Source organism: Selaginella moellendorffii, unplaced genomic scaffold, assembly GCF_000143415.4.
Source record: "Selaginella moellendorffii unplaced genomic scaffold, v1.0 SELMOscaffold_59, whole genome shotgun sequence".
Lineage (NCBI taxonomy): Eukaryota > Viridiplantae > Streptophyta > Lycopodiopsida > Selaginellales > Selaginellaceae > Selaginella > Selaginella moellendorffii.
The window spans coordinates 987,420-1,114,900 of NW_003314320.1; the positions used below are offsets into that span (position 1 = coordinate 987,420).

Sequence of the window (127,481 nt, forward strand, 5' to 3'; positions counted from 1 at the left end):
ACAGCCAAGTTCATCTACGAGAACATCATCACCCGCTTCGGAACACCACTCGAACTCGTCACCGACCGCGGCAGCCACTTCATCAATGAAACCATTGGACACCTTACCGAAGAGTTCCAGATCCGACACAAGACATCAACGCCCTACTACCCGCAAGGCAATGGCCAAGCTGAAGCCACCAACAAGACGCTCAAGACAATTCTCAAGAAAGTCATCAGCGATTCCGGCAAAGATTGGGACAAGAAACTCGGAGACGTTCTCTGGGCCTACCGGACAGCATACAAGATCACCACCGACATGACACCATTCAAGCTCGCCTTTGGAATAGAAGCCATAACACCAATCGAGTTCATCATTCCCAGCATGCGTGTCGCGGTGAAGTACGACCTGGATCCCCAGCACATCTTCCGGCAACGATTGCTTGAACTCGAGAAACTCGACGAGCTCTGACTCAATGCCTTGTGGACCCTCCACACCATCCAGAAGCAAAGAAAAGCACGGCATGACCGAAGACTCGCTCGAAACAAGACTCCGAAGTACTCTCCCGGCGATCATGTACTCTGGTATCGAGGACCAATCACTCAGCTCGGCAACAAGCTAAAAACCAAGTGGCAAGGACCTTTCATCATCACCGAACTCTACCCCAACTCAACAGCGAACATCGCCACCCTCGCTGGAGACTTTACCGAAACTGTCAACCTCAACAAGCTCCGACCATACTACGTCGACCTCTGCAACATCCAGACCACCTTTCAGCAACACTTCCAACCGCAACTCGTCACCGGAACCGAGAGATTCCCCGAACACTCTCCCAGCCACTCGAACCGAACACTCGACACCAGCCGTCCGTATCGAGAAGCAACACCAGATGATACCACAATGAGCGTCATCGACAATCAGCAAGCCTCGTGGTATCAACAATGGCCAACATGCTACTCAAAAACCATCACCGGCAATTTCTCCTGGACAACCCTCCAGTCGCCACTCAACTCGGCACAAAACGCTGAGTCCCAAGCTACCGTCCGATCAACTCCACGAGATCAGATTTGCACCATCCAACAACGCTCAATCTCAGCCGCCAGATCATCATCTCCACAACAGATCACAGCCCTCAGATCTTGCCATGCAATCGCCACCGTTCAAACTAAACCCCACCAAGTTTCACGGGACACAAACCTAAGTCACCAACAGCAGCTCGCCAGCACCCTTTCCAGCGCGCCACCAGCTCCAGCAACGATGCCCAAGCGCAAGATGAGAGCCATTCCCCCAAGATGCCTCAGGTATGTCCGCCACAGCTTGCCCAAGCTTCCGACTGAGGCAGTCACGGCATGGCTGGTCGAGCAGGGGTTCGGCCAGCTCCTCGAGATCTTCAAAACCCCATTCGATCACCACCTCGCCCGCAAGCTCGCCAAGAAGTATGACGAGAGCCGCAACACGATCTCGGATGACGTCAACACCATCGCCATCACGCCGGCCCTGCTCAGCAAAGTTTTCAAGATCCCTCGAAAAGGACTCGACAAGTTCCCCAAAGAGGTTCCCAAGGTCATCCTCAAGCCAGGCGCATCCCCAACCACAGAAGGGCCCAAGTGGGAGGATGTTCTTTCTGAACACCAGGAGAAGCTGTGTGCCCTGCTCCTCCTCTACGACCTCCGTCCCACTGACAAATCTATCAGCAAGCTTACCACCCAAGCCTATCACGCCATGGACCGAGGAGAGCGAGTCAACGTCGCCAGCCACCTGAACACTATGCTGGCGAAGCAACTGAAGAAAATCAATGAGAAACCTACGAGAGGCCAAACCATCTCCACCGTGATCTTCCCGATGCTCATCACTTTGCACGCCGCCCACCCCAACAAGCAGCCCTGGTCTACCAGCTCCTCAACTGAACACAGCCACGCTGACGACGACGACTCAGCATCGACCGAGACCCTGCCCTCACCACCGCACAAGAAGAAAGCCCAACCCTTCTCATTGAAGCATCATCCGCCACCCAGCCCCACCCCCAGCAAGACCAGCAGCGAAGACACCTCATCCGACGAAGAATCTCCACCACCTCGCCGCCACAAGCTTCATCAAACTCTTCAACGTAAGAACTGCCACCGCAGCACGGAGTACGTCGTCCTCACCAACAGGGACACCACAAACACCACACAACCCCGCCAGCACCAGCACCAATCAATTCCAAGCCGACCCTGAGCTCGTTCACCTTCTCCGACACCAATCTTCAACAACTCACAAGCTTTCACTGACAACCAGCACCACGACAACAACGATTCCCATCACCCAGACAATATCACCGCTAGCAACAGCAAGATCTCCAGCGGGCACGTCAACTCCAGCAACGTTAAACCTCTCCATCCATCAGCAGCACATCCGACTCTCAACACCACAGCAGATGCCCCGTTGTACTTCAACAAAAATCCGAGCTCTTCATCAAATATTACAGCGCCTCATCTCGACCATCCATCTTCAACGACCATAATTAAATTCGCGCCATGTCAAATCTTAACAAACTTGACAGATCAGCACAGTCCATCTGCATCTGCTCAGCTTCAGCCACCTCAGCAGCAATCAACGCCCCAAATCACGCCGGCCGACCCCATCAAGAACCCAGCTCCCGACTCAGTTTCAGCGCCCTACGGCTCGCCTTCAGCGCCTTCTCCACCAGTCCAAGCATCTCAGCCGCACCAGCAATCCACCATGCCTCCACTCCAGTCCCAGGTACGCAAAGACAGAGCCTTCTTCGACCACGAAATCCGCCAAGAACACGAAGACAAGATGCAAGATCCCGGATACCTCCATCGCAAGCTCTTCGAGGCTCTGGAGCGCCGCGCCAGTCATGACATCAGCCAGGCCATCTGAGGCCGCATTCCCCAGGCTCAGGACATCGCCCAGCACCTCTCCCGCGATGGCGCCTTCATCAACACCAGGAACGCAGTCCACGCTGAGTTCTACGAGCCGCTCGTCATGGAGATCGGCAACCTCCACAACACCATTCACCACCTCCAGGGCGACATCCAGAGCATCAAGACAACGGCTGCCAGCTCTTCTCGTGCCAACAACAACCCCACTGGCCAGCAGAACTACTGGCGAGACAAGTACCACCACGGAGTCACCGTCATCCAGGAGCACCAGCAGCGCATTGACCATCTTGAAGCGCTCCTCGCCGAGTATGAGGATGATGATGGCTCAGACTCGCCCGACAGTGAGCCCAACGATAACCTAACCCTCCCCCAGCAGCGCCGCCGACTGCGACGCCTGCAGCGAGCTCCGGAAGCGAACCAGCTCCACCACCAAGCAATGGACACTGATCATGGCCCCGAGGACGGAGCCTAGATCAAGCAGGGGGCAGTGGAAACCTCCCCTAACACATGCACGCCCAGGAGCAGCTCCACTCACGACTGAAAGCCAGGTTCAAACGACTACTAGTTTATTTCTATTCTAGGCATATGCTGGCGGTTAGAACCGCCTGGTTTTGAGAGACCCCAGCACAGCTAGGGTTCCCCATCTCCTTTCCCATTCCATTGTACTTCAAGACTCTTGAATTGCACCCCCCTATTTGCATTATCTTTGACTTGAGTCTCTCTCCCCGCCGATCCACCACTTCTTTCACCCCTCCACAGCTGGCGACCTCCGGAGATCAGGCGCCAGTTCTCAGATCGAGTTCTAGTGGTAGCAGCATTCTCATCCATCTCACATTTTCCCAGTAAACACCACCAGATTTGCCTTTCCGGAACCCCGAGGACTCATTCTTAGAGAAACTCTTCTTGAATTTCCCTCTGCTATACGTTCCCCTTGGTTTGGCCCCTCTGCTAAATGTGGATCCCGACCCCGTCGTGTTCCCCTTTCGCAAGTTATCGTTAAAATGCACCTTGATGGCCACATCCAACGCTTCCTTGTAATTGGTCGGGTTCCACCGCATCACCTCACCGCGAGCCCAGGTTTGCAAACCTGATATGAAGACATGGAACGCATCCATATCCCCCATGTCCGTGACCAGTATCCTCTTTGCCATGAACCCATTCACATATTCTTGGATGGTTCCAGTCTACTTCAGCCTACTCAGCTCATCTCTAAGATGCAGAGTGGCATTCGGAGGAACGTATGTTGCACGGATCCTTGCTTTCATCATGTCCCAAGTGGCCACCGGTCCTTCGTTGGCCTCTGTCGTTCTCCACCAACACTTGGCATTATCTGCCAAGTATGGTTTTGCACATGGGACCTTCTCCGAGCTCAGTAATCGCAACGCTCGAAAGTAGTCCTCCATATCGTAAAACCAATCCTCCACCACCTTATAGTCATTCACTCCCTTGAAGACTGGTGGGGGCTTTGGTTTGTACTTGGAAACTGCCTGAGGGACTGATTCTACTTCGGTCTGTTCGACCTTGTTTGGTTCTGCCTCAGTCCCTGCCGAAGGGTCTGCAGCTTCTGCGCTACCAGCATCCACAGTCTTTCTCTTTTTCTTCCGCTTCTCGTCACGCTTTAGCTTGTGTACGAGAGTCTCCAGTAGGGCATTGGTCTATGCCAACTGTCCTTCTAGCACGTCCAATCAAGCTTTGGACGACCGAACCTCGCCACCGGACTCCTGTTTAGAAGTTTCCTCACTAGAGTCCTCCTCATGCAAGGATTCCTCATCCATAGCCTCTCGTTCAACTGGAGGCTCCAGCTCTGGAGGAGGTTTCATCTCCGCTTTGGTTTGCTTCTGCCCTGCCTTTGCCATCTCCCAGCAATCCGCCTTTATTCTTCACTAGAACTGAGGAAAAGGCTCCGATACCAAATTGTAAGCCACAAATTTTTCCTTTCCAATTTGCCAGCTTACCTCGTCTATCCAACCAACACTGCCTTGGTTTGTGCTAAGTTCCCTTACCAAGGTTCTCGCCTATTGTACCAGCTCCTACTTGGTCCTACTTGGTTTTAGCTACTCACTACACGAGCACCGGAGTGTTAGCCATCCATCTACGGATTCCCAAATCTCTCCCAATCCCCCTCCCCGGGTTAGACTGGACTTAAGGTTTGGCTACACTCCCTGCAGGCACAAGTAGCCAAGCACACCAAGCCTCCAGGTTCCTAACACCCTTTGGTATAACAAGACTTGATTATAGGACCCTCTAAATCCCAAGCCTTGGGTGTAGCACTTGCTTCGGGACGTCAGGGCGAAACACCGTGGCCTAACGGCCCGGTATGGGTACCTCTACCCCCCCACTTCCATCCCGAAGGAAGGCCCAAGCCCCTAGGAAGGGTGAGGACAAATGAGCCACATGGTACTCAAGTGGGGCACCACTCCACATGAGCCAGGAGCACCACAATCGGTTTTTCTTTCGGGAGTGGGAGCTGCTCTTAAGCACTTCCTTGGATGGCCCCTCCGGCACCAATCAAGTCCATACTCACTCCCACCCAAGGCCCCTCGGTCCCAGTCTCAACCTCAAGTCGGTTTGGAAACCCCACTGGAGAGTCCCTTTAAAACTGGTTCCTGGACCTCACTATCCCTACTATACTTTTGGAACCCCCTGCAGCGCCCCCCCCCCCCCCCCCCCCCTGGGAGACGCACGCTTTGGGCTTTCACCCCTTGACCCGTATTAGTATTTGGACTTAGTCTCTGGCTCGATCTCGGACTCGATTTCGGATTCGACTTTGGATTCGGTCTCGGACTCGATCTCGGACTCGATCTCAGACCCGATCTCGGACCCGACCTCGGACTCGACCTCGGACTTGGTCTCGGACCCGATTTCGGATCTCAGACTCCGTCTTGAACTCAGTCTCGAACTCGGTCCCCGAGTCGGCCTCGGACTCAATTCCGGACTCTATCTCGAACTCGGTCTCCGAGTCGGTCTTGGACTCGATCTTCGACTTGGTCCCATATGATGAAATCTTTGTCATTTTGGTCATGCTTTCGGGGTTCCTTTAGCCTACGATACCTCGGCGAATTGGTTCCTTACAGCACGCAAGCGGGAGCTAGACTATGCCTCAGGTTGGTCGGCCATGCCCAACCTACCCACTATCCCTACAGCACCCCCCCCCCCCCTTGAGGAACACACGCTTTGGGCTTTCACCCCAAGCCTCCCTTAGTATTAGGAGTTAGTCTTTGGGACAAGCTTGAAACTTATTAAATATGGAATGTCCTTAGATTGTGAATTTGGACACGGGATAAATACCATCGTGTTCAAGCTGATCTCTACATTCCGTAGATATACCAAATGAGCAAATCTGGACACTTTCCATAAATAGCATTTGGGACCGAATTCAGACTAACACTAAGGGCATGATAGCAAGGGTGTTTGGCAAACACGGTAAGCTATCATCTAGCGATATTGAGGGACTAAACTCAATATTGCGGGGGTTCCCAATACTAGCAAGTGCAAGTCAACATCATGAGTTTATCATCACCGTGTCAAGTCTGCTTGACTAAATGACAACTTAGGATTTCCTTCCTTAGTGCCCTTCCGGTCTAAGTGCACATGTGATGACTAGTTTCTCAACTAGCTTAGGTAGAGACTAATAACAGGTCTAGTAATACCGACCTCCTGCCATCATGGCAGTAAGGTAAGAGTGTCCGTAAGGACTACTCAACAGGTAACTTTCGATACCCAAAGTCACATTCGCGATAATATGCTAAAAGAAAAAAAAAATTACAAATAAGGAAGAAATATTATGAATATAAAAAGGTGGTTTAAGTTGAAAAAAAAAAAAGTTGGGAAAGAGCAAAAGGTAAAGAGAAAAAATTAATTAATAGATTAAATGATTGACACTTACCATGCGAAATCTCCAATTCATCTCTAAAGTTATCTCTATAAAAATTAAACTCAGAATTTATTTGAGCTCGTAAACATTGTAAATGTTGTATGTTAATCACATAAAGTTAAGGATATAAAATAGTATAAATAGCTATTTATTACTTTTGAATGATATAGTTGCAAGGTTAATTTAATTATAAAAAAAGTTAAGTCTATAATATTGGTATTATATACAATAGCTTTTTATCCTATCATGATATAAAATAATAATCATTAGATAGTTGAATATTCTAAATATTTAAATATATTTTAAATATATTCATTACCATACTAGTCTCTTTACAGGTTTATTTAAATAAATAAAGAAAATTTAATAAGAATTTATTACTAAATAACCCAATCTAAAATCTTGATGAAAGAGTAGACTTCTACTCACCAATAACAAAATGATAAATTTGAAAACTTTAGTGATATATTTAGTATTTTAGAGTATAAATTATGGTAGTATAATTACAATATTACGTCTTATTACAAAAAAAAGTATAAAATCTACTAAGTGCTTTTGACACGCTGATGTAAATCACACACCAAAGAGTCAAGATTATTCCGTGAAGATCCTTTGTTCTTCATGGCAGCTCTTACCACTTCTTTGACGCGCCTGGCATTCTTCCAAATCTCGCTAGTTTTTGGGTCGGCTTCCATAAGAGCTTTGATCGAGTTCTTGAGATCATCCTTGCGCGCTAGCTCTAACCCAATTTCAATCCCTCGCACTCCAACTCCAATGCCCCATTCGTCGATCACAAACTTCGCCGTGAGAACTTGGTCGCCGGAAATGGGCCTAGTCACCATGGGCATTCCAAATGACATGGATTCTGTCACGGAATTCCAGCCGCAGTGGGTGAGAAATCCACCGACAGATCTGTGTCCCAGAATTTCCAGCTGGGGCGCCCAGGACACCACAAGCCCTTGATCTAGTTTGGACATTCTTTCCTGAAATCCGGGAGGAATCAACGACGAATCTCTAATCGCCCACACGAATTCCTGCCTCGATTCTTCCAGAGCCGACGCGAGCTCCTCGAATTGCCCATTGGCTACTGACATCGTTGTGCCAAATGCGATGTAGATCACACTGGAATCTGGCCTCGCGTCCAGCCACTGGATGATCTCGCTCTCCTTTTTGCATTCGGCTTCTCCTTGCGGGGCGCTGGTGCCCAATTTCTCAGAGAGGAGATGCAGTGGCCCGATGGGCTTGATGTTTACCCCGCTGCTGCGCAGAGAATCGATTGCTGACCCTTCAATCCCCTCGATCGAATTCACCAGCACTCTGTCAGCCCGGGGAATCATCTGGACCAATTCCTTGAAAGTGTGGAGAATTTTGTGGAGAGATTCGAATGGGAGGAACCCAAAAGTGGGATAATTTTCTGGCTGCAGCGATGGAAGCCCTGGAATCGAGAATTTCTCGTGGGATGGATTGCCTGGGAAATGAGGAACAGAGGTTTAGAAATTTGGCAGAGAGAATTTTGGTGCTGTTACCTGCGAATGGAAAGATGCCCTGCGCGATGAGGCGTGGCATATGGTAATACACGAGAAGCTCCGCCACAGTCGACGTCCACAGCGCAATCCACGGCACCTCCAGCTTGGTGGCGAGATCGCGAGCCCAGCCAACGTAAACATCCGAGATCACGCAAGAGATCGGGACGCCAGAGCTCTTTCCCACGTCCTCCACGATCGTCAGCACCGACCCGTCGTCATTGAGAGCCTGGAAACGATTGAAGTAGCGCAGGATCTCGTCCAATTTCGCGGCCTGATCGTCCTTGTGAACTGCCGGCAGGGCCTTGGATGGATCGAGCGGGAGGCACGACTTGATTCGCACGCCATTTTCCCACTTCTCGGCGCCAACGCTCTGTGAATTCTCGGGGGTCTTGAGGAGCGTGACGAGACACCCCGACGCTGCCAAGTGCTGGCAAAGATGGAGGAGTGGAGTGATATGCCCTGGCCATATGAATGGAATGGCAACTATATGCGGAACAATGGCAGCTCCTTGAGATCCCATTTTTTCTTCTCTCGTTTACTCTTTCTCTAAATGAAAACAATGGAGAATTCTTATAGAGCATCTAGATTTCGTGGAAGAACTCTTCAATAGTAGGCGACCAGGTGTTACTTGCTTAGATTTGAAAATTTCCAAAACTGGGAGCATTGCTATAACCATGCCACATGGCAATCCACGCGCCAACTTTTTTATAAGGTTTATACTTCTTTCATGGAAGAAGTACGATTTCTTTCGTGGAAGCTTGACAATAGAGTCGTGACTCTTGGAACTTTGCCATCTCTTTTCTGGAAGGTTGACGCTAAAATGTTGGAACTTTGCCAGCTTTGCCATCTAAGTTGACTATGTTATTTAGCCTCAGGAGTGATGTTGGTGATGTTGCTGGCCTTCCAGTGGCTCCGGGAAGATCTCGCTCGACCCAGGCCTCCGGTGGTGGTGACCATGGTCTTGGAAAGATCCCTGGGAATGGGAATGCTTCCGGATGCTCGACGCTCCTCCGTAATGATCGGGTTGCAAGCTCTCCTCCTTGAGAGTCGCCGGGATCACCGTCTCCGACGAGCTGTGCCTCCAGCTCCCAAACAGGGAGCCATTCCAGGAGCTATGCGAGGATCTCCTCAGCGAGGCTGTGAAGTTCTCCTCCCTCACCACTCGCTGTGGGTTCTCCAGAGCTTTGAGAACTTGGCGGATCGCTGGCCGCCTGGATGGCTTTGGATTGAGGCACATCTTGGCGACGATCGCCACTGCCCATACTTCCTCCAGGAGATCATCGTCGACGAGCAGCGACGAGTCCACGATCTTGCTCAAGTTCTCCTTTTCGTGCCGGTCGATGAGCGGGAGTATGGTTTCCACCCACGTATCAGCGCCGGGATCCATGGTTCCACTTATTCCGAGCTTTCCAGAGACGAGTTCGAGGAGGACTTTGCCAAAGCAGTAGACGTCGTAAGCACACGATGCCACTGGAGAATCTACACGAAAAAACAAACAAAGTTTGAGCAAGAAATTTGAGCAAGAAACTAGAACAAAGTTTGCAAAGTTTGTGTTTGTACCTGGATCTTGCTCGGAAGTCCTGGTTACAAGCGAAAAGACATCACTTTTTGTCAGCCAACTTACGAAAGAATGAAACCAAGCAAGAAGAAACTTACTGTGATCTGCTGCGAAGAAAACGCATGATAAGATTTGGATGAACTCCTCCATCTTGAATCCGAGCCTCGCTCAAGCTTCCAAGCCTCACTTCAAACTTGTCATCGAGAAGAATGCTGGTAGCCTTGATATCCCTGCGATCACCAGCAAGAACATTAGCAAGCAAAGCGAAAACTTCTCTCAAGTACCTGTGGACGAGCGCTGGCGAGCACTCGTGGTGGAGATAACTCAATCCCTCGGCAGCACCGATCGCGATCTTCAGCCGGGTGATCCAGTCGAGCGATTGCAAGATATCTTTCGGCGGACTCGGGACGATCTTCCGATGCAAAGCGCGCGCGAGATCTCCGTGTTGCATGTACTTGTACACCAAAAACTTCTCATTTTCCCGCTCCAGACAGTGGCCGAGAAGAGGCACCAGCCTCGTGTGCGATGCCTTGCTGAAAAACTCGAGCTCGGACAGCAAGAAATCCTTCTTGAGCGAAGTTACGTCCACCCTCTTGACCACGACGAGCAAGCCACCATCGAGGATACCGCGGTAGAGGTCGCCGGTGTGACCAGCCTTGATCAAGTTAACCGGGTTGAAGTCCTGGGTGGAACGCTGGAGCTGCGCGAAGCTAAACGCCTCACCGATGCATGCGAGGTTTACCGTGACGTTGGCTTGCTCTTGGTCGTGGTGGCGCATGGAGCCGCCGGTTTGCTGCGATCCCCGATCGTCTTTGGACGAGGAGCTCGATCTCCTCCGCCGCCGCCGGTCGCGGAGCTGGAACGCATGCACGATCGCCACCACCGCGATGATGAATCCAAAACTCCCGAGAATTCCACCCAGGATCGCTGCTACGTGCTGCTTCTTGCTTTTCTTGCTGCTGCCCGCAAGCCTTCCCCCCAGTGACGATCCCACGATCGGCGTGGCGGTGGGAAGCATTCCAACTTCGCCGGAGAGTTCCAACCCCCTGGACGTGTAGAAGCGCTGGCAATCTTTCTGGTAGCGCTGCCTGGCCACATTCTCGAAGCAATTCCCGGCCAGCGCGGTCGTGTACGTGATCTCGTCTGGAACAGTGCCGTTTAGATAATCGCTCGAGAGGTCCAAGAACGCCATCGACTTGAGCGCCGTCAACCCCTCCGGCAAGCTCCCATAGAACTCGTTGTGAGACAGAACCAGCGCCTCCATCCTGGCCAGAGACGAGAGCTCGCGAGGAAGGAACCCGGTCAGATTGTTGCGCGAGAGATCCATCTTCGTCAACCTCGCGAGCGATCCAATCCCGGCAGGGATCGTCCCGCCGAGAGAGTTCCGCGACAAGTCGAGAACTCGCAAGCTCGCCAGCTTTCCCAGCTCCGGCGGGAGCGAGCCATTGATCCTGTTGCTGGAGAGATCCAAAACCTCAATTCGCTCAAACCATGGCTGCGATCCATTAACGCCGCCACCATCGCCACTACCCAGCCGAGGAAGCCCGTCCAAGAGATTCCTCGATACGTCGAGAGTCACCAGCCTCCTCATCGCTTGGAACGATCCCGGGATCCCACCGCTCAGCCCGTTGGACGACAGATTGAGCGCCTCGAGAGCGACCAAGTTGCCGAGACTGTACGGAAGACCCCCGGTTAAGTTGTTCCCGGACAAGGAGAGGAACTTGAGCTGGCGGAGCTGCCCGAGAGAATCCGGAATGGAGCCCTGCAAGCCGGAGCAAGACGAGAGATCGAGCACCTGGAGCTGGGAGAGCTCGCCGATCCAGTACGGAAGTAGGCCCCGTGCATGGAAGCCCGACGCATTCAAGTAGCGGAGGAGTGGCAGGCTTCGAAGTGGATCCACCGAGAAGCTGGGCTGCGCCATGCCGGCCACTGTCCTCTTGAGCCCCGCAAGATGGATCCCCACGACCCGGCCTTGCTCATCGCATTGGATGCCACGCCACGCCGAGCATGGATCCTGTGCCGACTTTGGCCAGTAGAAGTTGCGGACCTGGAGCGAGTAGCGGAGATGGCGAAGAGCGAATGCGTCGCCCCTGGAGGAGATTTTGATATCGCCGCCGCCGCTGCTGCTCGAGTGGAGGGGCTCGATCGAAAGGAGCAGCGAGAGAGCGAGGAGGAGCTTCCCTCCTGGTGGTGCTCCCATGATCATCGGGAAGAGAGGAAGGGAGATTGGAGAGAATGGCGCTGGCTGGAATGGAAGCTTTGGTGTAGAAATCGTCTTAGAGCGCTGTGGTGGTGTTGCTTTTGTTTTTCCTGGCAGCGTTGCTTCTTCGTCTTCTCTCTTTCTCTGGAGGGAATGGAGCGACTGGGATCATCCATTGTCCGAATCAAAGTCGAGGCCTGGCGTGATCAACACCCGATTCCTGGGTGTTTTCGGTGCTGGAAAAAGAGAGAGACAAAGTTCCTGAGACCTACGGATTTGACACTCTAGAAGCTGTACGAGTAACAAAGCAAGAAACCACTTTCGCTTACCTCAAGTCGAGAGCGATTGGAGCAAGAACCCTAGGCAGCAGCGCCATCGCGAATCAGAACCAACGAGGGAGTGCTCTGATGGTACAATGACTACGCCTCAATGAATGAGGCGAGGAGCAAACAAGCCATGAAGAACAACAACAAAGAGGAAGGAGGAGAAGATCACGAAAAAGAAAAGTGTCACGAAATCAGGAAATAATATGGGATTGATTTGAACGTTTTTATACCGTTGGCACTTAAAATCTAGTGAGATGATTGCTTGGGTTGTGTGTGTGCGTGCCTTCTGGCAAAAACTGTACTCACCGCATTAAATTCCTGGAGAATTCCAGCAAGCAAACGCGCCCCAAGCCACCACCACCACCCTGGATCCAGAAAATCCCCCAAAAACAAAAGCTTTCTTTCGAGCTATGTCTTGATCCTGAACTGGACCGAAGGTGACCCAAGGGTAATTCTCTTGTTTGCTTGCTTGCTTGCGAGTTCTTTGGATTTTCAAGTTATGGATGGAGGGAAAACTCTTTGCTTGCTTGCTCGATCGATCGGTTGTCCTTGCGTGAGAATTAAATTCGTGGAGCAAGGTTGCAGCGCAGCAGGGGCAGTCCGTGAGAGGCGCGAGAGACCACGTTAAAAATCCCGTGCAACAAAGTTATAAGTTTGTAGACACTTCCTCTGGCGCACGATGGCGACTCCCATGTGAGCACCTCTTTATTACACCACCCTCCTTCTTTTAGGGTTCTTCCCAGGAGCCCTAATTTCGGCCACCCGGGATCGAACCCGGGTCGATGTCACGCAAATTTGGTTTACCACCTAACAGTGTTAAGCTCGTACGAATGTACGGAGGGCTTTTGCCCTAGCTGCCGAGCTCCAAGAGCTCGATGGAAGATCGATCTGCTGCCGACGCCGCCGTGATGGAGCGCGGCAAGAAGATCGGCAGCACTGGCGTCGGCGGCGGCGCGCTCGTCAGTGGCAGCGGCAAACGCGCATTCGGCACTGTTCTTGCGGCGCTCATCCTGTGCCTCATCGGGATCATGGCATTCTCGATCCGCCTCTTCTCGGTGAGTGGGATGGATATTTCGCGGAGAATGAGCTCGCATTGTAGGTTATCAAGTACGAGAGTGTCATCCACGAATTCGATCCGTATTTTAACTATCGGGTCACGAAGGTCTGTGATCTTAGAGTTTGAAGGCTTAAAATCTAGAACTTTTTCTTGCGTTTCTGTCTTTTAGTACCTTACAAAGGCTGGAATCTACGAGTTTTGGAACTGGTTTGACGATCGGACTTGGTAAAACTTCGTTCTTTCGTTTAAGTTGTGTGTGTGTGTGATAAATGGAAATTCATACAGGTATCCACTTGGCCGTGTCATAGGCGGCACAGTGTACCCCGGGCTCACGATAACAGCGGGAACAATGTGGTGGTATGTATTTTTGTTTTTGCGTTCCTAAACTTTGGCTTGTTTGTTTTCTCTCTGACGCTTGATGTAATTTGCAGGATCTTAAACGCATTCAACATCCCTCTGTCTGTTGAGACAGTCTGTGTGTTCACGGCTCCCATTTTCTCATCGTTTGCGGCATGGGCGACATACTTGCTAACTAGCGTACATGAAATTTATTTTGTCACTGCCTGGTCTGATATGCTCTTGAACTTGCAGGAAGTCAAAGGACGAGGTGCTGGCCTAACAGCTGCTGCACTTCTCGCAATGGTAAGGAACAGGAATTTGTCTTGTCTTGTTTTCTTATTCTATTTCACGCTGTAATTATTCCAGGTCCCGTCCTACATCTCTCGGTCTGTAGCGGGAAGTTATGACAATGAAGCGGTTGCTATCTTTGCTTTGATATTCACATTTTACCTTTACGTTAAGGTGAGCTCTCTTGCTACCGGTTTCTCGAGTGTTTCTCATTTGTACTCTGTCCAGACGCTGAATACAGGATCTCTTTTCTATGCAACGCTCAATGCCCTTGCCTATTTCTACATGGTACTCTTTTGTATGTTTATAAATCTGATTCAGCTTTGCTCTCGTTCAGGTTTGTTCCTGGGGAGGTTATACGTTTATCATCAATTTGATTCCGATGCATGTCCTCCTATGTATTGTGACTGGGAGATACTCATCACGGTTGTATATAGCATATGCACCTTTGGCAAGTATACTTTTTGAGTTTTGCTTCAGAGCATAACAGTGTAAAGCTTCTTCAGGTTATACTCGGAACACTTCTGGCCGCCTTGGTTCCTGTTGTTGGCTTCAACGCTGTTATGACGTCTGAGCATTTTGCGTCCTTCTTGGTACATACTTTTGCCGAACTTGACGCATGACATTGTCGTTACTATCAGGTTTTTGTAATTATCCACGTAGCAGCTCTTGCACACTACATTAAACGAGTACTAAGCCCCAAACAATATAGCACAGCGGTGTCATTTGTTATCACTTTTGGCATGTATGAGCGTGCCATTTGAGTTTCTACTTTTATTCAATGGTTTTGGTTTTCAGGGCGGGAGCTGCTGCTTTAATAGCAATACTGGCCGCAATGGTAGCTGCGAGTCCCACGAAAGGCTGGAGTGGGAGAAGCTTGAGTCTACTTGATCCGTAAGCTTTTACGTTGTTTCCTAAAGGTCGGTGGTAATGTTTTTTCTTTTTCTGACGCAGGACTTATGCGAGCAAGTACATTCCTATAATAGCCAGTGTCAGTGAACATCAGCCGCCGACATGGCCATCCTACTTTATGGATATCAATGTGCTCGCTTTTCTCGTTCCAGCTGGTATTATCGTAAGTTCGTTTACATGTTGTGAAAATTTGTTTTTCTGAAGTTGTGATTAATAGGCATGTTTTCTTCCTCTTTCCGACTCGAGCTCGTTCGTCGTGCTGTACCTGGTGACTTCAGTCTACTTTTCTGGTGTCATGGTTAGTAAAATATTCCAATCTTCCGGAATATCTAACGACTGTGTGTGTAAAGGTGCGGCTGATGCTTGTGCTGGCTCCAGCAGCTTGTGTTCTATCAGGAATTGCCTTGTCGGAGGCATTCGCCGTCCTCACTAGATCGATCAAATATCAAGACTTATCGGAGGCAAGTTTACTGTTTTCGTTTCCGTGTTCTAAAGTCCATCGAATTTTTATTGTAGAGCGCTGCAGTAGACAGCACTGCAACACTGAACAGCACGAATGAAAACGAAGCTAGCGTTAAGGAAGTGAAGGACAAGGCGCCGAAGAGAGGCAAAAAGAAAACTGTGGAGAAAGAAGTGGAGAAAAAGCGAAAGAGGCTTCTTGGCTTGCCCATGGAAGCATCTGCCGTGGGCATTCTTCTTCTCATTATAATGGGGAGTTTCTATGTGGTATGTCTACTTTTCTTGTTTGTCATGTATATGGTTTTAACACTGGCAAGTATAGGTGCATTGTGTTTGGGCTGCAGCAGAAGCATACTCTGCGCCGTCAATAGTTCTGACATCACAGACTCCTGACGGTGGTTTACACGTTTTTGACGACTTCCGTGAAGCATATGCCTGGCTCAACCACAATACGGGCGAGGATGACAAGGTCTGTTTGTGGCACATGTATTCCCTGCTAAAGATTCATTAAGCACTGAAGGTGGCGTCGTGGTGGGATTATGGCTATCAAACGACAGCAATGGCAAACAGGACTGTCATTGTAGACAACAACACATGGAACAATACGCACATAGCCACCGTGGGAACAGCAATGTCTTCACCGGAGCGACAAGCTTGGGAGATTTTCCAGTCACTGGATGTCAAATACGTCTTCGTGATTTTCGGAGGTGCTTGATTTTCCTGCTTGATTCATTGATAGCTGATGGTTTGAACAGGTCTGGTGGGATATCCAAGCGATGATATCAACAAGTTTTTGTGGATGGTGCGGATAGGGGGAGGGGTTTTCCCGCATATTAGGGAGCCTGACTATCTCGTAAGCATCCTCTCTCGTTGATTTTTAACTCTATCGAGTTCTCGATTTGCAGAGAGATGGTCATTACCGCATTGACTCTCAGGCAACGCCAACGATGCTAAACTGTCTCATGTATAAGCTCTCGTACTACCGGTATGGATTCCTTCAGTTTTAGATACCGTGTTTCTCTGACGGAGATGACAATACAGATTTGCGGAGGCGGATGGTAAAGGATACGATAGAGTAAGAAGAACCGAGATTGGGAAGAAGTACTTCAAGCTGAACTACTTCGAGGAGGTAGAAAACTTTCGTGAAGCTGTGATCTTCTCCCGCATTGATTTCACATGATTTCACAATCATTATTTCAGGTGTTCACGACGCAACACTGGATGGTGCGCATCTACAAGCTCAAACCTCCTCGGAACCTGGTGTCTGCTGTCAAGTCCAAGAAAAGGTTCTTATGATTTCTCTTTGCTGTTCCCATCGTGTGAATTTCTCTCTTGCAGGACGCAAAAGAAGAAGACAACACGCTGAAATAAGTAGAGGAGCGAATTTTTGCAGGCAAAGACTTTGGAAACTAAATCTAAACTTGAATCAGCTAATTTATCCATACTCCACTCTCCCATGATGGTGATTTGGAACTTCTTTGCATAATAAGCTCTGATAATCATGTCTCAAGCAATAGTGTTAGCTAATTTTCAATAGATTCTCAAACTCTCTTTCTCAATCCCCCTTTCTGGGATAGATTAGACTTAAGATTCAGTTTCTTGTTTGAAATAATGTACTTTATAATAATTAAGTTGCTCTTCATATTTGAAGGGCTTAGGTTTTTTCGATTATTCCATGCCATGGAAGACATGGAAATGGAGCTTTAGGTGATCAATGAGCACGAGTGGCACAATTTGGGCTCTGAAGAGATATTCTTTTGTGACTGCTGATGACGTAGCGGTCAGAACACCATTGGGTGATTTGATTTGATAACGAAGATAAAACGAGACAACAAAGGTGTCTTTGATGTTTATTGACTGAGGGACTCACGGTGGAAGAATGTTACTAACAGGCATTTACCTTTGAGTTTCCCGAAGGGAACAGTCATCTATCTCAAGTTTGTGAAAAGTGCTAGTTCTGACCTTCCTTGATTTGGCTGTTTCGTCTTATGACTTTCATTGTTATCAGTCATATATTATTATTGCCTTTTTTAACTCTCGATTTACTAACAATCATGTTCCTGCTGCAGTCCCCCTTGCGACATCACATAAGGTTGCAGCTTGCAGGTAAGCACTCTGCATGTCTGGTAGTGGGTGCAAAAATCTTTCGCAATGAGAAAATTTCTTGCTTACAGTCCCTTCCAACCCAACCCGCTTTTGCAGTTTGAGTCTGGTAGCCCTTGATCAAAGCTGACATCCTTCAACATTCTTTCACTGCATTCTGAGTGATTCGTTTCTGATACTGTTTCCTTTTACACACTTTAGTCAGCGCGTTTCCAAATCTGGGCTCAGTAACTGAGGGCTTAGTCGCAAGAAAGGGGCGTTACACGCTGAAGAACTCAGCAATAGAGAAGTTGTTACAACTCGTTCAGCAGAGAGGTGCCGTCCTGATACAGGCTCCGCCTCATAGCGGAAAGACGTCTTTCCTGCAGTTGGCATTGGAGAGCACAAGACTCGCCAAACTGGGAAGCTGTTTATTTTATCAATCTTGCTACCGTCAGTGACACAATAAGCTTCGGGGATATTCTCAAGACCTATGGTGAGTGTAGCGTCTGCACTTTGACTTGAACTAATTCTTAGTGCTACAGGTGTTAAGGTGATGGATCTCCTTGACCCAGGTGGTCCGAAAAGGCTTCTTATAGTTGACGAAGCCCTTGTTGTTTGAAACAAATGGCTTATTAAGGGCACTTGAACATAATTCTTTCGTCAGGATGGGGATTTAGAACACATCCGGATTCTAGTAAGCTGGGATAGTTCAAACAGTGAGGTAAACTTATCTCCTCATGAATTTTATGCTTATAAATTGTTTTTCAGGTGATCATGGTCTTTCTTTGCAATTCAGTGATGAGGAGGCAGTAGACCTATGGTTAGTATGGATGCGGTACTACAGATTCCAGACCTTGGTGATGAATTACAAGATTGGATTATCTGGTTATAAGCAGCCAGGAATAATGGCGGAAATTTTGGATTGGATTGCGGACACTATTGCGACAAAAAGGCCGAGCAAGCTAAGTGAGTACTTCATCCACAAGCCGCAGACGATCAATCTCACTATCATATTTGCCAATTGTCGGAGCATACAATCGTAAGCTGTGCCGTGTCTTGAAGTTTGCAATACTTTGACAGGTTATACAGGCTATACCACAAACTTGATAGTCCCTCTGGTGTTTACAATCATCCCTTAATAACGTATGCTTACTTGAGAATCTCCAGGTATGCATTCACTTGGTAGATCTTTATGTGTTGGACATGTCCTTGGAGTTGTAGGTGTCGCATGATTTGCTTTCACAAGAGATGAAACACGCTGTGGATGGCTGCTTCTGCATGGCCAGCTTATGAAGAATCATTGGGGAAATTGCTGGTTGCCTTCTAGAGTGCACGAACGTTTTTTCACCAGGCGCATCTTCAAGGGTATACTGCCAAGCGCTATGGGAATCAAGCTGTTCCTTGTCAAAGTTTTGGAGTGCTCCTCGTCGAAGGCGTTACGAAACAGCTTTTCACGGGGTCGAGCAGATGAGGCGTACGAGCGCCATCTGAAAAATGAGTTCTACAGGTGTGTGACTTGGATCTCTTTCTTTTGTGACAGCAACTTGTTGCAGGTCAGTATCCTTCTTGCTTGAGCCCGGCATCTGGCCATGTCCCGATGTGGGACCTTGTTCCGGTCTCAAAGGCTTCGCTGATTACTATTTGGCACAGTTTGGCTAGTACTTTGAACTGATGAGGAAGGGTACACAGATCACAAGACGTTCGCATCTTGAGAGGTAATTAGATGCATTTTCTTTTTTGTTTTACTAATACACTTTATGTTCCAGATTCAGTCAGAACGGCCAGTATTGCCCCTGTTTTCTGCTGGACCTCTCAAGGCTTATGTCGTGATTGATATTTCGAATGAGTTTGAATTTTTGGATAACAAGCCGATGATCATGAAGATGGAACCCATCTGGAAGCACTACACTTTCTCGGTGTTCTGGATCGATCGTCTTTCTTAGTCCGCTTGGTGTTCTTGGAGGTGGGGTCGACTTTTTTTTTATTTGAGAGATTGCACAATCTTTGAGGGTGGAGCTTGGTGTTCCGATCACGCATCTTGTGCCAAGCGCGCGCGAACCTCGCTCGGCTCCTCCAGTCTCATGGATAGACAGTCGCTGTTTTTCGGGATTCTCAGCAATTCGGCTCAAGAATTTCCCGCGTTGTGGATTGGACTTTTACAATTGGAACTTAGTGAAGGTCAAGTACTTAGAGAAGATATGCGGTCTCGGATCTTTTGAGCAAGGATATGATCAACGCTGAGATGGTTTGTCCGGTTTTTTCTTCGTTTTCGATTCCAATGCACGAGCTCTAAGGAGCTTATCCATCTCATTCCATCCTGCCTTCCTCCTACGAAAGTTCTAAGATTTCTCTTGCCAGATTCGCTCTCGCCTCTCGCTCAAACCCGGCGTGGAAGAAATCCGTCCAGAAGAGGCGCTCTCGCTCCAGAAATCGCTTGAGCACGCCGGCTCTCTTCTCGCGATACACGCTCTCGGGAACCCACGAGTACTCGCTCCGGATGCCCTCCTTGTACGCGTCGTATTCCTCCTTCCCGCGTCCCAGGATGGACAGATCGATGTCCACCACCAGCCTCTCCGCCTGATCGCCAGCTCCAGTGTGGTCCACCGTCGCCAGGATCATCCTCTCAATCCTCTCCCGCGCGCTCGCCTCCATCCCTCGCGACAAGTCCACGAACAGCGCCGCGCTCTCGGCCTCGTTGCTGCTCGATTTGGGGTCGTAGATCGCGTCGTGGAACCAGAGTGCCACGGCAACCTCGTCGAGCTGAGCACCCGTGAGTGCTGCTAAATCGGAGCTGCCGTCCTGGCGGAAATCGGCCAGCCGAGCCAAGCAATCGTGTATGTGATTCAAGCCGTGATACTTTCGAGCCGGATCCGAGTAGAGTTTCTCGAGAGTCCCATGCACGCTGCGAGCCTGCTGCTCATCCTGCCCGCTTACCCTCGTCCAAAGCGCACAGAAGTCCGCCATAGCCGGAGCCCTAGAACCCTTTTTGCGCCTTTATATTAACTAGCAAGGAATCCAGCTCCGCTGGAATAGATAGGACATCTAGGTGACATGAATCCTAAAGAATTAGTTGTTTGTTTTCATCATCCAGTAGTGATGATGTATATTTTTCAAATTGTTTGTCTGAAATTCATAATGTCATTTTAGTGTAGAGATTGATAATTATACCTTGGAGATCATCAATATCCACAAATACTTTTTATGACAATGGAACATTGTCTTTGTATATACCCTTTCTTTTATTGGTAACAAAAGTAATATAAGCAGATGGTTTCTCAAATCCCATATTGTTGCAATTATTATCACTATATAGGAAGTTATTACAGAAATTTAAAATTATAGAAAGGATTCTAATCAAAATCTTTTATGTATAACTTGCAAGATGGCAGGGTCAGTAAGGAATCTCTAGTATTCTTTCATGGTCTAAATGTTTCTTTCTTCAGATCCTCAAGGAACTTCAAGCGGAAGGTGTTCCGGATTATTTGACTCCTCATAAAGTAAGTTCCTGAATGTTCTTTCCTTGCTGCTCTACAGTTACCTAGCATGCTAGGTGAAAGTCTGCAAGAATTCACCAGCAACCATCCAGCCTTGAGCATGCTGCTACCAACTCTAAAGCCATATACAGCTGGCCAGCTTCTATCTTTGTATGATCACTGGGTCATGGTGCAAGGATTTATCTGGGGAATCAACTATAGATACATTTAATATATACAAATTCATACATATACTTCTTTGATCAATGAGGTGTGAACTTGGCAATGTAAACTTGGTTAAACCTTGGTTAAGGAGATTGCCATTTCCTTGGCTCACAATCCATCTTGACCATTCTTTTTCTTTTGGGTTTACTTGCATGTATGGAATTTATTAGCTCAATTTTCAACTTTTGAAGAAATTCTTCTTGATCTCGTAGGATCCCTTTATAAGGTCAACATTAGCCTCCCTAGCAATTATCCATTAAAGCCTCTCAAGATAATGTGGAAAGGAGGAAGAATTCAAAGATCTTATCTCTCATTGGAAAATGTAGGTGGTGTTTAAAACGTGAATTTATTGCTGCAACATTCATCCTAGTGGACAGATCTTCTTGAAAACTCTCAAGGAGAATTAAAGTCCAGCTCTTACCATTTCCAAACTTTTGTTTCAATTTGTGCATTGCTGGGTGAGCCAGATCCTTGTGATTTTTCTCTTTGTTTTTCTTGAACTTATTTCCTTGTAGTTGATCCTTTGGTGGGAAGTATAACCTGTGAATATTTGTCCAAAATGTTAGTAGCATCTGACCATGTTGTGATTGACCGGGGGCCAAATCTTCTTGGACATGTGAGAAACAAATCGAACTTTGTGGACAGCTCCATGGCCTTGTAGTCATGTAGCAAGCTCTTGGGCTTCTCATGCTGTATAAGCTGCAAGGCAAGGTCCATCTTTGCATTCATCACCAGCTTCTCCACTTCAGGGACTCAGTTGTAAGCAGCAATGGTGATCTTCAATTCTTCTCCAGACAGTCTTTTTGAGTAGTTGATCTGATTGTGCCACCTTCATCAAGAACATCAACTTAAACTCAAGAAAGTTCCTTAGAGAAGACAAAAAAAAAAAAAAAACCTTAGCACTCAAGCTCTAGGCAAGAGCTCTCAATGACACGTTGCAAGCTTTGCTATGGCAGTTATGACAAAAAATAGCAGCCGGGACTGGACCGGGATGGCAGAAGTTTTATGCCTGGATGTTTGTGAAGATTAGACACAACATAAACAGTGAGAAACTTCGATTACCATAAGAAGAGGTTTTTGTAGAGAACCAACTCTAGAGTTTCAAAGAGCTCTGTTACACCATCCTTGAAACAAGTACCACCACCCCCATGGTCTCCAACCACTCAGCATAGTTGCAAAGGAAGCTCAGTCTAGTAAATGTAATAGAAGTTTAACACTCAAACATTGTAAAATCCATCTTACTTTACTGTCACTTGTTTGAGGTTGACTGGTAATGGGCTTCTGCAATGTTTTTACTTCTTTTGGGATAACAACTTCAAATAGATAAGAAACGCTTACCTTCAAAAGAGCAATGAATTGAGGAGATTTCTTGAAGAAAGTGTGCACAAACTGAGAACACGTTTGTTGGACCTAATTTAAGACATGAGTCAGCTTATGAGTAAACTAATCTTGCTTACCTCGATTGAAAATGCCTTATCCGGAAACATGGCATTGATTCTGAAGAAGACCATAGGTAAAAGAGTGCAGAGTAGTGCTAAACATACAAAGAGCAGCGGATTAAATGCAAAGGTTTGGAACTTACAATCGCTCATATCTTGCAATGCAACGTCGAAATAGACTTGCAAAAGCTGCGGGATAAATTTTAGAGCATGTACCCCATTGCTACTTCCAATGTAGCCTTCATTCCAGGATACAACCAATGATGTTCCTGCAAGATGGACCTTTGTAACCTTAAAAGCGATATAGTCACTTCTTGTTAATGCTAAGCCTTCATTTTCATCTTTCAAGAGGTCTGAAAACAGATCATCTGCTTCGTAATATAAGCTTCTTCCAGAGCCTTCTTTGCTAGAATTGTTGCCCCCACCAATGAAAGTTCCCGTGTAAGTCAATGCTCGAAGTGCCTAAAAAAAGATGCCTCGAGATAAAAAAATCACAAACGTTAATGAGCATATCACCTCAAGTGCTGGGTTATTTAGAATGTTCCCCATGTTTCCGTGCAAAGATCCAGTGCATTGTTCTAGACTCTGACCAAAACTGCATAAAAGCTTCACATGCTTCAACATCAGAAATCGAGTCATAGCTCGGAAATACTCACTTGGCAGATACAGAAGAGCCAAGAACAGCTGCAAAATTGACAACTGCAAAACTCATAAACTTAGCCATCATCTTCTTGAAGCCAATTGTCATGTATGCTTGACGGTGGCAGTGCTTGGCTTTTGTTTGAATTATCAGAGAGCTTCAAGAAACTTAATCTCCAATGTGTATGACTGTAATACATTCCAAGCAAGGTTGTCAGTAATCTAGAGAAGAAGAAAAGAGAATACAGATGTTTGCCGGGGAGCTAAAAGCATCAAAAATAGAAAACTCACCTCTTCAGTCACTGCCACTTGGCTCACTATTCTCAACACTGAGAACTTGCCAGTGGATAGATGGACTCGCTGAGGTTAAGCCTATGCAAGTCAACCAACGTAGCTTGGCCAGTGACTCTAGAATGGGATCCAGCTTGTTGTCACTGAGCCATTGCACATGAAAATGCATTCAGTTTGGCTACAAACAATATGTGAAAGCTTTTTACCTCAAACTTAAGAGTGCCATACCATTGTTTGGCATGAAGAACTGGAAGAAATCAGCTTGACTGAGGAAGACAATGTTCAGTCTGCAGCAAACTTGACAAGATGGTGTAGAGTGAGCTGCTTCCGTTAGAGGTAGTGCTGAGCTTGGTCCTTGAGGACTGCATGAACTCTAACGCAGCAATCGTCCAAGGGACTATTGTCTTGCATTTGCACAAAAGGCAGGCACGGGACAAAAACATGTAATTTCCATGGCAGCTTTAGTTTTAAATATAAATTTCACTACCTTTGTTGTCAACTTCCATGTCACAAGAACCATTTCTTAGGGTCTCATTTACCATGTCTAAAAGGAAATGTTACAAGTAGGAAACTTTTTATTATTAATTTTTGTTTGGATACCTCTTACCCTTTTTGCTTTGCTCTTTTGTAATCTCTTCTAGTCCCACTTCTTCTCTGCTTTTATAATCTACAGGAATCATTTTACACACCTTTGTAAAGCATTTCAAATTTATAATAGGCATCTGGGCTGTAAATCTCACCTGAAACTTCTTTCCGAGGGATTCTCAATGATGTAAATGCAACCTGCGTGTTTCCTGGCTCTCACCATTTTCCAAAGAGGAAGTCATTTCGTTCTGAAACCATGTAACTATAAAGATAACCCTAACCAACTTTTATCTTGCAATACTTTACTTTGTCACAAATATCTTAAATCATTTTCCTTTGTTACATTGGGCAATAAGATATTATTCAGCAAGCCAGGTTGTGCTGCAGCACGGATTGCATGTGTTCTTTAGCCGTGATGTACCTGCAAAGCTCAAGAGCTCACTCATTATTAAAAAGTTATGAAGTCATGCTCTGTCCAAGTTCTCTCACCTTTAAATAACGGTTGAGCGGCATTGTGAACTATGATTAGATCATTCTATGGGCTTTTGTTTGTTTGTGAAGCATTCATCTGTATGCAAACTCGGGATGCAAGCACCTGAAAAGATTGGATTTTCAATTAGTTTCAGATGATGGAAAGCCAAGTTTACATTGCCGAGTTCACACCCCATTATTGAAGGAGTTGATTCCCCAGATAAATCCTTGCACCATGACCCAGTGCTCATACAATGCTAGAAGCTGGTCAACTGTACATGGCTTTAGAGTTGGTAGCAACATGCTCAAGACTGGACGATTGCTGGTGAATTCTTACAGACTTTCACCTAACATGCTAGATAACCGTAGAGCAGCAAGGAAAGAACATTCAAGAAGCCTTTCAAGATCCTACTCTTTATTTTGTAGGAAATTCAGCACTTGGCTCTCCGAATTTGCAGCATGCCAGGACTGCATTGCAATGTGTTGGGATTTCTCCTATCCAAGATGTGTGCAAGTATGCACAGATTTTGAGGAGATTTAGAAGGTAGTAGGTAGACAATGCTTGATTCTTATTATAATGAGGCTTATAACATTAACTTTGCTAAACAATAGACTATGGCCGGTTTAGTAAAGGGATGATAAAACGTGTATGGTTGTAAAACTCAGTTCTCATGAGATTCTTACAACTTGCTTCTGAAAGTCTTCATGTTTTGCCTTTGTGCTTCGCAAATCTTCCTCAGCTTGCTTGAGCTGTACATATATCTTCTCGACACATACCTGGTTTACTAGGGTGAGAACAACATAAGGGTCACCAATCATGAAGTCCCTCACTGTAAGGTTTATGGCTTTTATTAGACGCACTCGAATCAATCCAACAAATCCTTGCAGACCTTGCAGTTAAAATTTTTACCTCTAGAATTGAAGCATTAAACAAACCAGAGCAGAAGAATCTTCTTGCCTTGAAATAATGTCAATTCTCGACAAGAGGAAGCCAAACGCATAGATGGTTTTACGAATTCTTGTCTTTCATACTTGCTTCTGAGAAAACATTGATTGTTGAAAAATAAATATAGAAAACAGTTTCGCATCTCTTGAACCTTACAAATTCTAATTGCTCTTGATTGGATGATTCCGGCATGGGTCTTTTGCCAGGATTTCGGAACAAAGGCCTCGTATGCAGCATTTGCAGCTGCATTGCCACCAATAAACAGCATAAGCTCAACCCCTTCGTCTGTCCAGTTGTTGGAATTTATGGACATAAACTGTTGAAAAAGGACATAAAATTGGGAAGAGAGATTATTTACATTTACCTTTGATACAGAAGCTCCCATGCTTCAATGAACAGCATAGCATTTGTCACAAATTATAACTCCATGTTTTTAGAGCTGGAGAAACAACAGAAGATGCAGCAAGATGGAAATGAAAATGACTTATGCCCATTGGGGACCCTACAAGCTGCAATCCGCACAGAATTGGTTGTCTGGTTGCAAGATAAATGTCTGAAATTTAGTCGTGCTTCTCTCCATTTGCTAAGGTATCAAAGATCCACTCCTGAAAAACAAAGATCGGTGGACAGACCTTCTAGCAAAAAAAAGAAGAATAAAAGAAAAAGCATTGCATGGAAAACTTTACCTTTAACCAAAGGAAATTCCGAGTCGATGAGCTTAACCTTTACTCCAATCCTGCCAATATGCTCTGAGACACATAGATACACTGCAAAAAAAGAGCATTCTCAACTCAGAGGGAAAAGAAAGAACTAGGACCAACCTACCAAGACGTTAAACCATCACCAAAGCCTACCAATTCGAGGATAACAATCCTGGTGATAATAGAGAATGCATACTGCAACCAAAAAAAAGATGATGACGTTCCACTTGGAATTTATGGACATAAACTGTTGAAAAAGGACATAAACTTGGGAAGAGAGTTTATTTTCATTTACCTTTGATACAGAAGCTCCCAGCATTTGTCACAAATTATAACTCCATGTTTGTAGAGCTGGAGAAACAATAGAAGATGCAGCAAGATGGAAATGAAAATGACTTACGCCCATTGGGGACCCTACAAGCTGCAATCCGCACAGAACTGGTTGTCTAGTTCCAAGACAGTAAAGGAAAGATTCATGAGCACAAGGTATATAATGTAAGGACCAATGCAATCATGCAGCGAACCTCATGGTGTGCAGCCACGGTGATAAGCTCTCCTGGAAAAATGCATTGAGGTTTACCCTATAAAAAAACCCTCAACTGTTTTTTTTGCCACGTGTTTTTAATCTCCACCATTAAGCTTGAAAAGAATCTTGATTGAATATGTCACCCTTGCTCTTTTAAATATAGAAGGATGATTTTTGTATTTTCCACAAGTAACCAGAAGTCAAATTTGGAAGTGAAAAGTACACTTCCAGCTCTCCTATCTATCTATCATTAAACGAGATACGTCCTCTCCAATTCTTGAGGCGCACCACCTCCTCTCCTCTTTGGCCAGTTACGGTGACACTTGCTATGCGCTCGCTGGGACGAAAGTTGACGGACATAAAAACGACCGAGTCACTAACAGGAACCACAGTATGCTGTTGTTCATTAGGCCTGTCCATGCAGAAGTTGATGATGAAAACCTGTGCTGAATGCTGATCATGGTAAAGAAGCGCCCTCGTCACGTGCTCCGTTATCTGTCTCATGGTACCGTTCGCAACAAGCTCCACTGCAAACTTGGAGTTGGGACCGTCGCAAAATAGAGAGTCACAAGCAACTCAGACCACCTCTGATCTGGCACAATCTCCTCCTTGACTTCAGGTAGAATTGTCACTGGAATGCAAGGATAAGCACGTTTCAGGATGGCCTTCATCCTGCACAGGAAGAGGAACTGTTGCGCGTATTTGGACGGACCTGCTCCTCTAGCTCTTAAGCTCTCGGGCCTACACATAACTTCTCCGTCCAGAGTCTTGATAGCCTGAAGAAGGAGCCACACGCGGTCCAGTCGAGTAGCACAAGGAGGTGCATCCACGTCGTCGCAGAAGACGGTGCATCTACGGAGCATAGCAGTCCGAAGAAGAGGCGTTGAAATGCCTACATAATACCTTCCTGCCTCAGTTTCCTCATCATCAGCTGTAATCACAGATGCTGCGAGCACCCCGTGTGCAATAAAATCGCGTAGTTGCACCAGCGTCTCGGGTCCGCAATATAGACCAGGAGTTTCCAGGTACCGGGTCAGCAGCTTACATGCCTCGGCATCTTGCTCCTGTTTCCGAATGAAAGCAAGAATCCTGTTGTACGTAGCCTGTCCGAATATGTAAGTTCCCAAACGATACGACTCTGCTCGCCGGAGCCAGCGTCTGAACGTCCAGAGCTCCTCCTGAACAAGGTAAGCCAGGCAAGTGCCTGTAAGCCCCTTGTGACCACCAGTCCACTGTATTATCGACACTGCAATGCTCTCCACCTCGATGGCCACACTTGGACGATCCGCTGCTGCTTGGTGTAACAGTTCCCTCACATGTTCCAGAGTGAACCTTGAGGATGCCAAGACATGGTCGTGCGGAAAGGGAGTCAGCCGACTTGGAGTAGAACTTGGCATATGCGTGTCTGTCCTTACTGCATCTGGAACACGCTTGTTGTATCGTGCTTCAAGAAGATCCTTTACAGTCTCCACCCCAACAAGCAGAAAGCCATGCAAGTTGTACGCATCCTTGTCGCTCTTGATGCTTCTGATGGTGGCAAAGAACTCGTCCACGATGTCCGACGATATGTCCAGCAGAGAATCTGCCTCGTCGAGGACGACAGTCACCAGCGTCGGCAGCTTGCTCCTTGTGAAGAGCGACTTGAAGACGAGAGATGTACATGGCACCTGCTGCTTGGGGAAGAGAGCAGGACACTTCAAGGTGAGGCTGTCGCAGATATAGCCCCAAAAGTCATGGCTGCTCCAACTCATCCTCGCACCCTCCAGTCCATCTAGGTAGACCACAGTCGCTTTGGACGTTAACATGAGCTCCCTCCGAGCTGCCAGCACCATTGTCGACTTTCCACTCTGTCGAGGGCCACACAACGCGCAGTTCTTGCCCTGCGCCAGGTCGGATACCAGGTCGTCCACGTCCGGGGTGATATAGTAATGCGACTCGGGATCGACTGCATGCCCAGCTACAAACCGTCTCTTTGGAAGTGACTCGGTCCTAACCCGAACGCTGTAATCGACACCGGCAGCAAGCTTGGAGTCCGGCAGAATTGCCTCCCCTGCCTTGGATTCCAGCAACAGTAGATCAGCGCTCGTTTCTGTCTCCCTCGAGATATGACCCAGCGCCTCCTCCGCAGTCATGCCTGCTGAGAAAGCCCACCACTTTTGCGCGCCTTGCACACACGCAGCTTCCATTTCTCCTCGACCAACCCACCGCCTTTTTGATACCCTAAATTCTGTGCTCAATTGTTGCTCTCAAATCCTCGAGAATTGCCTCTAGCCTCGTTTTTCATAAGGATTTTTGACGCTGAAAGCGTGTGCCGACGACGCTTCTCTTCCCGCCCGCCTTTCTGTGCTTGGCTGCGTTGCTGTGAATGATCGAGCAGCCGGGTGGGATAGATTTGAGGTAAAACGACGCTGCAAGAGCCTCCAAGACCCAGCAGTTCATTGAACAAGAGCTCTTGGCAAATGGAAACGAGAGAGAACCTGATAATCGAGTTTGTGGACGTCGAAGACACTTTTGAGCGTATGGGCGTGGTAAGACTTGAAAGCGTCTGCAGCCAAGCGACGCATGGTTTGGACCTCGAGTAGCTGAGTTTCCTGCAAAACAGTGAGAACAAGAATGGAAAGCGGATGAAAAAGGAACAAGCAGATTGGACATGAATGTTGAGCAACTTCGAAGTTCCATGGGAACTTTAAGCAGATGGAATAGATCAAAACTGGCAAGGCAAGAAATATAGAGGAAAGAAAAGCCATACGTTAAGGTCACGAAGGAAATCAAGCTCCTGGGGCAGCAGAAACAATACAGCCTGGCAACGGGCATCCTCTCCGCGAGCGGTCCGACCAACTCGGTGAATATACCTGTGAAGAAAGAAGGCAAGCTTTCATCAGCAAAAACAAGGAAAATAGGCCAACCTTAGGATCAGAAGGCTGGTCGTACTGGATAATCCTGCCGGTGCAAGAACTCAGAAAACCATTGCCACAATCCCACTCTTCCATAACATATTGCAAAAACAATGCTGCAGGAATGTCCAGAACTCGGGCCACAACATCGGTACAGAGGAGGAGCCCAGATTCCGCTGCACAAAACTACGTAAACCTCGTCGACTGCTTCATCTTCCCGTGAATACTCAGGCACTCCAAGTTTAACAGGCGAAACAGTTCGAAGTGGAACTTGATGGACTTACAAAAAGAGAAGAAGACCATCACCTGGAACGCTTGTTCTTAAGTTCCGAGCAACTAGAGATGTCTGTTTTCTTTGCTTTTCACCTTCTTTTTCTTGTTCTTCTACAGGAATGTGATGAGAAGCAAGAGCCGCTTCTCGGTGGGCACCACACAGTAGCCTTGCTCCAGGCCTTATACAGTAGACTAAATCCACAATCAGCTCAAACCTGACAGAGTTTTGCTGGTTATGTTGCTGCATAAGGCAGATCGACAAACTGTGCTGTTTTCTGCAACTCAAACAAAGAAGGCGAGCTTAAAATTTTTTCGCTTCTCCTTATGCTGCCTCCAAGCCTGGCAATCTGTTCAGGCATGGAAAAGGATTCGCATCGCTTACAAAACATTTGCTATGCTTACCGCAGGTTTCTCCTTATACGCGTTTTCGGTGATTAATAGGTGGAAGATCGTGCAAAACTGACGCTCAAGGATCCAGTCTATATCGAGGTCGCATCCAATCAGGTAGGAGAACTAGAACTGCCTGAATTTTTTTAGACTTCACACATTGCCTCATTTCCTCCTCAAATCCGATCTCAAGCAGCCGGTCCGCTTCGTCGATCATCAAGTACTGATGAAAACACTGCGCAAAGGAATAGAAACTTCAAACCATGTATAAAAGAATCACCTTCAAGTTGTGATAGATCCATCCTCCAAGTCCACTGTCAGCAGTGCTCCTGAGATGATCCAGGAGCCTTCCAGGAGTAGCAACGAGGAGATTCACTCCTTCGGCCTCGGCTTTACGATTCGAGCTTCCGATGATCACCATATACGTTTGGGTGTGCGCTGACATAAGTTTGCTTGCAACTAGACGTATCACGAGCTCGGGATCACGCTGCCACCGGAGGTGAATCGCAAAGCGAGCAGCAGGCTGGCATCAATGCTCGAGGACGGGAAAGACATTGTCTTGGTGATCAGCTTGCAAGCGATCACGCTGGTGGAGACCCGGATCGTGGATGGGTTCGAAGGTGGCCAGAGCCAACGAGAATGGGCATCGCATGTCTACTCTGGGGATGATCTCCGCAACTTCACCCCCGCTCGCTGACACAAGACTGTAGACAGTAGACTTTACTGCCATGGGAGCACAGAACGGGGTTGGGAAAGCTGGCGCATGCGGGTAATGGAAGTCGTACCTGTCGAGACATCGTCAAGATCAGGAGATAGCAATCTTCGCGCTCTTCCCCTCCCGAATCTAGTCCTGGTTCGCTCCGTCAGGCTGAAGCACTGCAGTCTGAGCACGTCAACTTCCAAGCCTTCCAGATGAAGAGTACGAAGCAAGGGTGGAAATTGCTGGAAATTGCTAGGGGTGCTGGCTGCCACTCCAAGTTGAGGGAGGGCGGAAAGGTGGTGAACGCGCTCCAGTGGAGGCTGGTTTTTCTTCAGCCGTTGTACATTGACGCTGCTTGGGAATGTCGGGAAATCTTCCCAGAGAAAACATCACCAGTGGCCTCGATGGTCATAGAGAACATCATGTGTATTATAAGGTTAGCCTCTTTGTTTTCCTCTCTCCCTGATCTAGAGCTTATTTGCACAATCCTAGAGATTATCTCCTCGCGTCAATCTAGAAGAAAAGTGTAGTCATTCCAGACGGGTGGGTGGATTCAAGGCAGAACAAGCCATGGCGAAGCAAGCCACAAAGTACGAAGCTCTCCTCTGTATGTTCTCGAACTTCCAGGGCGTTACAGACTTGGTATTCGGTCCAGAACTTGTCTCGCTAGCTACCACTAACTCGAGCTTCAGACCTTGGAGAAACATCGCCCCTGTCTACAAATATAATCCTTCCTGTGTCCTCAGTATTGATTATATAGTTTGGGTCCATAGAATAGATCTTGTCTTGCGCCCGGGTCGAAGATATGAGTAGCTCGGAAACTTGGCGCCATTTAGAATATTCTAAAAAGTTAAACGAGCGCGAAACAGGACTAGGGTTTAGGGCTTTGTTGGCAATGGAGGAGTGGTCGTCTTCCCAGGTGAGGAGGACGTTCGTGAAGTATTTCGAGGATAGGGAGCACCAGGAGATAGCATCCAGCTCGCTCATCCCCCTGGATGACCCTACGCTCCTCTTCACAAACTCCGGTAAGTCGGGATACCTCTAGATATGGCTTGAATTTGTTCTTCCAGGTGTTGTCCAGTTCAAGCGCCTGTTGCTGGAAAACGGGAACCACAACGCAAGAAAGACGATCATGCGCGCTTGCAACAGCCAGAAGTGCATTCGCGCTGGTGGGAAGCACAACGATCTTGAGGATGTTGGCAAGGACACATACCACCACACCTTTTTCGAGATGCTGGGGAGCTGGTCCTTTGGGGACTACTTCAAGGAGGAAGCCATAGCCTGGGCATGGGAGCTTCTCACACAGGTATACACTTTCTTCCATCTTTTCTTCATGCTGATTCGTTTTCGTCTTTGGCAAGGTGTATAAGCTGTCTAAAGATCGTCTCTTCGCGACTTACTTTGGTGGGGATGATAGCCTTGGCCTTTCACCAGATACTGAAGCCAGAGATATCTGGCTCAAGTTTCTGCCACCACAACGAGTTCTTCCGTTCGGCTGCAAGGTTGGTTTTGTAGACGATTACTGTTTGTAAAAAGAAATGTGTTTGTCATCGCCTTTCGCAGGATAACTTCTGGGAGATGGGAGAGACCGGCCCCTGCGGCCCCTGCAGCGAGATCCATTACGACAGGCTTGGTGGGCGAGACGGGTCTGCGTATGTCAACATGGACGATCCAACCTGCATCGAGCTCTGGAATCTTGTGTTTATGCAGGTACTGTGATCGATTCAACTAGTGTTTTCTAAGCTTATGATTCCTGTGATTAAATGCAGTTTAACAGAGAGACAGACGGTAAGCTCACTCCTTTGTCCACCCGAAACGTTGACACCGGCATGGGCCTGGAGCGTCTCGTGTCCGTCTTGCAAAATAAGTCGAGTAACTACGACACGGATTTGTTTGCTCCGATCTTCGATGCCATTCAAAAGGTGGTGTGAAATTACAGATCTTCGGGCTTGTGTTTGTATCTTCTGACTTCCTTTGCTCCTCCAGGCTACTGGTGCTGGGCCTTATTTAGGAAGAATGGGAGATGACGACGTTGATTTAGTGGACACGGCCTACCGTGTCCTAGCGGACCATGCGCGGACGCTAACCTTCGCCATTACTGACGGCTGCCGACCAGGTAGGCAATGGTTTTTGCGCTGCTTCTTGTTTTCATTTTTCGCCAAGCAGGCAGTGAGGGAGCGGGATACGTACTCCGACGGATCCTTAGACGAGCCGTGCGATATGGTGTGGATATTATGAAGGCTAAGCATGGATTCTTCAACGGGTGGGTTTTTCTCTCTCTTAAGTTTCTCGTTTCTCACTGACATTTGTTTTCTGTTTGCTATCCAGCCTGGTGGATGTTGTTGTAACAACCATGGGTGAAGCATACCCAGCGCTGAACGGGGCAAAGGACACGGTCAAGAAAATACTTGCCGAGGAGGAAGCGAGCTTCACCAAGACTTTAACAAAGGTGATCGTATTTTTCAGGCCATAAGAAGTGACGAGATTTATGTGCTCATTTATAGGGGGTTGAGAGGTTCCACAAGGCCGCCGCTGAAGTGAAGGATTGCCTGTTAAGCGGGCAAGTTGCGTTTCTACTTTGGGATACGTATGGCTTTCCTCTCGATCTCACTCAGGTAAGTTTACAGATTGTTTTTATTAGTCTCTAGATCTCTGAACATCCATGCTCTGCAGCTAATGGCTCGGGAGCAGTATGACTTTCAAGTGGACGAGGACGGTTTTAATCGAGCACTGGAAGATGCAAAGCGCAAATCCCGTGATGCTCGTAGCAAAGTAAGTTTCATGTGTTCAAGATCCATGTACGAAAGAAATCCCTCTACAATGCAGGCGCGAGGCGTGGACATGTCTCTGGAAGCGGCTCAAATATCACAGCTTAGAACCAGCGGCGTCGCTCCAACTAGCGACAGCAACAAATACGTCTGGCACCAAGACCACGAAACTAGAGTTGCAGCAATATTCGGCTGTAACAGCTTCACAGACACTTTTAACGCCAGCGTGGATGACAACTCCATCGTGGGGCTAGTGCTTGAATCAACCAGCTTTTATTCCGAGCAAGGAGGTCAGGTACGTTGCGTGATTTCGCATTTTGTTTCCAATACAAAAACGCATTGTATTGACAGATGCACGATATAGGCACCATAGAGGCTTGCGGCTTCCTTTTACAGGTGACAGACGTCAGGTGCTTTGGAGGATACGTTCTGCATGTAGGAATTCCGAAAGGAAGTGTTTCCGTTGGAGACGTGGTCGTTGCGAAGGTACGTCGCCTACATGTAAGTTTCAAACATTTTCTCCACGAAACGGCTAATGCAGGTGGAATACGCAAATCGTTCAAAGCTCGCCGCAAACCACACTGGTACTCACTTGTTGAGCTCGGCATTGAGGGTAGGGTGAAGCCCGATCGTGTTCGTCGCGCTGCTGGTTGTGACTTCACTTTTTTCCTTTTTGCTGTTTCTGTAGAAAGTTCTCGGAAACCATGTTGAGCAGACAAGCTCTTTGGTTGCACCGGACAAGCTGAGATTTGGTTTCAGACATGGTATTTGACTAGTCCTTGCGGATCGATCTCTCATAATTTTATCCAGGTGCAAAACTGGAGCTCCGAGAGCTTGAGGAGATAGAGAGACTTGTTGTGAACCAGATTCGGAGGGAGCTTCAAATTTATACCAAAGAAGTGAGCCTTGAAGAGGCGAATCGGATTAAAGGCTTACGTACTGTGCCTGGAGAGGTATTACATTTCTTCGTCATTTCTTTTATCTGTAGGCACTCGCACTTTAGATATATCCCGACCCGGTGCGTGTGGTTTCAGTCGGGTTGGCTGTGGAAGACCAGCTCTTAGCTCCTTTTCCCGAACCATTTTCCACAGAATTGTGTGGAGGTAAGTTTCTTATAGGAAAACGTTTTGTGTTTCTTATACGAAATTTCCAGGCACACATTTAAGTAACACCAGGGAAGCTGGTGACTTCACCATTGTGACAGAGGAAAGCACTTCCAACGGGGCTAGACAGGCTGTGGCTCTCACTGGAGCACTCGCAAAACTCGCGATTGCCCGTGGAGAAGAGTTCGCTTGTCGAGTGTCTAACGCGTTGAAACTGACAAGCTCAGAACAACTGGAGAAGGTACATAGATGCTTCAATGCTTTTTCTTGCGTCTTCTTCATCTTTAATCTACTTATGCTTCAGGAAATGGTGACTTTGAAGCCGTCACTGGACGCAGCACAGATTCCACTAACCCGCAAGCTCATCCTTCGCGGAGAGCTCGACAAGCTCCAGGTACGTCGTACACCTCTATGCTCCAAACCACCTCTATGCTCCAAACCCGTGCTCATCCATACACACTCACAGGATCGCGTCAAGGAGCTTAACAAGGTGTCGTCGCTCTCCAACCAGAGTCGTGCAATGGATGATGCCTTGCGCTGTGCTGAATCGGCTCTCCAAAGCTGCTGCGTCGTGAGAAGTGACGTCGGGCTCGATGTCAAAGCCATTCGCAAGGCAGTCTCGGCGATCATGGCCAAGGTACCAGTAGCGTTTTTCCAACACTAGCTCTCGGCCAACTCGCGGTTCTTTTGCAGGATATTGCGATCATGCTGTTTAGCGTGGACGTGGCCTCGGGCAAAGCTCTGGTCTACGCGGGAGTCCCTCCAAGCAACAAAAGAATCGTTGCAGTGGAGTGGCTGAGAAAAGCTCTGGAGCCACTGGAAGGCAAAGGGGGTGGCAACAGCGAAACCGCACAAGGCCAGGTAAAACGAAACGTTAGCTTGGCCCTGACCCATCGTTTGTGTGTGCCAGGGGACCAAGCTTGAAGGAATTGGAGACGCCATCGCCATCGCTAAAGTGTATAGCATGGGCTGTTCAAATCATTGACGCGATGTTGAAAGGTTTGATCATGCTTTGGAACCGCTCGTCTTTAGGATTAGAAACACCACCACTTTAATTCAACCAATATGTATAAAAGCCCTAAACTTCGCGCGTTTTGCGGAAGAACCCTAATTCTTGTCTTCCCTCCCGCGGAGCGAGGCGCTGGAATCGGTGACGAGGCGGAGGTCGATTCCCATGCTGTTGAGCTCCTGCACCAGCAGCTTGCAGCTGTAGGGGATCTCCAGCCTCGCGAAGCCCGGGAACTTGTCCTTGCAGAAGCGGCAGCTGGGCGCCCGCGACCGCCCAATGCTGGCCATGCGGTCGCAGCGCGTGCAAACCTCCACCTGGTGGGGATCACTGAGGTGGAACATCCGCTCCTGGATCGACGCCGCCGCGCCGTGCGCCACCAGGCTGCTGCGCTCCATCTGCGAGAACTTGATCCCGCCATACTTCTGCCGGTCCTTGATGGGCTGCCGCGTGATGCTGTCATGCCGCCCGATCCTCCTCCACTTGATCTTGTCGTCCGCCATTTGCATCAGCTTTTGGTAGAAGCAAACGCCGACGAAGATCTCCGCCTTGATCATGGAGCCATAGAGGCCGCTGTAGAACCGCTCGTTCCCAGACTTTTGGAAGCCACACCTTGACAAAACCAAGAACATCGATATAGAACAAAGCCAAAGAAAAGAAGTTAGAACAACTTACCTGTGGAGAGCAGCACCAAGTTGATCCGGCGAGGCGCTGCTAAACGGAGTGGTATTCACCCTCACTCCCATCGCGGCGGCCTTCCCTGCGATGCTCTCGAGCATCTGGCCCAGAGTCTGGCGAGTCGGGAAGGCGTGGGGATTGATGATCACGTCCGGGACGATCCCCTGGCGAGTGAAGGGAAGGTCCTCCTGGCTCAAGCAGCAGCCGATCACGCCCTTCTGCCCGTGCATGCTGCTAAACTTGTCGCCAGCCTGCGGAGCTCTCGTGCTCGCGATCTTAACTTTGACGCCGCCGTGCGGAAAACTCGCGCTCGCGGTTTTAACGTTGACGTCGTGCGATCCCTGGGCGATTTTCGGGAGCCGCACCACCTCTTTCACGGACCCCTCCTCGAAGTTCTTGAGGAAGATGCTGCTGTTGCTCACTGTCCCTTCTTTCAGCTTCCGGGTCTTGCCGATCACTGCCTGCGACGACTGGAGACGCGCACCGATCTCTGGGAAGCCATCCTCGTCCAAGTGCTGATACCGCTGCTGCGGAGAACCGTCCTCCTCCACAGGCCTTCCAAAGCTCTCCTCGGAGCTCTGCAGATTGATGTTGTAGCGGTGAGTCCTCTCGTGGATGGAACGGAATAAACCACGGTCGATGGCCGCCTGGTTGAAGATAAGTGAGTCCTCCTGGTTGTAGCCGTCGTAGCACGCCACGGCGACGACGCAGCTCTGGCCGTGCATCAACTTCTCCGGCCATCCCCGCATCATCGCGGAGTCGTTTGGTGAGAGAAGCCGACACATGCTAGTCGACACCAGCTGCTTCTGCGGATAGAAAAGGCTGTCCGACGTCGTGTCGAAGCGTTTGCTCGGGTTGCACGAGTAGTATCCGATTGCATGCTTCGAGTGTTTCTGAGCTTGGTAGGTGACGCGGGTGCTGAGGTTGTGCTGAGCGAACGGAATGGTGGACGCTGTTATGGACAGCATCGCTGCCGGATGCAGCTCCATGTGTGTGTAGCGAATCCCTGATCTCAGATCGCTGTACCTTGAAGCTATCACGCATTGCTCTTCTTCCTCGGGCCCCAGCAGCTCCACCAGTCCTTCCTGGAGCAAAAAGCGGACCTTTTCCTCCCCGTTGTTCAGTCCATGGAGCTCAGACACATTGTCGTCTGTCAGTAGCCACTCGTTGTTTTCCACGATGAAGACAGGCCTCAAAACTCGCCCTCCGTCAGTAAAGATTTGCAGCTCGCCATGCTTGTTTGGTGCTATCTCCACCTGAGAAGAAAATAATCTCTTCAGCTTTACAAAAGCCGGAAACGTCAAAACTCGTACCTCCGAATGGATAGCACCTCGGCGTCGCCTGTTGCGAAGGTGCAGGACAGCAGCCTTAGCTTCATCCCGTGTTGACAGCCCGAGCAAGCGTCCATTGAGAAATACCTTGTCAAAGACATGGAGCTGCTGGAGGGGAACTTCATCGACATCTTGTAAGTAGCCGCTGAGGTTGTCGAGCACATCGGTTTCATCGCGATGAGAAGAAATCATCGCAAACAGCGCCAGTGTCTTGAGGTGGCCACAATTTTCCCCTTCAGGAGTTTCGACCGGGCAGAACCTTCCAGTGTGAGACTTGTTTCTGCAGAAAGAAAAGAGTTATAGCATGATTGACACAAAGAGTTTCACTTACGGGTATCTGCTGTCATTAACTTTGCCCGAGTACTGAGATGGAGTTCTTACGTGCCGGAGATGAGCCAGTGTACAAGTGACGTTTTGCCGTTTTAGCGCTTCCACCACCCCGCTGCCATACGTCTGTGGCTGAGCCCAAACTCCCCTCTTGAACGCGTCTCTAAAGTCACAAGTGACGATCTTATCGTTGAAGATCCCGTCGGTGACGCTCTTCATCAGCAGCATTTTCTTGCAAGTCTCCCTCATGAAACGAGTCATAGCCTTGGTCAGCAGTAGCGCCAGAAGCTCGTTCACGCCCAGGATCCTTTTGTTGACGAGGCTGTTCTTTCGAGGCTGCCGGCGACCAAGATACGATGTGCAAAGGAACTCCACCATGTAGCCGAGGTATATCACCTTGCTCTTGGGAGAATCGAGAGCGGGAAACAGAGCCTCGACAAAACTTCCTTTGAGCTTCCTGGACTTGGAAGCTAAGAACTCCTGGTTGGCGGCACAATCCCGGTGATTGACGTCTTCGTCCCCGAAGAAGTCAGAAACCTGGTCGGCGGCCTCGCGCAACGAAGGCAGAATCATGTTGGCGAGCTCGGGATCATTTGTGGCGTGCATCACGTCCAGGACACTCTTGTCCGTCGCCAATCCCAGAGCACGAAGCGCTACGACGATCGGGACTGGATCGGCTCCCGTGATAGACAACTCCAGGTTGATGATTCCTTTATCCTCCTTGAGAAGAACTCTCGTGAAAGTGTTCCGGAAAGACAAGCCTTTGTTGGGATAAACAACGTAGCTCTTCCAGCAGCCCTTCCGAGAGATGGAGCATCTCGCCCCAAAGTTCGAGTCTTGAGGCACCACAACCTGGAAAGTTGTAGAAAGTCATTCCAGCAAACCAAGAGGTGGAAAGCCCAAACCTTCTCAGCTCCCTCGACGATGAAGTAGGCTCCAGGATCAAGAGGACAATCGATTTTTCCATCGGCATGGGCGTTTGAGAGCTCGGAGCCGATCATACACGGAATCTCTCCGACAAAAACTTCGTCATTTCGGAAGGACTCGTCGATCTTCTCGTTAGAGAGCTGAGAAGAAAAGAAAGAAACCTCAGTCAAGCAAAAGAAGAATCAAACACACTCCTCTCTAGCTTCACAGGCAACGAAATGTATATCATCAAAGCCCTTCTTTCTCACCCTGACATGGATGTCCGCGAACAATCTTGCCGAATAGCTCTGATCCCCGAGGCGCGCCTCCCAGGGATATTTCACCACGGGCGGCCGGAGAGACGCATTCAGGAGCTTGATGGACGCCGTGCTGCCCTCCTTCTCCACCGAAATCTCCTCCGTCTGCTGGAAGAGCGACGGCAGCGCCTCACAGAAATCGTCGAAGGAGTCGATGAGATGCGCGACAGGACTCCTCCCTCGCAGGAACGCCGCAAGCACATCCTCTGCCATGATCGCTCGCTCGATCGTTTGATTTCTTGCTAAAACCCTAGAATGCAGGCTAGAAAGCTAGCTAGAACATAAAACCCCTCATTAGTCCCTAAAATCTAGTTTGTTTTATTGCCTGTCTTATTTTAACTTAATCTAATCCATCGTCCTGATTTGCTGACCTTCTCCACTAGTCTCGTCATCTTGGGAAAACTTGCTTGGATAATGAAAATCTTTGCTCAAAACAGCAGTTGCTACTATGTTGCCTTCTGGATCATTAGCCTGTAGAGTTTCATCATCCAGATCCTCAACATCCCCAGCATCATCTTCTGTGCCCACATCCATATCCGCATTATCTAGTGTGAGTCCACCACAACGGGCTGTTCTCCAAAGGTTCATTTGGTCTGCTTGACGATCGATGACAGAAGGCTATCCTGGCTTGAATAGTTTCTGCGCAGTTTGCAGAACCCACTTGGATGCCTTGGGGCTTGCACTTGTTGCCGACCAAAGGTGTACCAAAGATGACAAAGAAAATCTCTCTGTACCTGAAGCAACTAAGGAATCGGGCAAGGAACAAGATCAAGAAACCGAGATCAACTAAGAATCCAAGAGGGAAATCGAAAGAACACCCGCCGGGAATGGTCACCGTTAAGGCAAAAAAGGACTAAGAATGGGTTGATGGAGTATTTAGCAATGGCCTGGTCGTAAATTTTCTTTACGATTGAGACGAAGGCTAACAAGTGAGAAGCCCTGTTCCTGTGCGAAGCTCCATCATTCAGCTTCGTCGCTTCTCCTAATCGCCTAAGATCCAAAAGGCCGAAAGACGTTCAGCCATGGAGCTGCATTTGGGGTCTCCGAGTCATCAAAAATGTCTTTGTGTGACAAGTCGCACCAAGCCAGGCACAATGAACCATTGTGGAAGCAAAGCTTTGTAGCAGCACCACCTCAAATAAATCTGATCCCAGAAAATGTCAAATCTCAGCCAACTTCGGAATGAGCGACCAACTCCACCAGACCAAGACCATTCTGGAATCGATCGATGAAGAAAAGCTCTCGAGGTTGCGGGAAAATGGGGCTAGAGCAGCGAAGCACATGGAGTGGCTCTCGCCTCCACAGCCGGAGCTATGGCAGCGCCACGTCACTCGCTACGTGGATTGAATCTAGCGTTAGGAGGGCTGAGGTGGCACTTCGGCCGAAGTGGTTTGGCATGGCGGAGGCGAGGAGGGTGACGAGCCGGGATTCCTGTAGAGCGAGGTCTGTTCCAAAGTTTGGAGGATGGAAGTTGCCACAGCGCGCCATAGATCCTTGGTCCAAGCCTGGGATCGAAATGCAACTGGAGAGCGTGGATGGGATTGGATTGCTTTCTCCGCGATTTGTTCCGTATCGCCCTGTTGGTATACTTAAGCGGAGGTTGATATCGACTTCTTTCGTTTTCATCTTTGTGTTTCAGGTGTCCCGGATTTAGTACGAGATAGATCGCTGCTGCCAAAGTGTTATAGAGTCTACAAAGGAGGCTACCAGGAAACGACGAAACCGACGTTGTTTGACGTTGTTGAGGACGAAGGGAATCATGTGGTTCTCCCGCTGAGAATCAAAGGATGCCAATGGAATGGGGAACGATGGTGTGCTACCAGCTTTTCTGCTAGTGAAGCCCGCGGCTCAAATGGTTCCAACATTCTCCAGAGCGAGCTTTCCAAGTCCGAGCAGCGGCTGAAGCGAAGCAGGTGATTGTTTTCGATTTTGGTGCTGCCTTTTGAAGTGTTTTCCAACAGGAACCGCGCAGAGTGGGAGATTATTTCTTGCGTGAGACTTGGACTCCTCCCAAGCACGAGAAGACGAAAAAGAAAACGCCAGTTCCCCCTTTGGCTGTGAGTCTGATTCCAATGTTTAACGAGTCTGAAGAAGCAGCAAAGAACTCTGCCTTGATCAACGAGTACCGGATGGAAGCCAGGCGCGTGGCATATGAAAAGTACGTGTTTTCAACTTCACTGAACTTTGTGGTTGATGTTTCCCTGTTTGGAATGCATCTAGATCCAAAGGTGAAGACGCTCAACCCAAGCCAGGTGTGGAGCCGACCGTCACGGGCATGCCACCCAAAGCTCTTGAGGACTACAGCCTCCAGCAGCTGGGCTCCATACTTGGGAAAGAGATGAAGTTCTCAGCTTTGCAACACAAATTCAACAAGCAGCTGTACGAGTTTTGCGACTCGTCCGACACATTACGTCCATTTACATTCCGCCGGAAGTACGCTGCTCTCAAGGTAAAGTTTTCCTCACAGATTCTTTTCTTTCTCAGCTGGTATCTCCTTCTCCGGACAGGCTCTCCATGACAAAGAGGCTGCAAAGGATATCAATCCGGCCGCCAGCATGGACCAAGCCGAAGTGTTCCTCAAAGGAATGGATCAGCATCCGTGGTACAAGGAGCTTGCAAAGCTCATCTTTTCGGGTGATAAATGTGGCTCCAGGGGAGAGTGGCTCATCCTTAACATCCTCCGCCTGGCCGTGGAGGTACGCTTGCAAAGTTCTAGATAGATGCGCAACGCTATTCATCCGTTCTTGGTTCCAGGGAGGAGGCAGATTCTCCAGAAAGGACTTCGTTCCATTGCTCTACTTCCTGGACAACGAGGGAGTGAATCTCAGCGAGCCCGGCACAGTGAAAGCTCTCGGATTGATCAGGACGGCACTCAAAGTTCCCAACGAAGCTTTGGAAGAATTCGTGGAGTCTTGCGATGTCGTCCCGGAGTGGCTTCTCAGCCTCTATCATCCCAGGTATGGAAGGCTCATCTCGTTTCGCAGGCCTACGCCGCTCCAGCTCAAAGCCTCGCGCTACTTCAGTCGCTTTAGAAGCATGCAGTTCTCCTTCGTGTAAACCAGTTGCCGACGTGGCACATCTCATCCACCACCCGCGTCAGCAAAGCCCTAGCCACGTGGTGCCCAAATGACGTGGACAAGATGTGGCGCTATGCATGCGTTACGGACTGCCGCGTCAGCAATAGGGTTTATGCAGCTGGGAGGGGAAACATCGGTCAGATCCGGCAGCGCTAGCGTCGATCTCGTCGAATCCATGGCAAATTCTAGCGGCGGCAGCCGTGGCGCCTGCATTTCTGGAATGTAAGTGGATTTTGGGGGGATTTGTTGCTCCTTCTTTCTTTACCAGCACCATAGTCTTCTCTTAGACGAATAATCTCTGTCACACACACACGAACAGATCTGCGCAGATGATTGCGTCGCACTAGATGTTGTTGATCCCCTGATCGTCGTCGTTTCCACTCGAGTCCCATGAGATGATCCTCCTCCCTGGTGTGCCGCTGTGATAATCTCAAGAGCGAGTGCCCTCTCCTCCAAGCATCGGATGGCCCCAAACCCATCAGCATTGCTACTGGCTCCCGTCCCAAACTCCTCCTCTTCTAGGAAGCGCCACGCAGAGGACGGTGGTAGTGGAATTTCCATTGGAGCCGGCCCTGCGACCAAACGGGCTGTCAAAACGCCTGATGTTTTGTTTCGCCTCCTTGTCCCTGCAGGGAAGATCGGCAAGGTGATCGGCAAGAAAGGATCGCAGATAAAGAAGCTGAGAGACGAGACTGGCGCTCACATCAAAATCGCGGATCCCATGAACGTATGTATTCTCTTTGCAAGTTCTCTCTTTTCGTTACTTCCTTCGGCTGTTTAAGATCTGGCTAACGTGTTTGATGCATTTGATTCCAGACTACCGAGGATCGAGCGGTACTGATATCTTCCAAAAACGAGGGTGGCTCAGACAGAACTTGTGCCGAGCTTGCTCTCCTTGAAGTCGTCACGATCTTACTAAAGGTGACATTTTTTTGATCGCGAATGTCACTCGTCGCTCTGAACTTTTCTCATTTTCTAGGACGGAGATGGTGCGACGCCTTCTGCGGCAATTGGTCCTCAGCACCAAGGCTCTCCCAATTTGACCAGGCTGCTCATCGCCGGCTCCCAAGCCGGGAGCTTGATCGGCAAAGCCGGGGCCAACATAAAAAACATTCGAGGCTCATCCTCGGCCAGCGTCCGAGTTTTGCCTTCGGACCAGCTCCCGCTTTGCTCGGCAGCTTGTGAGACAGATCGACTAGTCCAGGTATCTCTTATTTCTCTTTCCTTTTTGTTCCTCGTCTCAGCTTAGAAGCGCTTCCAGATCTCGGGCGAAGTGGCCGCGGTACAAATGGCCATCGAGCTCGTAGCTGCCAACTTAAGGTAGTATTTTTTGGGGGTGGGGTGGTGTTGCTTTGCGGCAGACGATAATTTTACTGCTGCGCTCGCAGAGATAATCCACCAAAGGAAACTGTGCCTACAACTCCAGAAGCCAAGACGGCATACTTTCTAGGAATCGATGGAAAAACCGGACAGCAAGTACTACTCCCGCATTCTTCCGTGGCTGCTGTCTACGGGCATTCTCCTTCCTCCATGGCTCTCTACGGCCTCCAACCGCATCCTCTCGCAGGTCCAGCATACGCTGGCGGGGTTTTGGCCCAAGCTCCGCCGCTCTACGCAAATCCTGCCGCTCGACTACCACCGATGCTACCAAAAGTCTCGGCGGAGATGAGCGTTCCCAGCTCGGTCATGGGAGGCCTCATTGGAAAAGGCGGCTTTCATATCTCCCACATGAGGAGTGTTTCCGGTGCTACCATCAAGGTACGTTTTTTTTCGTTTTTAGCTCCGCTCGATCGATCGGGAAGATCTAAATTTTTGTTTCTCGGTTTTGTGAAGGTCAATGGAAGCAAAGAAAGCTCCGTGGAAAGAACCATATTGTTTGAAGGGACTCAAGAGCAAGTAAATGCCGCGCAAAGTTTGGTTCATGCGTTTCTTAATGGGCAATCGGCCCTTCCTTCGTCGACGTGACGATGGATTAGATTAAGGTAAAAGGCAATAAAACAAATTAGATTTAAAGGGAGGGTTTTATGTTCTAGCTCACTTTCTAGCCTGCATTCTAGTGTTTTAGGAAGAAATCAAGCGATCGAGCGAGCGATCATGGCAGAGGATGTGTTTGCGATCTCATCGGCTCCTTCGACGATTTGTGTGAGGCACTGCTGTCGTTCCTCCAGCAGACGGAGGAGATTTCGGTGGAGAAGGAGGGCAGCACGGCGTCCATCAAGCTCCTGAATGCGTCGCTCCGGCCGCTCGTGGTGAAATATCCCTGGGAGGCGCGCCTCGGGGATCAGAGCTATTCGGCAAGATTGTTCGCGGACATCCATGTCAGGGTGAGAAAGAAGGGCTTTGACGATATACATTTCGTTGCCTGTGAAGCTAGAGAGGAAAGAGGTGTGTTTCATTCTTCTGTTGCTTGACTGAGGTTTCTTTCTTTTCTTCTCAGCTCTCTAACGAGAAGGTCGACGAGTCCTTCCGAAATGACGAAGTTTTTGTCGGAGAGATTCCGTGTATGATCGGCTCCAAGCTCTCAAACCCCCATGCCGATGGAAAAATCGATTGTCCTCTTGATCCTGGAGCCTACTTCATCGTCGAGGGAGCTGAGAAGGTTTGGGCTTTCCACCTCTTGGTTTGCTGGAATGACTTTCTACAACTTTCCAGGTTGTGGTGCCTCAAGACTCGAGCTTTGGGGCGAGATGCTCCATCTCTCGGAAGGGAGCTACGTTGTTTATCCCAACAAAGGCTTGTCTTTCCGGAGCAATTTCACGAGAGTTCTTCTCAAGGAGGACAAAGGAATCATCAACCTGGAGTTGTCTATCACGGGAGCCGATCCAGTCCGGATCGTCGTAACGCTTCGTGCTCTGGGATTGGCGACGAACAAGAGTGTCCTAGACGTGCAGAGAGCAGAGAGCAGAGAGCTCATTTGGCAAATAGCTCACTGAAGCCTCAAATAAGAACATGTACCTCTTTATTGTAGTAAAGAGCATGAACTCATCAATCTTTTAAAAGGATCTTCTCAAAGGAGATTATTTGTCAAAAAATCAATATCCTTTCTGTTTCTTCCTTTTCGTTTCTTCAATTTTGGAAGAATCTGCCTTCCAATGTTTTCTTTCACTTGTTCATTCAAAGCACGTTCCCAGAATTCAACGGAAATTTCCAACAGTGAAGCTCCAGTCGACAGGTCAACCTCCCCTTCAAGATACTTCAAGTAAAATTCTTTGTTATCCCTCATATCCTCCAGAATCGTCAGACGGTCCTCCAACTTCTGTGGGTTGACTTTTGACACCTCTCCAAGGTGCAGAGGAGGTTCCACCTGAAGCACCTGTGCAGAAGGGTTGCCAGAGCTGCTTTGCCTCCTCCGTCCGTATTCATTGAACAAGTTGGTCACCTGTTCGTCCTCAATCCCATTGAGGCCTCGCTCAACTTCCCAGCCGAAGAGGCACCTATAAAACTGGGCCACCTCATTTCGTTCAGCCCGGCTGTTGCAGACGAGTGTCTGAGCTCGCATTGACTCAAAACAGCCAGGTCATTGGCTGTCTTGAGGGTGAAGATTAGAAATCCAACCTCCGCAACAGTCAATAGCGCCTCTAGCCAGTCTTCAGTGATGTCACCAGTCGTCATTGATGTCCATGCGTTGATGTATGCTTCCCGCAGGAAGAAAAATGTCCGCTCTTAATCTTCTGTAACTTCCTCGTCCCCTGCCGCCTCTGGTCCTTCCTCATGCCCTGCTTTTCCCTCGCCCACCAAAAACTCGTATGTGATGCAATCCATGCTGAACTTTGAAGCTCCGCAGGCTGTCCCGATGGCTCCCATGATGATTTTTTCCTCCTTGTGAGACTCCACAATGAATCGCTGAACAGCTACTTTCAACCTGTGAGACAGACGATCAATGCTCGTCTGTAGCAGATCAAACAACACCAACACTGGTGTTGTGTTGTCCTTTCATATTAGAGGGATGAAACAAAAGGCGACCGCCCTAATAAGAACAAATACTACACGCCAAAAGGATGATTCTCTAGCCCTCTCCTTATATACTCAAACCCCCCTTTGCATGTGGGATATAATATGGGCGGTTCTAATTGGAGGATGAAATGTGCCACGTCGGTAATTGGTTTACACGAAGGAGAACTGCATGCTTCGAAAGCGCCTGAAGTAGCGCGAGGCTTTGAGCTGGTTGGCCTGCGAAACGAGATGAACCTTCCATACCTGGGACGATAGAGGCTGAGAAGCCACTCCGGGACGATATCGCAAGACTCCAGAGCTTCGTCGGGAACTTTGAGTGCCATCCAAGAGCTTTCACTGTGCCGGGCTCGCTGAGATTCACTCCCTCGTTGTCCAGGAAGTAGAGCAATGGAACGAAGTCCTTTCTGGAGAATCTGCCTCCTCCCCGGAACCAAGAACAGATGAAAGTTATAGTGTTGCGCATCTATCTAGAAATTTGCAAGCGTACCTCCACGGCCAGACGGATGTTAGAGGATGTTAAGGATGAGCCACTCTCCCCTGGAGCCACATTTATCACCCGAAAAGATGAGCTTTGAAAGCTCCTTGTACCACGGATTCTGATCCATTCCTTTGAGGAACACTTCGGCTTGTTCCATGCTGGCGGCCGAATTGATATCCTTTGCAGCCTCTTTGTCATGGAGAGGCTGTCCAGAGAAGGAGATACCAGCTGAGAAAGAAAAGAATCTGTGAGGAAAACTTTACCTTGAGAGCAGCGTACTTCCGGCGGAATGTAAATGGACGTAATGTGTCGGACGAGTCGCAAAACTCGTACAGCTGCTTGTTAAATTTGTGTTGCAAAGCTGAGAATTTCATCTCTTTCCCAAGTATGGAGCCCAGCCGCTGGAGGCTGTAGTCCTCAAGAGCTTTGGGTGGCATGCCCATGACGGTCGGCTCCACACCTGGCCTGAATTGAGCGTCTTCACCTTTGGATCTAGATGCATTCCAAACAGGGAAACATCAACCACAAAGTTCATGAAAACACGTACTTTTCATATGCCACGCGCCTGGCTTCCATCCGGTACTCGTTGATCGAGGCAGAGTTCTTTGCTTCTTCTTCAGACTCGTTAAACATTGGAATCAGAGTCACAGCCAAAGGGGGAACTGGCGTTTTCTTTTTCGGCTTCTCGTGCTTAGGAGGAGTCAGCGGGAAAGCTGGTAGCACACCATCGTTCCCCATTCCATTGGCATCCTTTGATTCTCAGCGGGAGAACCACATGATTCCCTTCGTCCTCAACAACGTCAAACAACGTCAGTTTCTTCGTTTCCTGGTAGCCTCCTATGTAGACTCTATAACACTTTGGCAGCAGCGATCTATCTCGTACTAAATCCGGGACACCTGGAAGACAAAGACGAAAACGAAAGACGGCTTAAGTATACCAACTGGGCGATACGGAACAAATCGCGGAGAAAGCAATCCAATCCCATCCACACTCTCCAGTTGCATTTCGATCCCAGGCTTGGACCAAGGATCTATGGCGCGCTGTGGCAACTTCCATCCTCCAAACTTTGGAACAGACCTTGCTCTACAGGAATCCCGGCTCGTCACCCTCCTCGCCTCCGCCATGCCAAACCACTTCGGCCGAAGTGCCACCAGCCCTGCTGTGGAGGCGAGTGCCACTCCATATGCTTCGCTTCTCTAGCCCCATTTTCCCGCAACCTCGAGAGCTTTCTTCATCGATCGATTCTAGAATGGTCTTGGTCTGGTGGAGCTGGTCGCTCATTCCGAAGTTGGAATGAGAGGCTGAGATTTGACATTTTCTGGGATCAGATTTATTTGAGGTGGTGCTGCTGCAAAACTTTGCTTCCACAATGGTTCAAACGTCTTTCCATCTTTTTTATAACGATTGGGGAATGCAGGCACTGTGTCTGGCTTGGTGCGACTTGTCACACAAAGACATTTTCGATGACTCGGAGACCCCAAGTGCAGCTCCATGGCTGAGCGTCTTTCGGCTTTTTGGATCTTAGGCAATTAGGAGAAGCGACGAAGCTGAATGATGGAGCTTCGCACAGGAACAGGGCTTCTCACTTGTTAGCCTTCGTCTCAATCGTAAAGAAAATTTACGACCAGGCCATTGGTAAATACTCCATCAACCCATTCTTAGTACTTTTTTGCCTTAACGGTAGAAAGAGCTGGGAGATAGCAAAGGACCTTTTTCTCTTGCACAGCGTCATTCTTAATCGGCTTGACATGTGGAGATCTCCAAGAGAAGAACACGTAAAAATCTTCCCAGCTTGAAAGATTTTACTCAATGAGTCCACTACAGACACTTCATGCTCTACTAGTATGCGTTTTGCCTCAACATAGACACTTGGGAGTATAGAACTAGCCCCAGAGCCAAAGTCTTGCACGTCCAACAGGAAGCTCTGGAACATTCCAGAAATCTGGAAGTTTTCAAAGGTTGGCTCACATATGATATCTGATATCCTTAGTATTTAAATCATGAAAAAGATGTCCTCATAACAGTGTGTTTTCGTTGCTGGATCTTAGCTCCCTCTTGCGCTTATGCCTTTTGCCACGTGGATTCATTATAAGATTATTGGTAAGACAAATAATGAAACCATATGGAAAAATTGTCATTGTTTTGAAGTTGGAACAAAATGTAACAGCACCCCGTCCAAAATTTCAGACTCATTAAAAATATCTAAAGCCAATACCAACTATTCTGCCTGAATTTGATACATAAAGTAAGAGTGCAAGTAACAACATTTAACTACCTCTCCAGATGCAAGCATCTTGTGATCTCTCCTCATCAGTTCAAAAAACCACCCAAACTGTGCCAAAATGGTAATCAACGAAGTCTTTGACACCGAAACGAGGTCCCACATCGGGACATACGCAGATCTCAGGATCAAGCAAGGAGCAGACACTTCACTTCCTCGTATGTGAGCTGCTTCAACTCTCCCACATACTCGTAGCCAGAATTTGCACAGACGCATCAATCACGCCTCAATTGAAAAAATGAAGTCATATAAACGGCAAACCGTTTGCGAAACTCGGAAATAGAACACAGTCCTTTACTTGCGTTGTTTATTCTGACAGAGTTTCTAACAAGGCAAAATAGCAGTTTTGGAACAGTTTTGCAGGCTGTGCTGCTGCCCGAGTCCAGCCACCAGGACAAGAAAGCATCACCCTTGTCTTTCTCAAGCAAAGGTTCGTTCCTTGAGCGCCACCGATTCCAGTGGCTCTGACAGCTTGCGAATGGTGTCGAAAACCTGCAGCGTTCCAAAGTGCTTAGGCACGCCGTGCCTGAACAGAAACTTGCGCTTGGCCTCGGGCTCCAGCGGGAAATGCTTAGCGTACATAAAAACCGCGGTGGAGAGAGCATGCCCCCATGCATACGAGGGCGTAGCCACCACAGCATGCCTCAGCTGCTGGAGCGCCTTCCACAGCATCTCATCCTGCGCCACAGCTTCTTCCGGCAGTGGCTCGTAATCCTCGGGACGCATGTGGACTAGCTTCTCGTATGCGGTTGGGCCTTCTTTCCTGAGTAAGCAATGCAAGACATTGATGGAATTCTGTCTTCTAAGAGAAGATACGTACCACATATGGTTTAGTGTGTTGTGTCGCAACGCAGTCTCCACTAAAGACGGCCCGCGCTCCACCAGGAAACCACCGTTCAGAGCCTGAACACCACATTGCTTCTATAGCTGGAATGGAGAGAAGTATAAAAGCCTACCTCTTCTTCGGCCGATGCAGCTCCTCGGGTACACAGCTGACCGTCTAGAACGATCAGGGAGAAAGTTATAGTCAGCGAGAAGCGAACGGAATGTAACTTACACGTCAAGCTGTGATCGTAGTAGACCGGGAGGTCGTAGCGGCCAAGCCAGAGACGCGCGTGAGCGCTGGCATTGACAATCGTGTAGTAGTGTGGGAGTGTTGAGTGTGGCGGCCGGTGCAGCAGCAGCGAGCGTAGGAGCTGGTTAGACCGGATCCCGCGCAGCAGCAGCCTGGCCTCGCTCACACGTAATGGAGAAGTGGTAACTTCGTCGCATGGGTACGCTGGTGGCACTTCGGGCAAGGCGTTCCTGTCACCTTCCAGTTGTGAGTACTCCTCCTCCACTATGTCTCCTAGCCGTCTGTAAGTGGCAACAGCAGCCCGCAAGTTCCATCCCAGGTTCGTCACTGGCAAGTAGAAAAAATAGTCATTCTCCGTCAGCTTGGAGACAAGGTCCAGGATGTGGGGAACATCATCCAGTCCGACGGCTAGACTCGCTCCTGATCCCTTCCCTGTTACTAAGTAACAACAAAATGCGTTAGCACTGCACTCGGGTCAAAACTTACGTACGGCCACCATGCAGCGCGCTGCCTCCTTCCTGCCATCCTGGAATGGGTTAGCACAGCACTCGGCTCAAAACTTACGTACCGCCACCATGCCGCGCTGCACCCTCCTCCTTCCTGCCATTCTGGAATGCGTAAGCACAGGCACTCCGGGTCAAAATTTACGTACCGCCACCACGCCGCGAGCTGCATCCTTTCTGCCGCTCTGGAAAAACACGAATCATCCATAGAGGAAAGAAATCAAAGGAAGAAAAACCATGATACCAAAGTAGAGGGGCTCCAGGGAGGGCCGCACAGGCTCGAGGGGCGGTCCTCCATGACAAGTTGGCCCGGTCGATGAGGAGCAGCGGCATCCATGCGCACGCGCACGCCTTTGCTGCCACAAAAGCGCTCCCAAAACATCTGCAGCGGCTTCCCAACCTCGTCATCTCCATCGCAAGCACCAAAGTCGTGGCCCAGCAGCTCCCCAGCAAACTCCACCACAAGATCACACGCAACCTGAGAAGTCGGCGGAAGGGATTTTCGGAGCCCTTCACGCTCCTCAGGGGGCAGGTTTCCCAGGCAGAGATTGACACGAAGGAGAAGAGGGTGTGGTCGTTAGCAGGCGGATAGAAGAGGTAGCCCACCTCTGCGATGTATTCACACAGCGCTCTCGCCTCCGACACGTCGGCGTCGGTTGTCCCATTTCTCGGGCTTTTCTCCGCACAACTCGCGAGATGTGACTTCGAGAGCTTGGGTGTGTTGATCTTCCTCCTGTGCCTGTGCCCACCAGTCCTCCAGAGCTTGAAGAGAACTCCCCCTGTGCCAAAGGAATCGCTTACGAGCATTGCCTCCATACCTGAGGTAGCCGCTTTAAAGGCTCGCGATCTGTCGTCCACCACCGCTTGTCGAGGCGTAAGCTCCAAGTCTCCGTTTCCCGGCCGTGCTTTTGCCTAGCAGCGAGAGCGATAGCAACAACAATGCCTTCTCCGGTAGAAGCAGCAGCAGCTTGTCCGACTCCTCCTCTTGCTCGGACAACGAATCTCTCTGCTCCTACCGTTGCCTCAGGAGCGCCATGCATGCATTGTTAAATGGCCCTTCCTCTTCCTCCACCTACAGCTCCTGCGCGAGGGATCGCTCCAGCAGCAATCGCGAGCTCGCGGCTAGGAGCAGCGGCGTCATTTCTCTCGACCTCGTTCACCACGGCGGACTCATCTGCGGTGGCAGGGAAGTGTGGAGACAGTCGGATCCTTGTCACGTTGAGGAGCAAGCTTCGCGCCGCTGCTTGTGGCTGGCGACAAGCTCTTTGAACAGCACTCAGGACAAGAAGATCCGAGTGTGGCGGCTATCCAAATCCAACCACATGCAGCACACTCTCGTCATCGCAACGGTTCTGACTCTCAAGGACCTGGTAGCAGAATTTGACAGAATCAACGTCGTGGTCGAGGTGAGAACAAACGTAGTGAGCTGTGTTACTTCCGGCGGAATGTAAATGGACGTAATGTGTCGGACGAGTCGCAAAACTCGTACAGCTGCTTGTTGAATTTGTGTTCCAAAGCCGAGAGCTTCATCTCTTTCCCAAGTATGGAGCCCAGGCTGTAGTCCTGGCATGCCCGTGACAGTAGACTCCACACTTGGCCTGGGTTGAGCGCCTTCACCTTTGGATCTAGATACATTCCAAACAGGGTAACATCACACACAAAGTTCTGAATCAGAGAAACTGAAAACACGTACTGTTCATATGCCACGCGCCTGGCTTCCATCCGGTACTCGTTGATCACGGCAGTGTTCTTTGCTTCTTCTTCAGACTCGTTAAACTTTCGAATCAGACTCACAGGCAGAGGGGGGACTGGCGGTTTCCTTTTCGGCCAAGTCTCACGCAAGAAATAATCTCCCACTCTGCGTTGTTCCTGTTGGAAAACACTTTAAAAGGCAGCACAAAAATCGTTGGAGCCGTGACTAGCGGAGAAGCTGGTAGCACACCATCGTTCCCCATTCCATTGACATAGCGAGAGAATCACAAGGTCAACTCTATAAATCTCGTACCAAATCCGGGAAACCTGGAAACCAAAGAAGAAAAAGAAAGAAAATGATCACAACGTCGACTGAAAGAAAGTTCACGCTTACCAACAGGCAAATCGCACGCTCTCGAGTTGCATTTCGATCCCAGGCTTGGACCAAGGATCTATGGCGCACTACGGCAACTTCCATCCTCCAAACTTTGGAACAGACCTCGCTCTACAGGAATCCCGGCTCGTCACCCTCCTAGGCCGAAGTGCCACCTCAGCCCTCCTAACGCTAGATTCAATCCACATAGCGACTGACGTGGCGCCGGCGCCATAGCTGGTACAAGACCATGTAGAACGCATCCTCCGGCTGTGGCGGCGAGTGCCACTCCATATGCTTCGCTGCTCTAGCCCCATTTTCCTGCAACCTCGAGCGCTTTTCTTCATCGATCGATTCTAGAATGCCCTTGGTCTGGTGGAGCTGGTCGCGGCTGAGGACGATCGCGAAGCTATTCCAGTCCAGAATGTCCTGGAACGGAAGATCGGACAGCTTCCCCGCGGAGAAGATGACCGGAATGCATCCCGATCGGACGGCCGGGATGACGAGGTGCCGATCGCTGGAGCCAAGGCTGAGACAAAACCTTGTTGTCACTAGCAGCTGTAGATCCAATGCCACTGCGCCAGCGACGAAGCTCTCATCGGATTTCCAAGACGCTGGAACATCCCTCGCTGCGTAGCCCTGGGAGCTGGAATCGTACACCGCGAGATTCCACCGACGGCGCTGGGGAGGATCGATCGATCCTCCTGCGGGCGGCATTGTAATGTCCTTGTGCGCGAGGAATTCCTGCGCTCCATGCCTGGCCAGTGGAAAGCAGGCGATCTGGATCGCGTTCTTCTTGAGCTCAAGAACATTCCTGGACCAGTCGCTCGTAATATCGTGGCACGAGACGAAGAAGTGATCCGCCCCGAGCGATCGCTGCCAATACGGGTAGAGATCTCGCAGCTGCTGGATGTAAGACTTGAGGGAGTGAGCGATCCCTTTCGGATCGGGCCTCTTCTTCCAGATCGCCGAGATTGACGCTGGCAGGAGAAACAAGTCCGCCGCCTCCGGATCATCCGTCACAAACCCTGAGGCCAGCAGCGAATCCACAAAGACTCGATCTATCGAACCTGGCCGTGCTGCCTTCCCATCTCGCAAATCTGGAGCGCTGGCGTTCTGGATCATCGGGTAGACGTAGACCTTGAAGCGATCTAGAAACTCCTGGTAGTCCCGTGCAAGAAACGCTGGAGAATGGTAGAGACTGCGATCAAGATCGCTAGCTCCCTCGAAATCCAGCAAGAACGCGAGAGAAATCGAAGCATCGACGAGGAAAAAGAGAAAGAACAAGGATGATCCGCCATTGCCAGCCATAGCCGGAGCTCGACTTTCCTTGCTGGAAATATTCTCTTCAAACAAAGCCTGGCATTGACACGGCAGTGTACTATTTGCCTTTGATTGATCGTTGGAGTGATGGCTTAAGAGGAATCGAGCCTTGGATCATTTGTATGAGATATTTCCAGGGTATATCCACGGACGAAGATCCAGTCCCGCCTTATGGCTCGTCTATGAGCCCTAGTTTGATGCTGCGTCTTCGCGGCGATGCTTTCTAGCTTGATTTCCAGCTCCAGAGCCAGGGTTTGTCGATGCGCGCAGCGCTGCCGCGGATTACCGGGCCGGAGCTTGCTGGGTGAGGAATGCGGCGAGGTATTTGGGATCCGGCGCAGCGTTCTTGTGTCGTGCTACAGGAAGGAGGCTGATTTGCGGAAGAGCGACGGCCGTGAGGAGAATTCCAATGCCAGGCCGCCCCTGACGTACTTCATCGCGAAATATTCTCGGGGATCATTCCGATTCGAGCAGCGACGATGTAAGTTCCAGCATTGCCCGTATTTTGCCAGTATCGGCATTTTGCGCTCCTTAATATGTGCTTGTGTGTAGTTCACAGCTCCGGCACGTCTCATCGAGGAGACGAAGAAGAACAAGAGAACGATCCACAACCCGCCGTAGTTCATGGCCATAGGTGAAGTTACAAACTTTCCTTTCTCTTATAGTTCTTCACGTATATTGTTTTACGTGGCAGTGAAAGGGCTGTAGTGACTGCGCTTTGGTGCAATTTTCTAGTTCTGTCTCTAAAGTGTGGCGTCTGGTTTATGACTGGAAGCCATGTTATGCTCGCGGAAGCAGTACATTCTCTAGCGGATCTAGCGAACCAGGTCTCGTGAATTTTCTGATAGCAGCCTTTTGCTTATCCAGAATGATTTTTCTTTCCAGGGTTTGCTTGCGTATGGTCTCGTCAGCTCAAAGCGTGCTCCAGATGCTCTTCATCCGTGAGTGTTAGTTCCACTTGCCATTCCAATTTTCATTTATACTGACGGTTTGTTTGTTCGCTTTTCAGGTATGGTTACTCCAAAGAACGCTTCGTTTGGTCGCTGATATCAGCTGTCGGGATATTTTGTCTGGGCTCTGGCGCAACAATTGTCCACGGAATTTCCAACTTATGGCAAGCTGAGGTATCTTTGTTCTATTTTTCAGGCTTTGCACGTAACGTCCTTTTTTTATTGTGTGTGTAGCCTATCGACAACATCTTTTCTGCTGCCATTGTCATTGGTGGTTCAATGTTAATGGAAGGTAATGACGAAATGTATGCGCGGATTATTACGGTGCTCCTTGCAGGAGCTTCACTCTACGTGGCTGTGAACGCTGTGCGGCAAGGAGCTGCGTCGGAAGGAATGAAGTTTCAAGAGTACATTTGGCGTGGTCACGATCCAACATCCGTGGCTGTCATGATGGAGGTATTCCATAATACAATTCATTTCTAGAGTCTTACCTTCGAATCATTTTCAGGATGGTGCTGCGGTCACTGGCTTGTTTATAGCTGGTATGTCGCTGACTGCTGTGCATTTAACAGGCAATCCAATCTGGGACCCTCTTGGATCTATACTCGTGGGAAATCTTCTCGGAATGGTAAGATTGTGTTAGTCAAGACATGAACATAACCCGTGCCCACACACGAACAGGTGGCAGTTTTTCTGATTCAACGAAATCGCCATGCTCTCCTTGGTCGCTCAATGGAACCCAAGGATGTGCAACGCGTGTTGGACTTGCTTGCATCAGATCCTGTAAGCTGAGCTATCTATAGACCTTCAAGCCTCAAACTTAAGCAAAAATGCAGGTTGTTGATGCGGTCTATGACTGTAAGAGCGAGGTGATCGGGCCAGGATCGTACAGATTCAAGGCAGAAATCGGTAACGTCTGTTGATCTCGACGAACTGCGCTAAGATTGTCCATTCGCAGATTTTGACGGTGTAGTAGTTGTACATAATTACTTGCAACGGACGGGGCGAGAAGCCTGGATAAAGGAGGTCTGTTCGTGACTTGGCCCTCTTTCACTTTTTATCAATCTTCGTTCTCCTTGTTTAGTTTCAGAATGCTGCGAAAGACCCTGCTGCTTTGGAGACCGCACTTGCAAACTACGGTAATGCAAATTTTATTTTCTCCAGGCTAGATCTGTTCTTATGGTTTTCTTGCAGGAGAAGAAGTGGTGGCTGCTCTTGGCTCCGAAGTGGACAGACTAGAGAAAGACATCCAGAAGATCGTTCCTGGCGTTCGGCATGTAGATATCGAGGCTCACAATCCCAAAGGTCCACTTCCATAAAAGGGATTTTGCTAATACTTTTCTTGTGAAACTAACGACCTTTGACTGGAGTTCCCGGGGAAAAAAAATATGAAACAAAGAAGCTATGATTCGGCCGAAGATGGGATGAGCGGCTGAGATTTCTCTTCACTAACTGACATTTCTGGAATCAGATTTAGGTTTCTCCGGTTTCAGGTGGTGCAAAACTTTGCTTCCACGATGGTGAGTGTTCTTCAAATTTCTTTCATTCTTTTGTTCTAACGAGTGGATAATGCAGGCCGAGTGTCTGGCTTGGCGCGACTTGTCACACAAAGAGCTGGCTCACATTTTTGATGACTCGGAGACCCCAAGTGACGTGCGGAGGTAAGCAAACAGCTCCATGCCTGAGCTTCTTTCTCCCTTCATGGCTTTCTGGATCTTAGGCATTTAGGAGAAGCGATGAAGCTGAATGATGGAAGCATTTGTTCCGAGATACTGCTTGACTTGCACTACGGCTCCCTCTAGTAGGATTTTCTACATGTCTTTCTCACTCACTGGCTTCTCGAATCCTTGTCAAGCTTTGCACAGGAACAGGGCTTCTCCCTTGAGAAGATGTCAGCCTTCGTCTCAATCGTCAAGGCAATTCACGACCAAGCCATTGGTAAATCCTCCATCAACCATTCTTACTAATTTCTTTCACTTTTTGCCTTAAAAGGCATGCGTTTAACAGTAGAAAGAAGCTGGGAAACAGCAAAGAACCTCTTTCTCTTGCACAGCGTCCAGCGACCACCATTCTCAATCGGCTTGTTTACATTCGGAGATCTCCAAGAGATAACGAGATACGTCCTCAACACGTAAAACAATCTTCCCAGCTTCAAAAGCTTCTACTCGATGAGTCCAGCTCCTGTGCTCTTTCCTCTCACAGATACTACAGACACTTCAAGCTCTACCAATACGCGTTCTGCGCGACTTACTACCTCAACATGGACACTTGGGAGTATAATCTCGTAGAGCTAGCCCCGGAGCTAAAATCGCTAGATCTCGCAATAACACAGGAGGAATACGACGTCCAACAGGAAGCTCTCAGGAAACAGCAAGAGGTGGGCGACGAAATTTCACAAGCCTTACGAGTAAAATCTTCTCCTGCGCAGGAGGAAGAAGCAAAAAGGCTCGAAGACAAGCGGCTGGCTGAAGAAGCCGAGAGGCAAGCCAGGATCGAGGCACAGTATCGAGGTAGAGGCTACTTACTTCGGCTTGGATCTCCAATGCTAAGCTGGTTCTCGCCGCTTCCAGCGTCCATCCCGGACGAGATCACAAGAAAAGTCAACCAGGTTGTTTCGCGCTACATGGATGAGATGCGGGCCGAGTTTGACGCCAAGCTGGAAGAAAAACTCGCCGAGCTGGGGGCTGGAGCTGCAAAATAGTACTTAAAGTCGTGAAATACCATCTTCTGGCTTGTGTACCTCGTCAGCTCAGTGTCTCCAGCTAGTCCATTTTATACAGGTTGGATTGCAAGGATACGGACAGTCGATGCTTTTATACGAAGAGCCGCCTCTTGCGAAGTACCAGTCTCCGAAGGCTTCTCTTATCGTCTGCGCAAAACCAAAAGAGTGAGCATTCTACGTGAAATGAGAATATCGACAGACCTTGTTTCCTATCGTGTTTGTGTTCCAAGTTAACCCTTCAAGCTGACAGTGACTGAAGCACGAATCTATGAAGAGACCACTCTGATCCACACCTCGCACGTATTCCACGGCCTTTAGAAACTCCATCCTGAAACCTGGGAGCCCATGGATTTATGCATCGAAAAAGATACGTGATTGATTGATACCTTGCAAAACGCTGAGCTGATCCTGGGAACAGACGTACGGGTTATACTTGCAAGTAGTCCACTTCCTGTCAGGGTCGGCTGCGTCTGGAATGAAAATATTCTGGATCTGAGGATTCACACGAATTTGTCACTTCCTTGGAACAAGCCTTAGCTTTTGCGCTTACTTGCCAAACATCATACGCTGGATTGACAAAGAAAATGGGGACGTGGATGTGAGGAGCGACGTACTGAGGAAAGAAACACTGAACAAGCGACGTAAGAGCTACGTAGAAAAGGAGTTGTGAAATACCTGTGCATCGTGTTCTGCAACGCAGGCTTCTGGCAGGTTCTCTCGGGCATTCTGCGACGATGCTTGAGTGTGGAAACAAAAATGCTGAAACGAAACGCTTACATGGATATCCACCACGTCCTTGAAAAAGGAACGAAACGAGAAGTTGCCTGCTATATCTTTCCTGTCAAAGAGCTTGGAAACATCAGAAACAGCTGCTTTAAACGAAACCGAACTTCACGTACGCATCCAAGAAATATCCTCCATCGCTGACGCATTTGACGTATGTCGTCCGTGGCAAAAGCTCCTTAAAGCTCGAGCAATGAAGAGTAGCCGCTAGACCTCCAGCCGAACATCCACCTAGAAGTGCCTACATAATTGGAATCGATAAGAACTACCAAAAGTAAAGAAAAAATCCGGACTAACCATCTCAGCGTCGCTCATACCCTTGCTCAAAAGATCCGAGATAACCGCCTTCCATATCTTCTCTCCTCTATACATGAGACCCAAGGCCTGCTGGCTATCGCTGTCGAAGGCCACCGTCACCGTGGTATTCACATTTCCTGTGAAGGATGCTCCATCACAGTACTTGACTTTCACCCGGTTCCAATTGTAAAAATCTAAACCTCCAGTAGCAAAATCAATCCACATTACTGGAAAGAAAAACCACTCACCTGGATTTTCTTGAGCCGAATTGCTGAGAATCCCGAGAAACCGTGTCTGTCTATCCATGAGATCGGAGGAGCCGAAGGAGGTTCGAGCGCGCTGTGCACAAGATGCGTGATCGGAACACCATGCTCCACCCTGAAAGAATCTGTCAAATAAAATAAAATCTCTCGAGCTAAAGCTCACCTCCAAGAACACGATCCAGTTCCTGGAACCAGATCCAGTGCCTGGATGCCAGTGATACGCAGGCGGACTGCCATCCAGACACACTGCGCAAGAGAAAGACGATCAATCCAGAATGCCAAGAAAGATCGATCGGTCTTTTACCAGCGCCATCGTGAACAGCCGCCTGGAGGACCGTAATATCCACCCACAGCTCAGCGTCAGCGTACGAAGTGTAGTGCTTCCAGATGCGCATCTTCAAGATCGCGGCGAGGACGATCCCGACGGTCGCTACCGCGAATGCGGCCCTGGCGAGCTCCATCCAGCCCCATTTCTTCCCCCACACTAGCATTCTCTTCCCCATAAACCCTATTGAAATCCATTGGTCATAAGGGGCTAAAGTATGGAGACAAAATAAATCATCCGCGGGAATTTCAAAGTATCAGGGATATTCCGACAGATTTAAGGATCTGTGAGTAGCATATTCCGGCGGGGTTCTAGATCGACTTGGCATTTGTATAGAACATTTACATCATAAAGAAGATGTCCTCATATAACACTTAGCAATTTCGCCAAGTGCTTTCATCCTCTATTGCTATTGGCTCCTTTTTGTATTTGTTCCTTAGGATGAGGCACTGTAAGATGATGAACAATGCAAAAAAATCATTGTTATTTTGAAGTTAAAAGAAAATACAATAATAACCACTTTATTAATTCACCCAAAGAGCCTTAACTCTAGCATTATCAAACGAGATATAAAGTTTTTAAATGTGCAAAAAAGATTTCATCTTCAAGGTCGTAGCGAGGACAATCTTCACAAATGTTTTGCCACAGCAAGCTCAAACAAGTCCATTTCTACCCCCACACTCTTAAACTCTAAAAAACTAAGATCCGTGACAAAAGAATAACTTTAAAACATTCTTACATTTTTTATTAATATTTCATAAATCTTTTTTATAGAACATTTCATTTCATGTCTAATGAGAAAAGGTTAATACTTTTTAGTAAAATAGTAAATTATCCTTCTAGATTAATTAGATTAAATTGGTTTTTTCATTATATATAAAAAGGTAATTTAATCTTTCCATAAACTTTTGAGTTATAATATATTTTATATTAAATTCAAAAAAGGAGTTACTTCTTTTCATTTATTTTTTTCTCTTGGCACTAGAAGATCGATTCAGCACCGAACTAATCTTCCTAACATGTTCTTGCTTTGATGTCATAAGCAAATTACATTTGCCTAGTATTTAATTTTTAAGTATTTTTCTTTTCAAAAACCTCTAAAAATCACATTTTTGAGCTGGGCTCAAATTCAAAAACTAGTGTAAAGCTTTTATATTCTTTAAATAAGTTTTTATTATATATATTAATTTTTACTTTTATATTTAAAATTTATAAAAAATAAATTACTTTTTGTTTGTAAAAAAATAAAAAAAGTAAAATTATGGAAGAGACAAAAGGGAATAACCACTAATTTCAAAAGAAGTCATATAAATTTATTAATTATTAAATACTAAGATGGTATTGAAATCTAATTTTCCTAAATTAGAAAATTTAGAAATTTAAATAATTACATAACTATCTATTTTGAATTTTATACTTAATTTATTTTAAAAATATTATAATGCTCCTAATATATTACTAAAAATATACAATTTCAACTTAATTTCATAATTTTGATACATTACTATTACAGCAGGCACAATTCATCTAAAGAATTATTTTTATATATCAAAATATCATTATAGTGTAATTAAAAGAGTACATTTTTTATAATATCCTTACTTGTGTGTGGGATTTTTATTCTTTGTTCATTTCCTTAGTTCACTTGTAAATTTGAGGTATGGTAAATTATATAGTCAATTATAACATTCAAAATATAATTTCCCATGTAATTTAGAAGAATAGTCATATAATTTTTTCTTATAGTTTTACATGTATTTTGATTTGATTTAACTATTTGTCCATATATTATATTATGGTATATATATATGGTATATATATATAATGTAATAAATATATATTTACCTATATATTAGAATGTATCTCAATATATCTTATCAAATCGTTTAACCTCTTAAGTGGTCAATATACTTTTGTTTCAAATATTTATTATTAATACTTCCAAATTTATTACCAAATGTCTAATCTATTACAAATTCTTTTGTTTTGATTTTCCTTCACTATAGAACTTGTCTTTAAGTTTTCAAACCCTTTGATATTTTAAAAAGTAATTTTCTTTTTCCTAAATAACCTTATAATGCCTTTTAATATATTTATTTTTAATTTTTTAACTTTAGCCTCCCATACAAAATTCAATTAAGCATACACATAATTGTTGAAATGAAAATTTAAATAATCATTTAATCTTCTGTAAAGTATTTAGGTTTATCTAGTGATGTGGTTTTCACCCTTCACTCTATCTTAAGATAACTATGGCCAAGGGTAATTATGTAATACACCTAAATTTTGAGTTGAACTCCAAATTTATTACATTACAAAGCAAATATGCTGAAATTGTGCAAACCCCATCTAACATTATTTTATGTGTAAGAGTTGATATTTATGGAGGATTTTGAATGTATACCAAACTTCAATTGCATAATGAGAAGAGGTGAGTACTTCACTGATTAGAGCAATATGAAATTTGGATTTTAACCCAAGTTGAAAACAGAATAAAGAGCAACACAACTATGTTTTTAACCATTATAACTATTATATATTTACAATTAAACCCCTTTCCCTTACATTTTAGGCTTTTGCCCTAATCCCAAGATTTAACTTGAAATTTTATTATAGCATTAAACGTAGGTTTACCTTACTAGGAGATCTAAACATTTACCATAAATAGTATATGGAATTTAAATTGAACCAACAGATAAGGTATGATAACAAGTGATACAATAAACTATCATGTAACAATATTAAAGAACTAAAATCAATATTATAAAGTTCTTGATAGTAGCAAGTGCAAATTAATGATATGAGTTTTTTATATCAAGTTGAGTATGCTCAACAAACAATATATAGGAATTCCTACTTTATGTTTATCCAATCAAAGTGCACATCATTGATGGTTTGTTAGTTGATATTAAAAAATATTTATCAGCCAAGTTGTTTTGGACATTCTCTTATGACAGTAGGAAGTTATTACTTTTTAGGTTTCTTAATAATTTCAACTTAACTAGTTCACTTCACATAAAAGCACACTTTATAAAAAATACACCAACTTAAGGAAAATATTTTTCTTTTATGTCAAAAGACACTAACACTCATACACCCTCTGCCAATCACTGAAGCCTTTGACACTGGAACGAGCGAGATGCCAAGCTCAAGCAAGGAGAATACTGACCTGCAACACATTGCTGTCACAAGAGAAAGAGATCCAAGTCACAGACCTGTAGAACTCATTTTCCAGATGGCGCTCGTACTGGGTGGTATCTTCCCCATCTTGTCGACCCCGTGAAAAGCTGTTTCATAACGCCTTCAACGAGAAGTGCTCCAAAACTTTGACAAGGAACAGCTTGATTCCCAGTGCGCTTACTTCAGCTACTGGCAGTATACCCTTGAAGATGCGTCTGGTGAAAAAACGTTCGTGCACTCTAGAAGGCAAGCAGTAAGTTCCCCGCTGATTCCTCATAAGCTGGCCACGCAGAAGTAGCTCATGGACAGCGTCTTTCATCTCTTGAGAAAGCGAATCATGCGACACCTACAATCCAAGGGCGCGTCAAACAGATAAAGATCTACCAAGCGAATACCTTGAGATTCACAAGTAAGCACGTTGTCAAGGGACGATCAACACCAGAGGGACTATCAAATAACCTGTCAGACTATTGTAAACTTCAAGACACACAGCTTACGATTGTACAGTCCGACAATTGGCAAAAATGATAGTGAAATCGATCGTCAGCAGCCTGTGGATGAAGTACTCACTTAGCCTGCTCGGTGCGCAATCAGTGTCCGCAAGCCAATTTAAAATTTCCGCCATAAGTCCTAGCTGCTTATCGGATAAGCGGATTATCCAATCTCATAATTCATCACAAGGTCTGGGAAACTATAGCACAGTGCCCCTGGTAACACCCCTGCACTTGTTTCAAAGTTTCCATAAGAGCAAGTCACGGCCAAATGCAGCCTGGCTTCATCAACTATAAGAAGCCTAATCGGACCAGCGAGGCCAAGGAGATCCGTCACCTCACACCTGTAGCACTGGGAATTAATTCAAAGCAAAGTGCAGACGCTACACTGACCATATGTATGCTTGAGAAGCTGCTCAGAAGCAATGGTGTCACTCACAGCAGCAAGATTTATAAAATAGACAGCTTCCGAGTCTCGTGCTTGATACGAATATGCTGGCATAGCATATTCTCCAGAGCTCTCTGTGTTTTCCTTTGTAGTTTTTACAGCAGAGATTTCCAAGGTTGCAGCCGAGAAAGAGTGGAACATACAAAACACTCAATCTCCCACCAAAGTGGACGACAGTGTGTTTCTCAAGGGCATTCCAACAGCGTTTCAACTTGCTGCCGCTGGACATGTGGCCACCAAACTTTGATGAGGTCGTTAATGAGATGTTAGCACTGGAAACCTTGTTAGGAGGATCTCAGTTTCTCGAAGAAATTCCTTGCGATTTGGCTATGTTTGCTGGTTCTAAGGCCAAGGTCTCAATCTGGGACAGGCTAGGGCCGCTGTTGCCAAAGAACGCAAACAAGAAGGTCAAAACGAGCGAAAGAGAAACAAGAAGCGCAAAAATAAGTATCTGTAAAAAGCCAGGATATGACTCACCTCCAAAGCCTTTTCTCGCATTTAGAAGAAGTTCCAGACGGGAAGCGAATTTACCTCGGCGATGACTACTCACACAGCATGTGTGGAGTGGGTACGATCAAGGTTCGACTTGCCACAGGACAGGTTGTAGCAGTCAGTGGAGTCTACTACGTTCCTGGTGTCAAGAAGACACTCTTCTCCGTTGGAAAAATCACAGATCGTGATTGCGAACTTCTCTTTTCCAAGGCGCAGTGTGCTATAATGCGAGGCGAGACAGTTATAGCCAGTGGGAGGCGTTATGCTAGCCTTTACCGGCTAAACGCAGAGGTGGAGTATCCAGTCAAGCTAGCGAGCAGCTTCTTTAGCATGCGGTTGACCTCCAGACATGGCATCGCCGGCTTGGTCACACAAATTACCAGGATATTAAACAACTCGCGAGTTCAGGCATGGTTGACGCTCTTCACATCACTTCTTTGAAGCTGAGGTTTTATGAGCCGTGCATTCTCGCAAAGCAGCACAGATTTCGTTTCAAGGCTGGTGCTGCTACAAGAGCTACCGAGATTTTAGAGCTCGTCCACTCTGACGTGTACAATGCCAGTACTTTCTCGAGCGGAGAAGCTCTATTTTGTGACCTTGTAGACGATTATTCCAGGATGAGCGATGGTATGGCAGAAAACCGGATCTCAGTCATCTTCGAATTTTTGGATAAGCATCGCACTAAGCTTGAAGATTGGCTACAGTGATCACATGAAGGCCTACAAGCTCTTCAGTTTGTCCTCGTCCAAGATCTTCCACAGTCGTGATGTGATCTTCGATGAAACACGGATGTATGCAACCAGAAATCTCCCGTGCGATCTTGATCCTCCAATCAACCGTCAACGGTTTATGGTTCTAGGAAGAAGCCCCTAGCGCCCCTATAGACGCAGCGGCAAGTGATGCTGAAGCGAGTGGGAGCACTCCAGCAAGTGGCGGCAACGAGGCGGTATTTTTGGCATGGGTGGGAGCGACAGTTTAGACTGGCTGTGGTGAAGGCTGAGTACTCCCACTTAAGCCAAGCTCTCCGCTGACTGGAGGAGACGTTCCATTCTGGCAGTCGCACACTCACAGAAGCAGGGGCACAATTTCAAGAACAGCTTGACTTTCAGGCTGCCCGGCAGCAAGCTCAAGCTAGGGAGCGTGCCCAGACAGCTCCAAGTGGTTCCAACACGTTCTAGTATGCAGCAGTTCCTCCAGAAGTGCAATAGGCGCTTCTGGAATTACCTTCTCCAGTTTTCCTTCACTAAGTTACCTCGTTTGTTGGTCCATGTTCACTCTAGTCTTGGATTTCCTAGTGGGCAGCTCATCACCCCGCTCAAGACTGGAGAGTGCCTCACGCAAATTCTTGGGAACCAAGATATCTCGGCCTTGACAAAATAGCAACTGGGCAAGCAGCAGCAAATTCCGAGTATTCATCTCTCATGGAGAATGAGACATGAGACCTGGTCGATCTACCTCCTGGAAGGAAACCGATCAAGACTATGTGGCTTTTTCGAATCAAGACTGGAGCTGATAGAAACTTCTCAAGTACAAGGCAAGACTTGTAGCAAAGGGATACTCACAATGAAACGTTTTCTCCTGTCGCGAAGATGGTCTCTATCCACTTGCTACTCAATCCTGCAGCCCAGCAGAATCTAGAAGCGGAGCAGCTCGACGTAACCACAGCGTTTCTCTATGGCGATCTTGACGAGGAGGTTTATGTCCTATATGAAGGTGTGCAAGCTTAAGAAGGCTTTATATCAGTCTCCATGGCAGTGGTATGCTAAGATGAACAGCTATCTACTCTCCATCGGTTTTGTGAGTATTTCAGCAGATTCTAACGTTTATCTTCGCAAGTCAGGTATGACATATATTTATCTTGCACTCTATGTAGACGATTGTCTACTAGTCGGTTCAACTCGCATAGCTTTGCAGCAGCTCAAGCGTGAGATACAGGCACGATTTAAGATGGTGGATCTTGGATCAGTGAAATATTGTTTGGGGATCGAGATTATACGCGACAGGCAGGCAGAAGTATGTTGACGATATCTTGGAGAGGTTTCATCTTGCTGACCTGAATGAAGCGTCAACTCCTATGGAAGCCGGCCTCCATCTCAGCAAAGATCAAGTCCCACAAACAGTCAAGGAATGCGAGAAGGTGAAGCAGATACCGTACCGCAGATGGTTGGCAGCTTAGTCTACCTGATGGGCTGCACGCGGCCAGGTTTGGCTTTTTCAGCGGGAGCAGTGTGCCCAGTTTCTCGAGACTCCAGGATTTCCTCATTGGTTGGCAGTCAAACGCATCTTTCGCGACTTGAAGGGGACCAGACATTATCGCACTCACCAAGAATCTGGGTGTACCAAACATATCCAGGTGCAGTTCCATTATATTCGAGATCAAGTGAACCAGCGTGTTTTGGAGCTCATCCATTGTGGAACAACAGAACAGGTCGCAGATATTTTTACCAAGGCGTTACCTCCAGCCTTGTTCCAGCGACACGTACAAGCACTTGGCTTGAGAGAGCTCCTTGAGCGAGCACCTTAATATGCTGCCATAGCATATTCTCCAGAGCTCTCTACTCTAGAGGCGCGGTAGGCAATTAGGGGACATCAAGGGGGTGTGTTTTCCTTTGTATCCTCTTGTGATGAATGAGACCCTGTTCATCCTTATGCCCAATATGCCAACTGTGATTGATTCAGACTTGTATACAAACCATGCCAAGACTAAAATCAAGCCATATAAGCTATGAAAAACATTACCATTGTAACAACTTCTCTATTGCTGAGTTCCTCGGCGTGTTACGCTCCTCTACTAAGCCCTCTTTTAGTAAGCCCAGACTTTGAAACACGCTGGCTGAAGTGTCTAACGAAAAGATATAAAAGAATCACTCAGAATGCAGCCATACCACCCAAATCAAAATCAAGGCACTGGAAACTGAAAAACCATGCACATACCTGGCTGTTTGAGGAGCCGCTGCAGCGTCTTAGCAGCAAAGAGAGGCACTTTGACGCCAATCACTTCCTCGTATGTGAGCTGCTCCAACTCTCCCACATACTCGTAGCCCTGTGCTTCCAGAATTTGCACAGACGTATCAATCACGCCCGCTTTGCCATGGATCTGTGATTTAAGAAATACCCGCACAGCCATTTCTATTCCTAAATCCTAAAGGCCGCAAGAGTTTACAACTACGGAGTTAACTCGGCATGAGAGGAGAAAGAACTAGCACGTTATCCTCGGGGTGCTCAAGAAGCGAGCTCGAGCTTTTCATGCAAGGCATCGCACAATAGGCTGACCAGTGCCTCTACTCGGCCAGGAGCGAGAGATTGAGAAGTTTTTGGTACATGCATTACGGATACGTTTGGCTCCGCCGAATGCAATCGCTCGACTGGATCACGCTGCCGAAGGATTGAGTTATTTTCACCAGAGATGCTCGTCAGCGCTCGTGCCAGTTGAGAGAAGTTTTCGCTTTGCCTTGCTAAGGATATCAAATCTTATCACGCGTTTTCTTCGTAGCAGATCACAGTAAGTTTTCTCTTGCTTGGCTGACAAAAGAACTAATCTTTACTCGCCTACTTCCGAGCAAGATCCAGGTACAAACACAAACTTACAAACTTCGTTCTAGTTTTATCGCTCAGTCCAGTTCTCTTCCACTTTCAGCTCACTTTGCCAAAGAACGATGACACTTGAGCAAGATCGTGGACGTCCAGGATGAGCGACCGAGTAGCGGAGATGGCTACCAACGATCAATGGATGTCATCAATCGTGAGTGGAAACCAACGAACACGAAAAGATCTCACAGCCCCGGCAGCGGGAAGAACAAAAGGTGGTGAATCGAAACTCCACTGCTCGAGCTCGACGAAGCGTGTCCGCCGGCTGCTGCTCCCTCTTGCGCTTGTGCCCCTCCACCCTCCCTCAAGCGCCAGAGCTCCTTCCACGCCAGTAACAAGTCACACCCAACACGCTCCATCTGCAAGTTTTCTTCCCAAAATTTAGTTTTTACTTCCGTTGAGAGTTAGATTTGAACACACGCCGTTGCGGACTAGACATCTCAACTTAGCAGATAATTAGGAAATCCATTGGAGCACCACTGGCTCTTGGATTCTCTATCTGAATCACTGACAGTAGAGAACTACAAATCCAGGAGCATATGTTATAACTTGTACTTTATTCTCTTGGAATACGTACAAGTCAGCTGTGAATGATACTACATTAGCTAGTTACTGATATTAGGCTGTTGTAGTTCCTAAGTTTTTCATGCTTGCAAGTTTGTTCTCGTCACTTATGTGAGCTTTAACCATCTGGCAACACCCTTGAACACGTTGCAACGGATTGCATATAGTAACGTGGTCTTATAAAAATGTTCGCAAAGTTTGATTGGATCCAAGACGGTATGAAGAGCCTCGTCCTAACTTGAGCAAGACGTAGAGAAAGAAAGCGGTACAGTTTGATCGCCTGGCTTGGGCATACGCCGCAATGCGCTCGCCCTGGCACTCGAGCGCTATGGAGCCGTCAATGTAGAGACCCGTCTGGTCCAAGACACTGCTCGCAACCTCTTGGCACAGGCCAGCGCCATCCACGCTCCACACCTTGTACGTGATGCCGTTGTCGTAATTACGCACGCCATGTAGCGCTCTCCCTTCTATCTTCGTCGATAAGAGGAATGCCGAGTTCCAACACTCGGCGGATCTGATGATGGATCTCCACTCCTTTCACAGAGGAAGATGCGTACCAGAAGATCATACCCAACAATCGCTCTAGTTCATCCGCGGGAAAAGGTGAAAAACGTATTTACAAGCCTTTTTCTTGTGATCACTCTATCGTCTGCGTCGACTCGTAGATCTCGCAGCTCTGGTGCACCCATGCACTGATCACCCTGAGTCTCCCACGGTCCCAGCATCAATTCGGCAGCGCTTGATTCGGCCACCAGGTAAAAACTTGCCGTGCGTTTCCCATTGCGCGTGAGACTGCCTGTGAGAGAATTTCGCCTGGCACTTGAAAGAAAGCTGAGAGACTCGACGACTTCTTCTTCTTTTGCAGATCCAGGCAGCGCTCATTGATTTTGGAAGTATGAGTACGGCTACGACGTCAAGAGCCAACGACAGAGTTTTTCTAGTTGGTCATCAAACTGGAAGAAATTTTTTTCACTGTCATCCTCTCCATCTCCTCCTCTGCTAGATAGATTTCCCAGTCCCTGCGTTCTCTAAGCAGCGCAGTGAACTCGATTGTAGCTTTGAGCCCTCGATTTAGATGGCAGTCACAGCAGCCCGAAGGCATGAGCTCCACATCAAATGAGAATACTCTTACATCATGAAGAAGATGTCCTCAAACACTTCAGCCTCCATGCCGCCGAGTGCTTTCATCCTACATTGCCGGATCCTGCGAACCGTATCTGGCGGCTGCTGCTCCTTCTTTCGCTTGTGCCCCTTGCCACCCTCGGGATCAAGCACCATAGCTCCTTCGACGCCAGAGGGCCTCACAAGCGAGGGGCGGTAAACAACCGCCCGCCTGTACTGCACATACTCACTCTTGGCGCGGATGTACATCCACTCGCCGCAATCCAAGTCGTAGACCACGGGTGGCAAAGGCTCGGCACCTTCGTCAGCCCACTTCTCACCGTAACGATCGCGGCACTGGCCGGCCAGGCACACGAGATTGCCCTCAGCCTGGCACTCGAGCGCCATGGAGCAGTCAATGTAGAGACCCGTCTCGTCCAAATCACTGCTCCCAACCCCAAGCCACTGACCAGCGCCATCCATGGAGTCGAAGTAGAGGTCCAAGACATCGTTCGCAACCCCTCGCCACTGGCCTGTCCACACCCACACCTTGTACGTGACATAGGTATCAGCGATTGCGCACGCCCGGTAGCGCACTCCCTTGTGCTCCCACACGAAAGGGAGACACCCCAGCGTATCTGTCTTAGCGTTGAGTTCGCCTGTGTCGGCGATGTCAGGCAAGCTCAGGATCGGGCCCCAGGCCCGCGAGCTTGATTCGTAGATACGCCTGTTATGGGTGTCTAGCAGCTTGAACTCCCCAGTCGCCGGGTCGGCAGTCATGCTGTAGATTCGACCGGCTTGCTGCGGATCCAGGCGTGGGATCCTGACCCACTCGTTGGTTGCCGGATTGCCCACCGTGAACTCCACCCCGGGCGTCTCACGGTCGGCCCATGACGGCTGGCGGATGAGCACCAGGCCTGCGGAGGAGGCGACGATGTCGAAGAAGGAGCCGGGCGGGAGCGGGAGCTTCATCCACGCCGGGAGCGGAGAGACGACGCGCGACTTGGGGCTCCAGGCGCAGACGTGGAGTGGTCGAGGGTGATGCTGCCAGTGGGAGGTGTAAGCCGTGAGGAGGACACAGTTTTCGTCGCTCGAACGCGGCCGCCACAGCGCCCTAAACTCGGCGGATTTGATGATGGCTCTCCACTCCTTGCACACGCCGCTGGCTTGCAGCAGTGATTCCCAGCCGATCGAGAGAAAGATGCGTACCAGTAGATCATACCCAAGTGCCATTTGCAAAACCTAGCGCTTCCCGCGAACAAGAAATTCGAACAAAGCCGTGAAGACCTAATTTCTATCGATTGAAAATATTGAGATTAAAATCATCCGGTAACAAAAAAGTATTTACAAGGAAATTTCACCTTCGTCGTCGTCAAGGCTCGCGTTCTTCCAATGTTCCGGGAGCTTCCATTTCCTGTGCCACCGCACAGACACACGAGACCACATTGGAAACTCGAAGCTATCGTCTTCCGGGGGGCCGTCGAGACGCCCATCGATCGTGAGTGGAAGCCACACGTATCTCGAGTCGCTCAGATTCCCCGGGTTCCAGCGATCGGCGACGAACACGAATAGATCTCGCAGCCCCGGCAGCGGAAGAACAAACGCGACCTGGGAGAAGAAGGTGGTGAGCCGAAACTCGTCCGAGGCACCCACGCACGGATCGCCCAGAGTCTCCCACGGCCCCAGCATCGATTCGGCCGCGTGGAGCAGCGCTTGATTCGGCCACCACCCCGTGCACCCCGACGTGATCATGTAGAAGAAGTTGCCGTGCTTGAAGACGGCCGGAGCTTCCCTGTGCTGGTTGACGAGCGCGCGCGAGACTGCTGGAGAGAGGCCCAGGTAGTCGGGAGTGAGCTGGGAGATGTGGAGCTCGCTGTTGGATTGCGACGAGTAGACGAGGAAGGCAGAGCCATCGTCCTCGTCCTTGAAGATGGTCATGTCCCTGCTATCGAAGCCGTGTGGTTTCGTGCTGCCCAGGTACGTGAAGGGGCCGAGGGGAGACGAGCTCGTCGCGATGCCGACGCTGGCCTTGGAATAGTTTGCGTTGTCGATGTGCAAGTACATGACGAACTGCCGGGTGTGATTGTTGAAGATGACTTTGGGACGCTCGGCAACGTTGCTGGTGTGGAGATCGCTGCTGGTGTTGGTGGTGTCGGCTTTGAGAACCAGGCCCTCGTTCTTCCAGCGCCAGAGGTCTTGCGAGGAGTAGCAGCTGATGCCTATCAGATCCACCTGTGGAACAGTTTAAATTACAGTGGTGAGAGAAAGCGAAAGAAAAATACAACTACTGGAGTTCTAGACGACAAAAGCGAATAGCGAAACACTATTGATCGATCGTGAAGGATCGATTTTGTCAAGAACGACACAGTCCGCGAGAATCTTTTGTAAAGCTTGCAAGAGAACGTCACGTTGAAATGAACAATACAAAGTCATGAAAAGCACATGTCCAAGAGATCTATTTCACGGAAACTATGAAAGCAAGACGATCATAACAAGCACCAAAAAATAGAGAAAAGGACGACAAGCCCGAGAGATGCAAACAACGAAAGACGATCATGGCAGGCACCAAGGAAAAAAAAACAATAGAGAAAAGAACGAACAAACGATCAATGCCTGAGAGAAATCGTGATGCAAACAACGCGAGGGAGAAAGAAAGTGAACGCGAAGCAAAGTAAACGAAACTTACCCGAGCGCTGGATTTTTTGTGGAGGCGATAAGTCGGTCCTTGCTTGTTCTCTCCATACCAATAGAATGTCCTCGTCTCTGGAGTGTAGAGAATCCCACCCCCGTGTGCTTGTATCGGCAATCCATTCACATCCCTCCACTCTCTCCCTGGAAAGAAAAAATCCCTTTCCTCCTCGCTGCTGCTGCTGGGATCCACGGCGGCCAGATTTCGATCCGGAAAGTAGAACAGGCGCCTGTCCGGCGACAGCTCGCTCAAAGGATCGTCGGAAATGGCCGATTTGGCGGATTTGGAAGATTTCTTGTGCTTCTTGCCACTGCTGCTCCTGACCGAGAACACCGGAATTTCCTCAATCTCTTCCAGCTCCGAGTAGCGGAGGAGATCGCTGAGCCTGGCGACCGGATTATCCCTATCCTTACGGCGATTGCTTCGCGCAGTGGCGGCAGAGGGCGAGGAGATCCAACCTGTGAAGAAGTGGAGCGCGACGAGCCAGGCGACGAGGATCCAGACGAGTGTGGGCAGCGCCAGGGATGTGAATGCCATCGCGCCGCCACGAGCGCGAGCATTCATCGGCGACACATCGCAATCCAAAGTCACTGGAATGTTATTTTTAGGGCCCAATGTTTTTAACCCGAATTTCTTTGGCCAAATACGCAAGAATGTAGCTGCCCACTTGGCAGAGTGTTGTCCGTCCGATCTTTGAAACGTTTAGAGGTTTTTAGGGTTCTTTGCTGCTACCAAATGTCAGGGGAAGAGGATGATGAGGCGCTGGCAGCGAGCTCATCGGAGGAGGAGGAAGAAGACGAAGATCAAGTAGCTGGAGATCGAGGCGAAGAGGGCGATGGATCGTTATCGGGATCCGAGGGGTCGGAAGAGGTGCGGGATTCTTCTTTTTTTCCAAAATGAAGTAGGGCTCAGTGTTTGGATTCCAGGAAGAAATGTTGCGGTGTGCGGTCGCGGATGTTCCATTCGAGCTTCTCCAGAAGGCAAAAGCCGAGGGGCATTCAAAGATTGCTCGGGGCAAAACAAAGGCAGACTTGAAACGCTTGAATAAGAACAGGTATCCCGTGGTTCTGTGCTTCAATAGAAAATGATAAATTGGAGGTTTTTGCTCCAGGCCGATGGAAATCTCGAGTAAGAAGCCGGTTGGCAGATTCAGGGACGTGATGCAGACATCAAAACGAGTAAGACTTTTTTTTTTTTCTTCTGGAGACTTGATGAGTTTTTTTCTTTTCTTTTGTTCTTCTTTCTTACAGGTGATACGTGATCCTCGATTCGAATCGCTGTGCGGAGACTACGATGAATCGCGGTAGTGGTTTGCGTGCACCTGTGAAATTTTCTACTGATGAAACTTTACAGGTTTAAAAAGGCATACAATTTTATTTACGACGAACAGCTCCCAGCTGAACGACAAGTGAGTTAGTTCCTTCAAGAAAATCACAGTTACGGATATATATCGTTGTCCTTAGGAACTCTTCAAGTCATTGAAGAAAGCGAAAGATCCCGAGCTGATTTCCGAGAAGAAAAACGAAATCTCTTTGATGGTAAAGTCCTGAACTGTGTGGCGATTTCTAGTGTAGTCTTTGAATCGCAGGAAAGGCAGCTGCAATCTGAGAGGGACAGAAGAAAGCATGCCGAAAAAGCAGCCGAGCAAAAAAGGATGGAACGAGAACTAGTCAAGCAGGGAAAGAAGCCATTCTACATGAAGAAATGTAAGCTCGAAACCAATCACCCTCACACTCTTTTGTCTAAATCGTCTCCATTTTCTTCGTGCAGCTGACAAACGACGAGCTGCTCTGATCGAAAAGTACAAAGAATTAAAGGTGAGAGTAGACATTCTCCTTTCTTTCTCCCAGGTTTTTCATCTTCTCACAAAAAATTTTGGGCTCCAGACCTGCGGAAAGCTCGAAAATTTCCTCGCGAAGAGGAGGCAAAAGAACGCTGCGAAGGACCATAGATATGTGCCTTACAGGCGATAGCATCTGCTTAATAAACTCTGTTTTACTATAACTATAACCGCGTTTAAGCTAAAACAAATATATTGGTTTAGGGCTATTGTTCTAGGGTTTGGCGCCGCCGGGGATAGGGTTTAGAGGCGACGAGCGATGGCGCCTCCGACAGCCAAAGGTAATCGCCGCATTCTCTCTCGATTTCGTCCATACCGAATCGCCGCTGTGTTCTAGGCAAGGATGCCAAATCCAAGGCCGCCAAGGCAGCGAAGGCGGTGAAGAATCCGGCACCGAAGATCCGGCGGAGGAGGGTCCGGACCTCTGTGACGTTCCACAGGCCCAAGACCCTGAAGCAGGCAAGAGCTCCCAAGTATCCCCGCCTCAGCGCCCCAAATCGCGAGAAGCTGGATCACTACAAGGTGCTCAAGTACCCGCTCACCACCGAGTCGGCCATGAAGAAGATCGAGGATAACAACACCCTGGTCTTCATCGTCGACATCCGGGCCGACAAGAAGAAGATCAAGAACGCCGTGAAGATGATGTACGATATCCAGACCAAGAAGGTGAACACGCTGATCAGGTAATCTTTCTTTCTTTCTTTCCTCGGTGGTAGTCTCGTTTGTCTTTTCAATTCACTTCTTCGTGTGTGGGCTTACCGTTTCTTGGTTCTTTTGTCTGATTGATTTTGGCTTTCTAGCTTCTCATTGTTTTCATTCATGGGCTTACCACTTTCTTCTTTTTTCCAGACCTGATGGGCTGAAGAAGGCGTACGTGAGGCTTACAGCAGACATCGACGCTTTGGATGTGGCGAACAAGATTGGCATCATCTAAGCTAAGCCTTCCCGAGTCTGGTTTTTATGTACTGCTCACGCTGCTCGTTAATGCAAAGTTTTGATTTTGATCTTACATACGGCGTCTGTCGTGCCTTGAAGCAAGCCTTGTCATGTTTCTGTTTTACTTCAACACACAGTGAACGTCCGAATGTTGCCGAGGCGCACATTGAAAATCCCAATACTGTGTTGCTGGTTCTTAAAGATTCGATGCGAATTCACGAAAAGGTTCAGTTTTCTTTCTAGCCTGTAAGAGAGAAAGGCTTGCTCTAAACGCTTGCAGGATTGAAAAGTGCATGTCCCACCCTGAGCTTTTCATGAGCAGCAAATCCATGCCGGTCATTCTGATCCAGAAAAAGACTGATCACCTTTCAAACAGAAATCGAGCAACAATAGTCCAGTCGTTTGCTTGCACCGCGTTCCATGAGAGGCTATTTTTCGTTGGGATCCTTCTCATAAAATATCTTGATCCATCGGTTTTGCCACGCATTTCATATACTTCCATTATGGTATGTGGGCGGCATGGATCTCATGAAAGTAAATGTTCCCATCCAACGCTCGCCATCGCGCCACGTGGCCGGGAGGAGCTTCGCGCCAAGCGCGCTCCGAATTTTGTAGATTTTTCGATGTCATCGATCATAATATCAAGATCACCTCTGCATGCACAGGATCTTCTCTGAAGCTATACCATACTTTCCGATCAAAATCACCCTCGAGATCAAATCATCTGGTCTGACCCTGACAGCCTTGTCGTGGTATGCTTCTTTTCTTTCTATTCCTATGTTCCTGTTGTGCCTGCCTATGTCGTGGTCTAGACGCAGCTCAAAACCTCAGCAAGTAAGCAAAAGAGCTTCGCGATGAGTTTAAGTCCATGGTTTGCTTGGTTCTCTTCTTGAATAGATTTATGTACATTTTGATTTTTTATAGCTCTTATGTTCTCACCCTTCCTGGCAAGAAGTTTAAAAAGCTCGAGTCTGATTTTTGTTTTTTTTTAATTGACAATCTTGGAGCCCTCTTGGAGCGCGAGAGAGAAGCGCAGACATGCTTTGAAGTCGCAAGCCAGGACCAACGGAGAATTTCGAGAAACCTCTCGGTTTGCAGCAAGCGCACCAGCAAAAGCAGGGAGAAAGAACTTTCGAGCGGCTCCAGTTGCTGCAGTGCGAAGCAGAGCAGAGTGGATGGACCTGTTCAATCTCAGAGGTAGAAAAATGTGGAGAATTGTTATTTGATCCTCGAGCTCTGTTACAGTCCGCGTCTGGACGTGGCTGTCAAATGCATCCGATCAGTAGAAGGAAAAACAATCTTTCAAATAAAGAAGTCCACTTACGAATGCTTGTTCTGCGGCAGGAAAGAGGTTGAGCTCCTTCCCTTTCAGGTCAGGACATATATCACCTCAGCGGTATGATGGACAGATAGCTCATTCTGTGGCCTACGAAGATCCGCTAGCCGGAAGAGGCTTGCTCTCAACGCGTCTCCTACAAACACTGATCCGGAAACTGAGAGATCAAACGCTTTGTCGACGCTGGCCTCTTAAAAGTTTGTTTTTCTTCCATTTAGCAGTAAACTTTCTTCCAGCTTCTCTATGCCGGGTCTTCCAAGATGTTGCCAGTACTATTAATCCAAACAAACTCGCCAAGCTCTATCTCTTTTTCTTTTTCCAATGTGGCGGATTGGAGCGCGCCAGGTTATCTAAGGAGCGAGCTCGAACGGTGATTAAACCAACAAGATCTTTCACGCAGACTGGTCACCTTTCTTAAACTTTTGAAACACTAAAACTCCACTTTCGAGCAGGAATAGTCCGTGATGTGAATAATCACAAAAGAGGATACATGTCCGACTGAATGGTTGGGATATAGAGTAAGCTCCCATCACAAATCCGCATTGAGTTTTTTCTTCTGGATTTTTGTGTTTGCCCTGGAGTCGTTTGTCATGACATCTACCATCTCGAGCAAGATACCGGGAACGGGCATATGTAAACACCACGGCGTTCCACGAGAGGCTATCTTGCTTTGGGATCGTCCTAAAATTGATCTTGATGTATTGAGTTTTCCACGCATTTCATAGCAATGCGTGGAAAGTCTTAGGACACAATGCTGCCCCCTGCCATCTCCAGAAACAGTTGCTGCATCGGTTTAAATTCCCTCTCAGGGTATCTTGCTGATCCAGCGCTGCAGCGCATGGAGATCATCTGCCAAATCCTCTCTCATTCTCCCGAATGAGCAGCGGATTGGAATAGACGACGGGAACGGTCGCCATTCCGATGCTACTTTTGCCCACACACTCAAACATTAGTCTCGCACGAAATTCTAGAATATGTGGTCAAGTAGAGCATGCTCGCATCTCCTTTGGCATCGATGACTGAGACCGTTTGTTGGAATATTTTACAACTTGCCGCCGTTCATTAACATCTCTTCAGATCTCTTCACACAGACTGTAGAAGCTTCCTGTCTGGGCAATATAAGCTGCCCCAGCCCAATGGTTCACTTGTTTCCTTTTTCATTCTTGGTTTTGTTGCACTTCGGATGTCTGCTTACCATTTTGTTTGTGTTTTGTGGAGATGGTGCCTTTGATCAACACTACCTCTACCCGTCATTGTAATACAATGAGGTAATATTGAACAAAGTCACCATCTCTGCAGAAGACAAACAAAATAGCGGGCTCAATCCAAAAGGTTCATTCCAGTGTGATATTTCTCGCAGCACAAGATGGGCATCGCGGCCTTTGGTCTTTTTTGGTTCTTTGTTCTGTCAGAAAGAAGTTTTTTTCTTTCTCGTTTGTTTTGCTTTCCAGCTTCTCATTCCACTAGTTTTGGCTTACCATTTTCCTTGGTTGCTCTTTTGTTTTGATCTCTCTTTGCTTGGATAATGTTTTTTCTTCGTTTTCCAGACCTGATGGGCTGAAGAAGAGGCTTACGGCAGACGAACAAGTTAAGCTAAGCTAAGCTTTCCTGGTTTTATGTACTGCGCTCGCTGCTCGTTAATGCAAAGCTTTGAAAATTTTGATCTTAATATGCCGCGTCTATCGTACCTTCCAATGCCACAGCCTTGTCGTGGTATGCTCTAAATTCTTTCCTTTGTTCCTGTTGTGACCATGTCGTGGTTCAGACGCAGCAGCTCACAACCGCAGCAAGTAAGCAAAAGAGCTTCGCGATGAGTTTAATTCCATGGTTTGCTTACAGGGTGGTTCTCTGAATCTGGAGATTTTGTCAGATGAAGTTAAAAAACTTGAGAAGCAGGTTCTGAAAATTTCTTCTCCTCTGCCTAAAGAGTTCTTTTTTTTTTCCTTTGTAGGTGACGGACTTGGAGCGCGAGAGAGAAGCCCAGAGGGAGCTCAAACATGCTTTCAAGTCGCAAGCGCTGAGGCTCGGGGACGCCCTGAGGGAATGCCAGGAGCTTGTCACGCACCAGCGGAGAGCTTCGAGCTTTAAGCCTCTCGATTTGCAGCAAGAGCAGCAGCAAGAGCAGCAGCAGCCGGAGAGAGCTTTCGAGCGGCTCCAGTTGCTGCAGTGCGAAGCCGAGCAAAATGGATGGGCCTGTTCAAGCTCAGAGGTAGAAAGTCTAGAAAACGAAAATAGGGAGACTTGTTTACCAGTTGAGTTTGGTCCTCAGGTGGAGCTCAAAGGTCCGCTTGGGAAAGGGACGAGCTCCGTTACAGTCCGCGGCATCTGGCACGGTCTGGACGTGGCAGTCAAATGCATCCAGCCTCATTCTTTCCAAGATATGGTCAGCAGAAACTGTCTTTAAAATCAGGAGTCTCCTTACGAAATTCTTGTTCTGCGGCAGGAAAGCTTTAGTAGATTTTGTCAAGAAGTTGAGCTCCTCTCCAAAAATCGTCACCCGTACGTCATACGCTTGCTGGCCGCTTGCCTTCGCCCTCCCGAGCACGCGTGGATCGTCACCGAATACTTTCCACTCACTTTGACGGAATGGCTGCATGGTGATAAGAAGCGTCGCAAGCAAAGAAGCCATCCTCTTCCTCCCCTGCGTTCTCGCTTGCGTGTGGCACTGGAAGTCGCTCTTGGAATGCAGGTACGCTCTGTAAAAACAGGATTAGTTACGAGATGGTTGAATCGCTTCTCTTCTTGACAGTACCTTCACGAACTTAAACCTCGGGTTGTCCACCGCGACTTGAAGCCCAGCAACATATTTCTCGATGACGGCCTTCACGCTCGAGTTGCGGACTTTGGTTTTGGGCGTTTTCTGCAGGACGATGAGAAGTCACTCACTGGAGAGACTGGTAAAAGCTTTCCCTTTCAGGTCCCGTCGTTACCGTTTTATCCAGGAACATATATTTATATGGCACCGGAAGTCATTCGTCACGAGCCGTATGATGGAAGCTGCGATGTTTACAGGTGAGCCAAGTTTCTAGAGAATGTATTAGCTGCTTACGTTGTTTTCGTTTGTAGTTTCGGCGTGATTCTATGCGAGCTTGCGACAGGAGAACCACCTTACGTAGAATTATCCTCGGGGCCAATGCAGGTGAGATTTCTCCGGATTCAGTCTCACATTCCACTTCTTCACGCTTCCTGGACAGATAGCTCTTTCTGTGGCCTACGAAGATCTTCGGCCCGCCCTTCCAAGCAACAGTACCGAGAAATTTCTGCCGGCGCTGATCGAAGCTGCTTGGCATAAGAAAGCGGATCAACGGCCCACCTTTGCAGAGATTGTCTGGAGACTACGAAGGCTGTTGATTCCCGTCGGTAGCGGCTGTTGCCCAGGTACTTCGTCTTTAAAATAAGACGTAGAAAGTCAAGACGTGGAATCGTCTTGAAGCATATCCAAATATGCTCGATACACTCTAGAGCGATGTGCTCTAGACTATCATTTTCTCTAGAGTTCCCAATTGCCTGGGGATGCAAAGAAAAGGTTAACGAGCAGCTATGGAAATTGAGGAAATAGAAGGAATGGAAGTGGATTACGGGGTACCTTTACACAAAACGGGTGTTGCGTTGGTCCCTGATGCTCGTTCTGGGGTAGTGCTGAAGTGGACGCTAGAAAATGCAGTAGAGAGGAACGGGGAGCTTCTTCTGTTCCATGTCCGATCTGTTGTCCGAACAATTACAACTCCTGGTAAGTCACTCTTTAGAAACATCACTTGCATCTAACAAATTGTGTAAGTTGGGAGAGTACCTGTATCGCAAGTTTCGAAGGAAAAACTTGCAGCGTATATGGTAAGCAAGGAGGCCAAGACAGCGGACTTCTCTCAGGAGCTGCAAAATGTCTGCAGACGTTATGAGGTCCGATCGGCTTGCTGAAAACTCAAAGGAAACACTTGACTTACAGGTGGAAGCAGAATTCGTTCTCGTAGAGAGCGACGATGTTGGTAAGTCTTTGGTGGAGCAAATTGAGAAGTACCAAGTGACAACATTCGTTCTTGGAGAGTCCCGAACAAACCTTCTGTAAGTAAGCAAGCTTGTTTCCTGCAATGTGACACACAGTTTTAGTTCCTTTCATCAGGAGATTGAGGTCGGGAGTTTCAGACTACGTTCGGAAACATGCTCCAGATTACTGTACTGTACAGTGCATATCGAAATCCTCGAAATTGGCATCATTCAGGAATGCTTCACCACCGCACTCATTCCCTCGTACAAATTCATCTCCTGCTCGTCCGAGTGTGGCGGACAAATTCATTTTCCCCTTATCTCCGTCTCCATCCTCTAGCTGGCTGGAAGCTGACGCTTTGAATCGCGAAATTCTCATGGTATCGACCTCTCCGCTGAAAAGTCACCTATCAATGCGAGGAAGTGACAGTAAGGATGAGATTGCTGAAGGAAGCTACCAACCTCAAACGCCGGAACTAACAGTTGTGCCACCAGCCTTTCGCACTGAAGAAGAATTCGGAGAGTCTTCGCCCAGTAGTATCATCAGCGAGCCCCTGCCTGCGGATCCCAAGGTTAGATTTACAAGAACAGCATTTTGTTCTGACTCTCTCGTGCAGGCTGTAGATCTGGAGCAAATAAACATGCTCAAGCAGCAGTTACAAAATGCCATCGTGGCTGCAAACAAAGCAAAAGAATCTGCCGACGCTGAAACACTACGGAGCCAGGAAGCTCGCGAGAAGGCTGATTGGGCTTTAAAACGGGTAAACTGGAGATGCTATCGTCAAAAGTCTTACGATTTCATGGCATTCCAGGCGGAAATATTGATGCGAGCGGTCGAGGAGGACAATCAGCGAGAGTATAACACAGCAAAGAAACTGGATGAGGAATCGCAGAAACGTGCTGAAGCTCTCACGCTTGTCAACACAATGAAAAAAGCACTGGTAGACGAAATCCGAAGGAGGAAGGAAATGGAAAACAGGATAGAGCTCCAATGTAAAGCAGAAGCTGAGAGAGAGGCCAACAGGCAACAACTGCTCAAGTACACACAATTCACGTTTGAGGAACTCCGAGACATCGCAGACAACTTTTCTGAGAACAACAAAATAGGAGAGGGATCATACGGTCACGTCTACAAAGGCACTCTCCACAGGACCAACGTAGCAGTCAAGGTTCTAAGACATGATAGTTGGCAAGGACCACAAGAGTTCGAACAAGAGGTACGTAAACTCACTCGAATTTCTAAAATCTCTAACGAGCATGGGAAAATAAAGGTGGAAGTGCTGAGCCGACTACACCATCCTCACATCGTTCTACTGCTAGGCGGAAATCCGGAAAAGAAATGCCTTGTCTACGAGTACCTGGAAAATGGGAGCTTGGAAGATCGACTGTTCTGCAAGGACGACTCGCCGCCAATCTCATGCCTCACGAGGTACCAGATTGCGGTGGAAGTCGGCACAGCGCTCCTCTTCCTCCACAAGGCAAAGCCACAGCCGATCGTGCTCCGGGACCTCAAGCCTTCCAACATCCTGCTAGACAAAAACTACAACAGTAAGATCAGCGACGTTGGGTTGGCAAGATTCATGCCAGGCGACGAGACAAGCGTGAGGAGCACATCACCTGTGGGAACTTTCGCGTACATCGATCCGGAGTACCAGCGGGAAGGCAGCTTCAATGCAAAGTCCGACGTGTTTGCTTTCGGGATCATCCTGCTCCAGCTCCTCACCGCGACGAGCCCGGTTGGAATCATCCACAAAGTTTCCACTGCCGTGGATCAGGGACACCTGATGGAGATCCTCGACACTAGCGCTGGAGAGTGGCCGCTGGCAGCCGCGACGCAGCTGGCTTGCATTGGTCTAAACTGCGCCGAGGTCCAGAGGAAGAACAGGCCGGAGCTGGAAAACGTGTTGCAGATGCTCGAGACGATGAATCATCTGTTTCGCAGCGAGGAGCGACCGAAATCCGCGGCTCCAACGCTCTTCCTGTGCCCGATTCTCCAGGTAATCATCCTGGAATTCCTCCATCCTCTTGAAATATTTCTTCGTCTTCCAGGAGGTGATGGAATACCCTGTGATCGCGTCGGACGGATACACGTACGAGTATGACGCGATCATTCGCTGGCTCCAGAAGAGCGATGCGTCGCCGATGACGAATTTGCCGCTGGAGAACAAGAACTTGACACCGAATCGCGTCGTGAGGTCGGCGATCTGCGAGTGGAAAGCGCCAAAACTACCCTAGGATCATCTACCTGGATTCACGCGCATTTCTTGAATTTCTTGCATCCCTCGTGTGATCATATGTGGAAAACACTGGACCTTGTAAACATGCTGATGAACCGCCAAAAGGAGTACCATATCCCACACCCTTATCAACATTCTCAAAAAGAAAACTGCATGGATCGAGCCTAGGATGCCACAGCAAACGTGTGTGGACTATTGTCTGTCAAGACTTGTTACCCACCTCTCTAAGTCTTTTTACCTCTCTTTGATGGATGTCATTATGGCATCCTTAACTACATAATAAATAAGATTGTTTGCTCATGTGAGATGAATATCCAAAATTTGATTATGAAAGAAGATTATATTTTCGAATATCTAACATTTTTTTTCAACCAACCTATGTAAATACTTTTCCAAAAGAACTAAAAGAATGTCAACAGGCTTCTTGAAAATCCTTCCTGCACTGTATCTTCCTGGACAGATCCCCTCTCTCCTCGTTTCCCCTTTCCTTGAAGCAAGCCCTAGGCCCTAAATCCGCGTAATGACACGTGGCAAATTGACACGCGTTGACACGTGGCGACCGACTTTACTTGAATTTACGCGGCATTCCCTACCCTTTATATAGGGCGACGATCGTCCCCTCCGAATTCGATCGATTCGTTTCATTCTTTTGGGTGGTCTCTTCGATTGGAAGCTGAATTTTTCGATCTAGTTTCTGGGCTCTTGCGAATTTGGGCGATTCTTCCTTGTTCTTCAAAATGGCGAAACACCACCATGAGGAAAAGGGGCACGGACACCACCATCAGCAGCCAGTCTATGGCTATCCCCAGCAAGGTAAGCTCTCCCAAAGGATCAATCTCTCTTTGGTCCCTTCTAGTTCTTCTAGATTGAATTAAGTTCTATTCTCCACAGGTTACTATCCACCGCCACAAAACTACAAGCAAAAGAAGCGGTCAGGGGGGTTTCTCAGAGGCTGGTGAGTGCTAGTTTCTATCTTAATAGCTTGTAATTTTTGCTGAGTTTTCTCATGGTGAGTTTTTCCTTAACAGCTTGGCTGCGCTTTGTTGCTGCTGCCTGCTTGATCAATGCTGCTGCTGCTGCGATCCAACCATACTTTGTGGCTGCTAAAGAAAATTCATATTTTTATTCATCGGGGATGTAGATATTTCGTTAGTAGACAGCATGTAACTCTTATCCGAAGATTGACATCTGCTCAATTTAATTTATTTTTTTCAAGTAGAGCTACATGGTTTAGCAACTTATTCTCGCAGAGGGTGTAGAATTTAGTATACCTTGAATTGTCCATGGTAATCTTGGCACCCAGATTTTTATAGAAATCTGGGATCATTTGGATCAAGGGATGGGTGAATTTAGTCAACTGGCCTTGTATAAAACCCGAGAAAATGTCATAGATAAAAGCATCAATCCATTGATTCGTCAATTCTTCTAAGAAATGGCAGTGTTCTTGTCAGCTGTGAATTCTCCTCCTTGTGTTTGTTGTCAGCTAATGCTAATCTTCTCATAAAGTATAGTTCCACCACAGTCGAGGAGAACAGCTTCCTCCCCCTTGCACATCACTGACAGGGCTCCCACTATTAACATCCAAGGATATGGCGACCGCCGCGGCATCAACATCACACATCCTTCATACTTTTCAGTGGTGATGTTCACCTGGTTGGACATGATTGGATTCCAATTCTATGAGTCCTACATCACCTACTGGGTTGCAAGCATTCCAGCAGGCAGCTTTGGTAAGATTGACCACATTTGATTTTGTAAAGAGTTTTTGAGTGGATTGGACTCTGATTGTGATGGATTTGGCTTTGCAGGACCTGGGAAGGGTAACGTTGTCTTGCCTTACATGTCTCCTTTAGCCACCAACAAGTTTTTGCAATTCAGTGAACAGAACAACTCGTACTCTTTTGCGCTTGTTCCACAGGGAAGTAACTTGGTGGGGCAAATCGTGGACAACCGCATAAACCCCGCGCTGGCAAAGACACACTGCACTGGAGAGTTTATTGAGATCATCAACTTCACCACCTCGACACCTCAAAACTAAATTGTTGTTAATTCATTCGATTATTAATAATGTTTCAACTTCAAGAAATCACACACACTAGGGACACCAACATGTTAAGTCCATTAGATCGACAAGTTTCTTGAGAGGTCCGCCCAGTGATTCCACCTCTCCATTCAATCTAAGAGGATTTCCTCGTCGTGATTATATGAAGAAGGGCGCCTTGGTTGCCACCAGTGACAATGGTGAACTTGATTACTAGCTAGACATAACAAAAATCAGCTATCTCAACCACTTTGCATACTCCCACAACTTCGCGTAAGGAAGATACTGGTCTTCGTCTGAATCACAGTCTTTTTTGGTGTTGTAAGCTTGTCTTGATCCCATGAGAACAAAGCTGACAACCTGTGGCGCAGTACAAAGTTTAGGAAAAACCATGTAAAGGAAGACGAGGGCGGATCAAACCTGTTCTAGCAACAGTGGCCTCAGCTTGTGCTCCTGGAAGTTTTTCTTGCTGCACTGGTTGGCAAAAGTTTGCAAGCAAAGCTCCGATGACCAAAACGTTGCCTTGCAAGTCAAGCACTGGGCCCTTGTGAAGAGATACAAAAGCTTTGGCGAACCTGGGAAGCAAAAATATATAATAGTAAGACACAAGAAAAGCACTAAACGAAACAACTCACGGAGAACTGCGATCTCGAAAGCCTTCTTCCAGCAGCCTATTTTTTGGATCGAAACATCCTTGACTCTCAGAGGAGCACTGGAATCATCATCACCCAGCTCAAAACCAGCGAGCTGCAAAACTCTAGTAGGATCAAAACTCGTGTTCTCAAGAACAACCGTGAAAAGCTTCTGCCAGAGGTTTGCGTCTTTGTACTCTGAATTCCAAGACCTTCACAAAACAAGATGAAACCTGTCACATTTGTTGGAGCAGAAATCGAGATTAAAATCAAAACCTGCATACGCAGCCAGCAGTAGCCAGCGATATGGGATCCAGGAAACTGAAAACGTGAACAAGAACATCCATCGGAAGCAGGCAGGATTCTTCACGAGAAAAAAAAATTGAAAACATAGTCAGAAAGACGAAGAAGAACAGTCTTACAAAACCATACCGTCTAGCTCGCTTTGATTCTTGGAGCTCCTTTGCAAGGAAATGGCAGCCTTTCTAAACTCCCCAGCCGCCAAGCCCTTCTTGTGCTTCGGCAAGACGGAGTCAGAAGCTTGCAGCAAAGCACTGGCAGCGGAGAAATCACCAGCCGAGCACCATGGACAACTAGAGAAAAAAACACAAAGAACAAAGGAAAAAAAATGAGAGAAATCACGAAAGCTTTCAAAGAAGAGATTCTTACTCCTGGAGGATGCGAAACGCGGCGAGAAGATCCTGGAAGAGAGCCGCCTGGAGAGACTTGGGGGCAATTCCATAGGCCTGTTTGAGCAGCACGGCGAGCTCCTTGCAAGCTCGGGCATAGTCGCACCTAGACAAGCAAATCGATGGAGTAAATCGAGAATGTAAGCCAGTGCTAGTCTTAGTACCTCCTGTTGAGAGCCTCTCCCAGCCTTAGAGAAGAATATCGCGCCTCCATGGCCTGGCATGGCTTGCTAGAAATGGTCGCCCTACATCACTCTCTCGAATATGCGTTTAGGGGGTCCCGGGTTCGACATCTCTTTCACCCCGCTGGAAAGAGAGAGGCTCTTGTTTAATTCACACCGGCCAAGTCGATGAGCTTTTTCGAGTGTAAATTCGAGATGGATTCAGCGATGACACCAGCACTGCTTCTCATGTATCCTCCTGGAACAAATAAAAAAGGAAAAAGAATCACTGTTCTAGCAGCTGGAATGGAAGAAGATTAAAAAATGTTTACCAGACGTGAGCATGACAATTGGGATGTTTCTCTGGCGAGCAAAGCTGAAAACAATTTCGTCACGCTCCTTCACTCCTTCCGGTGAAACCTGCAAGGACGAGACTGAGAAAACGCTCGAGAAACTTGAAGCAAACCTCCAATCGGCCGAGAGGATCTCCTTCCAATATGTCTGTGCCGGCGTTGTAGACCAAAAGATCTGGAGCAAAGGCTTGGAACGCCCCCTGCAACTTACGAAGTTGCTACAAAGATGCTACAAAGAGAAAAACAAGTATACAAAAGAGAACCTCAAGCTCTTGCTTTAAACGCGTCAAGTAAGAGTCAGTCCGTGTTCCACTCTACGTGTAAGATAACACGCTTTGTTGAGAAACAATAAACAAATACTGCTTACGGAAATTTCAACTCGCCGATCAATCCAGCGTTTTGCTTCATAATCCTGCAAAGCAGTGTACATGAACATGACGAAGAAACTTACAAGTTCGTACCAGTGGATATATATCTCGATTATACATGTCAAAGATAAACACTCGATCTGCAAGGAGTTCGCGACGATTAAGTCAAGTGGCAAACAGGAAAAGGAGCTCTACAAGTGAAAAGTACCAGAAAGAGTTACCATCATCTGCAAAATCCCTTTCATGACCATTGCCTTGGTGAGCATCAAGATCAACAATCATCGCCCTGCAATCGTTTCATGAAAACGAAAGCTCTGGAAATATGATCTCTTAAAAGCACATACCGGCTGATATTGAGATTTGCGAAAGCGAAGTGAATGCAGAGTGTTATGTCTGCATACACACAAAAACCACCGCCTCTATAGCCACAACAATGGTGAAATCCCCCTCCAACATTTATAGCCCATCCCCGTTCATAAGCAACTTTGCCTGCTAGAACAGACCCTCCCACCTTGAAAACAACGCAAAAGAACATAAACAAGGGAAACTACCTGTTTCCAAACTACCTGTTTCCGAAATGGGACTAAAACTTTAGAACGAATGATGCAATAAGGCAGCAAAGCCACAGGGGGAACCTGTTTGATCGAGCTCAAGAAAGAGATATAAACACAAAGATTGAATATTTCTACCTCCAATATGGAGGCAGCAACATAACTCCGCTTTAAGCTCTCCAAGTATTCCGGTGTGTGTACCTAGAAATGGAAAAAAGAAGGAAACCAAGAGAATTAATCTCCGCTTGAAGTTAAATAGTCTAGAACATACCACGAGAAGATCTTCTTTTGTAGCTTCTCCAGGCTCCATAATTCTACGTGACTCCAGCTCGCCTTTCTGGATCAGCAGCTCACACACTCTTCCCCACTTGGAAGAGTCAAATGGATGGCTGGGAGTTGAGAGACGCTCTTTAGATTCAATGCGAGAGAAAGAGCCAATCTATTTACAGTTTCTCCAATCCCAGGAACGCGATATTATACACTGCGGAGTATATGACTGGAACCTAGGCCGGAAGAACAGAAAATTGGAATTGAAATTAGCAACGGCGGGCGCCTACCTTGCCAGGAGATGCATTGGAAACGTAGAGCTTGCTCGCTTTGATCCTCGCCAAGCGCTGGGCGTCGTAAAGAGCACCGCCACTGCTGCTAGCTTGCTTCGCCATGCCACAAACCCTACATTTTCAGTCAAACAAGATGACACGTGTTTATCCGATAGCCCTAATTGTTTAGGTGACACGTCAGCCCGCGCCCTATCCCACATGCCGTGGCACAGGATTGGGGCCTGCCCATAGTATATAACGAGAGGGCTGGGCCACGATAATTTCATACCTTTCTCGGCCTTTTGGCTAAGATCAAGTGTAGTATCTGTTCTTATCAGTTTAATAGCTGATATGGGGCCACGTGCCCCAACGCTATTAATCTAATTTTTTGTGGGAGGGGAGCCACCGGTAGCTTGCTGCCCGGCTCTCCACGTGTCGCTTTGGCCTTACACTACCGCCTTAGCCTGGCACAACCCAACCCCCTAAATTTTAAAACTAAGAAGTATTATAGTTATGGAAGACCAGAATAAATGATTTTAAGACGGATACTAACTAAACTCCTTTAAATGTTTGAATGGTCCTGGGTCCAAAATAAAAAACATTAAAGCCTGGGGTTTTAGGGTTTGTAGTAAGGAAAGATGGAGGAAGCGAAGATCATCCACCTGGTAAGACACGCAGAAGCCTTTCACAATGTCGATGGCGATGTGAGCCTCCATCGCCTCTTCTTCCGGGGCGAATGGCGCCATCTCTCTCCGCGCCTCCTCATTCGCGTGTTGCGGCCATTCTGGCGCCACTTCCAAGCGTGGCTGCTCTCCTTCATTGGCAAGGCCTCTCTCAAGCAAGCCCGCGCTCGCGACCAGAACTTCTTTGATCCCAAGCTCACTCCCAATGGCTGGGAACAGGTAAGAGCTCTCATTCTCTATCACTCGCGTTTTCTTCTCATATCGCAATGCTCGAATCAGATTGGAAGGCTCCGCAAGATCGTGGGAGAGAGTGGGATTGATCGTCGCGTTCAGCTGGTTGTGGTTTCTCCGTTGACTCGGTGAGAGTTTTTTTCTATTTCTTCTTCTTGTTCATCGTTCAGTTTTTGTAGAACTTTGCAAACGGCAGTCGGTGTGTTTGGAAGCGGAGAGATCGGCAGTCCGCCTTTTGTTGCACAGGAACTGTGTAGAGAACGGATGGTATGTTTTTCTTCTCGTCCTTTTTTCTTCTTGATCTCGTCTCGTTTACGTGTTCTTTTTCTTTTTTGGTGCAATCCACTTAGAGCGTTCGATCGTCTGACAAGAGACGGGCCATTAGCAACTATGCGCCAATGTTTACAACAGTCGATTTTTCGCAGGTGTGTTTGTGTTTTCATGAGATGCAAGGTGTGCAACATTCATTGTGTTTGTTCTCTTAGATCGAAGACGATGACGATAAAATGTGGAATCCAGACACTCCCGAGACAATGAAAGAGCTGCAAGAACGAATCACTCTTTTTCTGCAATGGTAAAGTAAAAAAAACAGAAGCTTTCCAGTTTTTTGTTTCCACAAGTATTGAATGGTGGCTTTCTTAACGAACCAGGCTTTGGGATCGCAAAGAGACGGAGATCGCTGTGGTTTCGCACAGCAGCTTCTTGCGCAACATGCTTAAGCGCGCAAATCTATTGTAAGCCTTACAAACTTTCCATCTTCCATCTTTTTTCTGAACTGGGAATGGATTTTTACAGGCTCCCGAACTGTCAACTCACGACAGTCCGACTGACAAGATCAGGATGCGATTTCAGATTTTCCGACGCTTGAATCTGTGTCAGCCACCGCAAACGTTTTGATACAAGGTATTTTTCAATTCCAGGAGATTACGCTTTCTTGTCAGCCTCGCCCAAGAGCGTGACAACTTGTTGAGCAACAGCGTTGAGAGGATCGAGCTCGAGGATTCTCTCAGCTGCCAGTCTCTCTCGATTCACATCACCATGCCTGCGACACCATCCCAGCAAGCTCAGCCACATCGCACCTCGAAACTCCATCGCCATCTTGGAAATGATCCTCTCCGCTTCTCCCAGCTTTCCTTGTCGTCCCAAGATCTCCACCACGCCTCGAAGGTGCTCCACGCCAGGAACCAAGCCATGATCGCATAGCATCGATTCAATCCAGCGATAAACTTCGGTCGCTTCCACGGAACAGTTTATAATGCTCGCAAAGGTGGTGGCGTTTGGCTTGCTACCATCCTGTTGCAGCTCCCACAGAAATACCACAGCCTCTTCTCCACGGCCGTGCTGAGCGAACGCCGAGACGAGAGAATTCCAAGAAACCAAGCTCTTCACTGGAACTGCACGCAGGATCTGGCGAGCGGTTGCTAAGTTTCCGAGCTTTCCGTACATGTCCCCCAGGGAGGTCTTGACGAACGCGTCCTCGAAGAGTCCACACTCTCTGCAAGCGCTGTGGACGAGATGGCCGACCCGAGAAGTGGACTCCATGCGGCAGGCCGCAAGCACGGTGATGAAGCTCACTTTGTTTGGAGTGATCCCTTCGAGCAGCATCCGGCGAAACATTGTCACCGCCGTGGCGTGCTGGCCGTGCTGGATGCAAGCTCCGATGAAGTTGTTCCACGAGACGACGAGAACTTTGCGATGATCTTCGAGCCGATGTTCTTGCTCGATGGACGTGAGCATCTTGTACGCGGTCACCAGGTTTCCACACCGTGCGTACATTGCTACCAGCGAGCTCGCCACCGCCGAGTCCGATTCCAGACCACTCTCCAGAACTTGCGAGTGGATCTTCTTGCCTTGGTCCGAGTTGAGAGCTCCGGCACAGGCACCGAGCATCGCAGCAAACGCAACTCCATCCGGCCTCACGCCCTCCACTCTCATCACCGGGAGGAACTTAAGAGCTTCTTCGTGCAAGCCTTTGTCCACCAAGCCTGTGATCATCGACGTCCATGCCACAACGTTGTTATGCTTGTGGAGGATCACTCTCTCCAAAGCTTGCTCCACGAATCCACTCCTGGCGAGCATGCTCACGAGTGCGTTTGAGACCTGAGCGTCCGATCCCCAGCCCGACTCCATAACCAAGCTTTCCACCATCGCTCTACACGGCTCGTCCTCACACGCAGCCAAGACTCTAGACAAAGTTACCGAGTTTGGCGACGCCGCGGCCTCCAGCAGCATCATCCGGAAGCTCTGCATGGCCTCGTCAAAGCAGCCATTGTCTACGTACGATCTGATCAACTCGTTCCACAGCACTACGTCGAACGAACTGTTCGTCCTGGTGATCGTGTCGTCGAAGATCTCTCGAGCTCGAGCTGGACATCCACACTTTGCGAACATATTTAGCATGGCGATGCCGAGAAGAGAGTCGTGCTGCAGCTGCAACTTCAACTCCGTGTTGGTCCACTCCAGGATTTTCGTCCCCAGTGACAAGCACCGGCAAGCGTCCAGGAGTGAGGTCAGTGTAAACTTATCCGCCGCAAATCCTTGGAGCTGCATCTTTCGGAAGAGCAGCACGGCGCTATCGGCACAGTCGTTCTGGACGCAGGCTGAGATGATAGAGTTCCACGACAGAAGGTTTGGACGATCCAGCCGCAGGAAAACCTCGCTGGCTTTCTCCACTTCCCTGCTCCTCGAGTAGAAAGTTATCAAAGCATTGGACACGGCAACATCGGCGTCGAATCCACCCTCCTCGACGCAGCCACGGACGAGACTCGAGAACTTCTCCCCGCAATCGCAGCTAAGAACACCACCCGCGAAGGAATTCCCATTGGGAGAAACTCCTTCCAGCAGCATCCGACAGAAAAACGCGATAGCTTCTTCACTGCAGCCGTTCTGAGCGTACGAAGCAACCACCGCATTCCAGGAGCTCAAGTCTCTCACCGCCATTGTTTCAAACACTTCCATCGCGCGCTCCACCTCGCCAAGCTTCCCGTAAGTTTTCACCAGCGCGTTTCCAATCGAGACATCGCTAGAAACCAGCCCGCTCTCACAAACTTGCCGATGGATCTCGTCAGCCTCTCGCAAGGAGCAGCACGCATGGAGCGCGGTGAGAAAACTGGGAATGTTGTGCCGCAAGCCATCAAGCAGCATTCCCCGGAACAAATGCAAAGCCTCGAAAAAATGCCCGTTCTCGGCATTTGCTGCAGCCATGCTAGTCCAGCTCGCAGTGCTCTTGTAGCTGATCCCAGAAAAAACCATCTTGGCCTGTGGCAAATCTCCGCACTTCCCATAGAAGTTGACAAGAACATTACCCACGACGAGATCGGTGTGGAAGCCCAGCTCGGTGGCGAGCGAGTGAACTCGGTTGCCCGAGCTCCAGTCGGCACAAGCTCCGAGCACCGAGATGAAAGTCACAACGCTGGGGACCGTCCCCTCGTGCAGCATCCGGCTGAAAGCGTGGAGCGTGGCCTGGAACTCGCCATGATCTGCCAGAGTTGCGAGCATGGCGTTCCAAGTGATGACGTTCTTGAGCTTGAGGCTCTCGAAGGCTGCGCGAGCTTCGTCCAAGCTGCCGCATTTGCGATACGCACCGACGATGAGATTGCCGATGAAGACGTTGGTTTCCAGGAGTCCTGGGCTGCCGCGGAGGATCTCCTGGTGCAAGAGCCTAGCTTGGGGGAGATCTCGGCACGACTGGAGACGGTCGCCATACTCTGCTGCTACTGCTGCTGCATCGAGCTCGTGATGATCGAGCGGAGGTCTTGCTGCAAGATCGCAGTGAAGGAAGCGCTTCCAGCAGTGGCTTCTTGTGCTGGTGATGCGAGCAGCGCGAGCAGCGAGATCAAGCATATCTTTTGAGTTCCCACATATTTGGAAGAACAGGCTTAGTCAACCTTTTGGTCAAAACAATACTCTAGTTAGATTTTTTGTAGATCTTTGCAAAGATTTGGGTGTTGTTTAATGTCGGAAGTGACGAACATCTGTAAAAACCATTGCGACGCCATACTTGTTGCAGCAGTCGATCGCATCTTGGTCCCTTATGCTTCCACCCGGCTGGACTATGACGCTCACTCCAGCCTTGCACGCTTCTTCCACGGCGTCGTTCCAAGCTGCGGGAGACGAAAAAATCCACCGCTCAGTCGAAACTAGAGAGCTTTGAGATTCATCACCACTCACCAAAAGGAAAGAATGCGTCGCTAGCAAGAGCAGCGCCTTTGACAGCGCTTCCAGCCTTTTCAATCGCGATCTCCAGGCTCTTGATACGATTTGGCTGCCCGCTGCCCATTCCAAGCATGGAGTTATCCTGGAACTCATTCGACGTCAGGAACGCGAAGAAACAACGATTCAGAAAAACACAGACCTTTGCGACCACGATCGCGTTGCTCTTGACATGCTTGACGCACACCCATGCGAACTTTGCGTCGGTCATTTCCGCCTCTGTTGGGACTTTCGTTGTGCCGACTCTGAAAGTGATGTCGTCCGGTGTAAGATCGTCGGCATCTTGAACCAGCCAGCCTCCGCCGACTTGTCTCGCGCTTCGACGGCCTTTCTTGATTGGCTGAGCTTCGAGTATTCGCAGTGCTTTCGACTTGCCTTTCAAGACCTGGAGTCCCTTCTCGGTGTACTTCGGTGCCACCACAATCTCGTAGAACATTTTGGTTTGGTTTTCCTGATACCGCTTTGCTATGTACTCTCGTATCTCCCGTGCCAGTGCCTGCGAAATAGAAAAGCCCGTGTAGACGTTAAAAAGTTGATATTAAAGCAAACCTCGTCAACTTCGCAATTGAAGGCTACTATACCGCCGAATGCACTGACGGAGTCTGCTTCAACAGCGAGGCGATAGGCCTCCAAAATGTCGGGCCGCGACGCCACCCCACATGGATTTGTATGCTTGACTACAACGCATGTCGGTTCTTTGAATTCGCAGACGCAATTCCAGGCGGCATCAGCATCAAGATAGTTGTTGTAAGACATTTCCTGCAAAAGGAGCACGCTAAAACTGTCAATAAGAGGTGAATAAGTAGATTCACTACCTTTCCGTGGTGTTGCACAGCAGTCGCAATTCCTCCAGCATCAACTTCTGAGATGGATTTATCGACATAAAACGCGGCCTTTTGGTGTGGGTTCTCTCCGTATCTTAAAGACGATTTTAGTGCCAGTGGTATCGTAAGCTCTGATGGAAACTGAGTACCAGAACCATCTGCCAAACGCCAACTTCATGTCATGTGGATCAAAGTGAGAAAACAGCTAAAAACTTACCACCATTGTTTTCCTTCCAAAACCACTCCGACACGGCCGAGTCGTAAGAGGAGACGTGCTGAAACGCTTTCCAGGCGAATTTCCGTCTGATCATTTCGTCATTCTCCAGTTTACCTTGCAGACTGTCTAAAACCGTAGGGTAATCTGCAGGATCGACGACTACAAGTACGTGCTTGTGGTTCTGCCATGAAAAGAAAATTCAAAATTCAGTAACCGCAAAGAACAAATGAAACATGAAACCTTGGCTGCAGCTCTGATCATTGCAGGACCACCAATATCTATATTCTCAACACCTTTCTCGAACGATGCTCCTCCGGGAGCAGTGACAGTGTCATAGAACGGGTAGAGATTGACCACCACAACGTCTATGGTTCCTGCCTTCACAGTACAGACAAGGAGCAACTAAAGATTAGCGCAACTATGAGCACACCTATCCCGTGCGTGTCGAGAGCGTCCATATGCGAGTCTAAATCACGCCTTGCAAGAATGCCTCCGTGAACCGCAGGATGCAACGTCTTTACTCGACCATCCAGCTGCAAAAACAAACATTTCACAATCAAAGTTCCTCCAGAGAGAAAAAGAACACAACCATTTCAGGGAAGTTCGTCAGTTCTTCCACTCTTGTAACTTCGAAGCCCGCAGTTTCCAGCGCCTTGGCGGTACCACCAGTGGAAATCAGCGTATATCTAGTCGACAACTTTCAGCATACAACTTTCTTTTTGTGAAGAGAGCATAGAAACTTACCCGAGTTCTCTAAGACCAGTAGCAAGAACATCAAGGTTGCGCTTGTCGGACAGCGAAAGAAGAGCCTTCTTAGAGCCTGCCGATAAGAAGAAAATGAGAAAACACATTAGAAAAAGTTCGAATCATACCTGGAGCTGGTGTCGATCTTGGCGTGGATACGACAGTCTTCACGGCAGAAGACTCCGATGCCGCCATTCTCACCACTCTGGAGCTCTCCAATCGCGAGAAGCCGGCGGTGGAAGGAGAGAAATGCGAGTAATGCGAGGCACAAAGAGGCAGCGGATGAGCAGCAGCACCGATCCTGGAGCGATGCGACGACGGAAAGGTGTGGAGCGCAGCGCAGAGGCGCACCACTGCCATCAAAACCCCGGATAAACCCTAATCCTCTCAAGCCAGAGCGTGGATGGATGAAACAGAAGTGGGAGAGGGATCTTCTTCCCTGTAGACACGATCGCGATGGATCGATCGCCCCAAAGAAGCACGCCTTCCTCCTGCCAAAATATTTCTCCTCTCCTATGCGATAGGGTTCTTGGCATTTTGATATCTCGCGTGGAATGGAATGTTGGGGCGCCTTCGCCGGAGGGGCAAATCCGACCGCCTTCTCGCGCGAGGCATCGCGTCCTCTCCTGCTACTGCGCCGAGAGGCAAGAATCTCCTGTCGCGAGAGGATTTCCAGGGTCTGGAGCGAGTGACGAGCCTCCTGGAATCCGGCAATGCGGGTGAAGCGAGGCGCGTCTTCGATCACGAGGTGAGCCACTTGGACGTACGAGTCTGGAATGGTGTAATCGCCGCCTTCTCCAGGCATCACCATCGGTGCGAGGAAGAAGAAGATCGAGATCTTCCCTCGGTAGCGCTACTCCATTGCATGCTCCACGAGGGAATCCGGCCCAACGCCACGACGCTGGTGACCATCCTCAAGGAATGCAGTACCGACGGCAGCAAGAAGAGGGGGCTGTGGATTGCCAGCGCAGGGAAGCTGATCGAATCTTTAGTTCGCGACGGTGGCTTTGACATTGAAGATCGCATTGGCACCAGTTTGGTAAATATGTATCGCATCTGCGGCAGGCTGGAAGACGCTCGCAGGATCTTCCGCGAGTTCCACTCTCCGAGCAACGTTGTGACATGGACTGGGATCATCACAGCAAATGCCGAGAGCGGGCATTTCTCCGAGGCCATCGATCTCTTCCACCGGACGCAGCTCGAAGGTGTGTTGCTCGACAAGACGAGCTTTCTTGCTGTTGTGAATGCGTGTGCTGATTGTGGGAACTTGGTGGCTGGCAGGTTGGCTCAGAGGCTCGTCAGAGAGGCCGGGCTTGAGGCCGACGTTGTTCTTGGCAACACGCTCGTCAACATGTATGGGCTGTGCCACAGCGTGGACGAGGCTTGCAGCGTCTTCGACTCGATCCAGGAGAGGACCTCCGTGAGTTGGAACGTTATGCTCTCGGCTCACGCGAGGCAGGGGAACTTCCAAATGTCGCTCATCGTCTTCCGGCTGATGCAACTCGATGGATTCAAGCCCGAGGCCATCACTTTCCTGGCCGTGCTTGAGTCGTGTGCCGCGGTGGGATCGCTTGAGACGGGGAAGCTCGTCCATTCCAACATCCAGGAACAGATTGGGGAGCTGGATCCGCAAGTTGGCGATGCGGTCGTCAACATGTATGGGAAGTGTGGAGCGGTGGAAGAAGCTGCCAGAGTTTTCGACGAGCAGGGACACAGGAGGAGTGTGGTGTCGTGGAACTCGATGATCGCCGCGTTCTTCCTCAATGTGTTGCTCGAGGAAGCATTCCGGTGTTTTCGGACGATGCAACTCCAAGGTTTCCATCCCAACTTTGCGACGTTTGTCAACCTTCTTCACGGGTGTACCGATCTAGAAGCTCTTGCGGAGGGTGATGCTGTCTACGGGATGGTCGCCGAGACGGAGTTCCATTCCGAGCCTGGGATAGAGATCGCGCTCGTCAACATGTACTCGAGCTGCGGGGAACTTGATGCTGCTTATCAGATCTTGCAAGGCCGAGACGACGTGTCTCTACCATGGAGCAGTTTTCTTCGTGCAACTGCGAGATATGGCTATTCGAATGAGACTCTTGCAGTTCTTCGACGGATTCAGCTCAACGGGATCTTTCCGAACACCACTGCTCTCGTCTCTGGTCTCAGTGCCTGCGTTGCTCCAGGGTTCCTAAGAAGCGGTACCGGGATTCATGAGCTGGTTCTTGAGGCTGGAATACAGCATCACTTGGTCGTCGCCACAGCACTCTTCGTCATGTATGGGAAGTGCAAGAGCTTGGACCATGCTCGGCTCTTGTTCGACGGAATGGTACAGCGAGACTCAGTTGCCTGGAACGCGATCATGTCACTCTACTCCAGCTATGGCCGCCACGAAGGAGTCATCGAGCTTTTTAGGAGCATGCTGCAAGAGGGTGTGAGATTCAACAGGGCCAGCTTCTGCATCGTTCTCTCGTCTCTGGTCTACCCGGCAATGCTACTGATCGGGGAGAGTGTCCACTCCATGGCCAGCCAGAAAAACTACGACGAGGACGACGTTGTAGCTGGTGCATTGGTGACCATGTATGCCAGGCTTGGCAAGCTTGAGAAAGCTAGGGAAATCTTCGACCGGGTGAGCGCGAAAGAGCCGAGCACAGCTCTCTGGACAGCCATGATCTCGGCCTGCGTCGAGCACAGAGAGTTTGCCGACGCGCAGCTACTATTTCGACGCATGCAGCTGGAAGGTGTGCTCCCGGACAGCTTCACCCTGGCTTGCGCTGCCGCCGTAGTAAACTCGCTCGAGATGACGCTGCTTAACGTTGCTGCTCGTCAGAGAAGCCTGGACAACAACGTCAGGCTTTGCAACGCTCTTGTCGAAGCCTACGGGAGCAAGGGAGAGCTCGACAAAGCGCTCGATATGTTCGAGAGCACGGAAGAGAAGACTCAAACAAGCTGGAGCCTGGTGATTACGGCGGCCACGGAAAATGCAAGACACCACCAGGGACTAGCTCTCTATCACCAGATGCTGCTCGAAGGTTACCGACCGGACAAAGTCTCGCTGCTGGCAGCTCTGGGAGTTTGCTCCAGCCTCGCCTCTCTCAAGTCGGGACGCAGGATCCACGAACAGGTCGTGGAAGCCGGGCTCGAGCCGGACGAAGTCGTGGCCAGCGCCCTGGTGGACATGTATGGGAAGTGTGGAAGCTTGGAGGCTTCACGAGCAGTGTTCCAGAGGTCCGAGAAGCAGGATCCCGTGCTTTGGAACTCACTGCTAGCGGTGGAAGCTAGATGTGGAGGGGACGCATTGAGACTCTTCCACTGGATGCAGCAAGATGGTTTGAGGTCCGACGGTGCTTCGTTCGTCAGCCTTCTCGCGGCGTGCAGCCATGCTGGGGTGGAAGACAAGGCCTGGGACTACTTCGCAGCGATGAAGTGGGATTTTGGTGTGGTGCCTGCTTCGGAGCACTTTGGTTGCATGGTCGATCTGCTGGCGAGAACCGGGAAGCTTGAAGCTGCGGAGGAGCTGATCTTCAAGTCGAGGCTGAGGCTGGATTCGAGGCTGTGGATCACGCTGCTGGCGGCTTGTAACGCGAACGGGGACGTGAGCAGGGGGGAGCGAGCAGGGATGAACGCTCTGGTTTTGGATCCACAAAACTCTGGGCTCTATGTGACGCTTGGGAACATGTTTGCGGCGGCAGGGAGGGAGCAAGATGCTCGAAACATGAGAGCGGCCTTGGATGAGTTGCGAGCTTTGTCCAGCAAAGACAAAGAAACTTAGAAGCTTGTACCATTGTTTTTACAATCAAAGACAGAGGTCTCTGACTTGATCTTTCGTTAATTCCCACACTCTTTCCAAATGACCATTGTGTCCCAAAATCTATAACTTCCAGCGATGCGGAGGAATTCCGTCACGGCTTCCACTGCCAGGATCGATGATGATTTTAATGCCACTACTCCTGTAAAATAAATAGTCGAGTCTATTCGTACAAAGCCAAAAGTACCATTTTATTTTCTAAGTCAAGGGTTAGGTTATAATCTTTCTCGCTTGGATTTTTCTATTGTCGAAGCTCTCGTCAGGTAAGCTATGGTCTCTCGCGCTCACGCCGCCCCAACGCTTGCCCGCCAAGCTCCAGCGCCCTGGCATGGCGGCCATCACCGAGCTTCACACCCGCGAGCTCCAGCTCCAGCTCCAGCACATCCACCACACCACCATGGACACCATCCTCGAGGAGGCCACGAGCCAGCGCCAGCTTTAGCTCCAGTTCTTCAAGGTGACGCTCCAGTTCGAGCCCCAGCGCCAGCTGCTTTCGTTCACCCTGCTCGCGGCCACCCTGCTCATCTAGCTCCAGCGCCTGATGCTCGCCACCACGATCCAGCTCCAGCAGCAGCAGTGTACCATCATCATCACGGTGATGGAGCTCCTCTGGTTGTTCACCACCATCACCATGGTCACCACCATGGTCACCACCATGGAGGACGCCACAACCACCACCACCACCACCACCACCACCACCACCATCGTCACGAGGGTCACGACGCAGCAGTGGGCACACCAACACCCGCAGCAGTAGTTACAGTGGTTCGGAGGACGCCGTGGTCGCTGCTCCAGCTTCTTCTCTGGGTTTTGGTTGCGATCTTGGTGCTGCTCGCATGCTTTTTGCTCGTGCGATGGATGTTCTCTCGAAGGAAACAGCGCAGTAATGCTATCTTTCAGGATCCCGGGTGGCAGATCGAAGTTGTGGTGGACGATTCTCTGACTGAGAAGAAACAGCTGGAAGCTCACACTCGTGGTTCGCACAGCAATGGCACTCTGGGATTCTCCTCAAAGTGTCCTGCCAACACTGGCAGTGACGCGTAAGTCAGCATAGTGCATGCGTTGGCACATGGAAGATTGTGTACAAACAATCTTCAAGGAGATGAAGTTGCAGAGCAAGAAGACAGCAGGGTCTTGCTCACGGACGGTGAAGATCACATACAAGGGTCCACTGGTGGAAGTCACCAGACTTGGAAGTTATTGCACAGCTGGCTCGGAACATGGACTGGAAAATAGAGCAAGAACCTACCAAGTTTCGATTTGACTGAGCTATCCTCTAGAGGTGACGGGGGAGCAAACGTTAGTGCACCTCCAAAGGCCAGAGAAGTTGCTTGAGACGAAAGGTTTGAGAAAAGGTAACGTACTACTTTTGCTCTCTGTTCTTGCAGGTGCTCAAATCTCAACTTCAATGAGAAGAAGCAGAGCAGGGCATAGCGGCCAGATAAGTTTCTCCAGAGTCAAGAGCATCATAAGCCGGGAATCAAGCAAGTGCAAAATTGTGGCAGTATGGTCGAAGTCTACACTGCGGCTTGCAACACAGGTTGTTCGACAGGATGGGACGAAGAACAGGATAGGTTGGTCTACCTTGCAAATTGTGAATACGAGGCCGATGCATTCATCACGTGGAAGTGTTCTGGAGGACGAAGAAACACGACGTTGGTTGCCTGGAACACGAACGTGCACGTCTTCTATCAGATGCAACGAGAAGCTGGCCTGCCTCCAAACGCTGAGACTTTGCATGGAGCAGCAAAACGTCGTTTCCTGGGATTTGCCGAGAACAACCTTTGCTCTTGAGTGCTACGAGCAAGCCGCAGCCAAACGCTCAGACTTTCATGGTGGCGCTCAAGGCACGCGGCGATTTAGCAGAGAAGAGGCTCCACTCGCAGATCTGGGAGAGAAATCTGGAGGGAATCCACTCCTCAGCGTGCTCGCTCCACGAGAGAAAAGCTTTTCTTGGGAGGTCGGTAAACTTTGCAAGGAAAGAGTGGCATGCAAGGTTGATGGAGCTGTCAATCAAAGATGGTACCTGAAAAGACGCGAAAGGATCTTAGCTGGCAGAGACAAAAAAAATATGAGAGACAATACTTATCTCTTAATTAATTTGCTGTCATTGAGTAATTTAATTGATTAATAGTTATAAACATAGTTTAGACTAATATTATAGTAGAATAAACAAAAATATACTAGAAAGTGTTTATAGGGAAGTTTATAAATTATAATTAAAAAGATTAATCTAAATGAAAAACAGCTATTAGATATTAAAATATCCTAGAATCTCCAAGCATAGTTTAAGTATATTCAATAGTTTGCTGAAGCAAACCAATTATGGATCTATAGTGTTTGGTCACTTTAAACCTATAGAAGCTTATTCACAAACCTATTTACATTATTATATAGAACTTTTTCCCCAAAACTTCTGCCATATTAAAACTTGGGACTTAAGTTTCTTTGAGATTTTGTTGTTGATTAGATGTTATATTTTTCTTTCAACCATGCTCTGTAAAAATATACAAACTTTATAATTGTAATTCAAGTTCTTTAAATCTTTTTTAATTTCATATTAGTAGATGAGAAACAACAAACATATAAACATTGGTCAAAGGAAGCAAAGACAACATACTCAAAGGCATTATAGTTAAAAGTAAAAAATAACCATCAAGCAGGACCATCATTACGAATATATAATTTTCAGGTATGGAAGTGATATTATAAATGGGAAGCTTTACAACATCATAATCAACTAATTCCCAAGTTGCAATTACACATAATTCTTTAAACATTAAAATTCTGAAATGTTTCATCTTTTGCATAGGATGGATCCAAATGTTAAAGTTTGGATTCATCATAACATCTAAACATGAGGTGATAAAAATAGATATTGGTACTGTATTTGAAACTAAAATAAACTTTATCTATAAATTACACTGAAAACAATATAGGGCATTTCTTATAATTACACTCAAAGAGAGAGTTAATTCTTCAATAGAAGAAAAACGTGCAACCATCACGAAACTTAAATGTATCAATGACCTTGTCTAGATCAGTGGAAAGAAGGCACAAAGAAACTTGTCAAGCATCAGCAAGACAAAAGCACATAAGTTACTTTGGACAACTCTCTATGACGAAATCAAAAAAGATTAAAGAACTTGAATCATTGTTACAAAGTTGTACATTTGTACAGGACAGAATGTAACATTTAATCTACTTGGAGAAGCTTGAGTCCCAAGTTTTCAAGTTAAGTTTAAGTGACCAAACACCATAGATATATAATTTCCATCCGTGAAATATGATCCAGAGCATGATTGTCTCTGATATTTTTATCTTTTGACCATGGTGTGCCCCCTAAGATCCTTTCGCCTGTTTTCACATACCATCTTTGTTCCGGTTTCGTTTATGGCTCTGTCAATCTTGCATTACACTCTTTCTCCATTTTCCTCACAAAGTTTACCAACAAGCTCCCGAGATGAGTAACACCTCCTAATACCCTCTCCACAATAAGATTGTATGTCCATTCCCGTCCCTGAAAGAAAAAGATACTTACCATGTGTAAGGAGATAAGCTCCAGAGCCTTCACAGCTTTTCATGAAACTGCCAAGCTTCAGTTTCGCCTTCACAAGGAGGTACTTGGTTTACGTGATGCTTTGGTCGAGTTAGTTAGAAGTCCCTAACTTCAAGCTGTTTTAGCTATAAGATGAAACAAAAAAACTATGAACTAAAAACTATAGTACCTACGAACATCATGCTTCGTAAGGCACTCTCCAGGTACTTCAAATGAGTAGTGCAAGAGGAAGTGCCAGAGTAATACTGAACTCGGGGCGGAAAACTTCTTGAGAGGCAGCCACGTCTCCACACTTCCTATAGAATGTGATGAGTGAGCACGCAAGTAGTGGATTCCGTCCAGATTTCTCTTCCAGATCTGCGAGTGGAGCCTCTTCGCCTAAGTCGCCCCGTGCCTTGAGCGCCACCACGAAAGTCTGAGCGTTTGGCTGCCGGCTTGCTCATAGCGCTCGAGAGCAAAGGTTGTTCTCGGTGTATCCCAGGAAACGACGTTTTGCTGCTCCATGCAAAGTCTCAGCGTTTGGAGGTAGGCCAGCTTCTCGTTGCATCCGATAGAAGAAGTGCATGTCCCATGACGATCGTGTTCCAGGCATGTTTCTTCGTCCTCCCGAACACTTCTGACGCTTCCACATGTCCACGAGGCTGCTTGCGACAAATGAATCTGCTTCGTATTCACAATTTGTGAGGCGAGAGTGTTGCTTTCCAGGTAGACCAACCTATCCTGTTCTTCGTCCCATCTTGTCGAACAACCTGTGTTGCAAGCCGCAGTGTAGACTTCGACCATACTTTCACAATTGCACTTGCTTGATTCCCGGCTTATGATGCTCTTGACTCTGGAGAAACTTATCTGGCCACTATGCCCTGTACTGCTTCTTCTCATCGAAGTTGAGATTTGAGCGCCTGCAAGAATAGAGAGCAAAAGTAGTACGTTACATTTTCTCAAACCTTTCGTCTCGAGCAACCTCTCTGGCCTTTGGAGGTGCACCAACGTCTGCTCCCTTGTCACCTCTAGAGGATAGCTCGTAAATCCTTCATCAAATCGAAACTTGGTAGGTTCTTGCTCTGCCTTCCAATCCATGTTCCGAGCCAGTTGTGTCATAACTTCCAAGTCTGGCGACTTCCACCAGTCAACCCTTGTATGTGATCTCTGGGTGAGATCACCGTCAGTGAGCAAGAACCTACTGTCTTCTTGCTCTGCAACCTCATCTCCTTGAAGATTGATTCTACACAATCTTCCCTGTGACAACACATGCACTGTGCTGACTTACGTGTCACTGCCAGTGTTGGCAGGACACTTTGTGGAGAATTCCAGTGTACCATTGCTGTGGGAACCACGAGTGTGAGCATCCAGCTGTTTCTTCTCAGTCGGAGAATCGTCCACCACATCTGCCACCCGGGCTCCTGAAAGATCGCATTCCTGCGCTGCTTCCTTTGAGATAACATGCATCGCTCAATCACGAAATGCTCTCCACAGTATAGGTATGATATTTCAAAAAGAGAAATGGATATCTTTCCAATCCTAATGTCCTACTTGCAGTGACACGCCACTTTGCATACTTTGAATAACGAAACTCTTTTTTTCTCGTTTTTCAACTTAGCACTCATTGAATGGGATCATGGAGACACAAGCCATCAGCGTGCACAAACTACTTCCTCTGCAGAAAACTGGGGAAAGAAACACGAGATAAATATCTATCCATTGCTGTTTTGATAGTCTCACGGTGCCCAACTGAAAGCATGAGACTGATAGATGCAAAAATGCAAGTTGGATTATCTTTGTCATGTAGATGGCATCCTTGTTGTCTTCACGCTCCTGCCTACCAGTATTCTTTTTCTCGGCCGGTGGAGGTCTCTTATTATGGTTGCCTCTATTGCAGACACAACATATCAAAGTAGTTTCCATAATGTCAGAGGCAAAAGCAAAAGAATTAACCCATCTGGGTACTGGAATAAAAGCCAGTTTGTCACAGACGGTAGAGCAGCAATCCAGTGACCCAACAGTGGAGGGAATTAGCACCATCCGGTTTTACTTCTTCATCGTGGATCCTTAGCTCCTCAAGAGGTCAACCATAGTCAACACCAGTAAAATCGGTCAAAACTCTTGGAATGATTGAAAATAGTTGGAGATGCTAGGTATCAATCCCGGTGCCTCTCGCATGCTAAGAAAGCACTCTACCATCTGAGTTACATCCCCTTAGCATAGAAACAAAAATGCAAGGCTTTTCTCTTCACCAGTCTAGTACTCATCCTTGGAGATTCTGGTGTCTTTTGTCGCATTTCAAAAGTTTTTTGATTGATTCTAGAGCTCTCAGTTATGCTGTGTAGTGTTAGTTATCCGGTTAGTTGGGTAAAATTGATGTATTTGGAGTCTTAAACTTTAGTTGAAAGAAGCTTTAAATTTGAAAAGGACACTTTACAACAATAACAACAAAATAAACATTAGCACTTTCTCAAGAAATTCTAAAAATGAGAAAAAATAAATATGTGAAAATTACAAATGCATAATTATATGAAGCAAAGGCAACATACTCAAGGGCATTATAGTTAAAGGCAAAAGTTAAAAGTCTTAACATTATACCATCATTACAAGTATATAATTCTCAATTATAGAATTGATACTATAAATAAAAAGATTTACAACATCACAATAAACTAATGCCTATACATATACTACTTTTGGTGAGTCTTTAATCCCTTATAAACATATGCATTTTATATATTTTATGGTTTTTGGGATGGATCCAAATGTTAAAATTTGGATTCACTGCAATATCTTGATATGAGGGGTTTATGATATTGAAAAAGAACTAGATATTGGTATTGTATTTGAATTTGATATATATTTATAAATAAACTTTTACTTATAAATAACAAAGGACATTCTTTAAAGTTACACTCAAATGGATTTTATAATAGTAATTGTATATTTAGTAATACTAAATATAGTGAATTTATTCTTTAAATTACAAAAATATTGCCACTCAGATATAAATATTATTTAAATTTCAGTTTTTAAAAAAAATACCTGTTTAATAAAAATATTGCCACAAAAAAATTAAGAAAATATCCTTTCGTGTACCAGAATATTTTTAAAATGTTCTTAGTGACTCCTTTTGCTCTCTATATTATCAGATCTGTATAGGACTACATTAAGTTGTACATTCTTGAGGTCAGTAGGAAGGCATTGATTTGCTTGTTACAACTTACAAGTTCCAAATGCATTAGTTTGGTTTTGGTACAAGATCCAGGCAGGACAACATGCTTGGAATACAAGGAATGGAGAGAGGCCACCTTGAAACAAAATCCATCACCTAGCAAGCTTTTAATAATTAGTTTCTTTGAATTGATCAAGCATGCCTAATATCTCTATTTGTTTGTTCAGAAAAGCAAATGCACTTAAATTTTGAAAGAATGTGAAGGTGACGTTTCCAGTTTTGAGATTTTGTAAGAATAAAAAGTTACTCATTTTAAAAGACTTTTAGCTATACAAATATGTAGCTAAATATGTTTACTAGCAAACCAAAATACCAAATAATATTAGTGTTTAGGCAATTTGATTGGTACAAAAGACCATTTTATATTGTGTTGGTTTTACCAATTGCTTTACTCATCCTCTTGCATAACACTGCAAAGCAAAACACTATCCCTTTTCCTCCTCCTCTTGTGAATACTATTACTATATTATGTATTATTATTATAAGCATTAGTAACATTCTTCATGGTTGCCTGCAGATTCAGCTGCTTGGCTATAGAAACTTGCTGGAGATGGTGGTCTTTCCAAAGCTCATCTCTCAAAAGGCTCTTGAAATGCAACAAAAGCTGCCAGAATCTCCAAGGATGAGTATTAGCAAATCTTCAGGTGGTGGTGATGGATCATCAAAATGATGCTTACTACTAATAAACGGTATTAGTTTTCATGTGTGGTTGCTTTGCTATAGTGATGTTAGCAGATGAAAAGCCTCACTCAATGCCCGCTCGCTCGTAAACACTGTAACCAAGTGTAGCCACGGTAGATTCGCCTAACGATGGCAAGGCCATGTCCTGATCGGAAAGACACTTGTGACGAGAACGTAGGGAACGAAGGCTAGCTTTTCTACTTAATTCGATTTGTTCCTACTGCCTCTGATGGCCGAAGTGACCTTACTTAGGATCACGCTTCTGACAAAGTCTATTTCTTTTTCTCTTCTCTCACTGTTTGGCGTATCACAGCGATTTAATCCTGCTTCGATCGTATCCGCATCTGGACGTCACCATGACATTTGAGCTTGATCTTACAGAAGGCATGATCCTCGTCATTCCTCCTCACTGAACTTGTCGTAGCCGACGCAGTAAACAACGTTCCACCACAAGCACGTCTTGAGATCATTGAGCAGAGCAGATCTGATGTCTTGCTCTTGATTCCCGAGGCTTTTGGTAGCTACGTTGATCTGGATGAGACTTCTCTGGGAAGTCTTTGGAAGCCTCTGGCACTGCGTTGTGGAAACGCTTTTCCTGCTGCCTTGACTTTGGAACCGCTTCGCTGGAGCTCTTCGTTGCCTCGCCATCCTCAGTCGCTGATGTCGGAGGCTTCAGCCTTGATCTGGTCCGCGTTTTTTGCTCGTGACGTATTCCTTCGTCTCCACAAGCTCGCAAATTCTTCCCAGGACCAGGAAATAAGCATCGTCTGCATAGTCGAAACAATGTAGAGCATCAAGAGGATGGAAGTCACGGCCGTCTTGGCCGTCTGTGTAGCTGCTAGTGGCGAGTAGAGATCGTACGCTGCTTACTTTGTGATGTCCGTTATCTGGGACGCGAACTTCTCTCCTTGATCCTGGGAAGTCAAGCTCTCGAGAACTTTGATATCCAGGTGTGAGTTCAGCTCACTCATGTTTGGATCGTGAGCACCGGTTCCTCTTCTCATACTCTAGTGTCCATTTCCGCTTTATCCTCGCGCCAGCACCTCGTACAGTGAGAAGAACTAAAGAAAAGAACAAGAGAAACTTACATTGCATTCAAGTGTGACTTTTCCACCACAGAGAGCTCCAATCGCGTCCTTCAAGCCTCATTAATGTGTAAAACCAGCTTCTCGCTTCTCTTTGGTTCGTACATTGGCAACGAGTAGCCGGAAAAAAAAAATTCCCCGCGTTCCTGGGAGCCATTTAAATAAACTTTGGTCACTAACGAAGCTCGTAAAGCTTACTCTATCAGACGTGTCGCAGTCCCAAGAAGAGCTTCCTGTCGTGAGGTAAAAGACGAAGAAACCATGGTCGTCGTGGCTCAAACTTCACACTCTAAAAGCCTGAAAGAAGAAAGTGACCAGGAATACTCCACTCAATCGTACCGCTTCGTATAAATACTGCTGGTCGGTAAAAGAAATCAGCTGAGCAGTCCGCCACCTATCTCGGCTTTGCTGCTCGATTCGTTCTCGTCGAGCTTCCGGAATCCGGACAGTGTCTCCCCGGCAGCACCGATCTATCCTTGCGTAGGGGACGTCCTGGAAATCAAGTGCCACAAGAACGCAAAGATCCCAAAGGGACAGACTACGAGAGCTGGAGAAGCTCTCGCCACGGTCTGGGCTAAAGACTAGAAAAGGAAAACTGTTACCGGAGAGAGCGATCCATCGCCGGAGGCTTTTCTGGATTGGAAGATGTCGGCGATCAGTCACTGGAGGAGTACAAGAGCGTATATTTCACCTGCATTGCCCCGATCGAGCGCGCTTCAAAAGAAAGCCGAGACCTTTCCTCCGGCAGGGTAGCCGCGCTCCCGGCGATCAAGAAAACGCGCTCCCTTGCAGAAATCCCTAAAAAGAAAAAAAAAACCACGAACGAGAGAGAGAGAGAGAGAGAGAGAGCGAGCGAGAATGAGAATGAGAATGAGCTTCGTTTCTCTCCTGCTTGTGCTTGCTTCTGGGATTTCGATTGCCCGGATTTTCGTGGAGAGCATCGTCCCCAGCTCCGTCTTTGACCAGGCTCTTTCTGTCTCGCAGCCTCCGACGTGGGCTTACTGGATGGGAATCGCATCGACCATCGTCTCGTTTCTCGCAAGCTTGCCGGTCGTCTTGGTTGCTTTCGATGAATTTCCAGCCCGCAGTCCAAGCTGAGGAGGTCGAAAATCCAGTGCCAGTCGGATCGGTGGCAGTGCTAGCCACGAGCACGCTCGGATTTTTCCACTTTCTTGCGACCAGCGAGAAGTGGATGTTTACCAAATCTTCGTGGTCACAGCTCGCGCGATGGGTCTCGACTTTCACTGCTGCCCTCTACGGGATCTCTGCGTCACAGCTTCCCATAGCCAAGGTGATTAAAGTTGGTGCATCTCTCTTTCTTTACGCCACGGCGGCAGTGGCTTCCCCGATTTTCGCACAAGACTTTGCTCGGGATGTGCACGGAGCTTTCACAGCGTTGGTCTACACTTACGGACTGTTCTGGGGCGTTCCTTTTGTGCTGAGAGGACTGCTTTCGTTTCACCACTGCTTCGGGACCATGCTATCCCGAGTTTTCGAGGTACGTTCGTTCGTGAAGCCCACAGCACAGCTTGGTTTTACCACAGAGTGGCGATTCATCACGAGCAGTGCGTTAAGCACCTTGTCATCGCTTATGTGGGTGTTCTATAGCTCGTTTGAGGAACATCACCATGGACACTTCGTTATCTCTATCGTTGCTACTGTCTGCGGAGCGCTGCTTGGTGTGTGGCAGTTTCTACAGAAGAGTTGGAAGTAAAATATCGATTAATGACATAACTATAACAAATACAAATCTATAAGAAAGATTCCTTAAAGGGATCATCTTTCTTTGAAGACCATCCTCGATTCTTATTAGACTTTTGATCTTGGATTGTCTCGATTATTATTGTCACAGTTTCTAGCTTTGACCTAGGAAGTTTTACTATATCACCCCAAGTCCAACCTTCCCTGATTTTCACGTTGTTTATAATCAATACATCGGGCTCTTTGAAGTTGAAACTCTTTTTGATCCTTGCAATATCTATTTTCCAGTCTGGCCAAGCAATAAATCCAAATTTCTTGCCTTTTTCTGAAACTAACCAGATTATGCACATCTCTCTCTGAAAAGTCCTTTGATGATCTAGTTTTATACCACAAAAATAAGTATATTCTAGAATCTTCGAAGGAACCTATTTTTGGATTAATTTATTTGGTAAGAAAAATAAAGTCCTGATTTTGTTAATAGTTAAATATCAGCATTTCTTCAATCTGAAACTTTGACTCTTACATTTCCTTCCTTGTCTCTTATGAGTGTTCAAGGTGCATTGGTTAGTTTTGTAAGACATTAGCTTTATAGCCTATAATTTCTAGCTCCAAGTTCCTCCAAGTGAGCTTACCTGAATAGATACTTCCACCATGCTATGGAGATTCCTCAAATGGAGCACCTTGAGTGTTTTGACAGTTATCTCAACTATAACTGGATTGAGAACTTTGGAGTGGCTCATGGTCAATTCCTTTTGTTTCAGCATAGGATTAGGCTGAATCACTGTTACTATTTGAGAAGGTTTCAATTGATGTATTGGTGGACAATTTTCAGCAAAAGAGGTTTGGTGAGGAGAAAATAGATTACCAACTCCACTCCAAGCTTTTTGCATTCTGACAACATCATCAATAATCTGTAGTAGATTATATAGTCAAATTTAAGAAGTGTTGGAAGCTATGCTTGGCCAAGAGTATTGCGACATACAAGAAGCTTATCACCACAACTTTCATGCAAAGGTCGTAAGGTCGTAATCTCCGAACAAAGAATTTTCTTCACTATTTCACTGAGGGGGCACTCTGGATAAAAAAAAGAGAGAATCAAAATCAAAAGAGAACTTTCGTAAATGTCTGGAAAACCTCTCTTTGTTGTGGAGCAACATCTGTGACGAGAAAGAGGAGACTTCAGTACATACCCACCGTATTCAAGGTCTTCTTTCAGCCTTGCAAGTTGATCCGTGATACTGGCTATTCGCCTTGTTGCCGGACGTGGAGGATGATAAGCCAAGCTGCTTCTCCTCGGATCGTGGAGCTCAGCCTGGCACTTTGAGATCTTCCACCCGCTTCTCATGCGCGAAAAAGAGAATCTGCAAAGCAGTCTGCAGAGAAAATCTTCTTTCCATAGGATTGACCAACTTCAGCATAGGTGTATATGATATGGCGTTTCGTATTCAACTGAATATTCGGAAGCTTTTTGGATCAAACAAATTTGCTTGGCGGCGGCTTGACGCATCCAAGCCAGAAAAATACTCATGAAACATTTACAAAGTTCATGACAGCTATGGGACTTGACCCCACGCCCTTGAGGATTGGAGCCTAAGACCACTCGGCCAAGCTGTCATATATTTGGCAAATCATTCTATTCAATTAACAACGCTTCAACGGGAAGAGCTCACATCTTGTAATCACCAAAATCATTTCCCTGGTTTTTGTTCTAGTTGCTTCGTTTTCTTTCCTGGCCTGGAGCTTTCAGCCTCATCCTCTTCCTCCAGGTGAGCAGGAAGGAAATATCTTCTTTCAATCTACAGATGGATTCTTCAGAAGTTCGCGGATCTTCGGTCTTGATCGGGCGATGTCACTGCACCATGTCCAAGCTCCCACCATAAACTCCACGATCTGATGGAGTTTCTGAAGGGAGAGGTCTGTTTCCTCCTTCCAGACAACTGGAAAAACTAATAAGCACCAGAAAGACAGCTCCAACATACGCAGGTAAGAAAATTGAGCACTCAAGATATTAGATGCGTCGATGCGTATCCTCCAAGCGTTGCTTCAGAGATCGCCACTGCGATCACGATGGTGCTCAAAGGCGTATCGTCTTTGAGGACTGTAAGCGGCACCTTCAAATTTACTGGCTTAGAGAAAACTCGTAAATGCAGAGGTATGCGTACGCTAGGGAGGTGAGACGCTCAGATTTAAAACTAATGGCTTTTCAAGTTCCTGAGCGATTTCGATTTTCTTGTTTCTCGACAGATCAAGGACGCGAGGAAAGTTGGAAGAGATGTTCTAAAACACACTAAAGAATCCGGAAGCTTTTGCATAGGTTTGGATTTCCTCAATCTCATGGTTTTGTGCCAGCAGGCATCAAATTAGCATTCTTGGCCTATTTCGAAGGGTGTGAAGGAGAACAGGTGCGCAGCTATCTACATGGAACTTGTGAATTTAGTGCGATATTAATATCTATATTTAGTTTAAAATTTCAATATATACAGATTTTGGAAAAGGCATCATATTAGGTTATTAACAATGACATCATGCATCCTATGGGTTCTTGCGGGCTGGGAGATGGAGTCACAAAAGGAAGCTCGCAAGCTCAGGGAATCAGCACAAAGGTCGAAAAGAAAAACAGGATGGCTTCTCCGAGCGTTGCTGTCATTGTCGCAGAGGATGAGAAGAAAAGGCGATGGATCATCAAAATGATCAATTGTGGCTAGATTTTTTAAAGGATTGAATCGAGCGATGTTTTTTTTTATGTCTGTCTATAATGGTAGTGATGTTGGCAGCTGCTGGATTGTCATCAAAGAGGCGTCACCACCAGATCCATGCCCGCGTGCTAACGCAGGGAACAAAGGTGTGTTTGTGTAGCTTTATCCCATCCGCATCTGGATGTTGGCATGACATTTGACATCGAGGATCTTACAGAAGGCGTGATTCGTCATTCCTCCTCCGATGCCATAAGATCCATTGGCTATAAGGTTTAAAATTTAGATTAATGAAATAACTCTTTAAAGGGATCATTGATTGAACCATCTGCACAGTCTCTATCTTCGACTGAGGAATTCTATAATATCATCACACATCCATATTCCACTTTTCTGGATTTTTAAATTGTTTATAATCAATATTTCAAACTCCTCTTTTTGGTTTGCTTAAGCAAACTTATGGAAATATTCTTGGATATTCTAGAATTTTTTACCATCTAACAGTTGTTATTCATTTAGATTAATTTCGTATTTATAATTTATAAACATGTTTATAATCTATAAAATTTCTTAATCACTTTCTAGTATATTCTAGTTTATTCTCCCATCTAATGGTTGATTAATCTTGTGTTTATAAATTATAAAAATGTTTATAATTATAAAGTTCCACTATAAAGCAAACCATGGAACACACAGCAAATTATTCATTTTTGCAGTCGATTTTCAGATTATACACCGAAAATAACTAGTTTTAAACTTTATTTAAATATTTGCCTCTAGTCGTCAGTTTTAACAGTTGCGTATCGGATGCCGTTTTGATGCCCGTCAAATCTGACGTGTTTGTGACGTGCCAGACGGGCTGGTGTCAGGAACGCTAGAACAACAAAGTCTTGAAAGGCTGTTCACAACAGAGGAAGAGAAAGGCTTTTGACAACATTGTTCTTGAGTTGGCATTATGCTTCTCATTTTATCTTATCATTATTATTATATACGAATTATGGTTCTTTATTTTGTATATTTTAATAACAATATAACTAGCACCTATCAATGTTTCTCTTATTAGAGATATGATATTATTTTTTCCTTCTCATCAATATTTTGTACATATTTTATGGCACTCTGAGAACACTCTGTCATTCTCAACTCGGATTGGTCTTCGAAGATTTTAGCTGAATTTTAGTCCCATCCTACGATCGCAAAATCAGGCGTAATCAGCACGGTTGAGAGAAGGAAATACATGAAATCTGTATATAATTTACCAGCATGTCGCTGTTGGACAAGTTATCAAAGAGCGAACCCTCTACGACGAGCCATCCTCCGAGATTTACAGCATGAACCGGTGCCTGGCCTGTGACGAGTATGACTGTATCTCCTGAGAGAGCATCGACCAAAACCATAGAGGAAGAATCATAGAAAATTTATAGAACAGGTCTGCAATGCAAGCAGAACCAACAAGATGAGAGGTGGAGACATTTTCCTAATGATTCTGCTAAAGATTGTTCGTTTATAATGGGAATGACCGTGAAGGACCATGAGCTATAGACTGACTCCCACTACTTTTCTAATTGACTTACTAAACCTGCTTCACGCCTTTAGAAAAAGCCATGAGAATACCTGCTTCCTGGCCTCTCTCCTGCAACGCATTGAAAACAAAGCAGTAGGAACCAGCGGATCAAACTGCAAAATCCCGCTGTCCAAGATACTACTGTGGATGATCTTTGTTGCAACAATCTTTTCCTGACGCCCATTTCTCTAAACACTCGCACTTGCATCTCTGAAACTCCCATGTTAGCTGTAAGCAGCGATCATTACCGTCCAAGTTCCCAGTTCTTTTTTGAGGCAGCTTGTGAAACACGGCCTTTGCTCTTCCTTCTGGGAAAATTCGATGGACAGAGAGTTGATAGTCTTATGTTATCTGTAAGCAGCGATCATTACCGTCCAAGTCCCCAGTTCAAACACGGCCTTTGCGCCTTCCTACTGGGAAAATTTGATAATCAGAGACTTGACAGAAGCGCCACTCCACTGGGGCATGCTTAGAAAAATCCCCATTGCGCGATCAAGGAAGTTTTCCTAGGATATGCTTCAAAGGTCTTGCAAGCGTCTTCAATCCTTCCACTATCACCATAAACTGATACCATTGCGATCCAGGCAGATGAATCCCTCTGTGGCATCGGCGGCATCTTCTCAAACACTTCAGCCACCTCGCAACAATTCCCATGTTGGCCATATAGCACGGCAGGAGATTAGTTTTCTCCAGAATCTTGGGCTTCGTCACACTGGTGATAATCTCTGTAAGCTCTTAGCAAAAGAGTACTAGACACTACATTTGTTAATACTCTCAAACGCTTGGGACATATACACACTGATCAATGGTTGCTTTGTTGGACACAACCCTGGATCATCAAATTACAAGATGCCAGGAAATACTGCTCTGCAGCATCTTGTCAAAGACACTGGCTTGTGACAAGATCATCTTGTCAAAGATGATCACCAGAGCAGTATTTCCTGGACAAATCCTGAAATGAATTTAAAGGTCTCCCACTGGAATTTGCAAAGAATGAATAATTTATGGCCTTTAGTGTGTAAGAGAGTACTTTTCGAATCATCTAATTACCTTACTGAACCTGCTTTATGCCTTCGAGGTGCATTCTCTGGAAGAGTTTCAAAGCCTGTCTCTTGTGCCCGTTTGCAGCAAAAGCCGTGACAATACCAGACCATGCTTCCTGGCCTCGCTCCTGCAACCCATCGAAAACCAGCATTGATTCCTCGAACTGCTTGTAGCGAGCATACATCTCGATCAAAGCAATAGCAACCAGCGGATCAAACTGCAAAATCCCGCTGTCCAAGATACTATCGTGGATGATCTTCCCCTCGCAGGCGCTTCCACAAGCCTCTAAGATCCTCGCGAACGCCACTTTGTCGGGCTTGACGCCCTCCAAGTCCATTTCTCTAAACGCTTGCATCGCATCTCTGAAACTCCCATGTTGGCTGTAAACAGTGATCATTACCGTCCAAGTCCCCAGCTCTTTTTGAGGCAGCTCGTTAAACACGGCCTTTGCACCTCCAAGATCTCCCTTCTGGGAAAATGCGATGATCAGAGAGTTGACAGAAGCGGCACTCCACTGGGGCATGCTTAGAAAAATCCCCACTGCGCGATCGAGGTGCTCGGCTTGACAGTACGCTGCTACCATCCAGCTCCAAGCCAGAGAATTTTTCCTGGGAATTTCTTCAAAGGCCTTGCAAGCGTCTTCAATCCTTCCATTCTCACCATAAACTGATACCATTGCGATCCAGGCAGATAAATCCCTCTGCGGCATCTTCTCAAACACTTCAGCCGCCTCGTAAATATGCCCATTTTGGGCATATGCGTCAACCATAGCACTCCACGGCAGGAGATTCTTTTTCTCCATGCAATCAAACAGTTCTTGAGCTTCGTCACACAGGTGATTTTCTCCGTAAGCTCTTAGCATAAGCGTGGTAGACACTGCATTTTTCACAGGAATACTCTCAAACGCCAACGCTGCTTGGGGGATATACCCGTTTTGGGCATATCCCTGGATCATCGCATTACAAGATGCCAGGAAATGCTGCGGCATCTTGTCAAAGACACTCCCGGCTTGGAGGACAAATCCCGACCGCACGTATGCCTGCACCAGTGTCGTCCAACACACGGCATCTCTCCGAGGAACGTGGTCGAAGATATCCCGACATGCCTGGAGATTCCCAACCAGAGAATATCCCGAGATCAAGTGTGTCCAGGTGATGATATCCCTCTGGGGAGCGTCGTTGAGCAAACAGTGCGCCGTTTCTACCAGCGATAGACGACAGTAGCCACCGATGAGCGCATTCCAGGTGATTAGATCTCGCTGTGGCATCCGATCGAATAGGAGCTGGGAATAATCAAGATGCCCGCTGGAGGCGAGCGATTGTAATACTGCATTCCAAGAGGCTTCGTTCTTGGCAGGCATCGCGTCAAACAAGACTTTGGAAAATTCAGTCCCCAGATCCCCGCTGTCGGAATATGCAGAGATCATAGCGTTCCATGCAACAATATCACGAAATGGCATTAGATTGAAAAGGTCTTCGGCTTCGATAGTCTGGCCGTCTTGCGCAAGAGCTTTGATCATCAAAGTCCAGGTAATAACGTCCCGAAGATCCATTTGATCAAACACTCGCTTGGCATTGACAACATGCCCGTTTTGGGCATATGCTGCGATCATCGTGTTGCAAGAGATAGTGGTGGGCTTCTTAATCTGAAAGAACGTTGCGAATGCACTCACCACGTCCCCGAAATTTCCATACATCTGCACAAGATGGTTCTCCAAAAATGTGCGATCGCCTCGCCAATGCTGGAGAATATGGCCGTGGACGCACTTCCCCTCTTCTAGCGATTTGGAGGCTCCACATTTCTTGAGAAGATTTGCGTACGTTGCTGCATCCAAGGGAATGTTCCAGCTCTCGAGCGCCTGGATTGCATCCTTGAGGCTTTTGGAGTGCAACTGAGATGGATCTAATTCTACTTGGCAATTGCCACTGAGGACTCTACTGGCCAGTGTGGACCAGATCTCCCACTTTCCATGTCGAAGTGTCTCGCTCATCCATCGCAGGTAGCTTTCTGGAAGGCTACCAAGTGGTTTTCCAATGTGATGTCCAAAATCCAGCACCCGGTCTTTAATTAGCATGTATTCAAATGTTTTTAGCCATCTTACCTTTTCTGATTAAGAAGGCATTTTTATAAACATAAATATGTTTGTGATCTATATACACATTAATTATGTGAAAGGCTAGACTTGTTTCAAAAGCTGAGTTGCTGGTCTTTCACGGAGCCAATTAAAGAACAGCCTTCAGCAGAACCAACACCAAAAAACAAAAAGTCTCGCATCTTGTTTGTGCTCGCTCTTTGCATTGCAGGCTTGTTCTATACATCCTCTATGATCACAAACTCAAGCTTTTTCTTAATCCTCGGGCATTAATACTTGTCACAGGCGAGAGACACCAGTTCGTGCTGTAAATCTCGGAGTATGACTTGTCGTAGAGGCTGGATGCAACCATCTTTAGTAACTTGCCCAACGGCGACATGCTGGTATTTTAGATTTCCTTTTTTGTTCATATCCTCAATTTTCTTGGGCGAATCTCGTAGGATGGGACTATAATTCAGATAAGATATTTGAATACCAATGCATACATTCGAGTTCAAAATGACAGAGTGTTCATGGGCACGACATCCAGTAGCTTCAGAGTAGGCCATTTCTTTCTTATGGCTTTTTCACTTGAATTTGTAAGTTTAGGTATGGCGCGTCTCTCGTACAACGTTCCAGCTACGAAAGTAAAAGGAATGGAAAATTTCTCAAAGCACGGAGGAAGCTATCTTGCAACAAGCCAAGATGAAGAGATTGGGAGACCTTTACATTCATTCGCGGTGAGAATAACAAGGTCCATATCAAGGCATTCGACAATCTACACAGGCAAGTAAGTGGCTTTGTTTCTTCAATTGTGATTTCTCTGCTGTTCTCCATATCTTGTTTTGCCCCCCAGGCCACTGGTGATCAAGTGACTGCTGATTACAAAGGAGACCCAAGTTGGGAGAATTCCAATCCCGCAGTTTTCTACATGACCAAAACTGGGGATGCTCCACTTGGAGAATACCAGCTTAGCAATGCTTTCGATAGCCGTGCTGATGCATCTAGAGTCTTACAGGTGATATGATCAAGATGATCTAGCTGGAAATCAAACTCTCGTCATTTCAGGACCACAGAAACATGTTCATCAATTCAAATGATGTCTAGGAAGATCAACACAGTGAGGATTCTAGTGGGATGGTGGATTGGATCTGATCCAAGACCTCCTCCACCTTATGTAGCAGGCTCTCTTGCAGCTTTAGACAATGCTTTTACATGGGCAGAGTAAGAAAATGATTAGATCCATCTTTTTCTTTTCTCGATTTATTTTATAGGAGCACTGGCATTAAAATCATCATCGATCTCCACGCAGGTGAGGAAGCGCACAGTGACGAAACCTCAAAAACTGGAATCCCTCCGCATCGCTGGAAGCCATAGATTTTCTTTGCTAGGAATTGAGTTACTCAACGACCCCAAACATGGGCCTGTGACCTTTGAAGCTCTGAAAAGCTACTGGTCAGGAAATATTCCAGGGACGTGAAGGTTATCTTGTGCCAGTTTGTTCCGGGAGATTCCAAGGATGTTTCCAAACTCATGCCACCGGGTGCTTTAAATGTGGTCTTGGATGTTCATCCTTATACTGCCTACAGCAAACTGAGTTCAACCCAGGCAAACATCAACCATGTCAACACCTACTTCAAGAACATAATATCTTCTCTGAGCGCTGTGAATGGAGCCCAAGTCTTTGTTGGTAAGAAGAGTTGTTTGTGATCTGATGATAATATGGTGTCACCCAGGGGAATGGTCTTATCTTCGGGAGACGGGAACGATGCTAACTACATCAGGCTGGGTAAGGCACAACTGCAAGTGTTCACCAAAGCATCATTGACTTACCAGTCGTTCAGAAACTTTGATTACAGAAAGCAGTGGTCGTTCGAAAAGAGCACTTTACCATATTGAAATCAATAGTTGTGATTATTATTATATTGTTTTAATTATAACTCGATAATTATGATTAGTTAAAGAAAGTTTACAAAAAGAAGAAAGCATATATGAAATATAGATATATTATAAGCTTGACCGGTCAAAATAAATGTATGACCTTGTAGGCTTAGCGTGATCGATAGCAACTCCAACAGTGCCTATCATTCGATGAAAGAATGGGCAACCATTGGGCGGTGGTGGCCTATTAAAACGCCGCCAAAGGCGAATCCTTGTCGCTTTCCTACGCGTACGAAAGACAATGGCACCACGCTCCGTTCGTACAGCGTGAGGTAAGTTCTTTTTCCTTTCACCGTGGCCAGTTTCACATTTTTCGATATCTTTCCCGCCTCCTTCTGGCGCGCTTCATTGATCTTTAGGTCTTTTGGAGGCACCTCCATTTCTCTCGCCAAATCGGATCTGGCTCCTCTAGATTCATGGAAGATCAGTCCAAGAGCGCAAGAAAGAAGATCGAATCGATCAACAGCAGCAGCGCTGCCAGCGCTACTGCAGCCAGGAGTAGCAGCGGCGGCGGCGGCAAATCGTCCCGGAAGATCAAGAACAGCACCAAGGCGAAGAAAGAAGGGCGGTATCGCGGCGTGCGCAAGCGGCCGTGGGGCCGATTCGCGGCGGAGATTCGCGACCCTCGCACCAAGGAGCGGCGATGGCTGGGGACATTCGACACGGCCGAGGATGCGGCCCTGGCCTACGACATCGCGGCTCGATCGATGCGCGGCGCCAAGGCGCGCACCAATTTCTCGCACTACCAGCAGGAGGATAGCGTCCTCACGCTCGGCCTGGCGTCGTCGATGATCCAGTCGCTGGATAATCCGGAGATGATCAAGAAGGCCTCCTCAGCCTCCTCGCAGGGATGGGATCTTTCGCGCCTCAACGGCGGCGCCGTGGAGCTCACGGAGCTCGATCTATCGCCGCCAGCTCCGGCACCGCAGCAGCAGCGATCATCGCCGGGCAAGCGCGACTCCAAGCCGGCGCAGGCTGCTCTTCCCAAGCAATGGCGCATGTACCAGAGGCTGTGCGCTCAAAGGCTCTTTGGCGATGGCGATCACCAGGTCAGGAATTTCAACACGACGATCGACAGCAGAGATGTATCGCCCTCCCCGCCCAAGAGGATGCGATCGAGCAAGGCCTTGCCCCTGGCGGCGCAGCCGGCTAGCGGCGATCGAAATATCGCCGCTAGCCAAGAAATGGGAACGAAGTCGCCGCCAGCGCCGGCGATATCACTGTGCCCACTCTCGGAGATCCTGAGCTGCAGCGCCAGTAGCAGCAGCAGCAATCACCACCGCACCGACGTTCTTCTTCCGCGATTGGAGCAGCCGAGCGGGGGATCCTCGCTGCCCACGTCCGAGGTGTGTAGCCCCGCGAATTCGTCCGATCGCCACCACTACCACCACTCCCAGGAGCAGCAGCATTCTTCCTCGCTGCTGTCACAGAGCTTGTACGAGGTTTGCTCTGCCGCCATCGCTTGGAATTCCCCCAAGCCCAATCCCGCGAGGTTTGGAGGAGTGGAGTCCTCCTCGGCAGTAGCGGTTTCGTCCGAGGTTTCCAGCCCGGCGAGCTCCGAGATCCATCACAAGCGCGACCGCGATCACGAACGCAATCACTACCAGGTTCTCGGGAATCACTACTCTTCTACATCCTCGCTTGATCATCATCACAGCGTCGCGGGTATCAGTCACTCATCGCTCCATCATCCCGGTTTCTTCGCGAGCCAGCTCCACCATCAAAGTCCAGTGATGATGGATCATCAGGCCCAGCAGGCTCACGGTTGGGATCATCATCATCATCAGCAGCTCAGCGATCTCAACAGTAACAATCTCCATCGCGATGATCACACTCATCATCACCACCACCACCACCACCTTTTCCATCATCAGCAACATCACCAGCTCCACCAACAGCAACAGCACCACGATCTGGCACTGCTCCTCGCGGACATGCCACCCATCCCCGAGAATTTGCTCCACGATCTCCAGCTCCTGCCCGATCTCGATTTCTCGTCGCCATCGGCAGCATCCAGATTCCAGTTTCACTAGCTCGAATCAAGCTCTTGACAAGGAGAGGAAAAGAAAAAAGAAGCAAAGAGGTTGTAACAGGCTCAAAGTTTTTTGCGCCACCATTCAAAGTTTTCTGTTTTGCTCTGTTTCGCGTAATTTTTTTAAATTTAGGGTTCTTGCTAAACTAGGTCTGGCCACTTTAATAAATTCCGCACCACCACCTTTCTTTTTCAAAGCAGTCAAACTGAAAGAAAAAGAATGCCTTGATTGTTAAAACAGTGGGAGTTCTCTGCAACAAACTATAACCCACTGTCTCGATTCCGTTGTTACCAGCTTCTGGCCCAGTGAGAGAGAGGAGAACCTTCTCATTCATGGTGCCGAAATCCCAAGAACAGGAACAGGCAATTAATTCCCTAGAAGAGAGTGAAAGAAACAAAAAGAAAAAAAAGCTCGTTTTCGCTATCTTGAAAGACAATAACTTCGCAAATTCGCTGTGTGTCGAGCTGTTTGCTGCGAAAGAGAACCTCGAGATGGAAGCAATGGAGAAAGAGAGAACTTGCCTTTCGCTGGCTCGCTGGCTGGTCTTTCGGGAGTAATAAATCAATCGTTGCGTCGCCGAGGAGAGAGAGAGAGCGAAGAACTTGTCGTCGTGTTGGTGATGGATTTGATTGGACTCTTTTCAATCGGTCGCTGATTCGTAGCTGTTCTATCTCCCCGCGCGAACTATTTTTTTTGTCTTTCGATCTTTTCGGTCAGTTCTGGCATCGGACTTGGTGGTGTTGAGGCCTCAAAGTCGGCTGGTGCTGGTGCCGCGGCCGTTGCATTCGCTTGCGCCGAGTTACGTCGCCCCACAACCAAGTGTGCTGCGTTTGAGCCGCGGCGGCGGCGCTGCTGCTAGTACTCTGAGACAAACTCCTCGATTTCCTTGGCGGCGGCGGCGTCGCTGCTGTCGTTCTTGTCATCGTCTCAACGGCACTCCCGTTTGAATGCACCGACTCGCGCAAGCTGCTCCTGCGCGTCCGGGAGCACATCACCCCTTCTTCTTCTTCGTCGTCTTCTTCTTCGCTCTGTTCTTCTTCAACTTCTTCTGCCGCCACCACCTCGATCTTCTTCTTTCGCCTCCGCTTCTTGTAGTGCTGATGATCCTTTTCTTTCGTTGCACTCGACAGGGTCCGCTGGAACAGTGCCGCGATCGTCTTGCCTTTGCTCAGAGACTGATCGTCGTCGCTGACAACGAACTTCCTGCCAGACTTCGTCAGCTTCCCACCGCTCTGCTGCTTGAGCATCGTCACCACCGACTTGAAAAGCTTCAAGTCGGACACTCCAGGCTTGCTTGCACCCTCGACGTCGCGGTTCTTGCACAGCTTGACTGTCGCGGTGGAGCAACGAGGAGAAAAGCTGAGTAGAATTGTCGCTGCCCAAGTTATGGTGTCGCTGATAGTCACAAGGTCCAAAGAATCCTCCATTGACATCGTCCTAGCCTTGCTTAATCCTACCTTGCTAAGTCCCTCCTTTGCCACCGAGTTGATCACTACTGAATTAGTTGTCGAAGCATCCTGGAGCTCGAGGTTTCTAGCCAAATCCTCTGTACACGAAGTCCCAGCTCCTAATACTCTGTTCTTCTCAGTAACCTTGCTGTCAATCTTCACTTCCTCGCCAACTTCGCTGCTGGTTTTTCTTCTACTCAACGATTTCTCGCTGTCGACGGCGTGAGTGATGTTGCTTACAATAGTGGCCGTATCGGGCTTTAGAGGTAGATTGTTCTCGACGAGAGGAGGCAGCGGCTTGCTGGGAATGTTGTTGGCGGAAGAAAACCACGAGGTTCTGGAGGAAAGGTTGCTCTGATTGTGGCCGATGAATGTGTTGTTCTTGAGGATTTCTTGCGTGATGTACGAGTAAGGCTGCCATGACGGTGCAAAGCTCTTTTCTACGCCAGCGTTTCCATTCGCGTAGCTTTTGGACGCCATAATCATCATCTCAGGAATGGCCGCGAAAGAGTTGTAGCCATAGTTTTCTGCTTGATAGCTTTGGCCTGAACAAGAAACGACGGAAAAAACTTAGGCCAAAAAACACGAGAGGAGAGAGAGAGAGAGAGAGAGAGAGAGAGAGAGGATTCTACCTGTAATCTGAAAAACGTTCCATGGATCACCGACTTGCGCTGTTCTTCCAAAATTCTGCATTGACTAGACTTGATTAGTATACAGACATACAGACAAAGATACGAAACGCAAACAGGCATACCTGGCTGATCCATGACTGGTTTTGGTGCTGCCACTCCAGTCCATTCTTTGCTGCCGGGAAAGAGGCCCATTGACGATCATCCGAATCTTCCCTGCTGCGGGGAAGAGTTGGAAACAACGCCATCTCTTGCAAAGGCCTGGATGGCTGCTCGTCCTCCAGCTTAATTTCCCGCAAGTTTGTATGACTCGAGTCCCTTCCGGATTTCCCCGAGAAGTTCATCGTGGGATCAGCTGGGAGAGAGTTCCTCGCTCGAGAGGACGTATCGAACACGTACTCGGTGTCCTCGTCATTGTCGTCAGGAATTTGCTCCAAGTCAAACGTCTTTTGCCTCTTTGCTCGCCTACTAAAACCGCTGCTATCAATGCGATCCTCCTCTAGGCTGTGGAGGAGATCCCTTGTACCGCAGCGCTGATCCCGAGAAGGATTTATCACTCCCATGTCCGTCATGAGAATTTTCTGCCTCTGGTACAGCCGATGCAATTCACGCACCTATCAAGAACATTCAACCAAAGAAAAAGAGGAAAAGAATCGCTCAAGAAAGGTAAAGAAAGCGGAAAAAAAGAAAAAAATTGGAGAATCAATGTACCTGCTGTGTGAAGACTAGCTCCTGGCGAAGCATCGTCTCTCGCAGAAGCTCAATTTCATCCATGGCTAGAGCAGCCAAATCTTCCTGCCAAGAAAAAAGAAAGGGAAAAAGAAAAGCAAGGAAGAACGTGAGAGAAAGAAAAGTCTAAAATTCTGGTCCCAGCCCCCAATTTGCTTGCAAAAGATCCAGAGACAAGAACTATGCCCAGGAAATCATGCGAATTTCAAGCCAAGCCACCACCGCCCTACCTCTGGAACTGGAATGCGCAGCGGCGGATCCACGCCGCGGCGCCGCTACAATCCGCCTCGATTCACGCCTTCTTGCGCTTCTTGGCGGCGATTCGCGGAGGAAGAAGAAGAAGAATCGAAGAGATCCCCCCAAAATCTCCGTCGCCGTCGTCGTCTGGCGCCGCAGGAGCCCCTGGACGGCATCTAGGCGCGGATCGAGCGCCCAGCAGCTGGATAAACAAGGCGAGGAGAAGATGCCACGAAAGATCTGAGCGGAGAGCGAGAGCGCTTGGCTTGCTTGTGTCAGTCAGAGAATTCACCACAGTGGACAAGGGGCCACCACTCTCTACACGCAATCCTTGTTTATCAGCTTAATCCCACACCAGATTAGGGCTAAGCGCCCCCACGATTAGCGGGTAAGCCGAATCTAGGGGCATTCGCCCGACATCCGCTGCTGACGCGGCCTCCGCGCGGACGTGGTGCGTGACGTGTTTGCCAGCGAGGAGAGAGAGAGTGAGCGCTACTCAATCCCTTTTTTTTTGCCTTTTTTGTTCTCTCTATTTTTTTTTTCCTTCATTACAAAATCGCGACTTTCGATGGATCGCTTCTTTCCGTAGGGGCGGTGTTCTTAACGTACAAATCGAATCGATCGATTATTTGCGGAGATGGGATGATGGAATGGTGAGTTTTTCTCTCCTTTTTTTTTCGCTCTTTCTGGCGTGGTGTGATCTTCGTTGTTCGTTCGTCGTCGTTATCATCTTGCTTGCTTTTCTAGCTTTGTATAGCCAGCAGCTTTTTCATTTTCTCGTAGACCACGTAAGTGATGCTCGCGGCCGGAGCGACCTTGCACAGGTTTGGGACGAGGCCCTTGTAGAAGGCTGTCACGCCCTCGTGCTCGAGCGTTCTCTTAAATACGTCTTTCATGCCTTTGTACCGCATGGGAGAGTTCAAAGGCTGGGCCTGTAATCTACACCAAAAAGAGGAAGAAAGTTTCTCAGAAGAGAGAGCGTAGTGATTGCTTGCCTTGTGCGGATGAGCTGCAAAGGATACACTGATGTCGCTCCGATCGCTCCAGAGATTGTTCCACACGCGAGTTGCGTCAATGGACCCGGCTCTGAAACGCTGAAGCTCAGTAAGAAACGACACGAGGAAAGCATGTCATACTTGCGAATCAAACGCTCTCTAGCTTACCAGTGCCTTCCGGGAGTATCGATCTGGATAAGTCCTTGAGTGTCTCATACATCGCCAAGTCGATCCCCGCGTAAGGGATGATCCCAACCAGCGACGGCACAAGACCCCGGTAGAACGACAAGAACCCCTCGTGAGCGTACATGTCCCGGACGAGGCTGCTCATCTGAGACTTCCGGGACAAAACTTGCAGCCTCGTCTTCACCACGTCCAGGGGATAAACCACCGTTTGAGCAATCGCACCCGCGGCTCCACCCGCAAAGAGCCTCCCGAGAGGACCAATCTCCGACTTTTGCTCCCCCTGGATCTTGGCGGCCACCTCTTTGAGCATCTCAAACGCGTAGAACTTGACAGCGCTCTCTGGAGCGACCTTGAGAACGTTGATTCCGTTTCCAACGTAGAATCCAGCCATGCCACCCTCGGTGTATATCTGCTTGAGGCCCTGGAAGAGATTGGGCCTAGCTCGTCTCTCGGTCTGGACCTGGAGGATAACTTTGAGCCGGTCGAGCGGAGCGGTGGCGGTCCGGGACACTGCTCCCGCAACTCCGCCCGCGATGAAGTACCTGGAAGCGTATAAGTGTCGGCTGATCCCTTCCGGGATGATGGCCTGTTCTCCGATATCAATCTGGCAAACCTTCTCCCAGTACTGATAAACTTCCGTGATCGTCCCGGCGTGAGGAGAGAGCAGCAAGAAATCCCTCCACTCCTCGAAAGTGATGATCCCGTTGTTGTCACGGTCGACGTGATCCATGAACTTGGAGAGGTTTCGATCGGAAAGATGGATGCCTGCGCAGCCAAGCAAAGCAAAGCACAAAGAAGAGTGAGAACACTAGCCTGGGAGGAACTCACTCTTTCTTCGCTTACCTGCATTCTTAAGAGCGTCGCGAAGCTCTTCCGGATGGATGTAGCCATCGTTGGTCACGTCGATCTGCTGGAACATATGGTAGAGCTCCAGCTCCTTCTCGTCGATGTAGCGGCGAAACTCGAGGAAATCCACACGCCCGTCGTGGTTGGCATCGCACACCTGGAGGAGATCCTGCGCGAACTTGTAGTGCGAGGGGATGGACATGGTCTTGAGGCGCTGCTCGATCTGGCCGTGGTCCAGGAAGCCCGATTTGCTGGAATCGAAGAGGGCGAACAGATTCCGGATCCTCCCCTCGCGCTGCTCGCCAGTCTCGTCCAGGGCCAGCTCCACTTCCCTTAGGGTCACCGCGGGCGCTGGGAATTGTTGCTTCACCGATTGCGCTGGCGATGGCGCTGGCGATGGAGGATTCAGCCCGTGGACGCGGAAATCCTTGCTCGCCTGCTGGACCTCCGCCAGGCTCACTGGCTCGCTGGCCGCGGCCATAGCTTCGATCTTGCCCTTGCGGATCCTCCTGCGGGCTTACCGATCGACGCCGCGGTAGAGAATGCTCGATCGCTTCACGCCATCGCCTCCATTCCCTCTCCTCGTCCTCTCCATACTGGTCCAGCCTTTCGCCAACACTCTCCCTTTTTCCAACACACGTTTAAAATTCGCCTTTTACCCCAAATTAAGCTCTCCGTACAACACCACCCTACCCGTACATGCACCGTACGTACGTATAACGCGCTAAGAGACCTCTGTGTTTTTTAAGCTGTTCATCATCTTTCACAAAAAAAACGCTCCCGAGAATGGAGAACGAGAACGGACGAACGGGACGAAGGAACGATTTGGCAACTTGGCGTCGCCGCTTCCTCGAAAACTTTTCGCAGTCTTTTGTTCGTCGTCGCTCCAAATTCACATGAAATCGAACTCGTCGACGTCGTCATACGCCGTCGAGTAATTGTCCTCGTCGGCTTTGTCAACATGGAGCTGCTTTTTCTTCGCTCCTGAAGAAGATCAAAGTTAAGCGTGTGAGAAGCTTCGCCGCTAGCAAAACTCGTGACTCGCTAGAGAGACTAGAAACTAGAGACTGTGAAAAAGAAAAGGCTTTCTTTTCCTTACCTCCTTTCTTCTTCCCGGCCGAGTCCTTCTCCGCTTTCAACTTCTCGTTAGCGATGACTGTCACAGCCGACGCAACTTCCTTCACGTCGGCCGCCTTCATTGACGCCGTCGCGGTCTTCAGCAGCGTCTTGAGCATTGTCATGTAATGGTAACTCGTCTGGGAGAAAAGAGGACAAACGCGTGAGAAGACGAGAGAATTTCACACCGAAGGACGCACCTCATAATTCTTTAGCTCGCGAGCAACGAGATCCGCGTACTCTATAAAGTCCGCTTCCGATTTTGGGAGGAAGCCTTCGAAAGGCCGGCCCCGGCTTTCCTTGCCAAAGAGTTCTGTCGTCACTTGATAATCAGCCTCTTCAACAAGTCTACAGGGAAACCACAATCAGCAAAAGTAAATATCCATTTTTCCTCGAAAAGATCCAACCGAGAAAAAACAAAGCGAGAAGAGAAGAAAAAGAGCACCTTTGTTGTTTAAGCTTCTCGGCCAAAGGATCAGATGGCGCTTGTTCTTCTGGTTTTTGCTCTTGTGGAGCGGCGGGCACCGATTTCTTTCCTTTCTTGTCGGTTTTCTCAGCTTTCTCGGCTTTCTCGGCTTTCTCGGCCTTGGGAGGCTTTGGAGCTGGTGCCTGATCAAAAGGAATTCCCCTTAAGGACGATAAATCGAGAGAACACGAACAAACTCACCGGCTTTTCCTCCTCATCCTCCCATGATTCCTTCACTTGAGCTTCCTCCTCCTTGTCTTCGTCGTCCCACTGGGATTTCGGCTGCTCCCTGGAGACAATAGGCGGCGGCGGAACGAAATCTTCGGCGTCTGCGAAGGGAAGACGAAGAAGAAGATGATAGAGCTAGAAACGCGATCGATCTCATCGCGCCACGAGCAGAATCACTCACCCCAATCGTCATCCATTGCGTCGACCCTCTCCCCCCCACGCGCGAAAGCCCGCCCTAGTTCTCCAAAACCCTAGATCACTCCCAACGATAAAACCATAGACCCGATATATTATTTTTTCTCAGAACTCCATCTCCATCTCTACCAGCCGCCACTGTTGACGCCCGCACCATCGCCTCCAGCGATCGTTGCTCCTCCTCCCCAGCCAAGATCTCGAGCACTGCCACTGGCGCCAGGAATTTCTCCAGTAGTTCCTCCTCCTCCCCAGCCAAAACTGGAGCTTTCCTCTCGCTTCTTTGGAGAAGATCCGCCATCGCCATTCTCCTCTCCAGCGCCACCTCCTC

General features: G+C 47.9%; 29 protein-coding genes, 1 non-coding gene and 1 pseudogene across 42 annotated transcripts in view; 12 read left to right on the forward strand and 19 right to left on the reverse strand.

The window, feature by feature from the left end:
- Positions 1 to 7,211: 7,211 nt before the first annotated feature.
- On the reverse strand, positions 7,212 to 8,866 carry LOC9644174 (anthocyanidin 3-O-glucosyltransferase 7). Its single transcript, XM_002983753.2, has 2 exons — positions 8,265 to 8,866; positions 7,212 to 8,206 (listed from the first exon to the last, which is right to left on the reverse strand). Exons 1-2 carry the CDS (start codon positions 8,782 to 8,784, stop codon positions 7,284 to 7,286), a joined length of 1,443 nt encoding a protein of 480 aa, XP_002983799.2. The 5' UTR covers positions 8,785 to 8,866; the 3' UTR covers positions 7,212 to 7,283.
- Positions 8,867 to 9,037: 171 nt separating this feature from the next.
- Positions 9,038 to 12,474, reverse strand: LOC9644175 (probable LRR receptor-like serine/threonine-protein kinase At2g16250). Its single transcript, XM_002983754.2, has 5 exons — positions 12,352 to 12,474; positions 10,107 to 12,258; positions 9,921 to 10,052; positions 9,825 to 9,844; positions 9,038 to 9,743 (listed from the first exon to the last, which is right to left on the reverse strand). Exons 2-5 carry the CDS (start codon positions 12,026 to 12,028, stop codon positions 9,136 to 9,138), a joined length of 2,682 nt encoding a protein of 893 aa, XP_002983800.2. The 5' UTR covers positions 12,029 to 12,258; positions 12,352 to 12,474; the 3' UTR covers positions 9,038 to 9,135.
- A 695-nt stretch (positions 12,475 to 13,169) lies between these two features.
- Positions 13,170 to 16,876, forward strand: LOC9644176 (dolichyl-diphosphooligosaccharide--protein glycosyltransferase subunit STT3A). Its single transcript, XM_024688767.1, has 23 exons — positions 13,170 to 13,403; positions 13,448 to 13,510; positions 13,575 to 13,630; positions 13,691 to 13,762; positions 13,837 to 13,942; positions 13,997 to 14,047; positions 14,111 to 14,206; positions 14,261 to 14,320; positions 14,370 to 14,483; positions 14,539 to 14,625; positions 14,674 to 14,777; positions 14,831 to 14,926; positions 14,987 to 15,107; positions 15,162 to 15,242; positions 15,295 to 15,405; positions 15,461 to 15,670; positions 15,726 to 15,872; positions 15,924 to 16,110; positions 16,159 to 16,256; positions 16,309 to 16,388; positions 16,445 to 16,532; positions 16,604 to 16,689; positions 16,742 to 16,876. Exons 1-23 carry the CDS (start codon positions 13,224 to 13,226, stop codon positions 16,767 to 16,769), a joined length of 2,322 nt encoding a protein of 773 aa, XP_024544535.1. The 5' UTR covers positions 13,170 to 13,223; the 3' UTR covers positions 16,770 to 16,876.
- A 2,940-nt stretch (positions 16,877 to 19,816) lies between these two features.
- LOC9643859 lies at positions 19,817 to 20,452 on the reverse strand. Its single transcript, XM_002983755.1, has one exon. It carries the CDS (start codon positions 20,450 to 20,452, stop codon positions 19,817 to 19,819), a length of 636 nt encoding a protein of 211 aa, XP_002983801.1.
- Positions 20,453 to 29,017: 8,565 nt separating this feature from the next.
- On the reverse strand, positions 29,018 to 30,759 carry LOC9644178 (annotated as a pseudogene).
- A 1,084-nt stretch (positions 30,760 to 31,843) lies between these two features.
- On the forward strand, positions 31,844 to 35,833 carry LOC112351254 (alanine--tRNA ligase-like). The gene is made up of 18 exons (XM_024688756.1): positions 31,844 to 32,063; positions 32,109 to 32,344; positions 32,400 to 32,540; positions 32,602 to 32,748; positions 32,808 to 32,960; positions 33,025 to 33,154; positions 33,205 to 33,301; positions 33,367 to 33,487; positions 33,543 to 33,653; positions 33,712 to 33,810; positions 33,865 to 34,101; positions 34,158 to 34,292; positions 34,348 to 34,419; positions 34,495 to 34,570; positions 34,617 to 34,759; positions 34,810 to 34,909; positions 34,960 to 35,552; positions 35,603 to 35,833. The coding sequence occupies exons 1-18, from the start codon at positions 31,844 to 31,846 to the stop codon at positions 35,831 to 35,833; spliced, it is 3,042 nt and encodes a 1,013-aa protein (XP_024544524.1).
- A 110-nt stretch (positions 35,834 to 35,943) lies between these two features.
- Positions 35,944 to 39,708, reverse strand: LOC9643860 (DNA-directed RNA polymerases IV and V subunit 2). Its single transcript, XM_024688766.1, has 6 exons — positions 39,427 to 39,708; positions 39,157 to 39,318; positions 38,256 to 39,103; positions 37,907 to 38,204; positions 36,591 to 37,849; positions 35,944 to 36,527 (listed from the first exon to the last, which is right to left on the reverse strand). The coding sequence occupies exons 1-6, from the start codon at positions 39,685 to 39,687 to the stop codon at positions 36,017 to 36,019; spliced, it is 3,339 nt and encodes a 1,112-aa protein (XP_024544534.1). The 5' UTR covers positions 39,688 to 39,708; the 3' UTR covers positions 35,944 to 36,016.
- A 2,931-nt stretch (positions 39,709 to 42,639) lies between these two features.
- Positions 42,640 to 44,568, forward strand: LOC9644180 (flowering locus K homology domain). 4 transcript variants are annotated; one of them, XM_024688769.1, is made up of 7 exons: positions 42,640 to 42,773; positions 42,828 to 43,278; positions 43,368 to 43,472; positions 43,531 to 43,755; positions 43,813 to 43,871; positions 43,940 to 44,309; positions 44,385 to 44,568. In XM_024688769.1, exons 2-7 carry the CDS (start codon positions 43,015 to 43,017, stop codon positions 44,514 to 44,516), a joined length of 1,155 nt encoding a protein of 384 aa, XP_024544537.1. In that variant the 5' UTR covers positions 42,640 to 42,773; positions 42,828 to 43,014; the 3' UTR covers positions 44,517 to 44,568. The 4 variants fall into 4 exon arrangements, with proteins under 4 accessions (XP_024544537.1, XP_024544538.1, XP_024544536.1 ...); XM_024688770.1 differs by having other exon boundaries at positions 42,839 to 43,278; XM_024688768.1 differs by having other exon boundaries at positions 42,871 to 43,278.
- A 77-nt stretch (positions 44,569 to 44,645) lies between these two features.
- LOC112351255 (DNA-directed RNA polymerase II subunit RPB2-like) lies at positions 44,646 to 45,549 on the forward strand. Its single transcript, XM_024688757.1, has 4 exons — positions 44,646 to 44,657; positions 44,699 to 44,875; positions 44,989 to 45,150; positions 45,204 to 45,549. Exons 1-4 carry the CDS (start codon positions 44,646 to 44,648, stop codon positions 45,390 to 45,392), a joined length of 540 nt encoding a protein of 179 aa, XP_024544525.1. The 3' UTR covers positions 45,393 to 45,549.
- A 3,992-nt stretch (positions 45,550 to 49,541) lies between these two features.
- On the reverse strand, positions 49,542 to 51,688 carry LOC9644181. 3 transcript variants are annotated; one of them, XM_024688709.1, is made up of 8 exons: positions 51,088 to 51,131; positions 50,993 to 51,028; positions 50,909 to 50,940; positions 50,831 to 50,866; positions 50,323 to 50,772; positions 50,222 to 50,265; positions 50,086 to 50,168; positions 49,542 to 50,028 (listed from the first exon to the last, which is right to left on the reverse strand). In XM_024688709.1, the coding sequence occupies exons 2-8, from the start codon at positions 51,013 to 51,015 to the stop codon at positions 49,686 to 49,688; spliced, it is 1,011 nt and encodes a 336-aa protein (XP_024544477.1). In that variant the 5' UTR covers positions 51,016 to 51,028; positions 51,088 to 51,131; the 3' UTR covers positions 49,542 to 49,685. The 3 variants fall into 3 exon arrangements, with proteins under 3 accessions (XP_024544477.1, XP_024544476.1, XP_024544475.1); XM_024688708.1 differs by having other exon boundaries at positions 50,831 to 50,858; positions 50,993 to 51,688; XM_024688707.1 differs by having other exon boundaries at positions 50,323 to 50,778; positions 50,831 to 50,858; positions 50,993 to 51,688.
- Positions 51,689 to 53,106: 1,418 nt separating this feature from the next.
- Positions 53,107 to 54,219, reverse strand: LOC112351256 (probable glycosyltransferase At5g20260). Its single transcript, XM_024688758.1, has one exon. It carries the CDS (start codon positions 54,217 to 54,219, stop codon positions 53,107 to 53,109), a length of 1,113 nt encoding a protein of 370 aa, XP_024544526.1.
- Positions 54,220 to 54,366: 147 nt separating this feature from the next.
- LOC9644182 (metal tolerance protein C4) lies at positions 54,367 to 57,928 on the forward strand. Its single transcript, XM_002983650.2, has 18 exons — positions 54,367 to 54,712; positions 54,784 to 54,865; positions 54,926 to 55,058; positions 55,117 to 55,172; positions 55,241 to 55,355; positions 55,416 to 55,473; positions 55,519 to 55,637; positions 55,690 to 55,809; positions 55,863 to 55,964; positions 56,018 to 56,090; positions 56,140 to 56,207; positions 56,266 to 56,320; positions 56,376 to 56,701; positions 56,757 to 56,842; positions 56,902 to 57,119; positions 57,174 to 57,558; positions 57,610 to 57,691; positions 57,752 to 57,928. The coding sequence occupies exons 1-13, from the start codon at positions 54,448 to 54,450 to the stop codon at positions 56,498 to 56,500; spliced, it is 1,371 nt and encodes a 456-aa protein (XP_002983696.1). The 5' UTR covers positions 54,367 to 54,447; the 3' UTR covers positions 56,501 to 56,701; positions 56,757 to 56,842; positions 56,902 to 57,119; positions 57,174 to 57,558; positions 57,610 to 57,691; positions 57,752 to 57,928.
- LOC9643862 (pectin acetylesterase 8) lies at positions 57,134 to 59,741 on the reverse strand. 2 transcript variants are annotated; one of them, XM_002983761.2, is made up of 12 exons: positions 59,551 to 59,741; positions 59,410 to 59,492; positions 59,232 to 59,361; positions 58,984 to 59,177; positions 58,803 to 58,927; positions 58,681 to 58,741; positions 58,579 to 58,629; positions 58,454 to 58,531; positions 58,290 to 58,395; positions 58,105 to 58,238; positions 57,922 to 58,050; positions 57,134 to 57,871 (listed from the first exon to the last, which is right to left on the reverse strand). In XM_002983761.2, the coding sequence occupies exons 1-11, from the start codon at positions 59,735 to 59,737 to the stop codon at positions 57,931 to 57,933; spliced, it is 1,269 nt and encodes a 422-aa protein (XP_002983807.2). In that variant the 5' UTR covers positions 59,738 to 59,741; the 3' UTR covers positions 57,134 to 57,871; positions 57,922 to 57,930. The 2 variants fall into 2 exon arrangements, with proteins under 2 accessions (XP_002983807.2, XP_024544479.1); XM_024688711.1 differs by having other exon boundaries at positions 57,134 to 58,050.
- Positions 57,419 to 57,928, forward strand: LOC112351233. The gene has a single exon (XM_024688712.1). The coding sequence runs from the start codon at positions 57,442 to 57,444 to the stop codon at positions 57,880 to 57,882; it is 441 nt and encodes a 146-aa protein (XP_024544480.1). The 5' UTR covers positions 57,419 to 57,441; the 3' UTR covers positions 57,883 to 57,928.
- A 10,995-nt stretch (positions 59,742 to 70,736) lies between the features above and the next one.
- LOC9644185 lies at positions 70,737 to 72,719 on the reverse strand. The gene is made up of 2 exons (XM_002983764.2): positions 72,122 to 72,719; positions 70,737 to 71,667 (listed from the first exon to the last, which is right to left on the reverse strand). Exons 1-2 carry the CDS (start codon positions 72,686 to 72,688, stop codon positions 70,780 to 70,782), a joined length of 1,455 nt encoding a protein of 484 aa, XP_002983810.2. The 5' UTR covers positions 72,689 to 72,719; the 3' UTR covers positions 70,737 to 70,779.
- Positions 72,720 to 72,827: 108 nt separating this feature from the next.
- On the forward strand, positions 72,828 to 74,128 carry LOC9644186 (ribosomal RNA processing protein 36 homolog). The gene is made up of 9 exons (XM_002983651.2): positions 72,828 to 72,994; positions 73,051 to 73,178; positions 73,236 to 73,302; positions 73,375 to 73,427; positions 73,478 to 73,532; positions 73,588 to 73,662; positions 73,713 to 73,830; positions 73,895 to 73,941; positions 74,011 to 74,128. The coding sequence occupies exons 1-9, from the start codon at positions 72,860 to 72,862 to the stop codon at positions 74,095 to 74,097; spliced, it is 765 nt and encodes a 254-aa protein (XP_002983697.2). The 5' UTR covers positions 72,828 to 72,859; the 3' UTR covers positions 74,098 to 74,128.
- Positions 74,129 to 74,169: 41 nt separating this feature from the next.
- Positions 74,170 to 74,973, forward strand: LOC9643863 (60S ribosomal protein L23A). Its single transcript, XM_002983652.2, has 3 exons — positions 74,170 to 74,245; positions 74,302 to 74,647; positions 74,814 to 74,973. The coding sequence occupies exons 1-3, from the start codon at positions 74,224 to 74,226 to the stop codon at positions 74,896 to 74,898; spliced, it is 453 nt and encodes a 150-aa protein (XP_002983698.1). The 5' UTR covers positions 74,170 to 74,223; the 3' UTR covers positions 74,899 to 74,973.
- Positions 74,974 to 79,520: 4,547 nt separating this feature from the next.
- On the forward strand, positions 79,521 to 82,603 carry LOC9643865 (U-box domain-containing protein 35). Of its 3 annotated transcripts, none has more exons than XM_002983654.2 (7): positions 79,521 to 79,966; positions 80,015 to 80,133; positions 80,180 to 80,295; positions 80,354 to 80,978; positions 81,030 to 81,434; positions 81,489 to 82,214; positions 82,267 to 82,603. In XM_002983654.2, the coding sequence occupies exons 1-7, from the start codon at positions 79,777 to 79,779 to the stop codon at positions 82,450 to 82,452; spliced, it is 2,367 nt and encodes a 788-aa protein (XP_002983700.2). In that variant the 5' UTR covers positions 79,521 to 79,776; the 3' UTR covers positions 82,453 to 82,603. The 3 variants fall into 3 exon arrangements, with proteins under 3 accessions (XP_002983700.2, XP_024544675.1, XP_024544674.1); XM_024688907.1 differs by having other exon boundaries at positions 80,354 to 80,789; positions 80,835 to 81,434; XM_024688906.1 differs by having other exon boundaries at positions 80,354 to 81,434.
- A 1,928-nt stretch (positions 82,604 to 84,531) lies between these two features.
- On the reverse strand, positions 84,532 to 86,140 carry LOC112351285 (F-box protein At5g52880-like). Its single transcript, XM_024688856.1, has 7 exons — positions 85,981 to 86,140; positions 85,797 to 85,922; positions 85,560 to 85,720; positions 85,404 to 85,491; positions 85,131 to 85,339; positions 84,916 to 85,070; positions 84,532 to 84,855 (listed from the first exon to the last, which is right to left on the reverse strand). The coding sequence occupies exons 1-7, from the start codon at positions 86,028 to 86,030 to the stop codon at positions 84,733 to 84,735; spliced, it is 912 nt and encodes a 303-aa protein (XP_024544624.1). The 5' UTR covers positions 86,031 to 86,140; the 3' UTR covers positions 84,532 to 84,732.
- Positions 86,071 to 87,949, reverse strand: LOC9643942 (histone deacetylase 2). Of its 3 annotated transcripts, XM_002983765.2 has the most exons (13): positions 87,807 to 87,949; positions 87,697 to 87,752; positions 87,521 to 87,638; positions 87,388 to 87,450; positions 87,265 to 87,333; positions 87,043 to 87,209; positions 86,920 to 86,984; positions 86,792 to 86,838; positions 86,698 to 86,742; positions 86,594 to 86,644; positions 86,444 to 86,530; positions 86,310 to 86,397; positions 86,071 to 86,236 (listed from the first exon to the last, which is right to left on the reverse strand). In XM_002983765.2, exons 1-13 carry the CDS (start codon positions 87,909 to 87,911, stop codon positions 86,145 to 86,147), a joined length of 1,053 nt encoding a protein of 350 aa, XP_002983811.1. In that variant the 5' UTR covers positions 87,912 to 87,949; the 3' UTR covers positions 86,071 to 86,144. The 3 variants fall into 3 exon arrangements, with proteins under 3 accessions (XP_002983811.1, XP_024544621.1, XP_024544623.1); XM_024688853.1 differs by having other exon boundaries at positions 87,265 to 87,450; XM_024688855.1 differs by having other exon boundaries at positions 87,265 to 87,450; positions 87,521 to 87,745; positions 87,807 to 87,892.
- A 124-nt stretch (positions 87,950 to 88,073) lies between these two features.
- Positions 88,074 to 88,266, forward strand: LOC112351300. The gene has a single exon (XR_002994073.1). It is a non-coding gene; the product is annotated as a U2 spliceosomal RNA (small nuclear RNA).
- On the forward strand, positions 88,088 to 89,664 carry LOC9644187 (phosphoglycerate mutase-like protein 1). Of its 2 annotated transcripts, XM_024688796.1 has the most exons (7): positions 88,088 to 88,690; positions 88,751 to 88,830; positions 88,882 to 88,969; positions 89,053 to 89,127; positions 89,188 to 89,276; positions 89,353 to 89,436; positions 89,498 to 89,664. In XM_024688796.1, exons 1-7 carry the CDS (start codon positions 88,427 to 88,429, stop codon positions 89,568 to 89,570), a joined length of 753 nt encoding a protein of 250 aa, XP_024544564.1. In that variant the 5' UTR covers positions 88,088 to 88,426; the 3' UTR covers positions 89,571 to 89,664. The 2 variants fall into 2 exon arrangements, with proteins under 2 accessions (XP_024544564.1, XP_024544563.1); XM_024688795.1 differs by having other exon boundaries at positions 88,088 to 88,830.
- On the reverse strand, positions 89,627 to 92,545 carry LOC9643943 (pentatricopeptide repeat-containing protein At3g09040, mitochondrial). Its single transcript, XM_002983766.2, has one exon. The coding sequence runs from the start codon at positions 92,543 to 92,545 to the stop codon at positions 89,627 to 89,629; it is 2,919 nt and encodes a 972-aa protein (XP_002983812.2).
- A 45-nt stretch (positions 92,546 to 92,590) lies between these two features.
- On the reverse strand, positions 92,591 to 95,222 carry LOC9644188 (bifunctional purine biosynthesis protein PurH). The gene is made up of 11 exons (XM_002983767.2): positions 94,828 to 95,222; positions 94,700 to 94,775; positions 94,545 to 94,641; positions 94,386 to 94,488; positions 94,196 to 94,329; positions 93,956 to 94,136; positions 93,730 to 93,896; positions 93,464 to 93,673; positions 93,057 to 93,410; positions 92,873 to 92,999; positions 92,591 to 92,805 (listed from the first exon to the last, which is right to left on the reverse strand). Exons 1-11 carry the CDS (start codon positions 95,057 to 95,059, stop codon positions 92,654 to 92,656), a joined length of 1,833 nt encoding a protein of 610 aa, XP_002983813.2. The 5' UTR covers positions 95,060 to 95,222; the 3' UTR covers positions 92,591 to 92,653.
- Positions 95,223 to 95,364: 142 nt separating this feature from the next.
- Positions 95,365 to 98,520, forward strand: LOC9644189 (pentatricopeptide repeat-containing protein At5g27110). Its single transcript, XM_002983657.2, has 2 exons — positions 95,365 to 95,447; positions 95,501 to 98,520. Exons 1-2 carry the CDS (start codon positions 95,413 to 95,415, stop codon positions 98,454 to 98,456), a joined length of 2,991 nt encoding a protein of 996 aa, XP_002983703.2. The 5' UTR covers positions 95,365 to 95,412; the 3' UTR covers positions 98,457 to 98,520.
- A 7,754-nt stretch (positions 98,521 to 106,274) lies between these two features.
- Positions 106,275 to 107,823, reverse strand: LOC9643944. The gene is made up of 5 exons (XM_024688862.1): positions 107,723 to 107,823; positions 107,371 to 107,664; positions 107,230 to 107,328; positions 106,817 to 107,177; positions 106,275 to 106,713 (listed from the first exon to the last, which is right to left on the reverse strand). The coding sequence occupies exons 4-5, from the start codon at positions 106,948 to 106,950 to the stop codon at positions 106,413 to 106,415; spliced, it is 435 nt and encodes a 144-aa protein (XP_024544630.1). The 5' UTR covers positions 106,951 to 107,177; positions 107,230 to 107,328; positions 107,371 to 107,664; positions 107,723 to 107,823; the 3' UTR covers positions 106,275 to 106,412.
- A 6,217-nt stretch (positions 107,824 to 114,040) lies between these two features.
- On the reverse strand, positions 114,041 to 116,107 carry LOC9644191 (pentatricopeptide repeat-containing protein At2g35030, mitochondrial). Its single transcript, XM_024688759.1, has one exon. The coding sequence runs from the start codon at positions 116,105 to 116,107 to the stop codon at positions 114,041 to 114,043; it is 2,067 nt and encodes a 688-aa protein (XP_024544527.1).
- Positions 116,108 to 120,284: 4,177 nt separating this feature from the next.
- Positions 120,285 to 123,437, reverse strand: LOC112351294. Its single transcript, XM_024688894.1, has 5 exons — positions 123,115 to 123,437; positions 122,867 to 122,950; positions 122,281 to 122,769; positions 122,159 to 122,213; positions 120,285 to 122,071 (listed from the first exon to the last, which is right to left on the reverse strand). Exons 2-5 carry the CDS (start codon positions 122,927 to 122,929, stop codon positions 120,792 to 120,794), a joined length of 1,887 nt encoding a protein of 628 aa, XP_024544662.1. The 5' UTR covers positions 122,930 to 122,950; positions 123,115 to 123,437; the 3' UTR covers positions 120,285 to 120,791.
- Positions 123,438 to 123,669: 232 nt separating this feature from the next.
- LOC9643946 (calcium-binding mitochondrial carrier protein SCaMC-1) lies at positions 123,670 to 125,797 on the reverse strand. Of its 2 annotated transcripts, none has more exons than XM_024688896.1 (4): positions 125,146 to 125,797; positions 124,285 to 125,067; positions 124,117 to 124,207; positions 123,670 to 124,060 (listed from the first exon to the last, which is right to left on the reverse strand). In XM_024688896.1, exons 1-4 carry the CDS (start codon positions 125,627 to 125,629, stop codon positions 123,865 to 123,867), a joined length of 1,554 nt encoding a protein of 517 aa, XP_024544664.1. In that variant the 5' UTR covers positions 125,630 to 125,797; the 3' UTR covers positions 123,670 to 123,864. The 2 variants fall into 2 exon arrangements, 1 of the variants encoding a protein (XP_024544664.1); XR_002994071.1 differs by having other exon boundaries at positions 123,955 to 124,060; positions 124,117 to 124,215.
- A 68-nt stretch (positions 125,798 to 125,865) lies between these two features.
- Positions 125,866 to 127,216, reverse strand: LOC9644193 (eukaryotic translation initiation factor 3 subunit J). Its single transcript, XM_024688897.1, has 6 exons — positions 127,140 to 127,216; positions 126,932 to 127,059; positions 126,710 to 126,873; positions 126,465 to 126,612; positions 126,248 to 126,404; positions 125,866 to 126,132 (listed from the first exon to the last, which is right to left on the reverse strand). Exons 1-6 carry the CDS (start codon positions 127,153 to 127,155, stop codon positions 126,041 to 126,043), a joined length of 705 nt encoding a protein of 234 aa, XP_024544665.1. The 5' UTR covers positions 127,156 to 127,216; the 3' UTR covers positions 125,866 to 126,040.
- Positions 127,217 to 127,227: 11 nt separating this feature from the next.
- The window catches only part of LOC112351293 (putative transcription elongation factor SPT5 homolog 1), a 3,502-nt gene continuing 3,248 nt past the window's right edge, over positions 127,228 to 127,481 (reverse strand). The window contains exon 15 of the mRNA XM_024688893.1: positions 127,228 to 127,481. This exon is cut by the window's right edge and continues 420 nt beyond it. Coding sequence (XP_024544661.1) covers positions 127,279 to 127,481 — 203 coding nt within the window. The 3' untranslated portion in view covers positions 127,228 to 127,278.

Bases quoted from the DNA above. Each gene is read 5' to 3' on its own strand.
- LOC9644174 (XM_002983753.2), bottom strand. From the start codon at position 8,784: ATGGGATCTCAAGGAGCTGCCATTGTTCCGCATATAGTTGCCATTCCA. The intron at 8,207-8,264 runs GTAACAGCACCA...CTCATTTCCCAG, and splicing joins GGGCATCTTTCCATTCGCAG to GCAATCCATCCCACGAGAAA.
- LOC9644175 (XM_002983754.2), bottom strand. From the start codon at position 12,028: ATGATCATGGGAGCACCACCAGGAGGGAAGCTCCTCCTCGCTCTCTCG. The intron at 10,053-10,106 runs GTACTTGAGAGA...TGGTGATCGCAG, and splicing joins TCGCCAGCGCTCGTCCACAG to GGATATCAAGGCTACCAGCA. The intron at 9,744-9,824 runs GTACAAACACAA...TTTTTCGTGTAG, and splicing joins GACTTCCGAGCAAGATCCAG to ATTCTCCAGTGGCATCGTGT.
- LOC9644176 (XM_024688767.1), top strand. From the start codon at position 13,224: ATGGAAGATCGATCTGCTGCCGACGCCGCCGTGATGGAGCGCGGCAAG. The intron at 13,404-13,447 runs GTGAGTGGGATG...CTCGCATTGTAG, and splicing joins TCTCGATCCGCCTCTTCTCG to GTTATCAAGTACGAGAGTGT. The intron at 13,511-13,574 runs GTCTGTGATCTT...TCTGTCTTTTAG, and splicing joins TTAACTATCGGGTCACGAAG to TACCTTACAAAGGCTGGAAT.
- LOC9643859 (XM_002983755.1), bottom strand. From the start codon at position 20,452: ATGGCGGACTTCTGTGCGCTTTGGACGAGGGTAAGCGGGCAGGATGAG.
- LOC112351254 (XM_024688756.1), top strand. From the start codon at position 31,844: ATGAGTAGCTCGGAAACTTGGCGCCATTTAGAATATTCTAAAAAGTTA. The intron at 34,910-34,959 runs GTAAGTTTCTTA...CGAAATTTCCAG, and splicing joins TTCCACAGAATTGTGTGGAG to GCACACATTTAAGTAACACC. The intron at 35,553-35,602 runs GTAGCGTTTTTC...GTTCTTTTGCAG, and splicing joins CGATCATGGCCAAGGTACCA to GATATTGCGATCATGCTGTT.
- LOC9643860 (XM_024688766.1), bottom strand. From the start codon at position 39,687: ATGGCAGAGGATGTGCTTGCGGCGTTCCTGCGAGGGAGGAGTCCTGTC. The intron at 39,104-39,156 runs GTTTGGGCTTTC...ACAACTTTCCAG, and splicing joins TCGTCGAGGGAGCTGAGAAG to GTTGTGGTGCCTCAAGACTC. The intron at 38,205-38,255 runs GTAAGTGAAACT...TTCTTTCTGCAG, and splicing joins GTTAATGACAGCAGATACCC to AAACAAGTCTCACACTGGAA.
- LOC9644180 (XM_024688769.1), top strand. From the start codon at position 43,015: ATGGCCCCAAACCCATCAGCATTGCTACTGGCTCCCGTCCCAAACTCC. The intron at 43,473-43,530 runs GTGACATTTTTT...CTCATTTTCTAG, and splicing joins TCGTCACGATCTTACTAAAG to GACGGAGATGGTGCGACGCC. The intron at 43,756-43,812 runs GTATCTCTTATT...AAGCGCTTCCAG, and splicing joins AGACAGATCGACTAGTCCAG to ATCTCGGGCGAAGTGGCCGC.
- LOC112351255 (XM_024688757.1), top strand. The intron at 44,876-44,988 runs GTGAGAAAGAAG...TTTTCTTCTCAG, and splicing joins TCGCGGACATCCATGTCAGG to CTCTCTAACGAGAAGGTCGA. The intron at 45,151-45,203 runs GTTTGGGCTTTC...ACAACTTTCCAG, and splicing joins TCGTCGAGGGAGCTGAGAAG to GTTGTGGTGCCTCAAGACTC.
- LOC9644181 (XM_024688707.1), bottom strand. From the start codon at position 51,659: ATGGAGGCAATGCTCGTAAGCGATTCCTTTGGCACAGGGGGAGTTCTC. The intron at 50,859-50,908 runs GTACGTAAGTTT...CCAGGATGGCAG, and splicing joins TGCAGCGCGGCATGGTGGCG to GAAGGAGGCAGCGCGCTGCA. The intron at 50,169-50,221 runs GTAGGCTTTTAT...TGTGGTGTTCAG, and splicing joins CTGCATCGGCCGAAGAAGAG to GCTCTGAACGGTGGTTTCCT.
- LOC112351256 (XM_024688758.1), bottom strand. From the start codon at position 54,219: ATGGCTGGCAATGGCGGATCATCCTTGTTCTTTCTCTTTTTCCTCGTC.
- LOC9644182 (XM_002983650.2), top strand. From the start codon at position 54,448: ATGCTTTCTAGCTTGATTTCCAGCTCCAGAGCCAGGGTTTGTCGATGC. The intron at 54,866-54,925 runs GTGAAGTTACAA...TTTACGTGGCAG, and splicing joins GCCGTAGTTCATGGCCATAG to TGAAAGGGCTGTAGTGACTG. The intron at 55,356-55,415 runs GTATCTTTGTTC...TTGTGTGTGTAG, and splicing joins CCAACTTATGGCAAGCTGAG to CCTATCGACAACATCTTTTC.
- LOC112351233 (XM_024688712.1), top strand. From the start codon at position 57,442: ATGGACACTTGGGAGTATAATCTCGTAGAGCTAGCCCCGGAGCTAAAA.
- LOC9643862 (XM_002983761.2), bottom strand. From the start codon at position 59,737: ATGCTAGTGTGGGGGAAGAAATGGGGCTGGATGGAGCTCGCCAGGGCC. The intron at 58,742-58,802 runs GTACGTGAAGTT...GCTCTTTGACAG, and splicing joins GGAGGATATTTCTTGGATGC to GAAAGATATAGCAGGCAACT. The intron at 58,630-58,680 runs GTAAGCGTTTCG...GCATCGTCGCAG, and splicing joins AGGACGTGGTGGATATCCAT to AATGCCCGAGAGAACCTGCC.
- LOC9644185 (XM_002983764.2), bottom strand. From the start codon at position 72,688: ATGAATGCTCGCGCTCGTGGCGGCGCGATGGCATTCACATCCCTGGCG. The intron at 71,668-72,121 runs GTAAGTTTCGTT...ACTGTTCCACAG, and splicing joins ACAAAAAATCCAGCGCTCGG to GTGGATCTGATAGGCATCAG.
- LOC9644186 (XM_002983651.2), top strand. From the start codon at position 72,860: ATGTCAGGGGAAGAGGATGATGAGGCGCTGGCAGCGAGCTCATCGGAG. The intron at 73,303-73,374 runs GTAAGACTTTTT...TCTTTCTTACAG, and splicing joins TGATGCAGACATCAAAACGA to GTGATACGTGATCCTCGATT. The intron at 73,533-73,587 runs GTGAGTTAGTTC...CGTTGTCCTTAG, and splicing joins AGCTCCCAGCTGAACGACAA to GAACTCTTCAAGTCATTGAA.
- LOC9643863 (XM_002983652.2), top strand. From the start codon at position 74,224: ATGGCGCCTCCGACAGCCAAAG. The intron at 74,246-74,301 runs GTAATCGCCGCA...GCTGTGTTCTAG, and splicing joins GGCGCCTCCGACAGCCAAAG to GCAAGGATGCCAAATCCAAG. The intron at 74,648-74,813 runs GTAATCTTTCTT...TCTTTTTTCCAG, and splicing joins AAGGTGAACACGCTGATCAG to ACCTGATGGGCTGAAGAAGG.
- LOC9643865 (XM_024688906.1), top strand. From the start codon at position 79,777: ATGGAAATTGAGGAAATAGAAGGAATGGAAGTGGATTACGGGGTACCT. The intron at 79,967-80,014 runs GTAAGTCACTCT...AAATTGTGTAAG, and splicing joins CCGAACAATTACAACTCCTG to TTGGGAGAGTACCTGTATCG. The intron at 82,215-82,266 runs GTAATCATCCTG...TTCGTCTTCCAG, and splicing joins TCCTGTGCCCGATTCTCCAG to GAGGTGATGGAATACCCTGT.
- LOC112351285 (XM_024688856.1), bottom strand. From the start codon at position 86,030: ATGGAGGCGCGATATTCTTCTCTAAGGCTGGGAGAGGCTCTCAACAGG. The intron at 85,340-85,403 runs GTTTTGATTTTA...TGTTTTGTGAAG, and splicing joins ACTGCTGGCTGCGTATGCAG to GTCTTGGAATTCAGAGTACA. The intron at 85,071-85,130 runs GTGAGTTGTTTC...TTTGCTTCCCAG, and splicing joins TTTCGAGATCGCAGTTCTCC to GTTCGCCAAAGCTTTTGTAT.
- LOC9643942 (XM_024688853.1), bottom strand. From the start codon at position 87,911: ATGGCGAAGCAAGCTAGCAGCAGTGGCGGTGCTCTTTACGACGCCCAG. The intron at 87,753-87,806 runs GTAGGCGCCCGC...CTTCCGGCCTAG, and splicing joins CCAATGCATCTCCTGGCAAG to GTTCCAGTCATATACTCCGC. The intron at 87,639-87,696 runs GTAAATAGATTG...CTCAACTCCCAG, and splicing joins TTCCTGGGATTGGAGAAACT to CCATCCATTTGACTCTTCCA.
- LOC9644187 (XM_024688795.1), top strand. From the start codon at position 88,427: ATGGAGGAAGCGAAGATCATCCACCTGGTAAGACACGCAGAAGCCTTT. The intron at 88,970-89,052 runs GTATGTTTTTCT...CAATCCACTTAG, and splicing joins AACTGTGTAGAGAACGGATG to AGCGTTCGATCGTCTGACAA. The intron at 89,128-89,187 runs GTGTGTTTGTGT...TTGTTCTCTTAG, and splicing joins CAACAGTCGATTTTTCGCAG to ATCGAAGACGATGACGATAA.
- LOC9643943 (XM_002983766.2), bottom strand. From the start codon at position 92,545: ATGCTTGATCTCGCTGCTCGCGCTGCTCGCATCACCAGCACAAGAAGC.
- LOC9644188 (XM_002983767.2), bottom strand. From the start codon at position 95,059: ATGGCAGTGGTGCGCCTCTGCGCTGCGCTCCACACCTTTCCGTCGTCG. The intron at 94,330-94,385 runs GTGTGCTCATAG...CTGTGAAGGCAG, and splicing joins TCTCGACACGCACGGGATAG to GAACCATAGACGTTGTGGTG. The intron at 93,000-93,056 runs GTCTGTGTTTTT...AATGAGTTCCAG, and splicing joins ACGCGATCGTGGTCGCAAAG to GATAACTCCATGCTTGGAAT.
- LOC9644189 (XM_002983657.2), top strand. From the start codon at position 95,413: ATGCGGGTGAAGCGAGGCGCGTCTTCGATCACGAG. The intron at 95,448-95,500 runs GTGAGCCACTTG...CGCCTTCTCCAG, and splicing joins GGCGCGTCTTCGATCACGAG to GCATCACCATCGGTGCGAGG.
- LOC9643944 (XM_024688862.1), bottom strand. From the start codon at position 106,950: ATGAGAAGAGGAACCGGTGCTCACGATCCAAACATGAGTGAGCTGAAC. The intron at 106,714-106,816 runs GTAAGCAGCGTA...TCGACTATGCAG, and splicing joins CAGATAACGGACATCACAAA to ACGATGCTTATTTCCTGGTC.
- LOC9644191 (XM_024688759.1), bottom strand. From the start codon at position 116,107: ATGCTAATTAAAGACCGGGTGCTGGATTTTGGACATCACATTGGAAAA.
- LOC112351294 (XM_024688894.1), bottom strand. From the start codon at position 122,929: ATGGATGAAATTGAGCTTCTGCGAGAGACGATGCTTCGCCAGGAGCTA. The intron at 122,770-122,866 runs GTACATTGATTC...TGTTCTTGATAG, and splicing joins AGCTAGTCTTCACACAGCAG to GTGCGTGAATTGCATCGGCT. The intron at 122,214-122,280 runs GTATGCCTGTTT...TAGTCAATGCAG, and splicing joins ACCAGTCATGGATCAGCCAG to AATTTTGGAAGAACAGCGCA.
- LOC9643946 (XM_024688896.1), bottom strand. From the start codon at position 125,629: ATGGCCGCGGCCAGCGAGCCAGTGAGCCTGGCGGAGGTCCAGCAGGCG. The intron at 125,068-125,145 runs GTAAGCGAAGAA...TTGGCTGCGCAG, and splicing joins CGACGCTCTTAAGAATGCAG to GCATCCATCTTTCCGATCGA. The intron at 124,208-124,284 runs GTAAGCTAGAGA...TCAGCGTTTCAG, and splicing joins GATACTCCCGGAAGGCACTG to AGCCGGGTCCATTGACGCAA.
- LOC9644193 (XM_024688897.1), bottom strand. The intron at 126,874-126,931 runs GTGAGTTTGTTC...CCTTTTGATCAG, and splicing joins AGGATGAGGAGGAAAAGCCG to GCACCAGCTCCAAAGCCTCC. The intron at 126,133-126,247 runs GTAAGGAAAAGA...GATCTTCTTCAG, and splicing joins GGCCGGGAAGAAGAAAGGAG to GAGCGAAGAAAAAGCAGCTC.